Below are 121,896 nucleotides of genomic sequence, written 5' to 3'. Positions count from 1 at the left end.
TAAAGAGTTCATGTTAAAAACTATGAAATGCAAGATCAGCTTTTGGAATCAACTCCAGATCTTTTATATGAATTCATCACACAATAACAAGGGAACAGGGATCATCAGGCTAGCAAACTGCTCTTCGTGCAGTCATTCCATTAATTTTGACCCTATCATAACTTTATCCTAAACTAGTCACACTTTTTCACACATCTTGCTTGTTTGATTTGAAATCATCCGTTGTGCTGTACAGGGGGAAAAAAAATACAAAACAAACAAAGAAAACTCTTATGTACCTGTGTTTGCTGTTTGGTCAAATGTGTCTGCCTAACCAGCCTGGATATTTATTACTCAATACTGAAACTGTGATGACTTCATATTTGCCAGTGGAATGCCTTCAACAAGTGTTGTGTTTGCATAATAATTCCTTTTATGAACTTCTTCATTTATGCACCCAACAAATCTTGCGCAATTCAAGCTACAAAAACCATTCAGTTATCATCCCACCCAGCAAGTGTTAATATAGAAAAACTACTCAGCTACTAAAGACTGAAAGGAAACATTTTCAAACAAAAAAAACGAAACTGAAATGTGTAGTCTATATACATTTTAATTTCAATTCAATTTTATTTATACAGACTTTTATTTAGTTACTGTGTTATGTGAAATATGTAAAGTTTCAACAAAATAACTATCAGAGAATGTTTTTCCCTAATGCCCCACCTTCATAACCATGTCAGGAACATTCCCTGAAGGTTCCTGTTGCTGGGAAGCCTTTTGTGTCATTGATGTATTTTTATATTCAAATGCCTAAATGATCAACAATATTATGTGACTGTGCCGTTACAGAATTTAAGAGAGAATTTAGACACAATCATTCATACTCAGAGGTATTCTTGTAGGCCTCCATCTCAAACACACTTTATTTTGTAAGGTGTCACCGGAAGTTCTTTTCCTTTCCCCTGCTGTGGGCTCATACGGCTGCTGTGTTTCAATAACGTCACAGCGGTGCATGTTGACTGTGTGGTCCAGGTTGTAGCGATAGAGCCTTGGGCACACACAGCTAAGGCTTTCCTTCCGAGGAAGGTGAAGCTGCGCACGCTCAGTCGTGCGTGTGTGCGTGTGCAGTCTCAGATTCTGAAGCGCTATTCTGACTCCAAGGCGTCTACGTTGATGACGTAAGAGTGGTTATTTGTTCGGAACCAGCGTAGGAATGGGCATCGTGTAGAGTCATGAGCGTGCCGCTCGGGAGGAACGGGTTAGTCGGGCTGGCTGTCGGGGCCACGGCCGGTTTGGGCTTGATTGCCTTTTTAGTTTACAGGCAGATCAGCAGGAGGAGGTCCCAGAGCCTTGTGCTGGAGACACGGCCAGCGGCCCGGCTATTCATCGGGGAGGATGGAGGAGCGCTGCTGGGGGACACACTGGATGCCCAGGGTAGGCTGGCACTGACCTCAACTGCCCAGGATAACCATGAGCTACATGGTTGCCATGGATTCAATTTAACATGGCAACGTCACTGAATATTTAGTATCACGTCTTTCTTATCGCGGTGATGGCCAGGCTAGTGTTTGTTCCAGAAAGGGACGTCTCCATTTTTCAGGATGCTCTATGTGTAGGACCTTTAAGGAGACTGCAGTCAACAGGTTTTCTGATATATATATATATATATATATATATATATATATATATATATATATGTATATTTATTTGTGATGGGAATGTTCTTTCTGGCTCAGAATGGCCTGATGTCATTCATGAGAGTGGATATGTTGGATACACTGTAAGAACTCATTTACAATAGTTTAAAGAAAGGCAACCGTTTCCGGCCAAACACTTTTGGATATGACTTTTGGACTTGAGACTGGCTTTTATTTCCATGTATTCAAGTGTAAAACAAATCATAGCACGTCTCCTTTTCAGACTGGCATTTTAAAAATAAGATTTACATTATTGTTATAAACTTATTAATAGGTTAACTGTACCTGTATATTAAGTTGTAATGCCTTTTGTGCTGACTAAAATCTCCCAGTGGAGGTATTCCAGTTAGCCCAGGCCACAAGTATCATTGTCACTGCAACCTGGAGGCAGGTTGGAGATATGGGTACAGTACTTATTAAATTGAAACAAGTAACTCCTGTCTCCGTCTTCAGAGATGGAGGCCCAGCAGCAGGCTCTGGCAGCAGTGGAGGCTGTGGTTCAGGGACTTTCCCCAGAACAGCAACTGGAGCTGAGAAACCAGCTGGACCAAGTGCTAAACTGCGTGGCGTCTCTACGTTCAGAGGTAGCTGAGCTCAGGGGAGGTCTACAGGACATTGCCTGGCAGATCATTCAGGATGTCAAGTGAGTTGAACTATGGTGAGCTACATAGAATCTGTCCTGCAGTACTGTGCAGAGGTCTTGTGTCGCCCCTCAGTTCTTTACTGGGCCATAGTCAGTATTTGGTGTGAGCACCTTTATTCTTCAGCTGAGGCAGCTTTCTGTCATCTCTTTAAGTAGTCTTCAGGAACAGCACTCCTAGCTTCCTGAAGGACAAAGCTCTTCTTTGTGTGGATGATTCCACGTTGCTTCAATAATATTGAGGTAGGGCTCTGGGGAGGCCCATCCATGACTGATAGTTCTCCACTGCATGTTTTTGTACCCAAGTCTGCTTTTACTGCATTATCAGTGTGTTTCCAAGCAGACACTTTCAGATGACACTGGATCAAGAATCCAAATCCTCCATCTACTAACTGTTTAGTGTCTTTCACGCTGTGTTATCTTTGATATTTTTCATCGATTTGAGTAAAGTAATGGAACAAATAATGTGTTTTTGTTTTTTGCATCAAACTTGGTTCTTTGCTAAGTCATCTGTACATGTGAGACAACACTGGTTCATCCCTCAAGTTAGGTTTCTTTTTATGCTTTAATGATTCATATTTCAGAGTACAGAAGCTTAACAAACAAATAAACAGGATCTGCAAAGCTGGAGAACAAGACTGCTTTAAAAAAGACAAAGTCTGGAAGTCAAATGTATTGAAATGAGGACCCTGGAAATCTTCAGTCTTAGTAAACACTGTTCCAAAGTTTGTGTCTTGATGCATGCACAATCATCCAGGTATGTAAATCCCAAAAGGTGGATTCTGTTCAGCTGTGGGTCACGTTTTCAGTGGGAGAAACGTCTCGTCACTCACTGTTTATAAGGTTGGAAACCTGCACTCAGCTGAGACTGGGAACGCCACGTGCAGGTGAACAGAATCAACCCAAAGTTTGCGTTTTGCTCGTTCCGGTTGGATTTCCCATCTGCACAAATACATATGTGGGTTTCAGTTTCAAAAAAGTAATTTAGGTGCATCACATTGTTAAGTGTGCATATCAGGGGGCTGAGTGCTTATATGAGAACTGTTTGGGCTGTTTGGGTAATGATCCTCCTCCCATTCAGAAAGGGAGTGGAGGACAGCCAGCGTGTACGGCGGCGGCGTCATGCGGTCCACAGAGAGCGTGCCGACTCGTCCAGCTCTACCTACTTCACTGCCAGCCAGGGCATGGCCAGCACCTGTGGAGAGACCAGTGAAGGGGGGTATGTCATTGGCTCAGCACAGTATGCTTTACTCACTTTTGATAAATTCTTACATTATGCGTCAGGTGTTTTGTACACAGACCTTCATTGGGAGCAGCAGGATATTTCCCAGAGGCCTGTGTGAACTTTGATTTTGATCAGCAAGTAGTTTATGGGCATCAGGCATGACTGTTTCAACTACAGACACTGTGCTCTCTTCCTGTCTCTGCACAGCAAAGATCCATAGATATGCTGTCTCTCTGCAAGGCAGGCAGTGTGAACTAGGTAACATAAGTCACATGACAAGAAAACAGAAACCCTTCAGTCTGAAAACACTAAGAAGCTCACTGTGTTTCAGTCCCTGTTTGAAAAGGAAATGATATATGTTCTGCTTGTTTTCACTCTATTTGAACATTATTAAGGTAAAGGCTCATTATTTTTATTTATGTGCGTGTTAATGGATTTTCACCTGGGAGCCATAGCCTGGTTACAGACATGCCTGTAGACATCTGAAGGTGTAAGAAGGATCTTAAATGATGGTTAATGTAGTTAGCAGCTTACCATGAAGACGGCTCTCAGCTTTACACCAGACTCTGTTCAGTGAAAGGACTTGAAAGAGGATAGCTGAATAAGATCTTCTGGACAAACCATGTGATAAAATGTCTCTGAGGGGTACTCTACAAACAAAGGTCAACATAGCCAGGCTTGCTCTGTAAAATATAGCAGGTGTCACAACAGTGGTCATGAGCTGTCTCAATGAAATTGGGCTTTCTGAGGCTCATGTAACTCTTCTTCCACATTAAATGATCCCTCCGAGTGTCACCTACTCCAATCAGAGATGTTGCCTGGTGATGGTGATGCGATAGTGATGAAAAATCTCGAAAGAAATTAAAATGCGTTGTAAATCAGGCAAGAGATGAATGTTGCAGAAAATCATTAATCTGGTGATTTCTGAGTGGTAAAATAAATATTTTAATTCCAGTTTACAGAAGCCTGATAAAGAAGACATGGAAATCACTGACGTTTGGCGTAGATCACAGTGAAATGAATGAGATTCATTGAACATGTGTTCTGTGTTGTTGCAGCTGCAGTTCCAGCAGAGTAAAAGAGGCTGATCAGCAGATTAGAATCGTATATCACAACAGGTTATTTAGACAATGCATGAATAAGTAATACAGGAGGAGCTCATGGAGCCACAATTAGCTCCCGGGGCCACGAGGAGTTCCTGGCTCAATGCTGAGCTCCATTCAGTGGTTGTAGTCAGGGATGACTAAAACCTGCATAGATGCAGAGACTCTTTACTTAAAAGCACTGAAAACATGCTGCAAGCTCAATGAGAATCAGTGAAAACATGGCGCTTCCAGACGATTTTAAATCCACACTCTGAACAGAAACTTGCTCCTCTCCATGTTAGTGTTTAGCCAAAGTTACCATGGTGATTGAACCAGGTAAAACAGCCACTTTCATGACACAGAAAACTTGACAGAGCTCACTAAGCCAATAATCTGGCTTTGTAGTACGCTGCTTTAGTCCGGCAAGGATTCAAGTGTGTGGCTTTTTAAATGGGTTTGTTTGCAGGCTTCATAAGCTTATTGCTGTTAATTTGTAAGACAATTAGAGATGCTAACTCTCACTGGAGTCTCCAGCTCGTATCTTAAACAGTGTTGTGTTCTTTTCCAGAATGGGACTAATTCATCAAACTATTATTATTGTTCAGGTTTTTGATGCAGCGTTTGGTACATGCTAACGAGGCAGCATGGTCCCTTTTCTGTGTTTCCCTATGTGAAGACAGGCTCGCACGGTGCTGTTAAGGGGTTCTCAGGGTCTCCTGTCAGCTGGCTGCCATTCATTGACAGCCAGCTGACAATGACAGGAAACAGGAAGGTCGGCAGCATTGACCTTTCAAAATAAAATATAGACTTTCAATGTTTGGAATAACATATACCTCAACCGGATCACCTCTGATTGGAACAGTGGCAGAAATGTCAGAGACTTATATTTCAGAACGTGCTGTGAAACAAAAACTATCTACAGAAATAGTGAATACATAAAACCTGGATGAAACCCTTGAGAACATATTTATAGTCACCAAATAAATATGAGGTGGTCTTCGCTGTATCCCAGGTACTCCACGGCCTATGCCGAATCAGACTACACTGATCGTGACACGGACAGAGAGGAGGGTGAGCAGGAGCCTGAGCAAGAGTCTGAGGATGAGGACAGGAGCTGTGCCACAGTCCTTACCCTCCGCCAGGATGTCTCCCAAGAGGAAGAGCTTGAAGAGAGGGGGCTGGAAGATGAGGAGGAGGAGGAGCTAATGAGCGAGGTTCCCAGTGGGGAGCTGGCTCTCCTCCTGGCTCAGAGTGACATCCTCCACACAGGAGATGCCAGTTTAAAAGCAGAAGGCTTTCGACTACTAATGGACAACAGAGCAGAAGTGAGTAACAGGATGCTTGTTGGTGGTCACATGACAAGAAGCTAATGATGCGTGTAATGACCATTAACGCTGATTTGATATGAGTGTTGTTTGTGACAATGGGTCATTGCAAAGAGCAGACATAGAAGAATAAATATATCAAGTGAACCAATGAAAATTCAAATCAAATAATGGTCTCAAAGGGAAAAGGCACTGCTCATATCTTAAATAAAATTAAAATAAAATATACATGTATGAAAACTATGGAACACTTTGGAATTTTTTAGCAATAAAATGTGTTCCGATCTTCGCCCGAGTCAGAACTACAGACAAACACAGTCTGACTGAGCTCGTACTCAAGTGCTTCACAACAAAAATATCAGAGTATTAAAAAAGAAAGAGTTAACTAAATGTATGTCTCAAAGGTGAGTTTTTAGTTATTTCTTAAAAGAGACCAGTCAGTCAACAGATCTCAAGCTCAGAGGGAGAGAGCTTCAGTTTCTGGAACCAGGGTGACAAAAAGCTCTGTCACCGTCAGCTTTAATCCTCGTATGATGCACAACGAGTAGGCCCCACATTACATGACCTCAGCGACCTGCTGGAAACGTGTGTCTGTAAAAGTTCACCGATGTAAGCTGGTGCTCGTCTATGAGGAGCTCTTTTTTTCCTCTTTTTGGGTCTGCAGTATGGAGACAGCAGGGAGTTTCTATGGCGACTGGCTCGAGCCTACAGGGATATGTATGACTCCACTGAAGACAAACAGGAGAAGAAGACCTATGCACAGCAGGGTAATGGACAAACACATACTGTTACTGCACCTTACAAAAAGCTTCAAATACTATTAGTGAGGAATCTCTGAAGTTTGGCTCTTTGGGCTAAATGTCCTTATTCTTAGATTCTATCTAAGCCTGAACATGACAGTTGCCACAAAGCATTTGCTGAAATGTTTCTAGTTATCAAACGAAAGCAAATAAAATACTGACAACTGTCACTGGATTATTTAATGGAAACCAGAGGATTCTAAGGCGAGTTCTGAAGCCTCTGCGCTGCTGTCCCATTAATCTGTTGTACAGTATTACAGAGCCTCTCATAACGATATCATAGCATCATTTCCACCAAGTACCATTTGAATGTTGCAGCAAAAATTGACTCAGTTCCCTGTTCTTAGCTGACAGGAGGGGGGTCTGGTCTGGTCTTCTGCTGCCCTAACCTGTTGGTTCAAGGTTCCACATGTTGTGTGTTCAGAGATGTCTGGGTGTAGAAAACCTTTATATTAGTGTTTAAGTAATATACTAACCGTCCGGTGGACTGGGTGAATCATTGCTAGGAGTTTACATGTGCTCCTTCAAACTGATGGAAACCATGCTGCCGTATCAGACCACAACAACTACTCTTCCTGACATGCTTTCTTTGATTTTTCATAGACAGGCTGTTGTTAACCTGTGAGCTCATGTTGCAGGTCGAGATGAGGCAGAGCTGGCCCTGAAGAAGAATGGCCTGAATGCAGAGTGTCACAAATGGTAAATCCCTGTGAACACAGAGCTTCTAGCGAGCAGTGGGTTTGAGCTCCCATCAGAGAGCATTTGCTTTTTCTGTTTGTGGCTCCAGGTTTGCCATGCTGGCTGGACTGACCTCACAGCATGAGAGCATGCATAGCAAGCTGAAGAGTAGCTGCATATTGAAGGTAAGAAAGGCAGACCTGCTGCACGGCAGCAGTGTAGGCGTAGAGCAGCTGGACTTATTGTGATCATTATTCCCCCGTCTAGGAGCATCTGGACCGAGCACTGGCTCTCAGAGATGATGACCCCATGTGTTTCTACCTGCTTGGCAGATGGTGTTATCAGGTGACTCTGAAGTTATTGCACGCACCTGCTACCATCCTGATGTCAGAGATTTCTGCGCGCTTCAGTGCTTTGTCTGTGTGTCTGTAGGTAGCCACTCTGGACTGGTTGGAAAAGAAGGCAGCTGCTGCCCACTACCAGAGCACCCCCACCTCCACCCTGCATGATGCCCTTGAGAGCTTCCTCAAGGTATGAATCTCCTGACTTTTGAGTTCAAATCGGTGGTAGACTGGTGACCCAAAATACATTCTCCTCGTGGCTTATAGCAATGATGTGCAGTATGTGCTGTATCTAATAAGGACACACTGGCAGTGTGACGGAGTAGGATGGAGGAGGGATCAGTGTAACAGACTGGGCGTGTCTCAGAAATCAGTTGAATCTCGTAGGCTTATAGAAGGAGCTATAATCAAAGGATGCACAGGTGCAGTACCACTGAGAGAGGATGACTCCGAACAACTCGTCTTTATTATTCACTTGCTTCAGTTCTTTAAGATGAATGTGCGGCCTGGGAAATAAGAAAAGTAGATGTTGTATGTCTCAAATCTTAGTTAGCCTCATTTTGTGTCAATTTCTGAGCAGATGTGTGACTGCACACACACACACGATGTTTGATGGATGAAATGCTTTTGTGTTAACTTGCAGGCAGAGGAGCTCAGTCCAGGTATCTCCAAGACTGTGAGACTTTACATCGCCAAGGTACTATCAGATCAGCTGATCTCACACTGTACAGTTACGATTTATGGTTCACACACATTAAAGTGCTAAAGTCCAAACTCACACCCTACAGCAGACTCTTGGGATCATCTGTCAGTGACTTTTACATGTTTGCATTCATGTGAGTTAACATGATGTCCTCATTATTTTGTGAAAAATGGAAGTTCACTTTGAATCTTTAAAGCTAGTGAAGCTGGGACCGGAAGAGACTGAAATGTTTGTAATGCCTAAAAGACGATGATGCGAGTTAATAGGTCCCATATCTACTGACACATCTGTTCATTTACATCCAAAAACACTGAACTGAAAATGACAAAAGGCAGGTAATAATCACGGCACAGTTGTTGCCGTCAGGTCTTTTTCTTTGATGGTCATATCAGGAACTGTGAAACTCACTGTGGCTGGGTCTGGTTTACAGTGTCACAAAGAGCTGGGGAACATCTCCGAAGCCACAAACTGGGCTGAGCTGGCTCTGAAGATGCCTAGAAATACTGAGAATGTAAGAGCACACATCCTGTCCACATTTGAATTCATAGCTGCAGCATTTTCACCACAATGCCTTTTCTATTCAAAGGATCAAGAAACATGTGAACTGGAGGCAGAGCTTCAGGACTTAACTGCCAGAAACAGCTGAGCTGCAGAAAAACTTTCCTTCATTGATGGATGAGTGTGATTTTTGTCTTCTGTCAACTTCTTTGCATCACCATGTATTCAACCTGCTATATTTAACGTTCTTCAGCACCTCCCATCTGAATTCAACGGGCATGCTGTGTTTGGTTTGAAAAACGACTGACTCAAGCTTGATGACTGAAACTACTAATCCCGGGACACGTGCAGAGCTTTAAGGGAAGGAGGAAGCTCTGGAATAAGACCATTTCACTCGGTTCTGTACTATAATGCTTGTTGTGTAAAGATTGGGCCTTCAGGTGTGATCAGGTGAAGCACACTGGCTTCTTTCAAACCTTATGGACTCCCTGGTGCAACATGTAGTTTAAAATGGACCACCTGTTTGAAGTCTTTGTTGTAAGTGCATGGAGCCCTGTGTGCTCATCAGTATGAAGTTGAATATTTTTGAACTGTTTATGTTATCACATGTCCATTTTGCAGTGTCTGCTGTTGGAGTGAGACAAAGACTCAGTACTCAGAGACGTTATTATGCACTGTGTGAAATGCAGATACTGTTTAATAAAGTTCTTTTTCCATTTATGGCAACACATTAGCTAAATCTGAAATGAAGAAAGAAAATCTACTTGAAATACTTTACATGGAATGACTGCTGACCTCTCCTGCATCCAACTCTTTATTCATGACTCATCTTTAGTCAGCTTCATGTTGATGCAGTTATAGAATAAAAATGTCCCATCAGATCAGGAGCAGCCTACGTTTTATAGATATATACAGTTACGCGTCTGTCGCCACAGACTGTCTAGATCGTCTTTCTCAAACAATTAAATAAAACGTGACAGTGTGACGAGACAAACACACGCAGATCCAGCAGGTGCGCCTCACATCCTGCTGCTTCAGTCCTTGGCATCGCCCACTCCGTCAGCGTTGATGGCAAACATGGCTTCAGCCTCAGGCAAGCAGGGCGAGTCATAGATTTTACAGATCCTCGTTTCTCCTCTGCCCTTCCTCAGGTACAGGCTGTGAAGAAGAGAGCACTGTTAGTGTCATCTTCCTGTGGTGACATCATACTTCCATCGTGAATAAAAACACACCGTGTGGTGGAGGCGTGGGCCAGAATGTTGCCGCCAATTGGTTTCTTAGGATCTGCAGAAAACATGGCTGCTCCATCCACTTGTGCTACCACTTGGTTGGTTATCACCACAGCAACGCCAAACTGTTGACAGGTCGGGCAAAAGTTATGTCTTAGATACATGAGTGAGGCAGCTTCAGCTCATCCATTGTAGATTTAAACACCTGTCAACAGTCACACTTTATAAACTTTGTGTACACACACACACACACACACACACACACTTCACTATCATTCTTTTGACAAAAACTAAAAATAGTCAAATAGATTGATAACAGATCCTCACAGGACGGCTGCTGCAAACGTAATTTATAGAGTGATTCTGTATATTTAGCAGAATATAAATTATTTAAAATGAGCTCAACCATTTACATACATTTAACACTAATCTGAACATTTTTACTTCTAAATATTTTTTTACATTTATTTTCATTGATGTATATTTTCCAGTTACATCAATTTATTTTACTGAGGCGTTTTCTTGCTTTTCTTCCTAAAGAGTGATTTATGTCTCTGCCCACTAAAAGTAATCATTTTTGGTAATGCAGCATATATTTAACTATAGAAGCAATGTTTTAAAATTTGTCAGCCATTCACAAGCGCAGAATGGTGAAAAGCTCCATGCAGAGTATAGACAGTATGTTTTTATCTGATCCAACTAAGTTCACTCAGAGATCATGCTGATTAGATTTACTCACCGAATTCCACCTTTATAACTCAGGGAATGTCTGCTTACATCATCTTAAATTCAGCTGATTAAATCCTAAACACTAAATGTACTCACAGTAGAAATTATTCCAAGTGATTTAATTCCCCACACTGCACCACTAAAACTGATCTTATGATTAAGAAAAATGAAGCTAATTTGTGTTTGGTCTTTCTTTGTAACAATTCTTCTTGATGACAAATCGTATACCGTTAGAAAGCTTATTAGTTTCCTTTAAAAGGTGCCACATTAGTAAGGAAAATGCATTTGTGGGTTGAGCAGCAGAGTTGAGCATATTGGATGCGCCCATGATACCCCAGGTGCTGACAGTCAGGTGCCTGATAAGCAGCATGTGTGAACAGAGACCCTGCTACAGCGGATTTGGGATCCATAATATTAGATCTGAATAGGATTTTATTATATATTGGGGGTGGCTGTAGCTCAGCTGGTAGAGCAGGTCACCTACTAATTGAAAGGTTGGTAGTTTGATACTCGTCTGCTCCAGTCTGCATGCCAAATATTCTTGGGCAAGATGTGCCCCAAATACCTACTTTCTACTTTTATTATATCAGTTCAATTAGTACTTTAACCACAGTATAGTTAACACAAGTATCTGTACACTACTGGCACCTGAGGCGATCACTGATTCGTGGAGTGTACAATTCAAACTAAAGAATCTGTCAGGGTGTGAGAGCTGACCTCATCCGCCAGCCTGAGCAGCATACGCAGGAAACGGCCCAGGTGTCCCTGCCTGGCTGACAGCTCTCCTCTGCCCGAGTAGTCGGTTCTGTACAGAGCTGTGGCACTGTCTACTATCAGCAGAGCATACCTGACAAACACAGGGACAAATAGTGTTAGCCTGCACGTTCACACTCAGATCTTACAGTTTTTTATCGTATGTGTGACATGCCAATGTCAGACCCTAGTCGGGCTTAAAAACCTTTATGATACATAAATGATGAAACAACTCAAACAAATGGTAAATGGCCTGTATTTATATAGCGCCTTACTAGTCCCTAAGGACCCCAAAGCGCTTTACATATCCAGTCATCCACCCATTCACACACACATTCACACACTGGTGATGGCAAGCTACAACAAACAAGATCATGCTTTTCACAGACTACATGAAAAAAAAAAACTCTTTAGTCAGTTTCCTTGATTAAAAAGACAAACCAGCTAAGATGGGCTGTATGATGATACCCTATTAAAACGTCTATCATTTATTTCGTGGTGTTGCAAAACACAGCGTTTACTGCAAGATGACAGTTTGCAATAGTCACCACCAGCAAAAACAAATGGGGACTGTTCCTAAATGGGGTTGTACCTGTGGCGCATCATAGAATAAAGACTCATTGAGAAAATTGCAGCCATTACAATTTTATACATTGGTCGAAACACTCGACAAGTCGGGTCCCCACATTTATATCACAAGTGTCTGTCCAGCACTCACTGCGACAACAGATATCTAGACAAGCTGAACGGTGCACTTCATCAGAGACGGCACACTCTGACGTTTGCACACAGGCTGGTTTTCTGACGACCGTACAGGAGCAGTGATGATAGGAGAGGCAGCCAGTGTGTATCACTATGGCCAATATTCATTTCATTTTTGATTATTTCAATTAAACGTAAAAAAGAAAACAGTATTATTGTTTATTAGTATAAAGTATGAACTGAATTTACAAAGAAAGGCACTATATTATGATACAGATCGTTATTATCGGGATAAGAAATTACTTCGTTACTTCTACAATCATTGGAAAATATTAAATCTGTCTGTGTGATTTTGTGATTCAAGACATTTTATAATCTGATTAAAATCAAACGTGAACTTTCTCAGCATTTTTCTCGTTTTTTAATCTGACTAATGTTTAAGAAATGACTGAGAAGCAATTTCATTTCTCGAGTCAGTCCAAACTCACCATCACAGCTAGGGTTAACTAAAACTCAAAATTGAATTCAGAAATTCACTCGAGCTGATGGACAAACATGAAGACATTCCACGTTGAAACCATTATACAATATAGGCTCTGTGCATCTTACATAAATCATGACATTTACATCCAGTTTTCAGTCCTACCGTGGAGCCAAGTTTCCACATGTCCTCTCACTGCACTTCCTAGTTTCTGGTTAAGTGAAATTAGGCAAAAAAATAAAAATAACTATCCTTCAATGATTCACCTGAACACTTCTACACGGTCTGTAAGTTTGTGACTAACCTGGACTCTGCCATCATTGCAGAAGCTTGATAGAGCAGCTGAGTCTGGTGGTCTGTGTTGAAGGCTCGGGCATAGGCCACGTTATCCAAAACGTCACTGCCGACCAGCCCATACCTGACAGCACAGACAGACAACACATACAGCTCCAATAAGAGTAATAAAAATCAACAACGTGGAAATAAATGACAGGTTTATAGATTTTTATTCTGCGTCAGTTACTTCTTCTTTGACCTCTGAACTGAATGCTGAAAACAAAGGAGCACCATCTCACCTCTCGGCAACAGCGAGCAGTCTCTCTGGTCTGAAGGTTCCTTCTGTGTCGATGTACATGGCTTTGCCTTCTCCGCCTCCCTGATCGATGGGTAGCTGTGGACGGTCACCATGGTTACATCTCTCTAGATCAACAACTTATTTGTAAAGCAATCCTAAAAGTTTCTGAGCGAGCTGCTTGTGATCCTCCATAACACACGCTGATGGATAGAAACTGGCTTTTTAACTTCTTCTGGGACCACTTCGGTTTGTTGAACACACTGTACCTGGCAGGTGACGGCGAGTGTGTGGCACAGCTGGGTTTTCCCCGTCCGAAACTCTCCAAACATCTCTGTGATGGAACCCGTCTCAATCCCACCTGTAGGAGAGCAAAAAGGTTTAAATTTGATGTGCGAGACTGGGCCTCCCTGCTGCTTCCCGAGTTCTGATAAGTAAACAAAAAATGGCTGCATGATTTGTTGTTTTGGTTTGCACCTTTATTTAAATGGTGGTCACGAGGAACATCCCTAGTTTAAATCTAATAAAACCAGCTTAGGGCACATAACCATCACTGGCATTGTGTTTGCTGCATAACTGAACTGCTAATCAGGGAGATCTCCTCAATGAAGCATGAGCTACATTAGACTAACCCTGCAGGAGTTTGTCCAGCTCCTTGGAGCCTGTAGAGATCTGGATAATCTCAGCTCTCCTCTGATGGAACTCAGTAGCTGTGGTGAAGCCCATTGGCACCAGTTTGGCAGCTTCAGTCTGAGGGAAAAGGTAAATGAAAGCAATTCAGTTTTGTTTATACAGGGCCTAATCAAAACAACAGTGGCCTTGAGACACTTTATCTTGGAGAGTAAAGACCCCACAACGTTCAGATGACCCCCTATGAGCAAGCACTTTGTGACAGGGGAAGGCAAAACTCCCTTTTGACAGGAAAAGACTTCCAGCAGAAACACTCTCGGTGATGGGTGGCCATCTGCCGCGACCGGTTGGGGCTGAAGGGAGGAAGACGGGACAAAGACGTTGTGGAAGAGATCTAGAGATGAATAATAACTCCTATCCAAATACAGAGAGGTGTGTATAAATATTTATTAACTCTTTTTCTTTGATTAACAGTACTGAAAGTAGCTGTACATAATGTTACCTTTGTCAGATGGTTATGACCATTTTTGAAGTTATTACTAGTTGACCTTAAAGGAATGCGTGGCTCAATGCTAAATGGTAATCTTCTAAATTAGTGAGATGCCAGTTCCTTTCCAGCTTACAGGCCATCTACTGTAAAAGTGTACATCTGAGAGTTATACCAGGGGCTCAAGATCTTCTTATCCGAAGCTCTTTCTTTAAAAGAAACCCCCCCAATAAAAAAAACAACACACACACACACACACACCCCTATCAGATGTTTCTCACTGCTACATTTTTGTACCACCTTGTTCACAGCTGTTTCATTTGTGAGACCTAACCTTAGTAGTGGTTCAGTGACCCTCTTAATGGGCCACGCCCACTTGGGCTGAGCACTGATGTGCAGGTGTAGACGCAGCTCTTTGAGGAAGCATGTCTTTGGTTTTTCCGGCACTTTTGCCTGCAGCCTCCCAAACAGCTGTGAGCCTTCTGGCTGAAGACCATGAAGAACTCAATTCCTATGATGCATTTCATATTAGAATTCCTCATTTCCTGTTTTAAAACATCCATTAAGGCCGACATGGATATTACTACTGAGTGGAAACCATGTCTTCTTTAACAGCATGCACTGATGTTCAAACCAGCAGCACTTGGAGAAAGTACAGAAGCACACTGATGTGCCTCTACAATGTATCCGTTTTATCTGTCAATCAGATATGACCATATGCAGTCTCCTCCACACAATCCCAGCTTTCACATTCCTCTGAGATACCGAATCAAACGACTGTCGTTCCTTACCAGGATCTTGTCAGCCTTGGCCTCACTGATGCCCTTGATGTTGAGCAGCTCCTTCTTGGGAGCGTAGGCCACTGCTTCAATGGTGTGGAATCCTGCATCCTCCAGCTTTTTGATGTCACTGGCACTGATTCCGCATTGCTGTGTGCAGAGGCATCAAAACAAAGAGCTGAAGCTAAATTCATAGAAAGAGTTTTTCAAGAAGCTGGAGGGTCTTGCACACTCCATGATTAAAAGCCAGTTTAATTTTTGATAGAGCAGTTAAAAAATAAATAACATAGTTGAGCCATTTATGAGATATCATGCAGAGAGGGCTTTTGGCTTTTAAAGGCATTAGTAAGAAATACAGAATTTTAGGAACAAAGTCACTGACAGTTTCATTTAACACAATATACGAGCCTGGTGAGGGACCAAGCAGTGAAGGCATAGAGGACAACAGGCGAAATGTCATTAAATCGGGGCTTAATTTTTTTTTACCTGTGTCACGGGGCGGTAATTTTAGGAAGTCAATGAAATGACACAATCTGGATTTTTTAATGCCACCACTCAATTCTGATTAGAGCCTGACTGATATAGGATTATTAAAACCAATACAAACAATTGGTGATTTAAAAATCTGATGCATCAGGATAACTTTTCCTACACACACACACACACACACACACGTTACATGTGGTTATTTATGAATCCCTACAAACACAATAAGACCCAACTACTTAGAAATCAATGGGTTTCACTGTCACAAAAAGCTGTGGATTACTCACTTGTGCTCTTTCCATATCAGCGGTGTGTTTGTATTAAACAGTGCAGCTGCAGAGCACCCTCTAGTGGACAATCTATGCATTAACCACGACTCACTGAAGGGGTTTTCTACCTCCTCTTCTTTACTTTTTACATTTTTATTTATCAGTCGTTATAAATGGCAATAGTGATATTTCAGAAATTATCTAATGCTGTCTGACATATCAGCCCATTCTAAATCCAAGCTTCAAATACATTTAATGTTTAAAGTGCTTCTTCGGTCTTACTGACCAGTTGCAGAGCTTACTATCAGTAACACTATAGGCATACAAACTGCAGTCAGATTTTTTTTTTTTTTTTTTTTTTTTTTAAAAAGGGCCAAGTTCAAAGACGGGTGGATCCTTCCATGAATCAATCAATGGTTTCCACCTGGTGCTCCAAGAATCAGCTTATTGCTCATTGTATAAGAAGAATCAGGTCATTTACAATTACTTCAGTATATGTAATGAAGCCACCTTCCTTTACACTTTGAACGTTGTCAGTTTTGTCACATAATACTTTGAACATACCATACTCATATTTTTTTAATCCTTGCAGTCTGAGTGTGTCGGTGGATTTGAGATCCTCTGTGATCCACGCCATGATCGTTTTAAATAGTTCTGTACTTAAGGTCATACAAAAAATAAGGTGACCAAATTTCACCTCGTACCTGAATGTGACATAATAATAGAAAAGTATTAAATTGAGTTTAGACGGCAGACTAAGAGCAAGTACACTTGTCCATCTGCATTTAAGTTTAGTGAATGAAGTCATTTTTGATCACACACACTAAATGAAGCCATACTGGCCACAAAAACGACTGAAACCAATGAGCACCATCGCACCCGCCGATCTGTGGATCAGTTAAATTGGTCTTTGCAGTGCATGTATCCCATCTCTTCCCAACTGAATGCAACAGCAGATGGCAGTGATCTGACCAAGAGGAGCAGGATTAGCGAACCCACAGCTCCGAGCTTCTATAGCACACAAAATCAGATGTTACAGAAACCACAGTGCACTAAGGACGGATACGTACCTCCAATCTGGATAGAGGCTGTGGCCCGTAGTTTTCCTCCTCCTCCACCTCCACTCTGGCCTCGCTCCTCATCGCCATGATCCAAGGAGAACCAGATCGGCTCCGCTCGGCTTGCTGATTGTTTGACGGTTAATACTGAAAGCTAAGCCAGAGAGCTAGCATGGAAAAGCTGATTGATACAACTATGTTTTCATGATGATCGTCACACGGCAGGTTTTTTACTTTACCTTTTCATCTACCCTAAAACCAAACTTAAGTCTTTTTCACATTTAAAACATCTAAGAGACTATTCCATCTACACTTACACACTGTTAATACCCAGTAAAAATGTAACGTTTTTTTCTAACACAGTAAATCGACAAATTCGCCCATTATTTATTTGACCGACAGCCCAGGCGCTGTCACCGTGAAGCTAGGACGAGCTGCCCGCGCACTCTGTCACAGTTGCTGTTAGTTTTTAGTTACTGGGCTAAAAGCGGTCCTTTCTACGCGACTTCGGCCCTTACCTTCTTGCAGTTTTCTTGTTTTCCTCAAACTCCTCGGTGTGAAGCTCCCGCGCGCACATTCAGATTCAATGACGTTGTACGTAAACGGAGCCAATGGGCGCGTGAAAGAAGGGTCGTGAGAGACTGGAACCGGAAGTAGGTGCGTGACCCCGCTATTACCATAGTATGGCAAACCGTCTAGGACAAAATTCGCCACTTTTTTAACGCTTCTGGTTACGAAATTACGTAACCGTTTAATCGCCGTTTAATAAGTCAGAACTTGTCCCCGACTGAACGCAGCATTTTACGCCAAAGAGTAGCGCCTTGAACGCCTGGGAAAAACGCCGCTTTTTCAGCCATTCAGAAGGAGCGTTCAAGGCGCAACTCTCTGGCGTAAAATACGGTGTTCTACGGGGTCAAAACCGCCATAGGTGGCCAGTTCATGTTTTGTTTTCATATTCATGACATGTTTTAATGTTAATAGCAGCCTGTTAACACACAGCTGAACTTTGAACCTCTAAATTTGTTTCTTGTCAAGTTGTTCCCCTGCAGGAAGAGTGTTCCTTTCAGATAAAGTTATATTAATTGATCAAACTGTGTTTAAAGGTCCATTTCAGCCATTAAGATGATCCATAAACACATGGATAAGTGATCATGGAGGGAAAGCTTTGGGAGCGGGGGGCTTTACACTTCAGCCAATGTTCCTAGAACAAAAGTGTGACTGTCAGAGAACCTTTGGGGAACGTTCCCCGTTTGCTAAGAGCAATACTAAAAAGGGCACTTACAGTAGTTGTGGGCTGCACAGGTTTCAGAGGGGTCTGTGGTCACAGCGTACATTTATACCCAGTAGGGCATTAGAATGCTTTTGAATTTGAAAATGACTCTGGAAATATTAGAGTAAACAGTGTAATATGCCAATTGTAAGTGACAGGCCATCAAAAGTGAAGTGAAAAAAAAAAAAAAAAAAAAAAAACGTTTGCTGTGCAAATCTGAAACCTTTGATATACAACTCTGCATTTTAATTGACGCAGATGGATACCCCTCCCTGAGCAGTGGTTCTGCTCCAGGTTTCTTCCTGTTAAAAGGGGGTTTTTCCGAATGGCAAACCACAGATGAAAGACATGTTCTGTTAGGGTCCAGCGCACAAAGACACATTTAGGACCACTCTAAATCTGGTTCTGCAATTGTTTGGGTTTAGTGGAGCAAATCAAACTTGCCATTGCTGACTCATATTCTGATCAATGTTCAGGTTCTTTTGTTTAAAACCACAGCACCTAAAGAAGCTGATAAATCTAAAACATTACTAGAGCTAAGCTAAGATACATCGTTCACAGTGTAGATTTGTTGGAACAAGGTCAGTTGACTGAAATGTAACATAGACACCATTTAAGCACCTTATTAAACACATTTATTAAATTTCTTAGAACAGGATGAAAAGGGAAAAATGAAAGTGGGAAATAAAAGTACATAAACATTACAAACAAAGGTAAAAATACTGCTCTTTACAAACACGTTATTGTGTTTTACACATTTCTTCCTGTTTTGGAGACTTTGGCCACCACTCGTTTTTGTCCGTGTCCACAGTAACATCTGTAAATACACAAGACAAACACCACTAAATGAAAAACAAATACTGAAGCATTAATGGGAATTTTAGAAATATTATTATATTTATTCTAAAGATCTGTTTTTGTGCAGAGGCTAGTGACATCATACAGTCCTACCCAGTGATGTCACACTCCTCCACTGATTTACAGATAGCTGTAATGTACAGCAAGCTGTTAGTGAACAACAGCTAACTTGCTGCTCTTAAAAGACTTCAAACATGCGATTAGCAGGTGAAGATACATGGTGCATCTCTGTGTGGATGACTTTTTAGCTTTTGTTTGTCTGCAAGAAAACTGCAGACCAACCCTGAAACCTACTCTAAAACGCTGCAATGTTGTTAATGATGGTTTTCAATCATTTTTTTCCATGCCAAAAAAAAAAAAAAAAAAAAGAGTGTACCCAACTCATGTTCATAAATAAAGCACCTGCCTGAAGTCGAGGTTTGAAATTCTGTTAATGGTTTCCTCATTCAAGCCACTGAGTCACCACAAAACCCACTAAAGTGCAGCTGTAAGAGTTACTATACTGGTCACAGGGAGCTGGGTCTCCTAATGCATGCGTCTCTGACAAGGCTGATTTTTGCTTGTTACAAATACAAAAACTGCATCTCTACTATGGAACACTTTAAAATATAGAGTTCTATAATGTTTTAAAACACTAAAATAACAGGAGTAGCGTTATTCCTCCTGCTATTATTTGGGATTTATTCTCAAATGAAAGGGACCAGACCCCACTGAACAAGGTGGCCATGGCAGAAGAACATGTTACTGTGATTCTGAGAAGACCGGTGAAGTGCCATTAACCCGTGCTTCTGTTAGTATACCCCAAGTGACTGAACCCTACATCCCCACATGTTGTACGTTGTTACCCTGTTCTGGAGCTGCTGTTTCAGGAACACGGGAAACCTCTGACAAAACAAACGGCCAACATCTTTATGATATTCTGAAGCTTTTGAAAGAATGTGACAAATTAGCCTACGCTGCAGTTTACCTGGAATGGTTCCAAGGCTCGAGTTGTCGAAGAACTGCTTGGGACAGTTTCGGGACAGTGTCTCAGAGCTTCCGCCCACATCAAAGAATCTGCTTTTGGGGGATTCGAGGAGAGAGGCCTTTGGCGAATCCAGCAGCTTTCTGGGTGACTCCAAACCCTTCCTGGGAGTGTCCAGGAGCTTCTTGGCAGGTATCAAAAACTTTTTAGGTGAGCTCAGCAGGTTAGAGGAGTCAGAGGTCATGGGAAAGCCCCTCTTGGTGGGAGTGCTAGGTGACTGAAGCTTGTCCTCTTCCACTTTGTTCCTCACCTTTAGTTTGATGGCTCTGTTCTTCCACTTGGTAATCTCAGCCTGCTGACTGGCAACCACACTGATGAGAAAGGAAGTCTGTGATTAGAGCTCGACTTCAATTTTTATGTCACAAAGTGATAACTATGGAATGTGATCTGTGTTTGTGCAGTGAGCGTTCAAACCAAACCACCATCAGGACAGCAACGGGCTTCATCTGAATGACAGTTTGTCTAAATATCTGATCAGATCTTAATCCTAGTGACACAACAACTTGTATTGTTGTCTTGGGAGACAATAGCACTGTCTATCAACTGGAAATAATTTGATGACTATTAATGTTGCTAAACCAGTTTCAGAGGATAACTGTACGGCAAAACCAATTAGAAAGAAACAGAAGAGAAAACTTAAAATAACACAAAAAAACAACAACAAAAATCCCAGAAACGTGAGAGATTGAGACACAGTTTGTAACATTGTTCACGCTTAAGGAAATGCTTAATCAGCAAAAAAAAATGCATATGAACTTGAGTGTCATCCCATTTTTAATCCATAAGGTTTGATATGAGGTCAGGCGAGCCTTTTCAGTTCTTGCCTGCCATTAAAGATGCAAGAAGCAGCTGCAATATTCTCCTAAAGGGTGGACACGATCATACACGTCTTCAGCCCACGCGACGGCCACGTACAACGCACCAAGTTACAAAAATCAAGAGGTGCACGATCGGCCGATGCGCCACAAAGAAGGATGTGATATGTGATATCTTCAAATTAGCTTTTAATGCAGCAGTTATGTTAATATGAACCATCCTTGTTGTATAAATAAATATAATGCAAAAGGTGGCGACGTGCTTTACACCAGCGGTCCCCAACCCCCGGGCCTCGGACCGGTACCAGTCCGTGAGTCTTTGGTACCGGGCTGCGAGAGTTCAGGCTCAGGTGTGAAATGTATAGTTTTCAGGGTTTTTAATCGGTTTTCAGCATGATTTTGTTATCATTTACTCTGTTTTCCTTGGTCTTTTCACGTGTGTTATGAATAAATTCTCTTTTTTTCGGTACTGGTACTAGTTTTATTTTGTTGTATTTATCCGCGACACATTAAAGGCCGGTCCATGAAAATATTGTCGGGCATAAACCGGTCCGTGGCGCAAAAAAGGTTGGAGACCGCTGCTTTACACTACTGCAAACAATGTTTTTGGATTGTGCTTGTTTATCTAAGGCTTGGATGCAGCTGCTCTCAAGCTCTCTATGCACTGTTCTTTCAAGCTGATCTGAAGGTCACATGAAGTTTGGTCTACCACTTTATGGCAGAGTTGATGTCGTTCCCCATTTTTGTGTTAATACCAGCGACCCGTTGTTTCACAAATGTTTGTAGAAGCTGTCTGCATGCTTGGATGCTTGATTCTATACACCTGTGGCCATGGAAATGACTGAACACCTGAATTCAGTGATTTGGATGGGCGAGTACAGCACAGTGCAGGTATAGATGATATTGATGGAGCAATACAGGGACATATGCATAGACAGTACAGAAGTAAATATGGAAAGTAGCATTTTAGATTCAAGATCTTATACCAGTTCAATGTTTCCCTGTTTGAGGGAGTTGTTCTACAAATGTTACTCCTTTACCACAAAAAAAAGAAAAAAGAAAAGTGTCTTATTGGAACAAATGGAGATTTACACTCAAACAGATTTGATATCATTTCACGGTAAAATAATAAAAACTCTGAACTTCAACATGCATTTAAAATGGGTCAGTCAGCTTTAAGCTAATTAAAGATGATTGAAGGTTAATAATGCTATACTGATGCTATTATATTAAGTTTTAATGCTGCTTCCATATGCAGACAAAATGTCTGCATATGGCACTAAAGCATGACTAATCAAATGGGTGGTTATTTATCAAACAGGCAGCAGTGCATTTGTATTTTTACAGTTCACCATCAAATTTCCAATCATTATAATGTAGGATTCCTCAGAGTGAGTGTTACTGTATGTCAGATTTACAAATGACCTGCTGCGTGTGCTAAAGAAGGCACTGCAACGTATGCAGATGGTAGTACAATCTGCTGATAGTAGAGAAGAGAAATTAAGAAAACACAGCAAGAGGAATTGCTGTTAATCACTCAGTGGGTTTCTGAGTCAAAGAGGGGGCTAAAATGTTTGATGTTGTAGCCGACCAAACACTGTTACAGTCAACTCAAACCAATAACAGTTGCTAAGACGGGCATTTCAGTCATCATGTCCATGATAGCTGGAAGAAGAGCCACAGTAACACAAGCTGTGTGTAGAATGTTAATGATTCCACAGCAGTAAACATCACTCAAAGTGTTTTCTACTTTAAACACACGCAGCGATTGTATCGGTTGCAAAGACAGTGCTGATGCCGTTACCTTTCCAGTTCTGTGATTTTCATGTGAAGCTGGCTGACTTCCTTCTCCAGCTTGGATTTCTCCATCAGAATACTGCTGCTGACCACAGAACTCCTGGGGTTGGTCAGTCTGGCATGAAGGTCTTTACCCTGCAAGACTGATTCCAACATGAATGCATCATTTAAACATGCTCCTCTTTCAATGGTTACACCTGAATTAGTTATTCATCGGTCAGATTTCTTTGTTTGTTAGCAGATATACATGCACAGCGCTGACACTTACACGACTCTTCTCCCTCCTGTTGGGATTTTCTCAAAGTCTCTTTAAGCTTCCTCAGTAACTCTTCTTTTTCCTCCAACAGTGTGTTCATCGCCTGGATCCTGGAAGACAGAATGCCAGTCATTAGAGTCAGCAGTCCTGCAGCAGGCCACAGGTCTTGACACCACTGACCCTGAAAACCACAGTGGAGAAAAACTAACAAACAAAAGTGTAAGAACGAATTCAATAGCTCTTTACTCTCGTTTGTGTTCGTCGGATGCTGAGCTGAGCTTCATCTCCAACTGCAACAGCTTGGTCTGAAGCTTCTCCAGCTCAGCCACACTGGGTGATGATTTTTTCTGAACCAAGGAGGACAAAGATCATCGTACCAGCTACTCATTCGTCAGATAACCAAACTGAAGTGCAGCTGCGCTGTTATATGAAACCAACAAACCTCAGATTCTCGAATTTTGCTCTTCAGAGCTTGTATAGCGTTCTCTTTCTCTTCAACTAGTGCACGGTTGTCCTGCAGCTCAGTCTGCAGGAGTTGTGTTGCCTCTTTGTGGTTGGAAACTTTGGCATCAGCTTTGATGCGTGCCTCCTCCAGCTGCTCAGTTTGAATATGCAGAGCCTGAAAGTGAAACACATTCTTCATTATTATCTGTGGCTCTCAACTTCACCAAAACAAACAGTGCATTGGTCGGGGACTAGTTTGGGTGGTGAATGAATCCACCATTGGATGCTCAGATTTCTAGTAGCAAGCTGGTGTCTGTAAGCGTGTGTGTGTGTGAGAGAGACTGTGTGTTTTCATGGTAATGAAGGAACACATCACCCAGTACTAACTGATGTTTCAACTGCTTTGAACAAGAGAAGGAAAGAAATAAGAAACCGTGTGGCAAACACACTTTCACTTTTTCCTCTGCGTGTTTCAGCTGAGAAGCTAGCTGCTGGGTTTCCTTCAGCAGAGCTGCGACTGTCAGAAGCGCTCCCTCCTCCAGCGCCTGCAGCAAAGTGGAACTTTTGCTTTTCACCTCCCTAAGGTGAGACGCTGCCTCAGCCTCCAGCTGTTTTAGCTCTTCAAACGGACCCTTCTGCTCATCAGTGATACTCTATGGGAGGTAGGTGGAAAAAAAGAGCAATGCGGTAAATATCATTTAAAAGATTTCTTCTAATCCAAACTAACCAATCCCCCCAAGCAGTCTGTGATGTGCATCTAGATTAAGAGCCAATCATTTGATTCATTCTGAGAGCTGGAATTATCCATTCAGAGAAATCTTTGTCAAACACGTCAACTGACCTGCAGAAGACATTTCTTGCTTTGTATCCCCGCCGTTCTGCGGTCAGACTCCAGCTCCAGGATGCTGTCCAGCCCACTGAAGCTAATTGGCTGGTTGGTGATCAGGACCTGCAGCTGCTTATTGAACTTGAATCGTTCTTGAATCACACCCTTCAGCTCATGGAGGTAGGAGGTCATGTGGTCCCAGAGCTTGTCCAAAATGCTGCTCATTTTCTACAAAAATCAGCAAAGTCACCATAAAGTACCAGTGATGGAGAAGTGGATGCACATGAACAGGAGGGAGTAAAATCAAATCTATCTCCAGCTTCAACAAGTAACAACCTTTGTTGCAAGACTGACAATACAGCTTGTTATACACCACGTGACTAATAATGATAAAGTAGACACCAGAAAAGTACAGTCTTCTTCTCAACTTCTCAGAAGCTGGTTTCTTTGAATGGGACAGAGAGAGCGTCCAAGTGTTTCAGGGGGCAGGGCAGAAGGCTCACCTCCATGTAAAGTTGCCTCCTGTCCAGCAGCTCAGGCAGTCTCTGCTGCCACAGTGCGTCAAAGCCCTCGACTTGAACAGAGTGGCTGGGCGCCTGCGCTCTGCATAGAAGCACATCCTGCAGCCGTCTCTCCTCGAAGACGGCCAAGTCGTTTTTCACCAGCTCCTCAAAAATGTTCCTGTAGCCAAGTGCCTTCACACGCAGCAGCTCCTGTGGGAAAAGGACCAGAGATGACTTCATTCAAAGACCAGCATATTTAGGAAATTTTGTAGTACAGTCAAACTACAGCCAGTTACTTGAATTTTTCTGAGATTTTCATCAGTTGACTGTCCCAGCTGAAAGACCGCATCATAGGCATCCTTGGTGGCCTTGGGAAGAGGATGCTTCAGGGAACGCCGCTCCCTCAGGCCCTTGTCCTGAGTTATATTGTCATAACTACAACAAGTGTTTATGAATTGCTGGAACCTTTTGAAGGACTCCTATAATGACAAGAACCAGGTAGCATCAGAGTTATGATCACACTGCATGCTAGAAAGACATTTGAGCTGCAGAGCAGTCAGTGAAGCCGTTACCTCAAGCTGTGTGTCTTGCAGTTGTGACGACAGCAGCTCCTTAGCCCCGCTGGTGCTCGGCTCTGACCTGCTGAGCTGCTCTCTGAGAGCAGAGATGGTTGCGTTCGCTTCGCTGAGCAACTGGAAATGAAAATAAAATCACAGTCAGCATTTAGCCATCCTCAACTTTATGCCAGCGATTTATTCTTGCGTGTAATTGACATTCCAGCTTTTCATCTGCGTAGAAACTCTCTATTAAAGAATGTCACTTCTGACAAGCTAGCTAAAATATGAGATTCCCTCCAGTCCACCTAAATATAGTGCCTTTCTACTTTACCTGAGCTCTGATGAATGCATTCACACACGTTCACACCAGTCAATCCAAGTCGGGAATAATGGAAAAGGGGCATTATTACTGCAGCCCACTAGGGGCCTCAGTTCACAATTTGGGAACCACTGTTTTACAGCAATACTGAACAGAGCACCATGTTTGTGTCCCTGCCATACAAGACAGGAAGTATCAGCACTCTCCAACTCAGTCCTCAGCTTTTAATCATAAATGGACTGGTGCTTACATCACACGTCTCAGTAATCCGCACACTATATTCAGTGTCTTGCCCAAGGATAATTCAGCATGCAGATTAGAGGAGCTGTGGACTGCATTATCATAATCCAAAATTATGGTTCTAAAAAGAGGAAACAAATGAGAGCAAAGACTCACCTGCTGCACTGCATCTGCTTCACTTTCAGCCTGAGCGCGTCTTTCTGTGTGCATTTGAACTTGCTCTTTAAGCTGCAGTATCTGACAAAAACAGAGCAGGTCGAGGTGTGAGCATGCAACACAGCTAACAACAGTGCTAACTGGGATGGAACCCATTTAGACCAATGGAAAAGGTTTTGAAAGTGGGGCTCATCCATGTTTAGAAAAATTGTCAAAAACCACCAGCTGGAGGATCAAAAACCGAGAGCACTCAGTAAATCGACATGCACTTCTTCGGTGTAGGCAAGGCTGCAGAGGTTAGGATACACTTATGCAGGGAATGCCGACGTGCATTTGTAACATTAAATGTGTGTCAGTGGTAGGTGGTCGGGCTAGCTTCCCCACAGCTTTCATACTAATGTAAGCATCCACAGTCGAAACAAGCAGAAAATGACTGGGACCTACGTCTTGTTGCAGCTTGGCTTCTTGCTCTCCTCTCTCAGGCTGCTGCTGCATGTTCAGCTGACTCAGCTTGTCCTGGATGGCTGAGATCTGCAGATGAATGAGAAAATGTGATCAAGTTTCCAGGCTGCTCTTCCTGTTCTCGGTCACTTTAGAATAGCACTAATTTACCATCTGCATCCTGTCCTCCAGCTCTGCCCGGAGCTGCTGCTTCTCCTGCCTCAGACCCTTCAGGATCTTCTGCAGCTCGTCTCTCTCCTCGCTGACAGACGTCACTCTGCACAGCAGCTTCTCCATCTCCTCGGTGGAGGTCTGAGTGCTGAGCTCCTTCTCAGACAGCAGCCGTGCTCCTTCTGCTTCAGCCATTTTCAATGCATCGGTCAGAGTCCTTATCTGTAAAAGACACGATTGGCTTTTTCACTTAAATGAAATTTCATAGATGTTTACAGAAGCAAGATAAGACATGAACCTGCTGATTTAAAGAACACAGGCAGATCAATGACCCTGTCTTTCTGCACAAACACAACAAGTCCATGAGACAGAAACGCAGCTAACGTTGCAGTACAACACCTCCCAGTGAAAACTAGGATCTACGGACGCTAGAAGACCGACTGAGAACCTCCTGAGGTCAGAAAGTATTGTATTGCTGTTAGCAGCGTGGAATAAGACAGGGACACGTTCGTCACCAGTATTATTCCTTACGGTCACATGGATGGTTGGAAGGACAGAAAGACATCAATCCAGTGGACAAGGTGAATACCAGCGAGTCTTACAGTAATAAACAAATACATGAAGTACAGTAGAAAGCTACTATTGGACTGCTACACCTGTATCAGTCCTGGGAGAATCACTACACTTATTATGTAGATGGATCAGTGAAACTAACAGTACGGAGTCTGAAAATCTGATGAAGCTAAAAAACACCAAAGATGTTGTTTTTCTCTGAAGGAGCACATTTTCCTCATCACTGTGCATGTGTTGAATTTACTTCTTCATCACAGTTGATGTGGACAGTAATATGTGTCTATATAACACACATCAATGTGTAGAAAAGAGGCTTCATATTGTACCATAAAGACAGCCGCTATCAACATGCAATTGGCAAAGGACAGAAGGAAAAACTCCCTTTTAACAGGAAGAAACCTCCAGCAGAAGCAGGCTGAGCAAGGGGCGACCATCTGCTGCCACTTGTTTGGTGGTAAGGAAGAGAAGGAGAGAAGAAAAGCTGGAGCTGTCAATCAGACCTCAGACTGCAGCGTCTCCACCCTGTCCTCCAGCTCTGCTCGGAGCTGCTGCTTCTCCTGCGTCAGACCCTCCAGGATCTCCTGCAGCTCGTCTCTCTCCTCGCTGACAGACGTCACTCTGCACAGCAGCTGCTCCATCTCCTCTGTGGAGGTCTGAGTGCTGAGCTCCTTCTCAGACAGCAGACTGTCTCTCTCTACTCTCACACTCTCCAGCTCCTCAGTCAAAGCCTTTACCTGTCAGTGAAAACATAAATCTAAACAACCCCAACAAGCTCCACTTGCATTTTGAAGCACACAAAAGAGTTTCATCTGTGCATTCTGTAGTGCTGCAATGTGTCTCTTCCCATGTGCTTAATACTTTATTACTTAAAAGAGGCAGCAGTCACTGAAAAATTGACTTTTATAATTGGGTGTGGTTAGAGATGACATTAGATCGGCACGTCTTCCTGACCATGTATGCTACACAGAGAAAAGCACCCCGAAAGTCTTACATGTGTTTGCAGTTCCACCAGCTTATCATTGTGCTCACTGGGAAGCCCATCCAGCTTCAATATTTGTTCTTCTAGCTCTTTGATCTGCTTCTTTTGCTTGCAGTTTTGCTCCAGGGCCGTCCTCAGTTCCTCCTGATTCACAATCATCTGTAAAGAGAGAAAAAAAAAAAGTTTGCTTTGACACAAACCTGATAGAAGAACAGTAGCACGAAGGAAGAGTAGAAACAGCAACTTACCATTTCCACATTTTCCTGCAGGTCCGTCCTGAGCTGGTCTCTCTCAGCAGTGAGAGAAGCCAAGGTAGCGCTCAGCTTCTCCACATCCTCCGATTCCCTCTGAAAGGTCGTCATCAGGAGAGCCTCTTTCTCATCTCGCACACACTGCAGCTCCTGTGATAGCCTCAGCATCTGTCACATTTCCAGCTGTCACAACTCCGACTCGAGGACTCATTTAGAGTCCACACACTGAGCAACAAGCCTGAAATAACATATCACTTACCTTCTCCCCTAAATCAGACTCTTTCTGCTCATGAGCTTTCACGAGATCTGAATTCTTTTCTTTTTGTGTTTGAAGCTCATCCTGAACAGACGGTAGAACAACCTGCATCTCAGCAACCTGGAAAACAAGCAAACATCACGTAACAACTTATTCGTGTATCGCTTTTCACACATAAAAGTCACAAAGTTCAAGTACAACACAGTTCATATCCGAACAGATAAACATGTCAGCAGAAGGCCTCATAAAACGGAAAATTGTTTTTTTCATGCTCATTAAGGTGAGGTTAGAGACAGCAGTCTAAGCAGAGGAGCCAGACCTCCCCCTACAACTTCAGTAGCTGTTGAACGGATAAAGTTGTGGTGTACCAGTGGTTAGAAATACTATTATTACTTTAGTACTACTTTAACACAAAGTCAGGGCTGACCAGGGACCATTGCTGCGAGTCACACTGCGCAGCATAAAGGCCCTTTGACAACAGACGTGGCAGCTAAGGATCCAAAATTTGTTGCACTGACCGCTGCACTCTGTCGTTTTTTGCACCAGTTCTAAGTGTACTAGATGCGCCTGCTCCTTGTCGTTTCAAAGCATGGATCTCTCCGACTTTATATCCTCTACAAGAGTTTGTGTTGTATTATCTTTAAATGTTCAATAAAAACATGTATCGCACATTCACAACGAAGAAAGCTTTGTAACTATCCCGACCAGTGAAGAGTGTGTCATTTCCACAATACAGCTTTCCCTCTGAAGTCCACAGAGCTGTTGAAAAGGCTCTGGAGGTCCCTGTGTAAGCACGTAAACCTGTGACATAAAAATTAACTGAACTCTGACATACACAGAATGTTTTCATTCATGGTGATGAAGGAAAACGCTGGCACGTGAAAGGGCATTTACCCTTCCAGGACCTGAGGTAAAGCAGTAAAGCACCCCACTAACAGCCAAACTCATCTGTTCTCTGATTGGATTGTTAAGTTTGTGATTTACATGACATTGCCCAATCAGCTGAAAGGAGGAAAAATTGGGTCAAAATTTGTACTCGTAAGTTGAAACTCACACACAGCCAAGGAAGTTGAGTGCAGAGTTTTACACATATAGTTTTTTTTGCTTTGTATTTGTAACCAGACCTTAACAAAAATAAATAAATAAATTTTGTTAAAATTCCATTTAACAGGAAGAAAGCAGAAGCAGGCTGAGGGAGGGGCGACCAAGGGGTGAGGGGAAAAGAAGAGAAGAAAAGCTGGAGATGTCAATCACAGACCTCAGACTGCAGTGTCTCCACCCTGTCCTCCAGCTCTGCCCGGAGCTGCTGCTTCTCCTGCCTCAGACCCTCCAGGATCTCCTGCAGCTCGTCTCTCTCCTCGCTGACAGACGTCACTCTGCACAGCAGCTTCTCCATCTCCTCTGTGAAGGTCTGAGTGCTGAGCTCCTTCTCAGACAGCAGCCGTGCTCCTTCTGCTTCAGCCATTTTCAATGCATCGGTCAGAGTCCTTATCTGTAAAAGACACGATTGGCTTTTTCACTTAAATGAAATGTCATTGATATTTAAAGAAGCAAGATAAGACATGAACCTGCTGATTTAAAGAACACAGGCAGATCAATGACCCTGTCTTTCTGCACAAACAGCTCTCTTGCACTGAGGACACCCTAAAACTAAATGTCATTAACATGAGAAAATCCAAAAAGACTACAAAAAGTCCATGAGACAGAAACGCAGCTAACGTTGCAGTACAACACCTCCCAGTGAAAACTAGGATCTACGGACGCTAGAAGACCGACTGAGAACCTCCTGAGGTCAGAAAGTATTGTATTGCTGTTAGCAGCGTGGAATAAGACAGGGACACGTTCGTCACCAGTATTATTCCTTACGGTCACATGGATGGTTGGAAGGACAGAAAGACATCAATCCAGTGGACAAGGTGAATACCAGCGAGTCTTACAGTAATAAACAAATACATGAAGTACAGTAGAAAGCTACTATTGGACTGCTACACCTGTATCAGTCCTGGGAGAATCACTACACTTATTATGTAGATGGATCAGTGAAACTAACAGTACGGAGTCTGAAAATCTGATGAAGCTAAAAAACACCAAAGATGTTGTTTTTCTCTGAAGGAGCACATTTTCCTCATCACTGTGCATGTGTTGAATTTACTTCTTCATCACAGTTGATGTGGACAGTAATATGTGTCTATATAACACACATCACTGTGTAGAAAAGAGGCTTCATATTGTACCATAAAGACAGCCGCTATCAACATGCAATTGGCAAAGGACAGAAGGAAAAACTCCCTTTTAACAGGAAGAAACCTCCAGCAGAAGCAGGCTGAGCAAGGGGCGACCATCTGCTGCCACTTGTTTGGTGGTAAGGGAAGAGAAGGAGAGAAGAAAAGCTGGAGCTGTCAATCAGACCTCAGACTGCAGCGTCTCCACCCTGTCCTCCAGCTCTGCTCGGAGCTGCTGCTTCTCCTGCGTCAGACCCTCCAGGATCTCCTGCAGCTCGTCTCTCTCCTCGCTGACAGACGTCACTCTGCACAGCAGCTTCTCCATCTCCTCGGTGGAGGTCTGAGTGCTGAGCTCCTTCTCAGACAGCAGACTGTCTCTCTCTGCTCTCACACTCTCCAGCTCCTCAGTCAGTCTCTGAATCTGTGCAGAAACACAAAGGTCAGTCCAAACTGTGACTTTAAACAGTGAAAGACATGAAAATGGTGGCTGAATGTAACAAAGGGATGCACACAGCAAAACTGCTGACTGTACACATGTTAGAATAAAGCAAGTATAGAAACTTAGTCCTGCCTGGTCTGTGAGCTCTTGTAACTGGAGGGTACTGCCTGCATCTTTGCCACTGTTCGGCCTGCTCTCCAGGTCTGCCTTTTCACTCTTCAGCAGGTTGATCTCATCTTGTAGGATTCTGATGTTCTCCTGAGAAACCCTCAGCTCCTCCTGGTTCTCAGTCATCTGAAAAGTTTTACCCACCATGACTATACAAGTCGACTCTGATAGTTTCAGCAATGCTACGGTTATTCCATACACAGAGAGAAGTATTTTTCTCTCACTGATGAATTCAAAAACTTCTGTAAAACATTGGCTAGAAATGCACGCGAGGACTCAACGCACGGAACAGGCCGTGTGTGACACTTGTAGGGAGGTGCAGGTTACAAATAAAGGGTTTTATTAATGGGTTTGTGGTTATGCCGTAGCTATGGTATAATTTCTTTCTTTGTACAAGATTCCTAGAATTTTTGCCACGAATAACTGATGTTTTAAGAAAAACCACATTAAAATTTCTTCTGTTAAGTTTTTTTTATATAATAGTTAATATGCCTTATTGATCACGATATTGCAGAGATTAAAACACTGGTTTGAATTGTTGAATGGACTGATTCTTATATAGCGCTTCTCTACTCTCACGGAGTACTCAAAGCGCTCAAGACAATATGCCTCATTCACCCAATCACACCCATTCTCACAAGCACTTTATCTACACTTAGTGCTTTTCTAACGACATTCATACTCCGATGGATGCATCGGAGAGCAAGTTGGGGTTAGTATCTTGCCCAAGGATACTTGACATGCAGACTGGAGGAGCCAGGGATCGAACCACCGACAGTAGGTGACCTGCTCTACATCCTGAGCTACAGCCACCCTGCGGTGTGTGCAAAGAGCAGGGACTTATCAACGCGAGCTTATGACCTGCGCTTACTGGGAATTCCTCGTTCATGGGAAATAATTGCAATCCTCAATCCGTATCACGAGTGGGGTTCAACGGGTTACCCACGCCTCTCGGCGAAGGGTAGACACATGCTGATCCACTCAGTGTGGCGCGCGTGCAGCCCCGGACATCTAAGGGCATCACAGACCAGTGATGCAGTTGGCTCTACTGCTCTGGTTTAGGATGGATCTCTTTAAATCTGATATCCCGTCACGATGTTAGAAATTCAAACTCGATAAAGATATCAGAGAACTCACTAAATTAAGGTTGGGCGATATGTAAAAATTTTCCAATTGACAATCGTCAGTCCGATAACCGTTGATAGGTGATATACTTGTGCAGGTGCAGACTTTTTGATAGGCGGAGCAACGTAACAATGTACAGGCTCATATATAACTGACTGACAACTGCTTAATAGGTTACTAGCTTAGTTTTACTGATCTCTAAAATTCCTCCTGAAGTGTTGACAAACGTCAACTACTTCATTAGTTAGTGAGGGGAGGAGCTCTGTGTCTGTGTGAACTTGTGTGTCAGCTAAAGGAGGCAAAGGCAACACAGTTGATTTCAATACTGCTGCAAATAGTGAATGACCACCACCACATCGTGGTAGAGGGGTATTCTAGTGATGCCAGGAGCAATCTCGTTGTGAGCATTGACGCTTGCAGCTTGGCATTTCTCTCCATGCCAGATATTCTTGGGCAAGACACCAACAAGAAGTTGCTATATGAATACATGTGGATATTAGATAGACAGCACTTAAGCATAGAAAGAAAAAAGTGCTTGTATGAATGAGGCAAGTTGTATGAAACGCTTCGAGTGCTCAGAGTAGAACAGCGCTACATAAGGACCAGTCCATTTAACATTTGCTGATGACATACCAAGTATGAATCTACTGAAACAAACAATATATCCAGTGAGATGCTGTAAGTCAAATGCAAACACAAAAGTAGTGCACGTTGATTTGACATAAAAGCAAATTGTTTTTATATAGCGCTTTTCTGTTTTATAGTGTAAGGTAAATACTCTACAATAATACAAAGAAAACAGAGAACCCCAACAATCACATGACCCCCTATGAGTGAGCGCTTTGGTGACAGCTCTGCTGGAGGTTTCTTCTATTTTAACATGAAGTAACCTCCAGCAGACCCAGGCCAGTAAAAACAATCTTCCATCCATCCATTCGCTTCCGCTTATCCTTTTCAGGGTCGCGGGGGGCGCTGGAGCCTATCCCAGCTGTCATAGGGCGAAAGGCGGGGTACACCCTGGACAGGTTGCCAGTCTGTCGCAGGGCTAACACACAGGGACAGACAACCATTCACACTCACATTCACACCTAGTGACAATTTGGATTATCCAATTAACCTATCCCCACAAGCTGCATGTCTTTGGACGGTGGGAGGAAGCCGGAGTACCCGGAGAGAACCCACGCAAACACGGGGAGAACATGCAAACTCCACACAGAAAGACCCCGGCCTGATGGTGGAATTGAACTCAGGACCTTCTTGCTGTGCACGGTGGCACGGTGGTTAGCACTGTTGCCGCACAGCAAGAAGGTCCTGAGTAAAAACAATCTTTAAATTTAAAATTGATTTAAAATCCAACAATTAGGATCATGATGGTGATGGCATACAGGGCAAATATCATACTGTGTGCACTCATCAGAAAACCCAACCGGGCTAAAAAAATAACTACTGAAATTCTGATTTTGGTTAAGCTTTTACCATCTCCACCCTGTCCTCCAGCTCTGCCCGGAGCTGCTGCTTCTCCTGCCTCAGACCCTCCAGGATCTCCTGCAGCTCGTCTCTCTCCTCGCTGACAGACGTCACTCTGCACAGCAGCTGCTCCATCTCCTCGGTGGAGGTCTGAGTGCTGAGCTCCTTCTCAGACAGCAGACTGTCTCTCTCTGCTCTCACACTCTCCAGCTCCTCAGTCAGTCTCTGAATCTGTGCAGAAACACAAAGGTCAGTCCAAACTGTGACTTTAAACAGTGAAAGACATGAAAATGGTGGCTGAAAGTAACAAAGGGATGCACACAGTAAAACTGCTGACTGTACACATGTTAGAATAAAGCAAGTATAGAAAATTAGTCCTGCCTGGTCTGTGAGCTCTTGTAACTGGAGGGTACTGCCTGCATCTTTGCCACTGCTCGGTCTGCTCTCTGTCTGTTCCTTCTGAAGCAACAGGGCATCTCTCTCTGCTCGGGCGCTGTCAAGCTCCTCAGAGAGGTTCGTTAACTGTTAAAGGGAAGGTACCCAAATTATTGTTGTAGACAAAAGAGCAAATTTAAAAACTTCATTCATTAATGATGAATGTTATTCAATGTAAGTCACCTGATGTGTAAAGTCCACTTCCTTTTGCTCATAGAGTTCCACACGATCACACAGCTTTTGTTTCTGCTCCTTTAGCTCCTCTTGAAGACACTGAAGTAGACAGTTGGTCTCCTCGACCTGAAAGTAAGAAAACATGGACAATTACCTCCAAGGCACAGCAGGTATCCAGCTTAGTGAAACATGTTGCAGGGAACAAACCTGTAGTTTCAGCTGAGCCTGCGTTTCTTGACCAACTCTTTCGAGATCGCAGTTTTTATTTTGTTCTTTGAGCTGCTCTTGAAGGGAATGCATGAGACTTTGAGCCTCAGCAGCCTAAAAATAAAAGGGGAAAATAAGGTATTTGTTCAACAAATGAAAGACAAAATGTTTGACACTCCCAGTGTGACCAAAAACAAAACCCTCACCGTGACTGTACTACGCTGCAGATCACCCTCCAACTGGCTCTTCTCCTCTGTGACAGCCTGCAGAGCACCCTGCAGCTGCTCAATCGGGGAAAGGAAAGAGCAAGGTTTTTTTTTTATTTCTTGCCCCCGAACAGGCAGGTTTGCATGCTGTTTGCTAAGTGACATTTTTCTTATTGTCAAAAAAATCTCAAGATAATGTTTCAGTCTACTGCTAAGCAAACACATGCCTGTGTTTAAAAAGGGGGTGGAATCAATAAATAAATGGACTGATTACAAACCATCTCCACCCTGTCCTCCAGCTCTGCTCGGAGCTGCTGCTTCTCCTGCGTCAGACCCTCCAGGATCTCCTGCAGCTCGTCTCTCTCCTCGCTGACAGACGTCACTCTGCACAGCAGCTGCTCCATCTCCTCTGTGGAGGTCTGAGTGCTGAGCTCCTTCTCAGACAGCAGACTGTCTCTCTCTACTCTCACACTCTCCAGCTCCTCAGTCAAAGCCTTTACCTGTCAGTGAAAACATAAATCTAAACAACCCCAACGAGCTCCACTTGCATTTTGAAGCACACAAAAGAGTTTCATCTGTGCATTCTGTAGTGCTGCAATGTGTCTCTTCCCATGTGCTTAATACTTTATTACTTAAAAGAGGCAGCAGTCACTGAAAAATTGACTTTTATAATTGGGTGTGGTTAGAGATGACATTAGATCGGCACGTCTTCCTGACCATGTATGCTACACAGAGAAAAGCACCCCGAAAGTCTTACATGTGTTTGCAGTTCCACCAGCTTATCATTGTGCTCACTGGGAAGCCCATCCAGCTTCAATATTTGTTCTTCTAGCTCTTTGATCTGCTTCTTTTGCTCGCCGTTTTGCTCCAGGGCCGTCCTCAGTTCCTCCTGATTCACAATCATCTGTAAAGAGAGAAAAAAAAAGTTTGCTTTGACACAAACCTGATAGAAGAACAGTAGCACGAAGGAAGAGTAGAAACAGCAACTTACCATTTCCACATTTTCCTGCAGGTCCGTCCTGAGCTGGTCTCTCTCAGCAGTGAGAGAAGCCAAGGTAGCGCTCAGCTTCTCCACATCCTCCGATTCCCTCTGAAAGGTCGTCATCAGGAGAGCCTCTTTCTCATCTCGCACACACTGCAGCTCCTGTGATAGCCTCAGCATCTGTCACATTTCCAGCTGTCACAACTCTGACTCGAGGACGCATTTAGAGTCCACACACTGAGCAACAAGCCTGAAATAACATATCACTTACCTTCTCCCCTAAATCAGACTCTTTCTGCTCATGAGCTTTCACGAGATCTGAATTCTTTTCTTTTTGTGTTTGAAGCTCATCCTGAACAGACGGTAGAACAACCTGCATCTCAGCAACCTGGAAAACAAGCAAACATCACGTAACAACTTATTCGTGTATCGCTTTTCACACATAAAAGTCACAAAGTTCAAGTACAACACAGTTCATATCCGAACAGATAAACATGTCAGCAGAAGGCCTCATAAAACGGAAAATTGTTTTTTTCATGCTCATTAAGGTGAGGTTAGAGACAGCAGTCTAAGCAGAGGAGCCAGACCTCCCCCTACAACTTATGCAGGGTAGCACAGGTCAGATCAGGCCAGTCGAGAGATGGAACCTTTGCAGCGTGTCCTGGGTACACGCTGGGTTTCCTCTCAGTAGGACCCAGACCAGCTGAGGTGACATCCTTGTCACATGCCTGAAGTGCCTCAGCTGGTTTCTGTTGATGCGGAGAAGCAGCAGCTCTACTGAACTCCACCCCAGTGACTGAACTTCTCAACCCATCTCTAAGACCCCTGACAACATGGCCCCTGAGTTTACCGCGACCCACAAACGCCTCCACCGCAGTAAAGGGGCAATTCACAGAGACTCCAGTGTTATCTGGTTGTCCTACATTTCTTACAGAAACACTGACCACTCTCTCACCTTGTCCACGTGTTCTTGCAGCTTCAACCTGAGCTCGTCTCTCTCTGCGGTCACAGATGTTACAGCAGAGAGCAGCTTCTCCATCTCCTCTGCAAACCTCTGATCAGCAGTGCTCTGCTCGGACAGGAGCTCGGCTTTCTCAGCTCGCACACACCGAAGTTCTTCATTTAACTGGTTGATCTAAATAAATACATACAATTCTGTTTTTGTCATAGCTATACGAATCACAGTCTTCAAGACACTCACATGTGCAGTTGAATGATATCAGCTAAACTGTAAAACTGTATTATCGAATGATTTTAACTCTTTTTCTGTTGATGGGCTAATGGTTGCACATGTGCTCAGCTGTAATAAGAGCAGCTATCAGTGTCATACTTGTTCTTGAAGCTCTCTGCTAATCTCCTCCTCAGTGCTTCTGGAAGCTTCGCTGTCAGCAAGCTTCTCCTCCAAATCCTTGATCAGCTGCTGCACGTCGCTCAGTTTTCCTTCCAGAGCTCCTCGCTTCTGCTCACTTCCTTCAAGCTGAAGGAAAACATGACAACAGTTGTTTGGAAAGCCGTACGTATAAATGTTTTGTCTCTTCAGACATAACTGCACACACTCTGGAGGACTATTAAACTTGATATCATTTTAAGCCCGATCCAGAGATTTTTATCCTGGATGACTAAGCCGACACTTCCCTCAGCCTCACTGAAAGGCTTTCCCTTTGACTCATTATTATATCATATATATTATAGCATGCCTGTACTTCCCAATGTTTCCACCAAGTACACCAAACAAGTACCTGTCCTCACATTTGTCTCAGCAGCTGCAGCAAATGAAGAGCCTAGTAGCTGCTTCACTTTCTATTTGAATAACCTCTGGTGCTAGTTATGACCCTCTGCAAACGTGCTCATGCTCCCCTCCCCCCCAACTGGATGATGTCAGATTGGCTTTAGAGGATAGTTGGGCCTCACCTGCTTTACCAAGGCGTCCACTTTATCTGGGAGAGTCTGACATACAGCCAGCTCATCTAGCTGAGCTCTCAAGGCCGTCTCCACTTGACGAGATGCCATCAACTCTTTATTTAGATTGGCAACAGTTCTCTCAAGCTCTATGCTGTCAATCAGATCTGGAGAAGGAGCAAATGTTACGAGGGGCAGGTTCATATGATGGGCTACAGTCTATAAATGCAACACGTGGAAACCTACTTTTAGGCACATTGCCATCTAGCAGAGTGGTGAGCTTTGTGTTCTCATCAAATGCGACATTCAGCTCCTTCTGGAGATCGCTCTGCATCTTTCTGTAACGCGACTTCTCCGTCTCCAGCTGAAAACGCAGACTCTTCACCTCCGCCTCCCTTTTCTCGTGGCTGGCAGTCAGAGTCACCTGGACGAGATCGTCAAGAAGCAGGAGATGCATTAATCGCTTACAGCTGCCATTGTTGGCTCACACTTCCTGGAATATTTTTAAAATGAGGATAGATGTGCTGCAAAAAATAATTTTTTGTCATTTTAGTGTTTGATTACGTACATTCGTCTCCTCCAAAGAAATGCTGCGACTGCGTAGGACAGCCCACTCCTTCCTTGTGTCTCTGCTCAGCAGCTCTGCATCATCCAGAGAGCGGCGAAGCTTCAGCACCTCCTGCACCAAGTCCTTACTGCCCTGAAACAAGAAAACATGAAACAGTTAGCTTGTGCCGTCGTTAGATTGCTGCTGCTTTCAGCACCCTGTCAGCGCTCAGATGGGACATGTTAGCCTGCTAAGACTGTAAGCAAGTGTAAGCAAGCACACTTTGCGTGAGAACAGCCTGGTTTATTCCAGGTTAATGACATAAACTGATATTAAGCACAAACACACACACATCGGTAAGACTGCAGTGTTGGCCCATCTACTGCTCCAGACAGACGGATGCTCGGAGCATGAGGTGCTACTGGTTTCTAACATGTGACAGATGCACACTCCACAGTGTCACATCTACATGATGTTCCACGTCACGTGACTGAAATACTGGCCGTACCAGGTTCTCCATCTCATGTGCAAATTCTGTTTCCTTCTTCTTCAGCTGTTCAGTCAGAGTCTTGATTTCATTCTTTCAAAAGAAGAAACAAAAGCTTAAAGACAAATCAAATCAAAATGTTTCGGATCAATAAACTCTACACGTCCACTCATCTTACCTGGAGCTGCATACGCTGGAGTTCAGAGGACTCAACAGCTTTCTTCAAGCTTACAATTTCATTTTCTAACTCTTTCTGCAAGTTTCCAGAAGCAAAGTGAACATAGTGAGCTGAAAACATATTTGATAAACAGCTCTGTGAAACTTTGTTGTCAGTGGATCTGAGAAAGTTCTCCTCGTTACCTCGTTCTCCTTCCTGCACCCCTCTTCTAGAGATTTGAACTCGTCCATCTCCCTCTTCTCCTCTAGCTCCTGTAATACAGCAGCCTTCTCTGTCTCCAGACGCTCCATTTGCTCTATAAACATGCCCAGCTCTTGTTTCAGGTAGTCTCGCTCTGCAGCCACCAAGTCCTGTAACAGTATCATCCAGTTTAACACCGCTGTAGTTTCCACGTCAGACGACTGCACTGAGGGCTTTCAACACTCCAGTGTTAAGAAAGCTGAGAGTGAGTTTAGAGCAGTGTGCAGCATGGGCTTTGTTTGAAAATCCGTCTGCCCCTTTACAGAAAGCATAGGATATTTGCTGTAACTGCTCTAACCTCTTCACCTTACACTTACCTTCTCTGACGCCAAAGTTTCACAAAGCTGGATGGTCTCAGCAAACTCTTTTCTCATCTGAAAAACAGAAGATTAAGACAAGTGATGATAATGTGACGCTTGGCAGACAGAGCCCGAGTCAAACACAGCATACCTGTTCATTTGTCTCAGTGTCCACGTCACTGTGTTCTCCCAGTTGTTTCTCCAAGTCCATCACTCTCAGCTCCAACGTGTCAGCTTTCTGTGTGGCCTCCAGCCTCTGCTGAGCTTCAGTGTGCAGCAGCGCTTCCAGCGCTGCTCTCCTCTGTTCTCCAGTCTGCACTTTTTCCAGTGCTTCCTGTCTATGTTGCACCTCCGTTTCCAGCTCCAGCTGCAGCTCTGCCACTCTGCCCTTTAACACATCTAAATTTGACAGGGCCGTCTCTTTCTCCTGACTCTCCTGTTCCAGCTGCATCTCCAGACTGGACACTTTGCCTGAAAGTTCTTGCAGACGATCAGGAGACATGAAGTCTCTGGGACTGTAAAAAAAAAAAGCAACCGGGACATGTTTATGTTACACACCAGCACACAGTGATGGCGCATGATGCGACGACTCCAGCGGCACTTGAAGTATTAGGGAACAGCTTTATTAAGTGACCGGCGCATTCCGGCTTGTGGCCTTAATCAGGGTCCAGGTGGACCTCCCCCTTTTGAAGGAGTCTTCACATCATCAGATCTTTCTCTTCTCCGTGCACCTTAGAAGTAGGTGAAGAAAAATGTGTTGCCATCTATTTGATGAACAACACAAATGTTTGGGGCTGGGGTGACACAGATCTGTCAGACCTCTCAAAGTCATGCAGTTGGTAGACTGGACTTTACAGTGTCCTTCTTCATGGACCACATGAGCTCAAACACATTCCAGTGAAGACCACAGACATCATAAACCTCTGACACTAGGAAATGGATACGCCAATTTTTTCAACAGTCTAACTCAGACCCAGAGTCCTGCTAAACTCTCAGGAGGTAGAGCAGGTCATCTACTGCCTGGAAAGGTTGGTGGTTCAATCCCTGGCTCCCCGATGCATCCATCAGAGTATGAATGTGTGGGAATGTTAGCACTTAAAATGCATTGGGTGAACGTGGCATGTTGTATAAACCGGAGAGTTAAAAGTGCTAAATAAGAATCAGTCCACTTACACCACTCTGCACCTCACCCTCTCTACAGTGATTCTGAGAAGTAAATTTGCTGCAGCTTAAGAAAACACCAGGAAAAAAAAAAAAAAAGAGTCAAGAGTCATTGCTGCTACCATGGAAACTGTTTACTGACTTGTCAAAGCCCTTTAACAATTCAGAAGATTGCCCATTAAGCAACCAACAGACTAACAGTTCAAAAAAAGTCAGGTGAAAGAAGCAACGAACACTCACACAACGAAGTTCAGCTGGTGAGCACAAAAAACCTTTTTCCTTTTAAAGGACACAATAGGAATACCAGCACCCACTCATAAGCAACACATTTGACTCAACAACAACATTCCTTTACTACTTTTTCATTTGGCAACAGTCAGTAGCACAGGGGAATACATGGACCCCACAGAGGTTTCACAGATAGTCTGACTCCTCCAGGTTGGCACATCAATACATGTCACTGCCTGAACAGCTGCTGTGTCTCCCAGCACAATCTCAAGAAGACAGGCCGTAGAAGGCCCCTAACCCATCACGATACAATGCAGCAGTACAGACCAAGGGAGCATTTTTCCTCATTTCAAGTGGGTCAAGTGAATTCTGGACGACTGAGGGTAACCCACAGGCACGTTCGATAATAAATACAAATAAATGATTGGTGTCTGATATGGCTTTTAAGTTTGAGAATACGAGGCTTCATTGGTGACAGAACTGCTCAGACACGTACCTGTCTCCCAAGCTATGAACAGTCACAGAGCTTCGACTCATTTCCATTTCATCTGACGGCTCATCTGGAATTCCCCAGTTGGAGTCAAAGTCCTCATCGTCTGTTAAAATAGAGCAAGAATATGAAAAAAATAAAAATAACACCCCAGCAAAATTCCATCGTGGCATGAATATTCATCCTTTGTGCTCCTCGTTACCTTCACCCAGCTCCATCAGGCAGGAGAAATCTGACTGAGTTCTCTTCTGAGTGAAAGATTCTGCAAAGCTGAGATCAGAGAAACTCCCCACACAGCCAGATGGATGGCCAAGTTTTACCATCTTTCCTCCCCAGGTAACCCTGCGGCTTGGAATCTTGATAAAGAACACATGTTGTGATTAAAGCGAACATACAGAGAACTGCAGCTCATGGTTCAGCACAGTTACCTTCTGGACTGGGACCAGATTTGAGCTTGTCACAAGGAGATTGGCCAGATTTCTCTTCAGGCCCTCTTTTTCTCTCTGCAGCTGATCCTTCTCTTGGAGCAGCTGGGAGAGAACCTCCTTCTCTGTCACAGTGGTCTGCGTGACTGAAGAAACCTGCATGAGATGTGTGCATGGGTCAGTGTGTGCAGATCAGTGCTGCTGGAGGAAGAAGAGGAAAAGTGGAGACACTTGCCTCGTGAAGTCGTCGCTTGAGTTCTGCAATTTCATTGCGATACCTTTTGAGCAGAGCCCCATCATCTGACACCTCTGTTACGTGAGGGTCGTTCTTCATTTTCTTTGCTGTGCTTGCAAACTATTGCAAAGAAGTCACAGCAGGTGGGTTAAAGTGTTTAGCAGTTTATGTTCTCAGTGGTTCACACGTCAAAGCTTCAGCTAACTTTTATTTCACACAAACTTTATCATCTGTGTAAGACAATAAAGTTTGTACTACACAATTTCTCGTCTGAAAGCATTTTTCAAATGGATTACATAACAGTCAGTCATGTTCTCCCTACCTGTAGAGTGCTGAGGGTCTCATCCAGAGTGACCGGGGTGATGGTGCAGATAATGACAGTTTTAGCATTCCCACCCAACGAGTTCTGCAGGATGCGGGTCAGTTTACTGTCTCTGTAGTTGGTGAAACCCCTGAAGAGAAAATATTTAGGGAATATCTGCACTTTCCATTTAGTGTTCAACACAAATACACACTTAATTTTTGTTGTGGCTGAAATCGTGCTCTCTAAAGGCTTCTTTGGCCCTTTGAAAAAAATTGGACTGGGAGCACATCCTTTGGTTAGATGAGACAAAACTACAGCTCATTGCTCACAGAGACGCCGCTTATATTTGAAAATGATTTCAGTACTTTGACCATGGCCAGATGAGCTGGTCAGAGTACTTCATTAGTTTTTCTAGGTTTTACAAAGAAAGATCTCAAAAGGAAATATTCAGTGAGAAGCAGTTTTCCGACTGGTTGCCACTGGTTTAAAAACTCAAAGTAAAAATGGACAAGAGAAGATTGGAAAAACATTGCCTGATTTCTGCTGCAATACCGAATGCCATATTCAATTCAGTTTTATTTGTATAGGACCAAATCAACAACTGCTACAAGGCTCTTTATATTGCAAGTCAGAGACCCTACAATAAAAAAAGAGAAAAAGGCAGCAATCAGACAACCCTCTAAGAGCAAGCACTTTGGCGACAGTGGGATGGAAAAACTCCCTTTTAACAGCAAGAAACCTCCATCAGAACCAGGCTCAGGGAGGGGAGGCCATCTGCTAGTGGGGGGGGGGGGCTGGGAGTACACAGTATGAAAACATAACACTTGGGCACCATCTAAACACCACTGCCTAGTTGAGTATTGTTGTTGAGTGTGGCTGCTTCAAGCAGGATCTCAAACCATTAAAATACTCTGGAAATGCTACAAACTCATCTCACGCATAACCATCCTGAGATAAGGTAACAAACTTGCATTAAATCGGCTCAACCAAAGAACCATCCAACACGGGACAACTTCAGTCACATTTTCAATATGAATGAAATAAGATAACTCTGTTATTGGAAAAAATAGGAAATAATTTGCAGTTGACAACATTGTACTGTGAGGGAAGGACAGTACTGTTACAATATCATATTTGCAGGGTGTGTGGAGTTTCCCACATCGAGTACCAAACGTCAGCTCAATTATTTACTTACTTCTGGTTTTCGTCGGTCAGTTTCTTTATCACTTGGCCGAGCGTGAACAAGCTGCGGTTTATATTACAGCCTTCTTTGAAACGTGTACCTAGGACACAGAACATAAAGCAGAAAACTGGATTGCTCAAAAATGTGTAGACTGCAGCATACACTTGCAAGGTTACCCCAAAATGATATCCAACCATATTCAACAAACAAAAAATGCTGGATTTAAATCCACATTACCTTCAGCTCCAGTTTGACTTGCTCTCTCAGATCCGGCCAGATCCACTAAATTCTGCAAGATGAAGCAAAACCGTTAGCTACCAAACAAAGGAAAGAAGACAAACCAGGCCAACAATGAAAGAGAGGTAGCCTACCAAATGAGACACAATGATGGCTCCATCACTACTTTCACCTGATGCTGGGTCGCTCCTTTCCCGGCTCTCCAGGATCTAAGAAAAAGTCCATTGTGAGAAATGCATTTCCATAGACTCCCACATGACTGTAGCTATATGCTTCTTACCATCCGGAAAATAGTGTGCGATCGGCTGCTCCGCTGGTTCATTTTTGTCTTGCCATAATGTCGGTTCTCTGGAGAGGGACGGTACAGAAAATGTATTGCTTGTTATGGCCTGTACTAAGAATAAAAAAGAAAAAAAAAACTCTTGGAATTCATCGCATGTCTTACTTTCTCCTTTCCGAATCCATGCTAGGACTTGTGCAGGAGATGTAACCAACTCTTCAGTCAAATCAGCCACATAGATGTTTTTCTGCAAACAGTAATCATTAACATACAAAGCTCATGTAAAACAGCACACTACACTTCATAGCATTACAGCACTCCTAGAGTCTGAGACACGTCACTGCTAGCGATTTGGAATTAACACAGAAATGCTGAGAACCAAACCTCTAAGTAGCGTTCTGAATCTAGTCATCTAAATGATCAACCTACATTGATTTGTTCTCTGACTTCTAGAGGTTTTCTTTTCCAGCTGTCGACAAGCAGGTCCGTCACAGTCTCGTTGTAGATCTCCATGTAGGACACTCTGAGAAGGAACTCCTTCTTGGGAAACTTGGGTTGAAAGAGAAGTGACCCTTTAGGATGAAAAGAGACTGATACCAACCGCAACAAATTTCGAACATGTGTCACCATTCTTACATTCTTAATGCTTTGAAAGACATCCTCCACAGCTTGAGGTATCACTCCGGGGGTGCGACTGGTCCCCATCATGGTGAAGGTCTTTCCAGAAGAAGTTTGCCCGTAAGCAAATATGGTTCCTGTACAGCAAACACAGAAAGTAAGAGAAGAAACCATGCCGCCCAACGAGGGATCAAACATCGTTTCCTGCACATACCATTGTATCCCTCGACAGTGGAAACAACCAGAGGCTTTGCAATGCCATTGTACAGCTGACTGGTCGTTTCATCAGCGGCAAACACTCGGTCTGTTAACAGAGAAAGGTTAGTGTTCGCATTCCCATTACTGTGAAACAAAACCAAAATAAATCGCTGATTTTTTCTGTATGTTTGAATACAGACCAAAGCTGAAGCTCTTGGTGGAATTTCCATCATCAATCTGGTGAATTGATTTCTCGTCAGCTTTCCAGAAAATCTGGACAGGCTCCGCATTCTCGGATGCACTCTCTTCCCTGAACAAAGACACACATTCCACACACATAAGCACAAACAGTGAGATGCTTTCTTAACAACAGGTTACTATTGCTCTGCACTGACAAACCTGTTGTTGCTTTCAATCAGCAAGGCAAGCATTATCTTAAAGAAAATCAGGATCGCTTCATGTTGTAGTGGTCAACACATTTGTCTTACATCGACAGTTTGCGTCTGGGAGTAAACAAACCCAGCCTCAGGGGTCACAAGCTGATCTACTGCTAGTGTCAGTCTGGAGCCCAGGTAAGTGACAGGGCTGAGGCAAGAGGTGCATTGAGGGTTGTGCAGAACCCATTGCCAAGAGTATTTGCTGTCTTTTGTCTAAACTGTGCATCTGTCACATAACCAATGTTAGTCAAGTGTGATTTAACCACCTGTTGTCTACTTTTAAATCAGCAAAGGGAACAGGCTGGGAGCAAACAGGCATTTTTACAATGACGGAGAACTCTCACTTCACTGCGGATGATATGAAAACCACCCTGATCCTTCTGAGCATCCCAAAGTTGGCACTCCTTGAATCAGCTCACAGCCAGCTGTTCCAGTGTTGTGGCAAAAAGCGATTGTGGGAATTAAACTATTTTAAAACACTTGTTGACCTATAATCTGTCAAAAATACATCAAACGTATTTTGAGTCAGACAAGATCAATCAATATTTGGCAAGTGTCTTTTACATATCTTTTATTTACCCGGGTAAAACATGTCACTGACATTAAAAATACGTTTTTCAAGAGAGATTTAATCTGGCCAAGAGGGCAGCAGAAATTGTAAGAAATATTACATCACATTTCTATAAGCATATTTTAGTGAGCAAAAAAAGACTTGATTATAATGTGGGTACAACGAAGCCCAGTCATAGAGATGAAAAACAGCTCGTTTCTTTACTTTATATATAATCCATTCAGAAATCCTGTTCACTACAGTCTATTTTCTGATATGATGTAAAGATATTACACAAAACAACACACAGCAACATCGGAAATCACTTTTTAGCCCCGGTAACGCAGTCTGCTAGCTGCCTCGCACTCGTTTTCAGCTCAGAAACCTTTTTCCTTTTTTCGTGCTTGATAGTGGTAATAGTATGACATGTCTGTTCTGGTCGGGACACCGTGGAAACAAAGAACACTTTTTTTTCCTGGTTCTGTGAAACTTCATTAAAGAGACGCGACGTTTACTTGCCTTAACTGCTAACACTTTAGCGCCAGAGCCGACTCTGAGGTTGAAATAACTGACGAGCTCAAAATGCTACCGGGGCAATGTCAACAGTTAACGGGAATTTTTAACGCGGCGGCGGCGCCGCCGTCCAGGCTCACCTCGCAATAAGCGGACGGACTCGAACGCAGACTTTTACCGCTGACTCCTCTGTCATCTTCGCTCCTTCGGTCTATCTCCAAAAACAACACAAAATGCGAGCAGGAAGACCAACGCGCTTTTCTCAGTTTGAATTTTTGCTCCTGACGTTTGATTGGCCAACATCTCCGCGTGGACTGGACCATTTGTGTTTGTGAAACGAGGACGATAAATGATCGGCTTAGGTTTTGGTTAATGCTGTGCTTCTACAAATCCATCTTAACTGAGAGTTTGAGGTGATGGATCTGAATATGACACTCAATGAGACTAAAGTAGTCTAGTTTTAGAGACTGAACATAAAACCAACATTGACGTGCCCGACTGACGACAAACATGTGCGCCCGGCCTTGGTGGCGTCATCAAATTGCACCTTGTGCAGAACCACGCGAGAGAGTGGAGGTGTTTTGGGTTCGGTGTTTTGGGTTCGGTGTTTGTCACGTTTGGAAACCCTTGGATGGGAGATCTGATAAAGTTCGCGTTGTTCTGCTGCTAACATGTCTCTGTTTCTCGTGAATAGGTAGGTTTGCTTTGCCAGTTTCAGATCTTATATTTCATTTACAAAGTTTTTATCCAGATGTGTGCCACTTTACGGACATATCCAGATAGATGTGAACATTGTCACAGCCCACTTTATAACTCTGTCTCGCTTTGATGGAGTAAATAAAACTGGCCTGTGGAAGCTTTCGGTGTTCCAGATTTAACCGGTGTCGCCAAATAACTAGTGACGGTCAAACACATGTGTGGCAGACTTGCATTTAAGGAATGCAAGTCTGCCACACATGCATTTAAGCCAGCAAATAAACACTGAGTATTTCATCTGTGACATTTGTGAGGTTACCTGAAACACACTCCGTCAGTCTTATTGCTCTTGAACAATAAAATATTAAAAACTGTCTCGAGTTTACCTGGTGATATTCCCATGCACGAGGCAGCCGCGTCTTGCACATAAACCTTTAAATTAAATTAAATGTTATTGCGTGTTTACTTTCAGTCTACACCTGTAAGAAGTGCCAAATGATATACACAAAGTTCCAGAAATCCCCACTCCTATTGTTCATGATGAGTTTAATGTTGTTTTCCATAACAAAGAAATACGTCTTGAACAAATATTACACATTAATATTAGACTAGTGTTGTAACATCACATCCCGTTAGCATAGTCTGCCTCTGTCGTTTCTCTGGAAATGAATTCAATTTGAAAATCATCTGTAATGATGACGTAGTGAGTTTGGATATCATATATGTTTAACTGTAGTCATCTGGGACAATCGTGTACTGTTTAAGGTAACTTCACAAACGTAATAGATGAAGTATTCAGTGCTTATTAGTAGGTTTGTTAGTATCGGCTCCTTAAAAGTCTACCAGTTAATCTGGAACACCCGTGTTCTGTCATATATCAGGTGTTCCAGTGCTGAATGGTCACATTAAGTACGCTGAGCTCAGACTGCTTTGAACCCGGACCCTATAACGTGATGCAGAGAGAAAATCCCTAGAATGGTCATCCCGGATCTCCAGGATGCTGACCATACGAACAATGCAGGAAGATGACAGTAGCTGTTCTTTCTGTTGCTGCGTTCCTCTGTTTGCTGCATTTCTTTAGCTTTGCATAATGTTCTTGTTGGGGGGGGGGAGCTTTAATAACTTGAATGTTGCCTGTTTCTAAACTGACCAAAAATTGTCAACCTGTGACTGTGGATGTGTGTTACTCTCAGGTATCTGGGAGAGGAGGAAGATGGGAGTGTGTCAAAAGAGACTCTGTCAAAGGCATTACTGGCTAAACTGCAGAAGAAGGCTAAAGAAAAGCAGAAACGCCATTCAGCTAAGCAGAGAGAACCCCTCCATGAACACCCAGCAGAGCAGGTGGATGCCCAAAAGAAAAGAAAGGCTGACGTAGATGGTGGACTAGAGCCTCAGCAGCACAAGAAGAGGCACTCAGAAACAGTAGCTTCATGCAGTGTGGAGCCTGTTGAACAGACAAATATACAACACCAGGAGGAGATCCAGTCAGGTGGTTCTTTTAATTATCAATGCTCACATGTGATGTAGGTATGAAGACATTGAGTTAATCTTTCATTCTGCCTGTCTAAGAGCCTGGGGGTATTATCAGCTTATCACACATTTGGTACATATGCTGTAAAATACACTATATTACCAAAAATATAAAGACAGACAAGGGACTGCTTTTGGCTATATGGTATATATCCTGCTTTTTATTTCCTGGTCAAAAATAACGTGTTGCTATGCTGTGCAACACGTGTTTGGAGCGCCACAAACGCGACAGCCGGCTGGTCGGAGCAGAGATGGGCAGTGTGCAGACAAGTAATCCACGACTTTTGACAATAGACTTTTTCTGTGATGATCAAGCCAGTAAAAAGTTGCGCAAGGATAAAAAGAACCTAGTTCATGCTGTAGTCTCTGTAGATGGTCGGTATGCTTACATCTAAATGTCTGGGTTGCAGATATTTCGCCTGAATCTACCACAGACACTCTGCCTGGGTTCACACTCATAGGAGGATTTGAGAGCAAACCTGTCCCAAAGGTAAAGAGAAGCACGATTACTCGCAGCGCCACAGGGCTTTTTACTTACCCTCACACTGCATTCGTTTCACAGGTCGACAGAGTTCTGCCCCAGTGGCTTGCTGAGCCTCACGTCATTCACACAGACATTAAAAACAACCTAATCTCCATCTCTGATGTCCCAGGGCTATGTGCTCAGCTCCTGAAAAACCTGCACAGTAATGGAATCCAGCACTTCTTTCCAGGTGAGGCTAGTAAATGTGTCTGCTGTGCAGCCACGTTAGAGCACAGCCTTTGATTCAAATGGAGCCGTGCCAAGGAGGCTCTTTGTACAGCAGTTTGCAGTATTACTGAAAATTGTCTTGACTTCCACAGGTCTCCACAACCATGTGTCAGCTCTCACTCATACACACACTTAACCTGAGACTAAATGTTCCTCCACAGTGCAGGCAGAGGTGATCCCAGCCATCCTGGAGAGCGCCCAGCAGGGCCTGCTGATTGGGCGAGGGGGCTATAAGCCCAGAGACATCTGTGTGTCTGCACCAACAGGCAGCGGCAAGACTCTGTCATTTGTCATCCCCATCATACAGGTGAGAGCCATGTCTTTGCTGCACCTGTAGCTCAGGTGGTAGAGGAGGTTACTTACTAACCGGTGGTTAGTAGGTGGTGGTTTGATCCCAGTCTGCTCCAGTCTGTATCCTTGGAAACCCACCCCATCGATGCATCCGTCAGAGTATGAATGTGTCTGAATGTTAGATCGGAAACACTTAGAAACAGCACTTGGGTGAATGTACAAGTTGTGTAAATAAGAACCGGTCCATTTACCATTTACTTTGTCTGCCGCCTGTTTGGAGTACACAGACAGTGAGGGTGTTTTCTGTGATCAGGTGCTGATGGACAGGGTGGTGTGTGAAGTCCGGGCTCTAGCCGTGTTGCCGACCAAAGAGCTCGCCCAGCAGGTGAGACCCTTTTCAAGCTGTTTGCGTCCCAGCAGTGCTCCACAGAGCCCGAAACTCAGCTCACATTGTCTCCTGTGCAGGTTCACAGGGTGTTTGCATCGTATGCCGAGGGAACCACGCTCAAAGTGGTGATGCTGGCAGGTCAGAAGTCCTTTGCTGCAGAACAGGCATCACTGTCAGAACACAGGTGAGAAATCGAGCTGGCTCTAACAAAGCTTCACAGAAACGCAGCGGCACATCTCCTGTCAGAGTCCTCGGTGCACATGTGCAGTGGGGAAAAGGCTGAGCTCAGCATCTATGTCATGTCCGTGCAGGTGGAACATGAGGCGTAGTCTAGCAGACATTGTTGTGGCCACTCCAGGACGACTCATTGACCACATGACCAAGAATTCAGGCTTATGTTTGGAACATCTGCGGTTTCTGGTGAGTGCTGTTGAAATCTGTCGAGCTGCAGTAGTGAGTTCACTCATCAGTGTGTGTCACACAGTGTGTGTCTGCTACTTGCTCAGGTGATCGATGAGGCGGACAGGATGATCGACAGCATGCACCAGTCCTGGCTCAGTCAGGTGATGGGAGCAGTGTACCGATCCAGAGCTGAACCCGGGTCAGTGTTCAGAAGGACAGAAGCAGCGTGCATCACATCAGCCAGGTGTGTGTGTGTTATCTACTGTGGGGTGATTGAGATGATGTCAGTCTCATTCTTGGCCACAAACTCAGGCCAGCAGAATGGTAAATGGTAAATGGCCTGCATTTGTATAGCGCTTTTCTAGTCCATAGGACCCCAAAGCGCTTTACACTACATTCAGTCATTCACCCATTCACACACACATTCACACACTGGCGATGGCAAGCTACATTGTAGCCACAGCTGCCCTGGGGCGCACTGACAGAGGCGAAGAAAAGCTTAAAGGTTACAGTTAAGTAATAAAAAGACAGCTGGGAAGGTTTTCATAGTGTTATGTTAATGTTTTTGTGGGATTTTAAGGTCTCTTGTGTTGATACAGTTTGTCAAAATGAGAAATTAACTGAAAAGAATGATGCAGAAGTTTTTAAATAAAAAAGAGTCAGTGTGCTCACCAGACACGGTGGTGTCAACCATAACAGAAGAACTCCAATTCTGCAGCCAGGACTTAGGTTCCAGGTCGGTGCTCAGCTGACCGCCTTGTCCTTGTAGTCTGTCTCCACCTCAGACGCCACTGCAGAAGCTGCTGTTCTCCGCCACGCTCACACAGAACCCAGAGAAACTGCAGCAGCTGGGCCTTCACCAGCCCCGACTCTTCAGCTCCACCTACGGCCACGCCGACAGCGCTGCAGCCTCGCCAACCCATGGGCATGACCGCTTCAACTTCCCCCAGGGTTTGACGGTGAGGGCTGCCCTTTTGACCTTTAGCAGGGAGTGGAACTAAACCAGAATTTGATTTGTACAGACTGATGTGGCTTTGTGTTTTAGGAGTACTATGTTCCCTGCACCATGAGCAGTAAGCCACTCCTACTCCTCCACTTCATCCTGCGCATGAAGCTCCACCCAGTCCTCTGTTTCACCAATTCCAGAGAGACTGCGCACAGGTAGGAGAGCTCCTGAAATCACATGACTGAAGGCTTCTTGTGCTGATTCCACCTCCCTCCTCCTCAGGCTTCACCTGCTGCTGCAGCTCTTTGGTGGAGTCCAGGCTGCCGAGTTCTCCTCTCAACTCTCCCCAGGTGACAGGAAGAAGACCCTGAAGGAATTTGAACAGGGAAAGATCCAACTGTAAGTCTGTGTCTGTGTGTGTGAGCTTGTATTCATATCTTTGTGGGGACCAAAATGCAGGTCCTAAAAAGTTTGGCCCTCAAAGAAATTTTTCAGACTCAGAATGTGGTTTTAAGTGTGCCAGTGGGCAGGAAGCATATGATATAGTAGTCCTTCCTGGTGGCAAGCGTTGCTCACAAAGCTGGCAAGATCACACTCAGTTAGCCTAATGTGCGTGCCTTTGGGCCACGTCATGAAGAACATCCAGGCTCCATGCAGAAAGGAACTGCTGACCAGGCGCATATTTCTAAATTGGCTTTGAGATCTGTGCTCACTGACCAAGTCCATGTTAAGATGTGATATATCACATTTAAACTGTCTTTTGGAAGGTTGATCAGCACAGACGCGGTGGCCAGAGGCATCGACATCAGCGGGGTCAAATGTGTGGTTAACTATGATGCACCGCAGTACATCAGAACATACATTCACAGGTGAGGCCCATCAGACCGTGAGTAATGCTTCGCTGTTGCCCTCATTGACGTGCTCTGACCCTGTGTCTGTCCTCAGAGTTGGAAGAACAGCGAGAGCGGGGAAAACAGGCCTGGCCTTTACCTTTCTGCTCAGAGTGCAGGTACATAACGTTCTTTGAGATGATGAGATGAAAGTAGCAAAGGTGCGGGTTGTTTCATGGTGTTTGTGGCTGCACACAGGAGAAAAACTTCCTGCAGATGGTGGTGAAAGCAGGAAGCCCTGGGATTCAGAAGCAGGTGGTTAAACCGGAGAACCTGAGGAGCATGGAAGGCCAATATGAAAAGGCACTGCAGAAGCTGGCTGATGTCATCAAGGTGCTACCTCAACCAATTTGTTAAACGTTAAAATGCACAAAGAGACGCTGTTTTAATTGTACCTTTGTTTGCCCACAGGAGGAGAGAGCCAGCTGATGTCTGGCCATGATGCTGGCTTCACACACGTCAGGACTTTTACTGCGGCGCATTTCATCCACAGAATGACATCACATCTCGCTGTCTCATGAGCACTCTTCATGTTTGAGCCATGTAGTCTTCTGGAAATCCATAAACACATGCTGACTTTGAAGAGAAGCAGGAATTATAAGGCGATAAAACATGCACCATTTCAAGAGTTTGCCAAGAGAACTGAAAGACGTGGCTTGTTAGTCTGCTGTATATCAGACCACACCTGGAAAAAAACCTTCAGAAATCTGAGCAGGAGGATGGATCAGGGTGCTGTTCTCAGCGTTTGCAGTTTACCAACATGTGACACTGTTCTACCAAAAGAGCTGCTTCAATTACATGCATCGTAGGTCAAAGCTGGCTGGGAGCTGCTAATATATTCTTCAATTATAATCTTGTCGATTTACTGGCAGACCCACAAATCTTATCCTCATAACATCCACGTGCACTGGTAGATGGCACTGTGTGCATTGGAACACATTAAATGTAGAAAAGTGCCATTATACTTCCTGTAAAGGTTGATCTTATTTAGTTTCAATGTGGCTGAAATTCTCTCTTAATGCCTTTCAAGCTCAGTGCTCTTTCACGGAATATAAATATGAGCTCGAGCTCTCTTTGCTCTTTTTATACAAATCAATGGATTTAAATGCCCCTTTTCACAAGTATAATATACTAATAAAAGGGAAACGGCTGAAATTCAGAAGTGTCATTTGTAATTTGGGGTATTTATCCAGTTTTTCCATAATGTTCAATAAAACGAAATGATTCATGTGATGTGTTTGCTATCTATACAATATATTGTTGTAGCACATGGTAATGCATTAAACCTGCAGTCTTTCTAATGGCCACCAGGGGGCAATTAGATGTGGTTGCAAACAAATATTTGAGGCAATGAGGAAATGCATATATATGCACAGACTGGACAAAGACTAGCAGATGTATGTATAACACACTTTAATGTACACACACACACACACACACACACACACACAGGTGTCCTTGTTTGAGTCCAGTAAATGCGATGTCCCCACACAGACACACTCAGTGATGAAGGCTGTGCTATCAGTCCCACTTGGATGATTTCCTCCTCGTGGTTCTCTCTCCTTCGCTGTCGATGGCCTCATACAGCTGCTGGTCATTTTCCTTCATTGCGTGCAGGTAGCCCAAGTAGCCCACACATAGCGTGATGCTCAGCAGTCCAAAGGCCATCACAGGTTTATTCTGCAAAGTGAAATAGAGATGTTACTGAGCGCGCTCCAGTCCATGCTTTGTGTGCGGGCTGAAGTTCATACTGCTGGTAGAGAAACAACAGGAGAAACCTTTATTACAGTAGTCTAGTACTGCAATTGTTGGTATTGATACCTTGAAAATACTGGGCCAATACTGCTGATACCAGTACCAATACTTTATAGTATGAAGAGAGCTTCTGTAAGGGAGAGTAGTGTCATGGTTTAAGAGATGGATTAGGACTCAACTTTATTGTCATTACACATGTATAAACACAGGGTAACGAGTGAGCAAAGAGCAGATTATATACAGATAATCTGTACATTACTATACAGAGAGCAAATATACAGATGTACTATAAACAAATATACTTTATTCATAGTCAATTTGTCAAATTCTCAACACATTTTAAAATTGTATTGAAACTGGGTTTAATGGCTACTTGGACTCTGAATGTGCCTGTCAACAAAAAAAAATCTTAGGACATTTTTCGCAGTGGATGTTTGAGGGGTTTTTTATGAACAAAAACAAAATTGTGTATTTAAAACTAATCAGAGGCTCCAAACTGAGCTTAAATAATAGAAACAAAGCATCGATCCACAACTCCAGCCTCTCTCACCACCAAGCCCCCCGCAGTGCAGCAGGCCGGACACAGTCCGTGTCACTTAGAGGAGAAGAGCTAGTTCACATTCCAAGGTAATAACAACTCATTGGCCTGCAGCTCTCTCTCTCTCTCTCTCTCTCTCTCTCTCTCTCTCTCTCTCTCTGTGTGTGTGTGTGTGTGTGTGTGTGTGTGTCTCACGGGCTTAATGAAGAGCTCGGGGTTCACGGCCCGGAACAGCGTGGTGGTCTGTACGCTCCTCAGCCCAGGTGTCCTGAACCCTTTTTCACCGTGACTCTCCACCCCTGCTCCAGCCTCTTTGTCCGCCATGACCTACACTTCTACACACACAAAAACAGAGTACAGTACACTTAAACCACCTAAGCTAGCTAACTAAGCGCAGCCATATTGAAAGTCAAAGACAGCCAGGAAAACAAGTGTAGCGCTTTTCCAATCACAGCGCTCTCTGTGGGTGTGAGCGGGAAAAACATGTGCAGGACGCATTCAGGAAACAGAGACTGAAAGGGAGGCTCTGATGTTTAATGCTCAACCTTGTGGACATATGTTTCTTGAGTGCGTTCTTTAGTGTATTTGTGTTTATGCTGATGTTCATAAATAAAGTCCAGGCAACAAAAAAAAAAAACACGTGACCGGAAGTATCTGTGTGGCTGTCATAATAAGAGTTGTATTTACACAAATGAAAACTGCAAACTTGTAATTCAAAATTTACTATATTTTAACTACTTGTATACAGAGATGGGCAGTAACGCGTTACTGTAATCTGATTAATTTTTTCAAGTAACTTGACCAACACTGCTTGTATGCAGCCTCCTGCTGCGAAACTCGCACTTATAAGCGAAGGAGGATGGGGCGGAAGGAACAGGAGTGGAGATTAGCCAATCAGAAAGCAGGACACCCCGCTGTCTGCCATTCACAACCACAGAGCAGAGCGAGTCACGGACAGTTTCCTTCAAAGCCCGTACTCGCTGGAGAAAGGAGAGAGACTTTGGGAAAGATGGGATCGTTATATGTTAAAAGACTAGAAACTGATACCTGTGTGATGCAGAGGAGTAGTCGTGATTTTGTTTGAATGCAACATACACCTGTGTAATATGTAATATGTGTAAGTAAAACAAGGCGATGTGTAGTTTGGAATATGTGAACATATGTGAATGTGTTGGTTTCCCTTGCCCTCTTTAGTTCTGTATGTAAAATAAGATGAAAATCAATAAAGAGAAAGTATTTTAAAAAAAAGCTCATACTCATTAATTTCAAGTCAGATCAGTCACTCGTTATTTATGTTACAGAAACGCAGAGGTGTGAGACCAGGCGGAAGGCTTTTTGTTTTGTTTTATAAATTCAAATAATTTTCATTTTTGTCTCAAGATAATATTGATACGTGTAAGCATTTGCATGAGCTGTTTCTTTTGTTAATTATATATTTTAAAATACTTTAAAAAAATATCAAAATTTAGGCTTGTGTTTCTGAATCCATGAAGAACAGATTCTTTCCAGAGATATGTGGGCCTCATAGGACTACCACCACAAACATATGATTTAAGAGAGGCCTTCTTGAATGTTACACTGAGGGCCAGATTAGGCTGTTCTTTATGTTCTTTACTTTGTTATGCCATGGGCAAAATACTATCAATATATTTTGAATGAACTCAAAGCATGATGATATTACATGCCATATATACAGTAATATATACAAAACTGCTGTGTCATATTGATTAAGCTGTTTATTTATTATTAATTCTGCCATATAACTTTTTGGTAAATGGCATAATTTCTTACACGCGTCTTCAGCCTGCACTGCATTTTCTCAAAAACAAGGCAGCTAAATATGCGACTGGACATAGTGTCTGAAGTTCCTCTAAAACATTTCCAAGGACACTTTCACGGAAATTACATAACACCAAAGACTGCAGACAGCATAACTGAGTTTTACTGTCGCTGAGGTTACATAGTGACAAAAACATTTTTTATATACTGGCTTCACATTATAGGTGGAACACCTGTACCTGTATCTAATTTGTGTAATATACTGGGATATTTATAATTAGAGCTGTTTGTTATATTTTGTAACTTTTGAATATATTGCATTATTTAATTTAGAGTTAGTTACTGTCTTGGAGCAACTGCGACCACATCATTTACTCTGGTATTAACAAAGTATTCTGATCTCAAGATATTTATTCTACGCCACATCTTCTAAGGGATTTCTACCCAGAAAAAAGTATAACAAAAAGAATATTATGAAGTTTAGTAATTCAGAAAAATTATTAATTTATTGATTTAATTACCTTTTTAAAAGTAGTAGAGTAATAATGTAGTATACAGTAGTATTGAAGTAAGTATGGCACACCAACATGTCTTGTTTACTGTGATTATTAATCATTTACATCTACATTTGTTAGAGCACTAAAGGACGAGAACAGCTACGATACATCCTGTCACCTGTGATCCTAGTGGTAAAGGAAGTACTAAAGACATAAAGACCTTAATGTTGTTCACTTAATTCAACATTATTATTCCCTGAGCTCAGGTTATTGTAACATCTGCAACTGACCAACACAAAAGTCACCCAAAGTTCAAGCTCACAGCTGTAGAAAACATTCATACGTGACAAGGTGCTGACTGCTGGCATGCAGTTGAGTCATTGGTTAGGTTTTGGGTGCCCAAGTATAGTGGGGGCTAACGATACTCTCACTCAACTAGTCATGGCAGATGGCTGCCTTTGCCTGACCCTCACTTGGCAACAGTGGGAAGGGAAATCTTTACCACTGCACTTGCCTTTGAACAAGCCTCAGAAATTATCTGATAGTTGGAGTTTCTTTGTATAATTCTGGGTTATTGTAGACTCTTTACCTTACAATCTAAATCACTTTGAGGCAACTGTTGTTGTGATTTTGTGCTATATGAATAAACTTAAATGAAAATGAGGCATGAAAATGGCAGCTTGAAGACTCAGGCCTTAGGTTTGATGTATGATTAATTTATCAGCAGGTAAGGAGATCGCATTCTCATCAAAGTTGCATGTTTCCATCCTGCCAGATAGAAGAGGATAGAAAGATAACACAGCTGAAACGGTGCATGTTTCCCCCCCACAATGAGCTTGAACAGGCAGCATATATTTACATTAGACAGCTCCATGGTGATGGTGTCTATCTCTGCACAAACACAGACACTCACAGGTAGGAAAACAAAACAAAAAGTGTGTGATCCAGCCAGCCACCGGCTGCTGTTATGTCTTCCTGGAAAGGTGTGGCACTGAGCTCTTACCTGCAAGTAAGCAGTGAAGGACGCGTAGTTGATACTCGACACAATCCGCTACCAGAGAGAAGAACGCCCTCCAGCACCACCGGTAAGCTATCTGCTGTTTCTTTACTGTATGACAGAAATACAACCTCCTCACTGTGTCTGTGGGTGATGTTACTCTCTGTGTTTGGACAGTTATACAATACCATAAGAGTATATCATACGTGACATTTTGGGGCATTCAAAAGGTAAAAAGCTTTTTTGGATCACTACAGAAAAGTGGAAGGACCTTTGAGAATATGTTATTAGACTTTGACAACACTTTAGCAGGTTCGGAAACAAGAAAAAGAAACTTGGTTGTATTTCCACACGTATGTGTATGTATGTGTGTTTGTTGTTTCGTGTTTAAGAATAGAATATTGCATCTGTGACAAAGTGTGATACCAAAAATTGTCAGTTGCAATATATCTTGTAATCCTTCTTTGATGTAGCCTGTATAGAATCTGCCAGTGTCCAAGGCTGGATAACCAGCTGGGGAAAGGGCGTAGGGAAGCTTTGTGCAGTTTTGAATAACTGCAAATTAGTTTCAGTGGATCACAGAGCTACTTTTACTATTATATAAGAATCATGTATCACAAGTAGTTGGGTGAAAATTTTAATATCAATTATAAATATTTGTTTTTACCATAAATGATCTTGTAATTTCCTGTAATTAATCTAGCCCCATACAGATGAGCTCAGACCAATTAATCGGTAAAAATCATGTTTTTCTAAGGTGCCTCAGCCTCAGCGCTTCTTTGCAATGATCTTTCATGCGTCTGGAACTGTACAGGAGAGACAACCAGAGGCTCTCTCATTTGATTATTGGATGATGGTAGAGCACTAATATGTTGGTCCAAAATGTCCCCTTGGGGTTCAGTCAGGTTGATGGTGACTTTTGGTCCAAATCAAAGTGCAGTTAGATCCATGGGTACTTTGACACAGTTTCTGTAATGTTGCTCTAAAGTTGGTGAATTGATGTGTGGCAAGCTTTACAGTGGATCTTATACTAAATCATGCCTGAAGTACAGACTTTAGCTTAAATAAAAACGATTGCATGAACTATAGCCATTTTTATACATTATGCTTGTCCAAAAACGTATGTATATAATACATATTGCAAAATGAAAAGAAACAAGGAAACTGCATACATAATGCATGTGATTTAAAGTTAAGTTGACATCCTATGACTTTGGTTGTACATGACTACTGGTTTGTTCCCTGACAGGAGATCAAAGATGAACTGGGGTTTTCTAGAAAATGTCCTCAGTGGGGTCAACAAGTACTCCACTGGAATTGGGCGAATCTGGCTCTCTGTGGTCTTCCTCTTCAGGATCTTGGTGTATGTGGCAGCAGCTGAGCAGGTGTGGAAGGACGAGCAGAAGGATTTTGTTTGTAACACACAGCAGCCCGGCTGTGAGAACGCCTGCTTCGACCACTTCTTCCCTATTTCGCAGGTACGTCTCTGGGCTCTGCAGCTCATCATGGTGTCAACCCCTTCACTGCTAGTAGCCCTTCATGTGGGTTACCGGGAGTACCGAGAGGCTAAACACAAGCGAAAACTGTACCAGGACAAGGGGCGCATCGATGGAGGTCTTTTCTGCACCTACACTGTGAGCCTCATCTTCAAGACAGCCTTTGAGGTGGGCTCCCTGCTGGCTTTCTACTTCCTGTATAATGGCTTTGAGGTCCCAATGCTGCTGCAGTGCAGCCAGAGCCCGTGCCCCAACACAGTGGACTGTTTCATTGCCAAAGCCACAGAGAAGAAGATCTTCCTCTACATCATGGGTTGCACTTCCGTACTATGCATTGTTCTGAACTTCACTGAGCTCATGTACATTGTGTGGAAACAGCTTTGGAAATGTTTAACGAGGAAGTATATTCCCATGGAAAAGAAGATGTTCAGCCACAGCCAGCCATCTGTTTCCATTGTCAACAAGTCTGCCTCAAATGAACCCACAGCAAACACAGAGGTGTGTATGACACAGCCAGCAGCTGCTCAGGAAAACCTGCCTGACCAGTCCTAGTGGGCTGGGACACTGCCAACATCTGACACTGAAAGAACCTCAAATGAAACCCAATACAAACACACACATATATATATATATAAGCTAGCCAAACGAGGAGATAGAAGTCACTGACATCAACACGAGGAAGCTCCTGACTGTATGATATGTGTAAGGAAGGAGGCTGCGGACTCCAGGATGAGACAACGAACATCCACAAGTACATAAGGAAGATGGCCACGACCAACCGTGTGCTCAATGAATACCTCAGGCAGCAGAAACCCAAGAAAGAGTAGGAACCATCATGGAAAGACAGGCCGCTGCACACAATGTACCACTGGCAGATAGAGGAAGTGGCTGACATCGACAAATCCGACCAGTGGCTGGACAAAGCTGGAATGAAAGAGAGCACAGTAGCACTAATTATGGCAGCATATGAACAAGCTCTAAGTATAAGAGCCATACAGACTCCAGGTGCAGGCTGTACAAAGATGCCCCTGAGACAATCCAGCACATAACAGCAGGGTGCAAGATGCTAGCAGGCAGGGCATACATGGAACACCATAACCAGGTGGCCGGCATAGTATACAGGAACATCTGTGCCGAGTATAACCTGGAAGCCCTGAGATCAAATTGGGGGACGCCCCCTCGTGTGGTCGAGAATGGCCGTGCTAAGATCCTGTGGGACTTCCAGATACAGATGGACAAAATGGTGATGGCTAACCAACCGGACATAGTAGTGGTGGACAAGCAGAGGAAGACGGCTGTAGTGATAGAGGTAGCAATACCGAAATACCGCAACATCAGGAAAAAGGAAGCTGGAGAAGTACCAAGGACTCATAGAAGAGCTTGAGAAGATGTGGAGGGTGAAGGTAACAAACCCCAGTCACCACTCACAACACTCAAACACAGTGTGCTTGTCAGTAGCTTTTATTGTTGTTGACTCTTGTTCCAGACAGTTGTGATCGCTTGATGAGCTGCAGCTGGCACAGCCCCTCAAGCCAGCTGCACCACCTCTCCCCTGCTGCTGAGTCAAAGACCACAGCTCTGTCACACCATCCAATCCACACGTGCAAAGAAATCAAAGCACAGATGTCCATACATTATGTATAATAATGAGAAATGACACAGGGAAAAGTATTGAAGATAGGTAAGATAAGTGCAAAAACAGCATGGACAGTCATGACACCAGCTAAAATCTATCAGTAATTAGATTCCCAGATGATTAAACATGCAACTATTTTGCTGGTAATACCTAAAATGAGTAAAGAAAATCAACAGCCTATTTATGCAAGATAATTCATAATTTTATTGGGGGGCTATATTGGTTGGGTCTGATTTTTGGGGGGACATAACCCTCCTAACCCCCTTGGAAATTACACCCCTGGCTGAGAGTTCACAGAAGGGGCCCACTTCAGGATTTTTGAAGACAGTTTGTGTGGAAGAATAGGCCAAAATTAAACCCGAGCAAAGTCTGTAACTAGTTTCTCCATACAGGAGGTGTCTTTAAGCTGTCAAAAGTATTAAATAAATTTCAGTATGAGCGCTCCGAGAGAGTCAAAAAGTGCTATATGACAAACAGTCCATTTACCATGTGTGTCATTTGTTTTTGTTTTTTTTGGATGGGTTTGTTATCGACATCTGGTGAGAATTTCATGTTGATAGCAAGTTTGAAAATATATTCACTGGTGACATGTTTATTACTTAATTTAACTGCTGTATGTATAGATGTGTATAGTGATTGAGAAAGGTAATCTCAAAAGTTGTGACAGGCCTTGAAAAACTACAAACCATGATTACATAGTTTGCAGAATAACCTTTGGAGGCAACATTTTCTATATGAAAATACTGACAAACTCTTTTTTTTTCTTCCCCCAGTTAAGTGAAGTTGACAGGCATTTATATTCTCACAGCCCTCTTAAGATCATTTCAGTCAGGGTTAGGTCTGGACTGTGAAACATTTATTCTTTTCTTTTTCAGCCAGTCTGTTGTAGATTTGCTCCTGTTATTGGAATCACTGTCTGAACACAGTACAGAGAAGCTAACTACACTCTACTCCCAGAGAGGTCAATTACCTTGTTAATAGTGTTACATCCTTATTGCACATGACTCTGGATGCTCCAGAGAATAGAGAGCCTCATATCATAAGTTGGATTCCATGGCGTAACTCTCAAACGTGCACTTTAACCCATAAACCTGACATTAAATGGCATCTCACTAATTTAGAAAATCTTCATTTAGCCTGAAAGAATTGTTTGTTACTCTATTTAAAGTCCTCCGTAAAGATGCTCCCAGGTCTCACAAATAACCAAATGTGACCTCCACCTCTGTTCTTGAAATGTTTTCATAGTGTGAAGATAACATTTTGCATGGTTTAATTAAATACATATACTAGTTCTTGTAGAAAAGGGATATGAGGTGGTACATCCCTATTCTCTTTTGAGGAATTTTGAATGTTCTCCATATACTGACAATGTTGTGGCTGCTGCTATTGTCATGCTAAACTTACGATGCTTTGTCTTTTGTTTTCTTTCTCAATCTGCAAAGCTATGATGTCTGCTGTGTGTGTGTGTGTGGGGAGGGGGGGGGGGGGGGGAGTCTTTCACATTTCTAAACGGTCCTTCTGTAACTGAACTGATATCAACAAGCACTTTAGATAATATTCCACAGGAACGTCCTTTATTGGTATGTTTGAGAGGATGACTTCAACTGAAACCCCCTGCAGTAATAGTTAACACTGACAGGTTTTGCTTAGCTAGCATAGATAACATTAACAATTTATTCTTTTTCTTTAAATCTGTATGAATAAAATGCTATACTTGTTTATGAACATTTGAAGTGAAATAAAGAATGATTAGAAGACCCTTGAACAAAGTCTGCTGTCTGCTCCTTCTGATTCCCTGCTTTGATGGACAGTTATGAAGTGTGTTCTAAAACAAGGTGGCCATATCATCTATTTTTAAAATTGACCAGTGCACTGGTCACAGTAAAAGTATAGCATTTGAAACACAGGATAAGATGACTTGCACTGAAATAACTTTATGCGCTTAACAATTTGAAAATTGTTCAAATGAAAAGTGACAGACTAAATAACTTTCCATTTTAACAATTTTCAAATTGTTAAGCGCATAGTTATTTCAGTGTGACCAGTGCAGTAGGTACTGCACTGGTCTTTAAATGGGACCAGTGCCTCTGGGAGGCAGAGCCTTCAGTTTAAAGGCCCCTCTTCTATAGAACCAGCTTGCACTGGATGTTTCTTCTTCACTATGTGTTAATAGACCTCTCTGCACTGAATCATACCTGTTATTAATCTCTGGCTCTCTTCCACAGCATGTCTTTCATCCAGTCTTCCTTTTCACTCCCCAAACGGTTGTGGCAGATGGCCACCCCTCCCTGAGCCTGGTTCTGATGGAGTTTTTCCTTCCCACTGTTGCCAAGTGCTTGCTCATAGATGGTCATGATTGTTGGGTTTTTCTCTGCATGTATTATTGTAGGGTCTACCTTACAATAATCAAGTGCTTTGAGGAGACTGTTGTTGTGATTTGGTGCTGTATAAATAAAACTGAAATTGAACATACAGTTCAATCCAGTATTCATACAATGGGGATGTAGTTCTTTGCTGCCTGAATTTGCTTTCTGTCTGCCCATGAAAATTTATCAAGCAATTGTCCAATTACATTTGGGCCTATATGTGTGTTATATATGTGTAATTTATAAAAACAGCTGCAACTCCACTTTTTTTTTTTAAAGTTAAACCCATAAACTGCTTGATTAAATATTTGTTCCTACTCAAATAATTGCATTATGCAAGATATGTGAATGCAGGAAAAAACAAAAAAACCAACCACACACACACACACACTTACAAAACACTGGTGAATATTTAATATGAGAACATCTGTTTGTCATTCAAAAAACCTTTCCACAAAATCATTATCATCATCAGTGTGCATGCAGGAGCTCCAGACATTACATCATGAAAGGCATCAATTCTTTGCACCCCCAACACACATACGTTACAAAAAAAAATAAAAAAAATCAGGCTGCTGGCTGCAGTGGGTAATTTCAAACTATACACAGCACAAACACCTTCAACCACAAACTACACAGTCAATTTCAGTCCACCAATCTCCAAGTTCCACAGGGATAATCAAGACACCCTAACCTGATGTCCTATATCTACTAAACCCGAATGTTCTTTTTTGTATTTAAAAACATGCTTTACATTTTTCTAGTTAAAAAACAATAGACAACCATGTACAGGTAACAAGTGTTTATAGCTGGATGTATAAAAAACATTTTACATGTAGGGCCACCAGTGTGCAGCAGATTTTACTCATTCAAATCCTGAGATTCTGCTTCCAAAAGAAAAGAAAAAAAAAAGGAAAAAAGTGTTAATTATATTTTTCTAACAACACAGCAGGGCGCATGTCCTGCAGCTGTTTTAACATCAGGTCAGAGACAGACGATGAAAAGGCCGTGTCCAGGTATATTTTCACCTTGCTCAGTGATTTCAGATTCTGACGGTTGCTGAACCTGACACAGTTGCCTTTGGTGCTCAGGCTGAACGGATGCCTGCACTTTACTGCCTCCGAGACATTCCTCATCAACGGGTGCTCAGATTTATTTGACTGTTCTAGGAATTTTAAGAAGGACATTTCAAATCCCATTGGTTTAAAAGAAGCCAGCGGCACGCTCTGCTCAGTCCTCTCCTCCTGCATTACAGCGGGACATGAGGAGACAGCTTCATTGGAACGGCTGCAAACCACGTCCGCCTTGGTTGGATGTGGAATCTTCTTGCCTTTCACAATTTTTTCAATGTATTTTCGTGGACGCCCTCGCTTGCGTTTGAGTATCACAGAACCATCAGAGATGCCATCATTTGATAATTTGCTGTCAAACAATGCTACAGGGATCCCTGCTGCAGCCCTTCTGCGTAGGATCGGCTTTGAGCATCCATACTCTCTACCCTCCAGGCTGGCGTCTGCAGCCGTCTCGACGTCTGACATGTCTGAGGTGTTGTCAGATTTGGAGTCGTCACTCCTGATTGAGCGACACTTCTGCCGCGGAAACTTTTTGCAGAAGATAAAGTGACTTCTGTGCTGTTCCAGGTACTTTTCTGAAAGTCCGTGGCCAATGTAATGCTTCATTATACTCCGCTCTGACTTCATTACAGACTCGCAGCCTTTGATCATACAGGGGTACTGCAGAGGTAATTTCTTCGTGCACAAAGCGGACGCCTCCAGTTTAGATTTCAGTGAGGGTTTTCCATATTTAACCCAGTGATTGTTCTTTGACTTGCTAGCCCTCTTTGTGTCACTTGCTCTCAAAAACTTTTTATTCGTTTCAATGTTTTCTTTCCCATTACTTGTCTTAGTAATTTGATAATGCAAAGTCTTTGAAGTCTGTTTTGTGCCATCTTTTATTTGTTGACTCTTTAATTTAGACTGGTGCAGATCCTGATGCTTTTTCATCATATGTCTGATCAGATTTGACTTTGTGGCATATGAACGGTCACAGCCTTCAATTTCACACTTGAAAGAACCATTTAAATGTTCTGGTTTGGCCAGCTTTATATCTTTGTGCTCACCTTTGATGTGAGCTACGTAACTCCTGAAAGCAGTGAAGGATTCCTTACATCCTTGATGGCCACAAGCAAACTTGCCGAGCCTGACGCTGGACAACAGACTGCCGACTTTATCTAGACTAAATTCGTGGAGCTGGACATAATGCTGAAAGAGGTTGGGTACTTGTTGGAAAACACGGGAGCAGTCTTTGACTTGGCATCTGAACTCAGAAACCTGAGGGAACTCTGCCTCTGGCTCATCCTCGTGGTCCAGTTCATTCGCAGCCTCAGACTGGTCTTGCTCTTTGTTTACCTCCAGTGCCGACAGGGCAGACTGGTGAACAGCCCTGTAGTGGAGGATCAGATTGTGCTGGATAGTAAAAGCTGCCACGCAGCCTTGATGAACACAGCAATATGGTCTGTATGGACTCATTGCATCACCTAACTTGGGCTTCCTCTCTTTAGTCTTCTTTGTAACATCTGTACTTGGCTGAACTATTGAGTGCCTATTGAAAGCTGAATGCTTGTTGGAGGACTGTGGCTCCTTAGCCTGAGCCGTGCCCAAGAGAGCCTGGGTGAGCAAAGGTGACACTGTAGGTAAGGAGTCGCCAACCACTGGATGCTGAAAAGGCAAGTTTCTTTGCTGTTCATGTAACCATTGCTCTGCTGCTTTTACTGACGGGAAGGATGTAGTTGAAGTCTGTGCCTGTCTCGAAGGAGTCACTGGTTGGTTATGCGTGTGAGCTGCTTGCAAAGGACAGATCACTGTGGAGCGAATGTCTTGCTGAAACTTGTTATTCGTTATCACTGTGTTAGTGCAGGGCCCCAGAACCTGTGATGGGTAATCCCGTTGTGTGGCATCTTTGAGCGGACACATATGTGTCCCGTTCTCCACTGTCGTGTGGTACCGAGCCTCTGGAGCAGAGTTTATACCCACAGGTTGGTTTTGAATAGCAGCGGACGCAGCATCTTTGGCCAGCCTGCGCTTCAAATCTAAATCCGCAATTTCTTTAGCTGATAATTTGTGAGCTGAGTGGTAGTGAGCTCTGAGGTTTGAGTTTCGAGTGAATGCCTTACTACATTTCTGACATTTAAAAGGAGCATATAGGCCATATCGTTTTTTAACCACATTCACCATCTCAATTTTGTAGCTGTGGGTTTTTGAGAGGTGTTTCCACAGTGCTTCACTGGAAATGGAACTAAAGGTGCAGTCCTCCTTCTCACAAGCAAATGGCTTAATCAAGGCTGATGAAATTGACTTACGCGATTTGACTTTTGCACATTTGGTCTGGTTGTTTGCAGCTTGCTGCACAGAAACATTTGACATTTGATCAGCAACTTCTCTGACCAAGTTGAGCCTTTCAAATGCACTCTGAATTTCGGTCATGTACTGCTGTTGGCTGGCTGACAGTTGGTATGGTTCAGGCTCTGGATCATTTGCCACAATGACTCTGGGACTTGGTACCTCCTGTTGTGGTATAACAGTATCTCTGAAACAAGTAAAACTTTGTGTGTTCAGCAATAGTTTAATTTCATCAGAGGTCTGTGGCATAACTACAGAATTTTCTTCAAAAAATTGTCCTTGACTAATAAAATCTGTCTTTGCATCATTAGACAATGGATTATATCCAGAATTATTGGAAGAGGTACCTGCTGGATCGAGCGATATGGCTTTAGCATCAGCGTTGGAGGAGTTACACGTGCTGTTCCGACGCTGCAAGTCGCCAGCCAAAATCTGCTCACGCAGTCTCTTTTTAATGCCTTGGTCAAAAGCTTTTCTCTGCACCTCAATCTGACTGCTACTTATTGCTGCTGGACTAAGCTGATTTTCAGGTATCAGTGTGTGTGTCACTGAGTTTAAATCTGGATCTGGTGTGTGGATATTGTCAGACTGATATCCTTCATTGTGGATTTCCCCAGCAGTCTCGTTTTTAGGGGCAGATCTGGGGACAGCCGCAGAAGGGTTTTTTGTGAGGATTTGTGAAAACAGTGGGTCTGGGAATTCTGTTCCAGAAAATATATCCATACTTGGCTGAGGATAATGGGCTGAACTGTATGAGCATTCTTGCTTCACCTGAACATTTTCTGTGTGCTGTATTACTGAGCTACCTGTCAAACGCTCACCAGCTCCTAGGGGAACACAGGGGTTTTGGAACATTGTCTGTGGGGTAGGTGTGTGCACAAAGAGATCAGACATGTTGGATTCAGTCATAATTTGTTTAAGAATATCATCATTTGCCTCATTGCTGCCATATGTCTGCAAGTTATTTGGTGGATAATTACGTGTGGGGTAATCTTTTGTAGCTGCTGAAGATTGATGATGCTTCTCCTGGTACACAGCAGCAGGGTTATAAGAAAGTTGAGGGGTGCCAACTGTTTGCTCTGAATTAAGATCAAGGAATGATCTTGGCAAATCTGCATTCAGTTCTGAATCATTGTAGGGTTTGCAAGTTGTTCGTTTGGACAAGTGGCCTCCGAGGGATTTAGGACTATCAAACTGTCTAAAACACCTCCGACAAACAAATTTCCCATCCTTAATAATCGCTGGCCATTTAATCCTTTTGTTTTTTCTGCGTCGCACCTCATCTTCGGCGACAATAGGGCCATCTATAGGTAGGACCGTACTACTCTTCTGGATTTCGTTGTTTGCAGAAGGAAAATTCATCCGTAGATGATTTTGCACAGTTTGCGTTTGTTCAGGTATCTTGGCACCAGGGGCTAAACTGCTTTGAATCTGTGATGAATATGATGGACAGGCATCAGTTTGTTCCAACACTTCCTTTGCACCATTCACGTACGAGGGACGAACTGGCTGGGGCCTACTGTTCTGTGGTGACTGCAAGGACTCTGCTGGTCTCTCCGTAACTGATCCCATCACAGAACAGGATGGGACACCAAGCGACACAACAGAACTATTAGGAGTCATTTGCAGGTTCGCTTGCAGGCTAGGTGGATAGACTTGAGAAGAACCACAGTTTTGAACCTGTTCACTTCCAGCAACTGTATGCCAACTGTGACTGCCTGAAGCTTGAGCGTGTTCAATTGTGGGATTTCTATTGCTCCCTAACTGAGAGAGAACAATGGGATTCAAAACATTTGCCATTAGCAGCGAACCATTATGGGTGAGGCCTGGTGAAGAAAGCGAGTGCAGGTCAGAATAGTTTAAACTGTTACCCATGTTGGTATAAGGTGATTGGATAACGTTCTGTCTCTGAACTCCATGAATTGTTACTCTACCGTTTTGCTGGTTCTGAAGCTGCGAGACTGAACTGAGATGCTCCACAGACGATTTGCTCTGTGCTGGAGCATAGGTTGTTTTGATGTTAGTTCGAGCAACTTTCCATTGCTCATAGAAATCTGGGTGAACCGCTTTCATGTGCTTGGTGACACTCCTGTAGGAGCTGTAATGCCTCGGACAGGTTTCTAATGCGCAATGAAATCGCTCTCTCTGTTCTAGAGAGTTGTCCGCTCTGTTCCCAGCTCGCTGCTGAGGACTTACTGTTGGAGGGAGTGGCTGCAAAACTGCAGGCTCTACAGAGTTGTGAGGCAGCTGTACTGTTAAGCAGTTGCTAGTAGACGGTGGCTCTTGCTTTACTGGCAAATTTAAGTTAGAGTTGTAATTAACTGAATCAGTATTCTGAATATTAGAGAACATCTGCGGTTGGCTATGTAAGACATTATTTAAACTGGCTTCAAATGAAGGTACAGACTGATTCTGTTGGGGCGCTCTTTGATAATCAGACAAATTATCTCTATATCTTTGAGTTTCAGACAAGCTGGAACAGACAGACTGAATCACAGAATTGCTTAAATTGTGTGTATGACTGCTTGAAAAAGCTTTGTCCTCATGTTCGCTTGTATATTGTTTTAATGTGTCCACAGGTTCTTCTGAAGATGTCAGCAAAGTCTCAGTGGGTACCGGCAGCCGTCCACGATCTTGATCAACACTCTCCGTTTCAGTGCTCCAGTTCTCCTGTTGCATTTGCTCAGCGAGTGAAGGGCTGGGTTGCCCATTTTGTAGGGTTTGTTCAGAGGACTGGTTTTCCTCTTCTTGAGTCACATGCCTGTCCTGGTGTAAATCCAGCTGCTGTTGTGAATGGAATACTTTTCCACAGTCCACAACTTTACAGGTAAAAGTTTTATAATGCTGTGCCTCGTGGTCATACAGTTTGAAGGCTGCATTGAAAATTTTTCCACAGTTTGGAAACATGCATTTAGCTTTAAACACAGAATGTGTTTTCCTATGTATTAGGAGCTCAGTGTTGGACAAGAAACTTGCCTTGCAGTTCAACTGTATGCAGATGTAAGGTTTTACACCACAGTGGACCTGCAAGTGATCATTAAGATGAGTGACACTAATGAAGTGGCGACGGCAGTACTGGCAAACAACCTTTTTGCTCTGCATCTCAAGGAACGTCTTTGCTTCCTCATTATCCCCATGAGCTTTGACATGTGCAATAAGATTTTTGAAAAATTTGAAGCTCCTCCTGCATTTTCCAACAGGGCACATGTTGTCCTCACTACAGTCCACATTAAGCCTAGGCCCACTGGTCTGACCCTTGTAAGCCAACCCCCGGTTACACCCTGAGGGGTCACCATTTACAGAAAGATTGTGCTGCGTTTTGGATTCAAAGGCTGCAATAACAGGGGCAGCTGTTTTGGGATTAGCCAGTTTTTTGCTTGTTTTCAGTGCAGTCAGCCTTTCCTTGCACGATTGTTTCACATGTGATGTTACATGGGGAATTAATGTGTCTTTTGAGGTAAATGTCTGAGCACATATTGGGCAGGTGTACATTCCCTTGCTTAGATGAGTCTGTGCGTGTCGTACAATCCTATGGCCGAGAAACTCTTTGTCGCACAGCACACAGTACTGCATGTAGGCCTGCCAGTTTCTGAACCTGGCAGATATAAAACCTTTTTCTCTCAGTTTCTTCATTTCTCTGTTTTTCTGTTTCTTGTCTGTAACATCTTTGAGTTCGTAGGTGCCAGTAACTAAGTGGTCTGGAACATTATTAAACCCCCTTAGGCTCATGACGTCCTCTTCTTCCGGGCTCTCTGTGTCATTCAGCAAATCAATCGACGACACTATGGAAGCTTCTTCGCCCATTAGTGCCAAGCAATGACGCTTTAGCGCTTTCCAATCCCAAAATTCTGGGTCAAAGGACCACTGGGTTTTTAACACTAGCAAGAGTTCACATCGCAGCGAGTTGGGAACCAGCAAATCCTCCTCCTCTAGTTTTTGATCAGGTTCATTATAAAGAGTCTCCACAGCATAGTAAGACTCAACAGTGGGTTCTAGGAGGAACTCTGTCAGCTGACAGGCTCGCTTCACTTCCAAGTCAGATGGAAGCAAACAGGAAATTGTTTTACACACAGTGGCTTTACTGTTCCCATCACCTGATTCCATCCGTAGAGCCCTGATGCACATTTCGATGCACACTGGCAGGCCAACACGGTCAATCTGTGAAGGGGACAAACACACACACACACAAAAAAGCTAAATTATTTTAAGCATGTTTCAACTTATTCTGAACTGCTCTGGCTATATTAATGAAGAAGACCCATTTCATTAAAAAGACGTTATTTGGTTATTAAGTTACTACAATAACCTGTTGGCTAAGATACAGTGTTGAAAGTTAGGCAGATCTAGTCCTCCTTTGTAGCATTTTTAAGATAATATGTGGGGGCTTACCTTTCCAAAGGAATTTAGAGACCTAAACCAGTCTGGTGATGGTTTACTCGGGATCATTAAAAACAAAATTGATTCTTGGCAAGACTATCATTTTTATTGAAGCGACCCTTCCCATGAAAGATATGGGTAGAGATTTCCATCTAGTGGGATGTAGTTTAATTTAGTTAAATCTGCAAGCTTAGGAGAGACATTAATACCTAAATATTCAATATTTCCAGATAGCAGTGGGCTAGAAGAGGAATTATGGAAGGAGCAGTTAATCAGAAGAACTGTAGATTTGAACCAGTTTATCGAATAATCTGAAACTTTTGAAAAAGAGTTAAATGCAGTATCTCAGGGAGAGCTGTTTGTGAGTGTTGGGAAAAAAAGCAATACATCCGCATAAAGACAGATTTTATGTTCAACATTCTTCCATCTTATGCCCGTAATCACTTTAGCCTGTCTAATTGCTGCTGCTGCTAGTGGTTCGATAAAAATTGCAAACAGTGCAGGGGAGAGTGGGCATCTCTGCCAGGTGACATCTTCCAGCTTCTGCCAGGAGACAGAAGCTGGAAGATGTTTGGTCATTTGTCCTGCCACATGCTGTCGGGGTAGTATTTTGTGCCCAAAAACTACGACACACCATAATCCCCATTCCACAGACCTTTACACTGGGCACAACACAATCAGACAAGTACCGTTCTCCTGGCGACTGCCAAACCCAGACTTGTCTGTTGGATTTCCAGAAAAGAAGCGTGAATTCATCAATCAATTCAATTTTATTTATAAAGCGCCAAATCACAACAGCAGTAACCTCAAGGTGCTTTATATTCTAAGGTAGACCCTACAATAATAATAAGAAATACTCAATGGGAATCCCCCAGCAGCCTACGCTTATTGCAGCATAATTAAGGGAGGATTCACGGTCACCTGATCCAGCACTAACTATATGCTTTAGCAAAAAGAGAACATGTCTCCACTGTTGTAGAGTCCATTTACATTGCGCTTCTTGATGTAAAGCTTAGATGCAGCTGCTCGGCCGTGGAAACCCATTCAATGAAGCTCTCTACATACTGTTCTTTCAAACTGATCTGAAGGTCACATTAAGTTTGGAGTTCTGTTCTGACTGACTCTGCAGAAAGTTGGCAACCTATATGCTGACTGTGATTTTATGTGGCCTACCGCTTCATGGCAGAGTTGCTGTTGTTTCCAATCACTTCTACTTTGTTACAGTAACAGCTGACAGTGGAATATTTAGTAGCAATGACATTTCACGACTGGCCTTACATTGGATTGCATATGAGACATCCTATCACGATACCAAGCTGGAATTCACTGAGCTTGTGAGAACCACCCGTTCTTTCACAAATGTTTGTAGATGCAGTCTGCATGCCTAAGTGCTTCATTCTACAAACGTGATCTGAACACCTGAACTCAATTTAAATGGGTGAGTGAACACTTTTGGCAATATGGTGTGGATAGCTCAAAGGCAAAAGATAACAGTTGCAGTCAATCATTTGGGTCCAAATGTTTGAATATACTGAAGCAGATGACTTTCCACTAACCTCTGACTGAATGACCTTGATGAGGAACAGGATGTGGTACACAGTAATTGACAATAAAGACATCTGGCGACATCTGTCAAGAAAGGCCTGCTCTGATGGTTCCAATCGCTTCAGCAGCTTGCTCCAAAACAGTGTGAGTTCCCTGGTTAGAAGACAGACAACTTGCTCAATACTGATTACATCACCAACCTCCTAATACAGCGGTCTCCAACCTTTTTTGCGCCACAGACCGGTTTATGCTCGACAATATTTTCACGGACCGGCCTTTAAGGTGTCGCGGATAAATACAACAAAATAAAACTAGTACCGGTACCGAAAAAAGAAGACTTATTCATAACACACGTGAAAAGACCCAGGAAAAGTGAGTTAACGATAAAAACGATAACAAAATAACGCTGAAAACCGATAAAAACCCTGAAAACCATACATTTCACACCTGAGCGTCAACTCTCGCGGCTTGGTACCGGTCCGAGGCCCGGGGGTTGGGGACCGCTGTCTTAATAGTACCCAACAATATGGAGGAAAAGAGAAGGAAAAAAAGTATGCTGATTCTATAACTTTACTTATTTTTCTAAAAAATTAAATAAAATAGTGGTCAGCATCAAATCAGAGAACTTTTCTTCTTACCAAGCACAGTATGTGTCTCCTTGGAGAAGCTGCCGGGTCAGGAAGGCCGAGCATAAACTGAAAGCTGCATTATCGTCTCCCTCAGACTCTAGGTTGCAAATCATCTCTAATGCATCACGGCAGTCCTCCTTTGAAAGCTTTACAGATAGAAACAACATAACCACATATTGAATCACCCAAGTGATTAAACCAATCGTTCAGTAATTTTGCAACCCTCCAATATCAAAGGTCTCAGAAACTTTTAAATGTTGCCTACCTATTACAAGAAAACATAAGAAGACAACAGCACCAATAGATTAAGGGCACAAATAAGGCTAGCAGCAAAGTGACATCATGATGTGCTAAGTTACCTTTTTAATACCAAGGGAGCTAAGAGCTAAACTAGAGACATTTCAAAATGTTGCTCGACAGCATTCAGTGACTGTAGCTTGAAAATGTGTTTGAAAATACTCAAACTTGAAAGGCTCATACTAGATAGTCACACACAGGAAACCTTTCACATTATCACAATTTTAATACAATGTTGTAAAAATATTATTTGCCCTTTTTTTGGCATATTTGTTACACTTTAGTATCAGACAAAGATAACCTGCCTAAATACATAATGCACTTTTATTTATGCCCCATAAACCTAATAAACCTCCAGCATTTGCAGGAACTGCCAATTACTCTTTCAAATCATTGTTGAGGAATTTTGTTCCACTGTTCTTTGCAGAATTGCTTTCATTTTCAGTCACTGAAGGGGTTTTGAGCATGAACTGTCTGTTTAAGGCCATGCCAAATCATCTCAACTGGGCTTACTGTGACTAGATTACTCCAAAACCTGCACTTTATTTTTCTGACTTGATGTGTTATAGATGTTCTGATGCATAACCCAAGTGTGCTTGAGCTGCAGGGAACCAACCAGCTTAAGTTAGTGCTCTCTGTACAACTTTCCCCTTACCTTACACATAAAATCTCAGTTTTCCCACTAAACCTGCTTTTTCAAACAAACCCCCGATTCCTAACACACAAACACGAAGTCCAACAACACAACTGCTGGCCTGTGTAGGATAAACAGCAGATGACAGATGAAACCCTCAGGTTGAAAGTCTATGAAAACATATAAAACTTAACCCGCTACTAAGTGTGACCACAGCACTTTATGCATAATTAAATAACCCAATGAAACTCACCTCCTCCATAAGCTGATTCTGCTCTGCAGTACCACAGAGGCACACAAGATACAGCTGCTTGAAGGATCCGTTCACTTGGAAGGCTGAGGACTGGCAGCAGGTCTTTGCCAGCAGTGCAGCCTTCTCTAGCTTCTTCTCCTTCATCAGCTGCTTCACCCTCATCCCCAACAGTACGATTCCCTCCTGTGCTAGGAATTCCTCAACTGAAACATTCAATATGCATTTTTTTTAAAATTCATGTTAAGTATCTAAATTTTATTTTTATTTTTTTTAAATGGAAGTGCTCAACAATTTTCTTTCCAGTAAAATCTTAAACACAGTATTGCTAATGCCGAGGCTGCATAAAATCTACTTTAAACCCTTTTCACTTATTGTACTTGAAGACGTGCAACATAGGGACCAACCAGATCCCTTATTGTGATTAATTGGGCCTCCAGCGACAGTGAGGAATCTTAAAGTCATTTGTAACCAGGAAATGTCCTTTACCTCTCATATCAAACAAAACAGACTACACACTTTCATCTGAGCAATACTGTCAAAATTTGGAGCTTCCTGTCGCAATGACGCAGAAGAAGTAGTCTTACTTCCAGGCTCGACTAATGCACAAGAAGTTGACAACAAATTCCAAACAGCACTTCCGTCAGCATGCACCTTATGTATGGAGAGATTTAGAGCACAGGACGGGAGGTAGAGTATTCACCTGTTCTTTTAAGATCCTACTTCAATTTTCTTTTTGGTGAAGCTTATTGTTTGGAGTTGGTGAAGCACCAGTCACTAACTTAAGTCTGATCTCTGCTGTGCTTAAGTTGTTGCAATAAATGGCTGCCCCTCGCTGGGCTTGGATCTGATGCTTTGAAGTTACTCAAATTACTGAATTCTCCAGAGGAACCCACCTGAGGGATTAATAAAGTTTTATCTACTCTCTAATTTGAATTGAAAAATAAGAACTGAGGTTGTGAACTTCAATTTTTACTGTTCAATCATTGCTCCAAACATATTTAACAGGAAATATTTTGTTATTCCTTCTGACATTTTGTTACTTTTTTAATTTAACCTGTTAATCACTCTGACCATTATTTCAGTTCTATAAAGCACACTATGTTTTCAAAGGTGCTGCACAAAGCACATTATTGTTATTTTTACTAGTATTTAATTAAAAGCACAGGATCTTTCCAAATAACACAATGTGAAAAAGAGGCCTGCACTCACCTTGTTCTGTGGGAAGGTTTTCATTGGACAGAAGGCCTTGCAGCGTCCTGTTGGACCAAACACCGTCATACTTGCCCAAAGCAGACAACGGGGACAGCTGAGTGATTCCATTCTGTTTAAGATTGCTGTGAGCAAACTGTACACAACAGGAAAACTCCATGAGGTCTGAATGTGAGTAGCAAAAGCATGCTTATGAAGTCCAGCTTAGAGCCGACATTTTGAATACTTTATTTGGAAAGCTGAAATCTTCTTTACCTGAACACATGACTTCAACTCGTTCCATGCGGCATGTGGAATATCCTTCAGTGAGAGTAAAAGCTCGAGGAAACTCCTGTAGACCGAACCATAGAAACAGCAAACTGACCTCTGATGGACTGATTTTACAGGAAAATGTGTAACTCAACGTTGTTACAGGACAGTATCCAACAAACGTTCCATGAATGTAAAGTGTGTATGTCCAGTTATACTTACAGTGAGAGTCTCTCAACTACAAGAGAAACATTTTCACACTGCAGAGAGAGGTATGGAGAGGCACGGGCATAATTCACCAGGGCCTCCGTGTACACTTTCACCAGAGGCAAAGGCTCCTCCTCCACCCTCCACCGACCTGCGTACTCCAACAATGTCTGCAAGGGGAACCAAAGTCACTCACTTAGCAACAATGGAAAAAAAAACAAAAAACAACAACAACCAAAAAAAACAAAACCTACCAGCAGTTTGAAAACAGGCAGTCCATTCACTACAGTTTAATTCTAATTGTGTGAGGCATTCACACTATAGTGATCCTGTTTCTCTTTATTCTTCCACCTTATTCTAGTTGCTCAGACCTTGGTTGGTTAACTACTCCCTCAGTTTTCATCCGATTTTCACCATTCAAACTTTAAACCGTTCTGCTCCTTCTGCTAATGCCTGCTATATCTTTTGGTGCTCATAACTTTTATACTTTTTGAGCTATTAAGCTTTTTATGCCATTTTTTGGCCCATTTTGCTGAATGGGACCACATTATCAGTGTGATCACCAGCTTTGCTTGCCAGGCTGAGCCATGTTTTAGCTCAGTGAGATGAGCAGCCGTTCTCAGAGCAGGAGGCCCGGGTTCGAATCCCGCTTATGACAAAAAAAAATTTTCAGTTAACAGTTCAACTGTTTTAACTCTTTTCAACACAAATTTCAGCTTTTTCACCTATTTCCAGTTAGGGCTGAACGATTATGGAAAATAATCTAATTGCGATTTTTTGCCCCAATATTGCGATTGCGATGCGATATGCGATTATTTTTTAAGGTCTTTGTCTTCTGTATTATTAAACAAAGACAAGCAATACATCATATAGTATGGCCAATACTATATTACATTAATTTTAAACTGTTCTTTCCTGGAAGACAGACCTCTGTTATGATGACATGAGGTGATGCATGAATTGATGACTGACATTTTTATTTAACTTCTTCAATCACAACAGTATATTTGAACATACACAATAGTTTATTTTTAGCTTACAAACATCTGAGCATAAAGTGCTGACAAGGAACCCTGGTGTAAACATTAAAATGAAAGTCAGTACAATGTGCAGATTGCAGAAATATACATAAAAAAAATCAGTGGCTTTACCACACTCAGTTTTTCGACATCTGTGAACTACTAGACAGTCATTCAATTAAAAAATAATATTAAATAAATAAAACTAATAAATAAAAAATACACACATCTTACTGATCTCTGCAGTCAGTAACATTACACATAAAGTGCAAACATAATAGCAATTGTATAAACACACACACAAACACGCCTTTAAAGTTTAAAGGCGTGAAATTGGACGGTCTAGCCTTCTGATTAGCGTCACCGCTGTCTCGGTGGAGTTTAATAAACTCGGCCGTCTGCTTCTTGCTATCTAAAATATAACCAGACACTGGCGTAAATTCTCGACTGTCTCATACTTCTGTTTAATAAGTTTTCTGTTTGACGTTTAGTCAGCTGTGTGAAAACCAAGGAGGAACCCACCCGGGGGATTAATAAAGTTTTATTTTATCTAATCTAATAACTTTAATCTCAGCCAAACCGATTTACTCACGAACAAACAAAACACTGAAAAAAGCCCAACAATAACATTTTTAGGTTGTCTAAGTGACTTATATATTACGTTTAACCCGAGCAGCGAAACTCCGCGGTGATCTGAAAATGATGTGCCGGGAGTTGTGCCGTTCTCGGCCGCATCAGTAACCCTCGAGCTCCCGGCTAGCTGTCGAGCTGGTGGGTAGCAGATGCCTCTGAAAACGTCGAAGCACTTTTGCAAATATGGGATATCTTGATAAACCGAGCAGATATTTGATGTTTACACAACTACTTTCTCGCCTGAAAATATTTTAAAAGTTTATTTTGTGACCCAGAAAGATTAGTATGAGTAATTTTAAAACTTAGTAGCGGCCGCCATTGTTGGAAACTGGAGTTTGGCTGGGCCGCGCTATGAATTCTGGGATATGGTAGTAATTTGGACAGCCTTCGGCACGTCGCTGTGACGTAATCGGTCTACAAATGCGGCCTCAGGAGGATGCAGCCCATGAATTTGGACATGTCCAGAGTATAATCGCAGCCTTTGCGGTTAGAAAATTGCACTTGATCATGTCGCGATATTATCGCAAATGCGATATATCGTTCAGCCCTACTATTTAGGTCTATTAAAGGTCTAGTGTTGACCACAGAAAGAGACATACTGTGACAGTATCATCATTTGTGAAAAACCTCTGCTTGCAACTGAAGGTTAAAAAATGGGTTCAATTCATTCAGATTTTTTTGTATTCACAGTAGAAAAAAAAAAATGTAGAAGTTGATTTGAGTTAGTACACCAGTGCAATTTTAAGCACGATCTGGTTGAAAATAACAGTTTTTGGAGGTAATTTACCCTTTTCTCTGATCAACATTTTGTGCTGCTGAAAACAGGCATTATGATGGTGTAGATGTCAATAATAATTCATTGTCCAAAATAACAACCCTCAGGTCAAAGGCTCACAGTTTTACAAGTGGCTTATGAAAAAGATGTTTGTCATATTTTAAATATGAATGCAATCTAATTAACAAAATGCATTATTTCAGTTTTAATCTGAAATATTTAACAGAACTTTCAAATAATATGATCTAGTACAGCGGTCCCCAACCCCGGTACCGGTCCGTGAGTCGTTTAGTACCGTGCCGCGAGAGTTCAGGCTTGGGTGTGAAATTTATGGCTTTCTGGGTTTTTAATATACATTTTTTTTATTTGTTTTTATCGTTAACTCTGTTTCCCTGGGTCTTTTCCTATGTGTTATGAATAAATCATATTTTTTTGGGTACCGGTACCGGTTTTATTTTGTTGTATTTATCAACTTCTGGAGTCTTACAGCAGATTTTTTTCAGTATAAAACAATTGGCAGTGGATGGAGCAGCTACAAAGATTGCTTTTCTTCACGTCAGACTTTGCTCTGGGATTCCCTCTAGTTTTTTTTTCCCAGTTTATACTGCAGGTATGTTTTTAGTTGTAAATGTGAGTTTCCATGGTGACAATGGCACGCTGCAGAGCTGTGCTTTAAACAAAGCATCAAAGCAAAGCAAAAAAATTGTATTGAGAACTTTTTTATAATCCAATTACTCAATGAACTGCTGCAGCCATATATCCTACACAATATACTGCTTATAGAAACCTCAATCTCTTTGTTTTAGCCTCAAACGAAAAGCAGCACAATTAACTATCACTTGGGATTTTCCTAACCTGATGTGGTTAGTGGATGCTAAGGCTGTTTTTTTTTAAGATAGGTATAGCAGTTGGTACACAATCGGCTCGATGTCGTACATTCTTGTTTTGTTTGTGTCACATACAGAGGTGGCACAGAGACACTGAGGCACTGCAGACGAGCACACTGCTCTCCGTCTGCAGACATATGTGGGACCATAAGTTTGGCCTGAGTCATTCCTGTTAAGGACCTTTTACATGTCTGTATGTCACAGTTTTGTGCCCACTCCACGCGTACTAGATGCACCTGCTCCATGTCATTCAGAAGTATGTATCTCTCATATAGGGCTGCCACGATTAGTCGACTAGTCACGATTACGTCGACTATCAAAATCGTCGACGACTGATTTAATAGTCGACGCGTCGTTTGAAGCTTTGTAAGATCGCAAAAGACGCAGGAATGAGTAGTAGGATTTAAGAGTGTAATAACGGACTGAAACAGAAGAGGGCAGCACTGCATGGATGCCAGCTGCCGTTAAACCCTGAAGAAGAAGAAGAAGAAGAAGAAGAAGCTGTGTCCCAGAATTCATAGCGCAGCCCAGCTCAATTTCCAACAACGGCGGCAGCTAGTTAGTTTTAAAATTACTCTTATTATTCTTTTCTGGGTCACAAAATAAACGTAGCTGTGTAAACCTCAAATATTTGCTCAGTTTATCAAGACGCCACATATTTTCAAAAGCGCGCCAACGTTTTCGGAGACGTCTGTTACCCACTAGCTCGATAGCTAGCTAGGCTCACTAGAGCCCGTGAGAACACCGGACTCCCGGCAAATCGTTTTCAAACCCACCGCTGTCTTTTGCTACTCAAGTTAAACATACATAAGTCACTTAGATAACTTAAACATGTTATTGTTTGGCTTTTTTTGTATTTTATTTGTTCCTGAGTAAATCGGTTTGGCTGAGATTAAAGTTATAGTTTTTACACAGCTGAATAAACATCAAGCAGACAGCTGATTATCAGAAGTGTGAGATGCTCGAGAATTTACTCCGGTGTCCTGTTATATTTTAGATAGCAAGGAGTTTATTAAACTTCACCGAAACAATCTGTAAAATTCATTAAAATTTAATAAACTATCATCTTGTCTTTATTTTTAGTTAGCACATACCTTAAACACTTAAAGCTGTAAGCTAATGATAGTTATATATGAGCAGATGCTGCTGGTGCAATATGCTGTACGTTTTACGTCCAATGGATGATGATCTGATTAGTCGACTAATCGCAAAAATAATCGGTGACTAGTCGACTATCAAAATAATCGTTTGTGGCAGCCCTACTCTCATACATAAAAAAGAAAGCTTTGGAACTATTCCCATTAGTGAAGAGTGTTCTTTCTACAACACTGTTTCCCTCCCGAGGTCGCGTTATGACACAAGTTTATGTGCCTAAAGTCCACATGACATCATGTAGTTGGTTGTAGCTAATAGACTTACTAACACTAAAAAGTTTAGGGGACCACTTTTCTACTACCCACAATGAGTTTTATGTTAATTAAATTGTATTTATACATCGCCAAATCACAACAACAGTTGCCCCATTGAGCTATATATTGTAAGGCAGACCCTACAATAGTACAACAGCAAAAACCCCAGCAATCATATGACCTATGAACTCTGGTGACAGTGGGGGAAAGGCTCGGGGAGGGACTTTTAAAAGCAGCTACCCAAACAAAGTAGTGCCGCTTACTGCTAAAGTCACAGATAGGATATATTTTCCACTTTCACTTAGTTTGAACATAAAACTCATTGTTCCAGCCAGGGGCAGCACTAGAGTGAACCCCTTGACCAACTGAATTTTAGTGTCCTTACTTTTCTCTCAGTTTTTGATTCTGTCACTGGTTAGCTGACACGTGATAAAACTGATTAGGTTCATCAAATATCTGCAAAAGCATTTCTATTCATCACCATCAGCAGCCTGACTTCACAGGCACTTCCTGACGTAACCACTGTACTCAGGACAAGGCGAACACACTGAAGACCACCACCACAATGAGCCCGAGGATACTCCGCGTAGAGTCCCCATCCCCGCTCTCTCACGCTCTCAAAACGACAAGCACACCTCTGTAGACTCCACCCGGTGCACAAGCTCACAAACGGCCACTGGTCAGGCTCCAAGGGAGACTGCTGGTAATTTATGCTGCATTGTCTTCAGCGTGCAACTGAGACAGAAAACGACGTGCGCCCTTCTGCAGGCGGGCGTTCCGTTCTGCACGTACACAGGAGAAATCTATCGCGGGATTAACTGACAACTCCTTTCTTTTACCAGGTGCAATCGTACCAAATGTGCTGCAGCTGCTCCTAAAATCCAGCCGAACGGAAATTTGCTGGCCTTAGGGCTGTTACCGAGAGACAGGCGACCAAATTACGCTCACGTGCACGAGCATGTAGCCAAACATACAAGGGTAAAGAACTGATGCTAGGCACCCATATCCGCCAGACGCGCTAAGTGTATCAATGCAATGGAAGCCACCGTAAATAAAACAAGTCATTTTATTATTGCTGGTATAGGTCATTTTACCTGAACGACTCTTAACACCAACATTGCCAAAGGTAATTACCTCATGCAGACACAGCTTTAAGCTAACGTTTGCTTCAGATGCTCAACATTTAAGCTGAAGTTTACGAGCCTGTGTGTATTCACCAACTTGTGACTACTAGACACGCTTCTATTCTGGACATAGATAAAACAACAACAACTAGCGAGTGCTTCCAAGAACTACTCAGTTTTGAAAGCAGGGCTTTCTCTGGAATATCAGTATGTGTGTAGCGTTGTTATCAATGCTAGCTGATTAGCTTGTTTGCTTAAGCGTAAAGAAAAGCAGCTCACCCCACAAAACTCTTGACAATACTTCGAAGATGATTCTTCTGGAGAGTCGATGCTTTCTCTACTCAAGATTTCTTGCAATTCTTGCAAACGTTTTTTAAGTTCCTCGGTCGTTTCACTGATACCAATGGCAGGACTACGATCCTGTTCGGCCTCCTCGTCCGCCATCTTCACACCCAGCTTCTGCGCGTAACCACTGCTACGTAATCACGTAAGTACACATTTTACGAGTTCACGTCATCCCCCCCCCGTCAGCACGTACAGAAAATTTCAGCTTTGTTGTTGTGATGGCAGCTTGTCATGTGAGTTCCTGCTACTTAGCGAAAATTAGTTTGCGAGAGTAGGTTCAAATAAAACACCCTCAAAATCTCTGATTTTGTCAAGCCAGACTCACTGTGGATTTCGTTTCTTCTTTTTCTTTTGGCTGCTTCATTAAGAGGTTAAACCAGTACATCATATGCCTCCATCTCATCCTATCCCTAATATCATCTTCTGTCGCTCTGATCCTCCTGCATTAAATCCATGAATCTTCTCGGAAGTTCCTCGTTTCTTCCTTCCATCTTCAACATCCTTTGTCCAATACTTATACATGAGTTGGCTGCAGTTCAGGAAGTAGAGCAGGTCAGCTACTAATCAAATGGTCAGTGGTTCAATTCCTGGCTGCTCCAGTCTGCATATCCTTGGGCATGATACCTAACCACAGGTTGCTCTCCAAACACTTGTGTAGAAAAAGCATTAAAAACGTGCTTAGGTAGAGTAGATGAACCAGTTCATTTACCATATCCCTCCTCTGTGTAGAAGATTTCAGATGGAAGACTGCATTGTGATGACAGACAGAGACTGGTTGGAAAACTGGATTTATTTTCTAAAAGACAGAATGCAGCAGAAAAATCAGTGACACACAGCAACAACAGGCCTCTCCTCATCCCAGTGTGGAGTCCATGCAGCTCTGGCTGAGAACCCCCATACATGCAAAAGGTTTACTAGCGGTGTCTCACTGATCAGTGCCCCACCTGTTCCTGCAGTTTTTAGTTCATAGCAGACTTGAGCCTTGGAGGTTTCTGCCTTATTCCTGAACATCCTAACTAATTTCCTCTCATCTAACAGTTGGGGTATTCTTCCATACCTTGGCAACACGGTAACACATCAGAATAACTTGTACTTATGTGCAGTTGTTTGAACAGAAGATCTTGGAATCTTCAGTTGTTTCGGAATGGCTCCAGCAACCAAGCTTCCGAACTTGTGCCAATCTACTCTTCACATTGTTGAGAGGGATTTTTGCAGTAGAGTGGACAATAAAGCAGGGGCAAAGAGTAATGTAATACACATAGCAAGGGCCTCAGGTCAGACCCAAACCCAGGCTGCTGGGTCACTTGGTCAGCCCATGAGCCAAATTAGCAACTGACAAATCAAATTCCTAGATCTTCGTTGAGTTCCTTGGACTTTGCTGTTAATCTGAGTATTGGTTAGTCCAACTAATGTGGTCAGTTAAATCCTTTTAATGCTAACAAGAGCATCAGCTAATTTTAGACAATCATGATCACTAACTAGAAGTTATTAGGCGTTGAGCTTGTCATGTATGCATACATATATTTATGTATGTATCCATGCTATATGTATGATTTCGACCCTGTGTGGATTACAGAAGATCCAAAATAATTCCATTCATTCCAACCTGAAAAAAGAACAGTTTAAAGATATAATTTAAAGCCCCAAATTTCCATGACATTTATGCCCGTCATGGGTGAATGTAAACATCTGCCCACAACTGTATGTGTAGCTTGGTGTACACAGGCAAGTCATCTTGACATATTGCTCTTTATTTGCAAATCAGGATATCAGTCCTTTTCGACTTTCCCTTAAGATTTCTTTTTGAAAGATGAATTTGGTTTTGATTCTCCTATTTTATTTAGATATAGAAAACATCATTAAATCACCCAAACACAACATTGAATCCATTTATTTAAAAAAACAACAACAAATGAGTACATTTAATGATCATGTAAATTACATTATTTTGATATTGAACCCCAAAACAACTCCCTGATTGTGAGGGATTTAAAAGTATAGTTGTTTTAACAAAACACATATAATACATGTATCTTTAAAACTATTTGAGGTTTATCACTCAGGGTTCAGTATAAAGTAGAAAAATGCTTTAATCCTTAATTACATGTATTACTGCAGTCTTTTAAAAAAAAAAAAAGTCTAACTGGAAAAGAGAAAAAAAAAAACCCCAGTCCCTGCTAATATACAACTTCTTTCATTATTCTCTTCCCGACTCATATTTTACTTTAGAAACCCTGGCCATTCACAGCTGGACTTTAGGGTGTCATCATCTCCTGTCATCGGAAGGCTTCCTAGCCTGCAAGAGAACAAGAAATAATGGGGGATAAATTTAGTGCATGAGTAGATCATGTTGGGTTTGCTTGCTGGGGAGTTTACATAACTGGAGTAGGGCAGGAGGGTTAATCCAATGTGGATTAAGCTAGGTGTCTTTCCTAGAGGCAGGTTGGTACCATATATCTGAGCACAGGAGCTGTAGGTATGAATTAGACTTAAACTGTTTGAAAAAGATTATACTGCATGTGTCCAGAGTGACTAAATCCTCCATGTTAATCTATTCAGAAGTAAAACTCTACAAGCACAGTTCTGGATAAAGAAGGCTAAGACAAAGCAAATGCTGTAATGTATTTAAGTACATTTACTCAGTTTACGTTATCAAAAATTACAATTTAAATGAAGTTGTTTGATGTAATCCCTTTTTCTAGTTCTCAACTACATCTTGGGGTAGTACTCCTAGTTAGTTGCATGTGTGAATTATTACTATGGAAATCACTTGTTAACCAATAAATGATATATTCTTGATATATTCTGTTATATTCTTATAGATATATATATCTATATAAAAATGCTTAATGAGCACTACAGGAATGCTAAAAGTTAGATTATGTGCACGATGACAATATTTTAAATATCATTTGGCTGGTGCTCCTTAACAAAACTACTATCTTGTCAGATATCAAATTCTGATGATTTTTCAAAGATGAATCAGTCATTTTCCCTGAAATTAATTAGACTAGTGGGGCATTAATTAGACTGTATCAGGATAAAAATGTAACTTTTCAGTTCCTTGAAGTTGTATTAATTTAGGGGGGGGGGTTCATAGACTTAGAAGACTTGATTCTTTTTGATATATCCTGCAGTTAATTTGTCATGCGAGGGGGACTACAAGATGGGGACTAAAACTATTGTTCCAGCTTTTAAGTGATAATACACTCCACATCTCTCATAAACAATAAAAAATTTGTTAAGGCCTCAGTCACATGGGCCTATACTGGATGGAGATGCCCTAGCATCCACTGGTTGTGAGGGCGAAAATGTTTCTTCCCCTACTGGTTGGCAAGTGGTTGCTGGCTGTTGCTGGTGAGATAGCTTACAAAATTGCTAGCAGATTTGGGCAATTCCCCACTGTTTATATTGAAGATAAAATTTGTCTGCAAACACTCACCGTTTACTCTTGAAATGAAGGACTTTGTTTCTTTACGACTTCAACCAACACCTCTCTGCTCTTGCTTTTGACGAAGGCGGTTGCATTTTTCTCCTCTCATCCTCTCCCTTAGCTTCCCTGCTTAGCCTCTTGTGTCCTTGTCTAGTCTCGTGTTTTTTGTATTACTTTTCCCTGGAACATTCTCTCACAGTCTGTTATCTAAAACCTAAAAGAGGAATTATGGATTGGATCAACTGGTCCCTAAATGCAATTGACACCCCTTTCTCAATGAGAAGTTTGGGCTTGGGTGAGCCTGAGTGCTGAAGATATCGACCTATTCGGAACCATGGTAACAGGGTTCTGGCTGATCGGAGCTGGCTTGGCCCTGACTTATCGAAGAATTAAGGAAGCAGAACCGGCTGTTCAAACCCCCACAAGGCTGCCCGCTGGGATTGAAACGATGGGAAGAGGCGTGAGTTTCTCAAAATGGGCTCATTGAGCGCAGCACGGACAAGATCTTGGAAAGGCTTACGGCTGCCGTGAATACTCAGAATAAGATCTCTGAGTGCAAACTGGATTACATCTTGGAAGGGCTCGCTCGGAATAACATCTCTGAGCGCAAATTGGATTACATCTTGGGGAAGCTCACTGTGGTCGTGAGTTCTCAGAATCGGCTCTTTGAGCACAAGAATGACAACATCACAGAGCGCAAGTTTGATAACATCATGGAGAAGCTCACGGCTCTCCAACGGGAGATTGAGAGACCAGTGTTGGACTGTTAGAACAGCTTTGAAATTCATCTGAGCTGTTAGCACTAAAGTTAAAAGTTAAAAGCACCATCACTTCATGCGGATACCTTTTCAGCGCCAGCTGCGGTCGCAAGGCTGGAGCCGAACAAAAACACCCTGATAACGACTGTGTTTAGTCTGTTCCAATGTCTCAGCTGAACTCTGGACACGCACGCACGCACACACATACATATACACATGCACACACTCATCCCCCCTCCCTTTCCAAACGCCTTCGATGCTTGTTCCCCTCTGGGAATTCACTGCAGGGCAACCTGCACGTGGCGAATAAAGCCTTGATTGATTGATTGATTGATTGATTGATTGATTGATTGAAAAGGCGTAATTTTTACTTTGAAGGTTCTCTACTTCTGCTTTGTGTAGCACTTTTCAAAGTTTTATTAGGTCTTTGCAAGTAGTTTGTGTCATGGTCTCCGTGCCTGCCCGGTCGGCCCCACAAGGCTACAATTGCTGTTTCTGTTCTCTCCCTCTCTGCCTGGGCGGAGCTCACTGTGGGCTCCTGCCCTTGGCCCACACACACACCTGACAACACTCACCCATCATCACCGGGAGCACTATTTGAGGCTGGAACACAGATCCTCTCATCGCTGGATGATTGTACCCCTAACGTTAGTGTTCTCACAGCTCTTGTGCTTCATATTCGTGATTTGTGATTAGTTGGTGACCTGCCTTCTCGTCTGCCTCAGATCTCCCCCCCCCCCCCCCCCCCCCGGGACCTGCGACCTCCCTGCTGCGGGAACGTGTGTGAGTGTGAGCGAAGAAGACGTGAGCGAGTTACCCTGTGATTCCCCCGGAGTTTTGGATCCCTTCACTGTACATATATTGCACTGGCACTGTAAATAAACTACACCTTGGAGATACCTTACCGCTCTGCGTTTGAATCCCTGTACCAGATCGTGACAGTTTGTGTGTTTGCAGACAAGTTTATGTCTTCTATGCAAGCTATAGGTAACCCCAGCAACCTGCTAGAAATCAAAACACTCGCATGTAGGTTTTCAGTGCAGTACTGCATACCTCTTTGCAACCAGTTTTAATCGCCAGTGACTGCCAGTAACCTGGCAGCAACCATTCACCAACCAGCTGTGGAATATACACTTTTCCTTAGTGGCCACATGGTTGCTCACTGTTCTCTAGGCAAATGTGTGACTGGTGCCTAAATAAGAGTGCATAGCAAAGTGTTCATAGCAGTATTATTTTCAACTAAGAAACTCATAGAGTAACCAGTTGCACCACCAACTGTGTAGACAATTGGTGCATAATTGCTAAGAATGTGGGGAATTTGCCTGCTTTCACTATTGCTTCTCTTTCAACATGCAGTGGCTTTGCAGTTCACCTTTCATGGCAACCGAGTATGGTACTGCTGGAGTATGCTGGTTTCCAGAAATTGTGAGACATCAAGACTCAAGAGTATGACACAAAGACAGAAAAATCAGTTGCATATCAGATCTGGAAATTCAGATTGCCAGATATGCTGATATCATTCAGAGAAAAGTAAGACAGCTGTTTGAGTCAAAAACCATCTGGGTAGATTCAAAGCAAACAGTCACCAAATGTCAAACTAATCTGTTTGTTTTCAATATATGCTATTGAAAAAGTCAAGGGAAGACTTTTAACAACAAATGTTAACTTTATTTTTGATTTGATTTTGAACCCAGGTCTCAAAGGGGTGATGATTTTGGTTTCAATTAACCGCTGTAACATTATTTTGTTCTCAGCAAATTACAGTGTATGTCAGTCAAGATTTTCAGTTTGAATGTTTCATCCATTAGGCTATGATGTGTAATTTAAGTGTTGAGTAGTTTACATTTTTTAATATGATCACAAAATTGACTCAGAAGTGACATAAAGATTTGGTGAGCTACTTTTAAACAATTTGAAATGCACATTTTTAAAAATATGTAATCACATATTTCATCTTGTTGGATTGTAGTGTTATTTTATGCCATGTTATACCCCGAATTGAAGATTGTGAATTATTATGTAGTTTAGTTTGCATTATTCTCCTGAATTAGAAGAAGCTGATAACTATTGCATTAGTTAAACTGATTTGCATTACATTAAACTGCTGGCTTGTTGTGAATGAAGGATATTGCTTTATGATGCATTATACTGCTGAGTTATAAGAAATACTGTTCACAGAGAGTTATTGTCTTATTTGTCTGATTAGAAGAGAACAGAATATGCTGGAGTTTTCTGCCCCATCGCAGCAAGAGCAGATAAGCAGGGAGCCAAGGTCGTAGCTTAGGCGCTGTGTGAGAGAAAGCATGTAAATGTTTAGGCTTTTTATGATAAGGTGGAGGCACCAGAGGCTATAAGAGTTTGAGCAATGCTCCACCATTTTGAGATCTGAGGCTGTCTGCATACAGTGTCCATCTCCCACGCGTGTGTTCATTAAAATCATCGTTTGACTCAACCCGACCGGACCAGTGTTATTATTGTGGTTTTTTTCTCTTGTTTCCATCCCCAATTTTGAACTCGTAACAATCTTTTGTAATATTTACCTGTATTTTGTGGCAATAGGTTACTCCTTTTCTCCTGCATAGAGGCCAAACTGGCATCCTTTAGAAACTCTGAATGAAGAGTCCCACTAGGCCTATGGTCTGATTGGGTGCGACGAGTAGAGGTGTCTGTTGCTCTGGTCAGTAGTCTTCCTCGGGAGACCTCTCCCCCTTGTCTGGGAAGCGCAGACCTTTCAGGGGGCAAACAGGTCTTCAAGTTTTGAAACTCATTTTGACAGAAAACAGAGCGTGCGTCGCGAAAGGATACAGATGGAATGATTTCTTCTGTTTTGTTATCTATACAGCGTGTCACTGTTCTGGGAGAACTAGGACGAGATGAGTGCCTAGATGTAGACTGAGGTCTAATTACAGGGGGACTTGGAAATCTTTTGCATGTACTAGGACAAGATGGTGGAAGGCGGACTCTAGATACAGGTGGTGCTATCACAGTCAGACTGCAAGGGGATAATTCACCCTCATAAAATTCATTGCTGTTATATTTCCGATCTATTGTGAGTTGAAGAGGAGAAGTTGCCCTGATGCCTGGTTCAACAAGATTTCTCTTATCAGAAGATTCTGCTGCATCACGCAGGTGAATAATCTTACATGCCTTTTGGTAGAGATTATTCTTAATTTCCAGGTTCAGATCTGTTTCTGATTGCAGCTGATCTGCATCCTGAGTGCCCGTAACACCATCCTGTGTAACAGGATGGGCAGGAGAGATAGCAATCGACCTTGGCCTCATACATGCTCGGTTTGGTAACACTTCTACATTGTGGATAGATGCCTTCAGGCGATGGAAGATTCCAATCTTGGGGTTTATCACTTGAGAACTAAAAGGTTTCTGCAAACCCACTTCAGTTCCTGCTAGGACCTGAGTACTCTGAAAGGAATTGTCCATCAGAACTTCTGGGGGGGGCGGTGGTAGGTTGTCCATATCCAGCTCGTCCTTGCTATCAGGCCAGCTGTTGTTGTTGTTGCCACTGTTGACTGAACTTTCCTTGTCATTTACTGCGTCAGATAACTGAAGTAAGCCACTTTTCCTGGGCATCCTGTTATGAGGTGGAATATTAGTGAGACTCTGCTCAGGTCTCCCATCAGCTACTTTGCTAAAGGTATGAATTAACCTTCTGACAGAGTGGCGTTTTGGTGGTTGGTTTGCTAAGATTGTTACAGAACAATTTGTCTTATTTGGTCTCACAACGCCTTTGTGTGAACCTGACAATCCATTTAATGAATGCCGTCTTACTTCAGCTCTATCCAGCTTGCAATGAGGTCTTGGTAATTCCTTGTTTCCTTGTATTTCAGCCATCATTTTTATTCTATCATCCAAGACCCACTGGCTGTTTTGTAATTCTGTCATTCCACACGTAGTTAATGAAAGGTGTTCAGGCTTTGCAATAACAGGATCAATCAGCGGTTGTTTGACTGTTGCCTGCTGATCTCGATTGTAATTTGTGAACATATAATGAATGGCCTGACTGGGATCAGGTGGGGAAGAGTTTGACCTCTTCCTTCCTCGTGTATCACTTTCCTCCTCTTCATTCTCTTTATCATCGTCATCATAATCATCCTCATCCTCATCCTCATCTTCATTATGGTCTCCAAGGTTGGTCGAATTACTGGGGAGACTATCAAATGTACTCCGAATGTTGACTCCAGACCCCCAACTTTCAGATCCAGCACTTCCACGATGCCGGCGATGCCTTTCAGAACCCGTCAGACTCTCATTTTCTCCTCCGATACCACTATCCTCACTATGCAGTGTTGAATCTTCTGAGTTGAACTTCCTCATGGCTGCCCTTTCTACTTGTGCGATCACTTGAAAAAGCCTCTTCTCTGCCGTCTGCTTCGTCTGCAGCTTCTTATTTAGCAGTTTATAGACAGAAGAAAAATATTCCACTGCCTCCTCAAGTGTAGTGTCACCTAGTGCCTGGACTGATCCTCCCACTAACTTCATCTTTTCAGTTGACTGTTGGAGTAGTTGCTGTAAAAGATCTGGAGGTGGATCGGTTTGACATGTTGTATTCATTCTAGGGTTAGCTGAGCAAATCATCCCAGAAGGTAAGGTCATGTATTCACCATGCTCCTTCAACATCAGCTCCCCCTCATCAGCCATATCCTCTAGTGCTTGGTTGATCTCCTCAAAGCGCAATACTAAAGCAGACATCATGGGCTGGAGGGACAGCTGTGTCTGGGCAGCCTGATCTAGTAGACCCAAAAGAGTTTCATATTTGGAAATGTTTGGGTTCAGAAAGTTATAGGCTGCCTGGTGAGCTCTCAGCATGTGAGGTGGGAAGTCCACCTTTGTCTGTACATGACAGAACTTCCTGTGATTCTCAAAAGACCTTTTCTTGCCTTTACTTCTTTTTTGCTTTGCTGTCTTTTTAATTCCTTTGGTTTGTTCCACATCGGTGATTATTTCTTGGGGCATCGTGTTTACTTCTGTTTCATCAGTGTCCTGCAGATTTGGTACAGTCTTTGCATCAGAGACCAATGGAAATAATTCAGTCTCTTCGCTATGAAATCCTTCATTCGGAAGTGGAAGTTCATTTTCGGTCACTTCGGTTTTCAAACATGTATTCTCAACTTCTACAGGTCTACAATTATTAACATCCTGTGGTACTTCACCCAGAGAAGCTTTTGGAGATCCTTCTGGCTTTGAAAATAACTTTCCTTTAGATGGAGAACAGCCCATTGTTGCATTCAAAGTGATTTAAGGATTCAAGGAAAAACAAGTCAGGCCAGGAAATAAAATTGTAAATCCAGGAGTCTGGCGGTCTTGAAGGCAAAGTTATCTGGAGTCCTTCAGCTTCGACTTTTGTTGTCTGTCCAGTATGTGCTAGATAACTTCTAGTTCCTCAGTCATTTCAGGCATTCTCTCCAAATTTATGCTCAAACAGTGCAGCAAAGATACCTATAACCTGTTGATGAGGTGGCTACTAACGTGGTATGCATAAGACCGTTTGGGAATACGGATTGGTTCTGCCCTCTCTCTCCCTTAGCCAGCTTGCACAGATGGCTGTGTTAAGTGCATCAATAAAAACACACAGGCCTGTTCACACGTACACACTCGGGCATTTCCATTTAAGACTTTAAGCTCATCAGATTAACCAGAGACAAACTTGTCAGGTGGTGTTTTTAGCCGCACCCACTGGCAAGGTTTGCATGCAAAAGCTCTGTTTACCTGAGACCTTCAATGTCAGGCCACAGGACATTTTAGCAATAGTTGTAGGAAAAAAATTAGATTTAAATGGTTTGCAATACAATGACTTACAAAAATCTATGAAACCACATTCTCTGAGTTCATCGTATCTTGAAAAGGTTATATTTATGTATCTTCAAGTATCCTTGTATAGGTTTTTAGGTTGTTTACTGATATTTTGCAGTGTAAGTTCACTTAATACTCAAATGTTTGGTACACAAAAAAGTTTAGCTTTACCCTTCTAAAGCAATCACAATGAATATATAGTAACAGTCAAACTGTTCATCTTTTTTTAATTATTCCAAGCTGGCAACACATGTGCCAAGTGTAAATACATTTAGGACATAAAGAACATGTCAATCCCTTTGTGAAACAACTCTGTGGGACTACGACATTAAAAGACTAGGTTTTGGAAAGCATATTTAGAAGAGTGAGGAGTGGCATTATGTATATCTCCATGTAAACTAGATCCTTGTCCCATCTTGAGTTGGATGGCAAGCTTTTTTGTGTGAGGCTCAGGACCGTTATAGTACATTACAATCACCCATCTTCCCTTCTATTATAAGCATAAGGTGTGTGTTGTGCTAGCTAAGTAGACTAGGCTATTTGTAAGAGTTGGATTGCAAGTGTAATCTTCTTGCTCCCTCCATCTAGAAGCTTCAGGAGGTCACTAGTCCCATCTTGAACATCACCTGTACTTTCAGTTTGGAACAATTTTTTAACAGGAGATTTTGATTGGATGTTTAAACAACCGTCTTTCAAAATCTTTGTGTTTTCTTTTAAAAGGTTTTCAGTCTCTGAGTAATGCTGCATAGAAAATAATTAAAAATATAAAAGGGGAAGGGGGCTATTCATGTAGCTTCAAATCACAAATGAAAACCAAGTTAACAAAGCAAAGATTTCACAATGTATATTACTAGATCTGATTGAATTAGTTTGAATCTTTTTGGGGGTTTACAATCAATCCATTTATGACTTTTATGTAATGTGCGGGCCTTTTTTGCATAGTTGGTTGATATTCTTTCTCTATTAAATTAAATTATGATAAATATTAAGAAATTGTTCATTTTTTTGTATGTGAGCAAATTTATAAATTCATCAGGGGACCAAAGAATTATTTCTCCCACTGTATATTGTATGTAAACTTTATAACTAAAGCAAAACCATTACAGTAGTGAGAGCAGACAATAGTTGCCTCTTGATCAAGCATCAAGGATCATTATTATTGTGATTATTATTCCTCTCTAATCTCTCATGCATACTTTTTAAATATATAGTTCATTAAGAACTGGATTCCCAGACAGGGGTAAGACCAGAAGCACAGAATATCATAAAACCTGAGCCCAGCTCTAATCCCTGACTCACATCCAGGTGTACCACACTAACACGAACCAGGCAAGCTGCTGGTCATTAGAGCAGATGGAGCTTAAGCTGCTGGAGGTAAGTTGTTTGCCATCTCTTTGGTTTATTAAAGACGTCAGAGCCAGTACATAAAACTCCATCTCAATTCCCTCCATTTAAGCTCAGGTCCTCTACCGCGGACAGCAAAACACCGAACCAGCTTGTCAGGAGTGCTCGCTCTGTGGTGGGTTTTTTCTCGGAGGATGTTGGCCAAATACACATACGTCTTAGGGAATCCCTCTCACACTCTGCATGACACATTAAGAGTATTCGGCAGTTCTGTTGGCTAGATTCACAGTAAATATCCCGATTAGCTTCAGTGCATCTATAATAAATATGTACTAGTTCCAGTGCTTCACTTAAACTGTATGGTACTCATGCAGACCCAGGGTCAGTGTAAAATACAATCCTACCTGTGTGAACAAAGTCTGGCTCCTTTAATCCTGCTCGTTTAATGCAGGTTGATGCAGGTTTATTGATCCTCTTTCCTGCTGTCACACCTGTCACGTCTGAGACTCAGCTATAAACGTAAAGTAACCTTTACATCATGCAAAGACTCTGTAATACTGTAAATGATCAGTAACTTAGGTTAACAATAAACATTAAACCGTACCTCTCTGTCTGTGTGTGCTGCACATTTATAATCAGGATTGCAGTCAGGCTGCACTGAGTGTGGGACTGTTGAAAACAGATTGAAGATGCAAATTTAGCATTATGGCTGATGGTGGTGTAAAACCTCTTCTTACCTTCTACACTGTGTTTTTGCTACTAATTTATGTTTGTTGTTGTTTAACACAGATTTCAGAGGAGCACAGAGAAGCACTGTTGCTTCATCTTTTATGCTTTAAAGCAGAACTGGATTGGAAATCAAAAGGTCCTTAAAAGCTTTTTCTGCTCCTGACCCTCAAAGCCAAATTTCACCCCTGAGAGCTCATAGGTTACGATTGTTTTAACAGTAACATTATCAGAAACATAGGTGAGCAACAATACTTAATATCTGCTTTTAATGTAATCATTTATATAGCGATCTTGTATTTGTTAAACATTTTGCAGGATGTATCTGGCAGTTTTTTCATCTACAGAAGTTTCATTTGTCACTGTGGGACTGCTGAGTGACCTGAAGAACTCATTTCATTCATTTACAAAAATGTTTCAGAGAATCTTTGAAAAATGGCAGACCTCAGGTCAGATTTAATTGATAGAGATATATGCATGCATTGTGAAATTTATGTATCCCAGATAATTGTTTTTCATCTTGTCATGGGAGACCCACCCCTTTCTCTGGAGTTAACTGCAGCCCAAGATAACTAGTGGGGGTATTTACACACTCATGGCCAGTGGAGTAAAATGAGCAACCAAAAAACTGGCAGCCTGCACAGCCACAGATGTGCTAGAAGCTAGAAGAGCTAGAAGTGCTACTCATGGAGAAACTCTTGGAGAAACTTGCTAAACCTATCAGGGGACAGGTACTCCAGCCCGAAAAAATGATATAACCCCACATAAAGCCCAGCCACAAAGTGAACCAAGTCATGAATGGATGGATAGAAGTTAAATGACTACAAACATAAAAACATAAAAGGCACTAGTTCTCACACTGGAGTTCCCTGACATTGGGTTGACTATACTGAGCTTGTATTAACAGTTATAACGGACTACGCTGAGACATTGCTTTGAATTATTGTGTGTATGTATGTACGTATACATACGTACAGTACGTATGTATACGTACGTACGTACGTACGTACATATGTGTATATATACATACATATATATGTATGTATATATACATACGTACATACATATGTACGTATGTATGTATGTATGTATACATACGTACAGTACGTATATATACGTACAGTACGTACGTATGTATGTATACGTACGTACGTATACGTATGTATGTATACGTATGTATGTATATATATGCCTCAGATCCACTAGCCCTTAGATCCACTAGCTATGTATGTATGTATGTATGTACAATATTCAAGCAATGTCTTTACCCTGTGCAGTGTGTGGACGCTGTGCACACAATCGCCTCATTCACTGCAGTAAACATGCACCGCTAGTTCACATGACTGACTCTGTCTCCATGGTTACATTATATTGTATATTATTAGCAATGTAAACAGATTCCAAAGATACCGCCAAAGCCCTCTGCAGCTGTAACACTTTCACTCTTTGTAAATTATTTCATATTTTGATAGTTATGAAAAAAGCATATGTTTATAGGTCATGCCAGGTGGTTGCTTTGGTGGTTGCTGTGGACTAGGGTGGACGGTGCGTTCGATTCCTGTTTCAAAGTGGCGACTGTCTGCTGTAACTCGAATTCAAACCCAACTTTGGTCTTTAAGAAAAGGCCTTTCATAGCCATTCACAACACACACACACACAAAGCACTTTGCCTCACCATGACAGGATGCAACTTTACCTTTAAAGTATCTGATATAAAACAGAAAAATGAAGCAACTAGAGGTTTAATGATGAAGACTCTGGGGGTCTGTAGTTTACGTTTTACAATCCTGAATGACTCTTTGCACATTCATATAATTCATTTACCGGTAGACTGTTACTGTTTAATTTTTTTTTACCTTGTTATGTCATGAATAAGGTTTACCTGCTGAAGGTTTGATTGATCAGTTGGACAATACAGTCAAAGACAGAGTTTCAATTTGCTAGAATCCTAGTTGGATTTTTGTCAGTTTATAAGAAATGACCAGTTTATAAGAAATGACCCCCCCCCCCCCCCCCCCCATTCCAAAAGAAAAACAAAGAAACAACTTGTCGTTCTCTCACAGCAAAGGATCAGGCTCACAGCTTGGGCCAATAATGTATGTTAGATAAGGTGAGATGAGATGAGATAAGACTTTATTGATCCCACAATGGGGAAATTTTTGTGTCACCTCAGCTCACAGATATCAGAAGGAAATACAAAAATACAAATAAAGTACAATCAATGAAAAAAGGTAAGATAATACACTATATACAGTGGTAGCATACACAGTATGTGATTATGGATATGGTTGGAAATATGGAAGACATAAACTATATAGCTTGATATAGCTATTGTACCACTACTATTCCTATTTATAGACATGTACACACACACGTACACACTAAATATACATATGTATACATATACATACATATATACCTGTACATGTCCATACACATGGAAGGTCTATTATGCATGAAGTGGTGACCGTGGATGTTCACAGTGTCCAGTGACTTATGACATCGTGATTGAGGAGATTGTCAGTTGCTCAGTATGCTAAGGTCACCATGTCTATTTGGGTATAATTAATATCCAAAAAGCACTAAAAGTTATACCAGAATTTGACTAACAGAATTATTAACTGCATGTTTTTCTTCCAATTTTCTCACATAATTTGAAAAATTAGACTTTGTAAATAAGTGAAAATTTCATATTGTTGCAGTCCTAATAGCTCCTGCTTTGAAACATTGAACTTTAAAATTTACCTCATGAAAGATAATCATTCACAGTGGCACACTGTCAGTATAATTCTGACTTTAATATCACTGTTTTAATCTGAATCTTTCTCAAATATGCTGTGAATAAATACTGTTGCAACTCACTGTGGGAAAGCTGTGTTATTAAAATGAATCTGTCACATGTGAGGACGAGGACACAAACGGAGGACACGCAGATGCTGTCACGGTCGGACGGTCCTCCCTGGACGACCTGCTTTTTGTGTGGTTTGTGTGGGGTTTTTTTCTCTCCGCTTTCTCTTCGTCCTCCGCTGGCGGCTATATTTTGAAAGTCCACACTTCCGGGAGACTGAGCGCGTAATGGCCTCTGACCCGGAAGCACCTCCGCTCGGCAGCCGACACACCTGTGCCTAATCGTCCGTCCAGTTGACGCTAATTATCCTACAGTTGAAACTGAGGTATTTAAGGGTGTGTCCAGACGGCAGTCGACGCTGGATTGTACTCTAAGCCTGGTAGTACTGGATGCTCTGTGTTAAGGGCATTTAGCTGACTAGGGAGCTTTCTCACCTGTGTTTGTCGCTCGCTTTTCCTAGGAGCTGGAGGACGGAGTGGATGGTCGGGAGAAGAGAAGCTCAGTTTGGATAATCACTTTGGAAACCGAACTGCACGGTCACCGGGAGTAAGGAGGAGAACGCTAACGGGGACTTTGTGCACTACTGTTTTTTCATATTGGAACTGTCATTTGTGAGCAATGTAAATAAACCGCACTGTCTGCATTCTGCGCCTGGGCCCTTTTCTCCCACACGCCCCGACAGATTCAAAGTCAAAAATCCAAACCTTTAGTCAAAAACAGGCAGTGGTTACGAACAGAAGCAGCCCATCAACAGTCTTCAGGGCTTAATTATTATTATTATTATTATTATTGTCAAAGTTGGATGTTAATTTTGTCCTTTAAAAATGTTCCTGTACTATAATTTAAGGCTAAAATGGCTCAGACAGTCTCATTCTTAGAGTATCTCCTCTGAAAGTGGAGACGGGTTCATCCACTGATCCAAATCACTTTACCTGGATGTTTTCTTTGCAGCTGGATGATGACTCCTCTCTCCCTGACTCCAGTTCCAGCTTTGCAGACCAGTTGGCCTCTGAGGTCACAGTGATCATCTGTAGCAGGAAATGTGAAATTTAAATCAGTTTCTTCCCTTTTTTTCCCCATGTTTAGAAAAAAATACTCCTAAAATAACCAAGCAAGTAAATATTAATAAAGACTTACACACTTCATGAGACGACAGTGAACACATCTCCCTTTATTCCGTTTCTCCATTCCTGCTCAGAACATCAGGTAACAAATATCACAGTAAATCACAGTAAAATATAAAGCACATACTATGTACAACATGTGCCTGTATAAAGAACATTGAATTTTAAACCATCCGTTACTGTTTCTTCTTTAGCTTGGATGGTTCATCTGCTGCCTCTGATAAGATATCAGATCAGAACGATAATTTTCTGTACTCTGCAGTCTATTTACACCTACAGGCCAGTGGACATTCTTTCAGTGATAAGGATGTACACATCCTGGACAGGGAGGAACACTGGTTTGAGCGGGGAGTGAAGGAGGCTATTTACAGTGGGGCAAAAAAGTATTTAGTCAGCCACCGATTGTGCAAGTTCCCCCACTTAAAATGATGACAGAGGTCAGTAATTTGCACCAGAGGTACACTTCAACTGTGAGAGACAGAATGTGAAAAAAAAATCCATGAATTCACATGGTAGGATTTGTAAAGAATTTATTCGTAAATTAGGGTGGAAAATAAGTATTTGGTCACCTCAAACAAGGAAAACCTCTGGCTCTCACAGACCTGTAACATCTTCTGTAAGAAGCTTTTCTGTCCCCCACTCGTTACCTGTATGAATGGCACCTGTTTGAACTCATCATCTGTATAAAAGACACCTGTCCACAGCCTCAAACAGTCAGACTCCAAACTCCGCCATGGCCAAGACCAAAGAGCTTTCGAAGGACACCAGGAAAAGTATTGTAGACCTGCACCAGACTGGGAAGAGTGAATCTACAATAGGCAAGCAGCTTGGTGTGAAAAAATCAACTGTGGGAGCAATCATCAGAAAATGGAAGACATACAAGACCACTGATAATCTCCCTCGATCTGGGGCTCCACGCAAGATCTCATCCCGTGGGGTCAAAATGATCATGAGAACGGTGAGCAAAGATCCCAGAACCACACGGGGGGACCTGGTGAATGACCTGCAGAGAGCTGGGACCAAAGTAACAAAGGTCACCATCAGTAACACACTACAACGGCAGGGAATCAAATCCCGCAGTGCCAGACGTGTTCCGCTGCTGAAGCCAGTGCATGTCCAGGCCCGTCTGAAGTTTGCCAGAGAGCACATGGATGATACAGCAGAGGATTGGGAGAATGTCATGTGGTCAGATGAAACCAAAGTAGAACTTTTTGGTATAAACTCAACTCGTCGTGTTTGGAGGACGAAGAATACTGAGTTGCATCCCAAGAACACCATACCTACTGTGAAGCATGGGGGTGGAAACATCATGCTATGGGGCTGTTTTTCTGCCAAGGGGACAGGACGACTGATCCGTGTTAAGGACAGAATGAATGGGGCCATGTATCGTGAGATTTTGAGCCAAAACCTCCTTCCATCAGTGAGAACTTTGAAGATGAAACGAGGCTGGGTCTTCCAACATGACAATGATCCAAAACACACCGCCCGGGGAACAAAGGAGTGGCTCCGTAAGAAGCATTTGAAAGTCCTGGAGTGGCCTAGCCAGTCTCCAGACCTCAACCCCATAGAAAATCTGTGGCGGGAGTTGAAAGTCCGTGTTGCTCGGCGACAGCCCCAAAACATCACTGCTCTCGAGAAGATCTGCATGGAGGAATGGGCCAAAATACCAGCTACTGTGTGTGCAAACCTGGTAAAGACCTATAGTAAACGTTTGACCTCTGTTATTGCCAACAAAGGTTATGTTACAAAGTATTGAGTTGTATTTTTGTTATTGACCAAATACTTATTTTCCACCCTGATTTACGAATAAATTCTTTACAAATCCTACCATGTGAATTCATGGATTTTTTTTTCACATTCTGTCTCTCACAGTTGAAGTGTACCTCTGGTGCAAATTACTGACCTCTGTCATCATTTTAGGTGGGGAACTTGCACAATCGGTGGCTGACTAAATACTTTTTTGCCCCACTGTACGTGAAAAGGGAAAAACTTTCTCTGAATCGAGGAGGGGGGCTAAGGGTACATCTTTCACCATCTTACAATGCTGTGATTGCAGCCATTCCTCAACTCATGGTACTCGTGGCCATTGATCAGTGGTCTTTGATTAGTGGTTGTTGATCAATGGTCACGACAATATGCAAGAAACCAACCTCCTATTGTTCGCCAGTGGTGCTAGTTTTAGTCATTGTGCAAATGTACTCTTTAAGTGGTTGGGGAAACCTGCAGTCACTCATCACTTGGATGAGCGACGAGCAGAATCAACATTTTGGGACTTGTTTGATTTCTTACCACTTCACTGAAAAACAGGTTCAAAGAGTTGAACTAGAAGGCTATGCCTTCCAAATGTTGCAAAACCATCTTATTTATATGTTCTAGCTACCACACTAAGTGACAATACATAAAATATGACCAGTTATTTTAGAAATGTGTACATAAACGAAATAATGTGGTTTCTTGTCAAAAAATGTTTTAGTGTTGTAAATCTGATTTTACCTTTAGAGCATTGTATTAGGGGTTTTATTTCCCTGGAAGGATAAAAAGACTAAGCTTACAATAAATGTATTTATTTTTGTTAAAATAAGTTAAGTGCCTGGCTGGCTCGTGACCTGGCCCCGGATAAATGAAAGAAGATGGATGGATAAAATAAGATAAATTAGGATTGCACCACCTCCACTGGTTTAAAATAAGAACAACCCTAAATTGCCATCATCGTAAAATGTATTTGCCATTAAGTAAGTATTTGGCTTACAGGGGAACTGTGTACGCATTCATCAGTCTAGCCACTCAAAAACAGTAAAAAAGTAACTCCTGGCAATGTTTCTATAAGGTGTTTTTGTGTAATGCTAACTTAACCTTGAGCTATATTCATGTAATACAATTCTATTAGTGCACAAGAAGCATGTGCCCTACTTCTGCAATGCTTTGCCTGCATGTGAGCTTGCGTTACACATCATGTATGTAGGTGCACTCCAGGTAGTAAGCCAGTTGTATTTACCTGCTTAATTTCATGGATGACAGCAATGATCTGTGTGCTGCATAACTGAGGCAAACAAAGAAGAAAGAGTTTTTGTTGTTGTTTTAATAAAGGATGCTCAGGACGGCAGTAAAGAAAGCATCAGAATAACAAGATGAAATAACACTTGTACATGTAAGAAAGTGTGCATATGTATTCAAAAGGTAGCAAATCAATACTTCCTCTTTGTTTTTCACAAGAATAAAATAGCTGTTTTCTTTTTCTATGTAAAGTTGCATTACATTTTCTGAAATTTCACCTTCACTCCATCCTAATACACTCAAATAAAATCTGATGTCATTAGTTAGCTCAGTAAATTAAACAGCAACCACTATTGTGTCACCTGTTGAGGATCCACCCTCACAGATGTGTGACAAAAAATGAGAATTGGCAACTGTAATTTCATAGACCAACCATGTAACAAGTTGGCAACACATACTGTATGTGTAAGTTGGCTGGATAAGGTCAATAAAAATATTTTACTACATTATCATTTAACATATTCTCAGACCTAAATGTATCATGACCCCTACACACTGAGGACATGTATTGGGTCTGTAAGGTAGGGGGTGCCAGACTAAGCAGCTAAGGAGATAGACCGCGTTGTCTACTAATGACAAAATTGGTGGTTGGATCCCTGGATCCTCCAGTCTGCATGTTGAAATATCCTTGGCAAGACACTGAACCCCTAGGTGCCCGTGACTCATCCATCAGAGCGAGTGCGTGTGCATTAATGTAAAATGAAGTGCTTAAAAGCATAGAGTAAGAGTGCTGTGTGAAAGGCTGCATGAGGCTTGTAGTCAAAGTTGCTTGACTAGAATAGACTTCTTCGTCTGACTGCATGTGGTGTCCATGAACCTTACTATTTATCTGGTTTCACACATAATATTTAAACAAATTCATGAAAAAATAGCAATTTGAGTTTAAGTAATTAATTATTGATGTTTATGAGTTAAAGTGACAGACTAGTGACCTGTTGCAGGTCTGCCCTGCTACTTGTCACAGATCAATTAGACCTCAAATTGGGTCTTCTTTCTCCGCAGCCAATTAGCACCAGTCCCACCCACACAGTGTCTTACTGTGATTTCACCACAGTACTGCCAGCTAACCCGTTTATCCCGTACAAAACTACAGAGCATTTTCATGCAACATTTCAATAACACAAAATTAGTATACTTTGTTTTGCAGGAAACGCCACAATATGAAAATATATAATTCATTTAAAGACTGTTTACAGATGTAATTCAAAATGGTAAATAGACTTCTTCAGCACCTGAGCACTCAGAGTGCTTGATACAAATTACCTTGTTCACCCATTGATGCAAGCACTTTTTCTAAGCTTTCTATCTTGAGTAGTATCTTGCCCAAGGATATTTGGCATGCACATGAGTAGATAACCAGATGACCTGCTCTACCTCCTGAGTTACAACCACCCCTTAATAATGACTTTACATGTAATCTTTAAATCTACAGTTTATCAAGTGTCACTGAGCAGTCCTTACTATTAAATATATCTTTTAAATATATCTCTTTTTCCTCTCCTGTCTCGCTTACGTCTTTGTGGATCTCCCTGGGAAATACAGCAGGTGAATCTTTAGCTAGCAACACACAGTGCAACAGACTGTACACAAACAGTTTGTATGTTCCCTGATATTTACTGAGTTATTAAACCTAAAGTAACAGGTCTGTTTCGAAAATGTTCAAGTTTCAGTGCCATACACCACCAAGTAAGGCAGAACGTTGAAGCCACCTGAAAGACTTGCTGTGTTGCTTGTGGATATCAGGGCTCTGGTCTGTGTTTCTTTTGAAGAAGGGAGGGTGTAATATATTGCTGGGAGTGCTAATTTCCAGCTTGCTGTGACTGCTCCTTGGCCAGCAGACGGCAGGCGAGCGCTGCAGTTGAGTAGTGACTAAAATGGCAATAATCAATTAAAAAGAATAACCATCACCTCTCGACCCCCTGGCTGTTTTTGGCAGCAGTTATAGTAAAATACACCTTTCACTTTGCTGCTGCTATCAATCTGATCACTATGCCTGCACTCCTTTGGTTTCTATCATTGTGTGGATGCTTTAAGCATCCACACTATTGAGTTCCTCTTGGGACTTCCGTACACTTTTTGGCACTTAACTACTTCCACAATTTTCAGCCGATTTTCACCGTTCAAATTTTAAACTATTCTGTTAATTCTGCTAATGTGTGCTATGTCTTTTGTAGAGATGGACCGATCCGATATTACGTATCGGTATTGGTCCGATACTGACCTAAATTACTGGATCGGATATCGGAGAAAAATAAAAAATGTAATCCGATCCATTAAATATCACGAAAGCACCTCACAAAACTTGCAACACGCCGTAACTCACCTCAGAACGTTAGCACGTCGGAGCAGTATGCATCACGTGATAGAGAGGCTGTGGCATGCAGGACCTGTCGGTGGTCTGGATAGCATGTGGAGCTTCGCTAGCAACCCGGCATTTCATCTCCGACAAAGTTATCCCGAGAGAAGTACAGCAAGTGTGTAAGTCCATCTCTGAATGTTTGTAAAGCATTCCTGCGTTAAGCTTAACAAGCGACTGCCTCTCCTGCTGCTACTTCAATCATGAAACTGCTTAACGATCAGCTGATCGGCTTTTCTGTCGCGAGTCCGTGTCTCTTGTTTGCTTTTGGCCCACTTTGCACCAGAAAGAGGAAACCAGGGGCTGAACAACAGCAGCACGTTTAAGCTTGATCAGCTGTTGTTAGAATGTATTTAATATTACTTTCTACACCAGGATCTTTTTCTACGTAGCTGACGCTGGTAACTGTGCAGGGGCGGATCTAGCAAAGTTTAGCCAGGGGGGCCGATAGGGCATTAACAGGGAAAAGGGGGCACAAAGACATACTTTTCTTTCTTATTCTCATTTAAAATGTCTAGCTTTTAATAAATAATTATCTGACACCCAAAGTTTTAATTTGATGTAAAATGAATAGAAGTCAATTACTGTATATAGTAACTATTAAGTCTAATATATATACCCTAGTAAGCTATAGTACTTTTTCCTTTGGGAAGGTACCATCTGTGCAGTCTGCAATTTTGTTGAAGAAAGATGTTGAATCTATTTAATATTTCTTGAAAAATAATTGATTTCTGTGCATTTTTTTTCACACTGCATCAAATTAAGGTTGATTACGTCGATTAAGCATCATGAGGTGGAGCGTGAGGGGTGGTTCCCTATTTTTTATTTATTTATTTTTGTTGTTGCTGGGAGTTGGAACCCTATTAGTTAGGTTGCTTAATATTTATGCTAAGTACTCTTTAAAATACCAGAATAGGGAGGATGGTGTAGGTTTAAGTTTATTAGATTGATCAGTATTGCTGAACTATGAAATATTTTTTTTTGCATACAGGTATAACAGAATAGCTTTAGTGTAGTTGTTGTTTTAAACTTGAGTATGAACTTATACAAAATGCAGCAAGATATTTAAAAAACAGTTTTGTTGATTAAAAAACACTATATCGGATTCATATCGGTATCGGCAGATATCCAAATTTATGATATCGGTATCGGTATCGGACATAAAAAAGTGGTATCGTGCCATCTCTAGTCTTTTGGTATTTTTCACTATTATACTTTTTAAAATATTAAGCTTAATTTGTCCCATTGAAATGAATGGGAAACTTCTGCAATTCTGCTAAAATTTGCTTGTTTTTGAAACTTAACTACTTCCTCATATTTTCACCTAGAACAATCATTCAAACTTTAAAATGTTCTCAAATTATTGGGCTATTCAGGTATAAATCAGCTTTTTCAAATCTTTTACCGTTTTACTTTTATGCCTCTTAAAGTTTTCAGTTGCAAAATTGTGATTTTTCACAAAATACATGTGTTGTTATGGTTGCTTTGCACTTGGCTTCCAGTGTGCCACTGAAGGTTTTGCAGTCTTCTCTTCATGTCCGAACAACTTCTTGCTACTTGCTCAATTTTCACTCAACTTCCATAAATTATACATCAAAACGTAGGTATTTTTGCTGGCTTTCTGAAAATGTCACTATCATTGTTGTGGGATTTATAGAATTCTGGCAAATCTCCTCAGACCAACACAAAGTTGCAAAACTCTCCATAGAAAGTCAATGGAGAGTTTGTTCAAAATCACCGCTTGATTTCTGTAATAAGAGGCATATTCGAATCGTCATATCTCCTTAACGAAGCAAAGTTAAGACATAAGGCTTGTCCCAGTATATCTTCAGACACTCCTGACGCTCACAATTCAAGAATTATTTGCTCACCTATTACCGTTCTGAAATGAGTTGGACTTGTTTGAGGGTAGGAAATTTGTCCTTCGCTCAGATTTCTTCAGATTTCAAACTCTGGAAATGAACCACTTTTTTCTCTCGTCATAACTTTTTGTTGGATTTCCACAGAGACCTGGAAATTTCCATGATTGTTCACCAAAGCCTGCTGTCTCTTACGGTGAAAGAATGATACTGATACTCCAAGTAGATTTAGAGTTAGAAAGCGTTGTTTGAGGGCAAGTCAAGGCAGTTTTTGCTTTGCTCTACTCAGTTATGGTGCATTAGAAGTCAAATATCTTTAATAATTAATATTTTAATGATAAATTGTCAACACTTTAAGATTCCCCCATCTCTTCTGAACAAAATGGTGTAAGAATGACCGTTCTGGCCAATACAGTTAGGAAATTATGGTCATTTGTTTGAGGGGAATCCTCACTACGAGAAATAGACTACAAAAATCCTGTCTCTGTGCTGCGTATGTGCACCTGTTTTGGCGGGAAAAAGTACACAGCCTCTGTGGATTCAAATTCAGCAGCTCCCAGGCTGCTTGACTGAAAACATGCTTCTCTCTCCCTGTGTGTGTGTGTGTGTGCATGAGAGAGAGAGAGAGAGAGAGAGAGAGAGAGAGAGAGAGAGAGAGAGAGAGAGAGACCCTCTTTAGGGCAGCATCTCATTGTTGGAAAAAAATAAAATATATTCAGACTGGTTGACTGGCATAGACCCTCCGTGTGTCTCTCTCTCTGTGCATTTGTGTATACATACTTGATTTCGTGTGTATCTGTTGGCTGGTCCTTCTTGTTTTTTAAATTTATTTTTATTTCTTTAATTTTTTTTCACAGGTGAACAACAATTAGTTTTGAGGGAACTTAACCATGTTCCGTTTTTTTTTTCAGCTTGTCATCTTACTTTTCCAGTATTTTCACTTAAGTTATTACTATTCTGCTCAATCATAGTATTTGTTCTAAATCATTGTTATTATGCTATATTGTAGTATTTCTGTTAAATCATACTATTTCTACTATATTATATTTTTCTTTCTAAATATAGCATTTCTGCTATATAATTGTATTTCTGCTATGTTATACTATTTGTGCTAAACCAGAGTATTTGTGCTGAAACATAGTATTTCTGCCAAATGATAGTATTTCTGTCAAATTATAGTATTTGTGCTAAAACATAGTATTGATTTAAAATTACAATATTCATAGTCCATCACAGTGTCTCTGGTAAATCACAGTATTTCTGCTCTGTTGTACTATTTTTCTAAATCATAGTGTTTCTGTAATGCTTAAGTGTTTTTGGCTAAATATATTCTTTCTGTTATCTTATACTATTTCTCCTAAATTCTTGTATTTTTGAGAAGTTATCATGTTTCTGGTAAGTTACAATATTTCTGTTAAGTTCTGCTATGCTATTGTATTTCTGCCAAGTATTATGTTTCTTCTAAGATATTGCAGTTCTGCTAAGTTATTCCATTTTAGCAAAGTTCCTTTGCTTCTGCAAAGTTTTTACAATTTCTGCAACTTTTCAGCTTTTTCAGCTAGTTTTTGCATACAGCTTCAGCTTTAAAGCATCCACACTGCATTTTTGCAGGAAATGCAAATTTTTCTAGTTTGCTTTGAATTGGATAAGCATTAATCTTATTTATAATGGATAGATCCAAAGTTAAAGCTGGAAATGATGCATTATGCAAATTGCTTTTTTTGCATTATATGGTCATCTTCAGATTTTCTGAGGCTTTAAACAAGATTATGAAAACAACTGTACAACCTGATTACAGCAAACAGAGCTGCAAAAAGTAGCAGCCTTTGTTTCTACCTGTTCATGCTCTGCAGTAGACTTGCAGCAACAAGCTTATGTACAGTGGCTTGCAAAAGTTTTCGGCCGTCTTGAACTTTTCCACATTTTGTCACATTACAGCCACAAACATGAATCAATTTTATTGGAATTCCACGTGATAAACCAATACAAAGTGGTGTACACGTGAGAAGTGGAACGAAAATCATACGATTCCAAACATTTTTTTACAAAAAATAACTGAAAAGTGGGGTGTGCATAATTATTAAGAGTCAATACTTTGTAGAACCACCTTTTGCTGCAATTACAGCTGCCAGTGTTTTAGGGTATGTTTCTACCAGCTTTGCACATCTAGAGACTGAAATCCTTTCCCATTCTTCTTTGCAAAACAACTCCAGCTCAGTCAGACAAAATGTGGAAAGGTTCAAGGGGGCAGAATCCTTTTGCAAGCCACTGTATCTCACTGCCCAAGGACCTTGTGTTTCCCGTGATAATAATTGAAGGGTGCTTTTCCATTTTGGCTCAAATAAGTCTGATGTTTGAAGGCATGCAGAGATGGAAAAAAACAAAACAAAAGCAAAACCCTCAAATGTGTTAAACCCAACGAACAAGCCTATTCTGAAAATGTAATGACCAGAAAGGAGGTGTTTATATTCAGCTGTTGGGGCAAAAATCAAAAGTTATTCAAAAGCTAACAAAGTATTTCTACTTTGTTGCTTCCCACCACCTGCAGGTAAAACCTCCTGAAAACCCTTCAGCAGGTTCAAAACCAAGGTTATCATAAATATGAAATAGAAATATTAAATGAAAACCAGACCAAGAAAAACCCAAAACAAAACAAACTTAATTGGAAACAATTTTGTGAGCTTGGATCACTAAGCTAAAATACAATACAAATAGAGGAAATATCTTCAGTTTTAGTATTGGTTAGTCTATACACACAAACTCTTGTGTACACTGTATATACAAATGTTTTCTACACTCTAAGAAATAAAACGTTGGATTTAATTGACAAAGTTAAGGCAATCTTTTCCACAAAACCTGGTCAATTAAACATAAATCAATATGGTTATTATCTGCAATTTCAATGGTGATGTATATCAGAAGTGAAATTGTTCTATAAAAACAACAGCTTTCCTTTCATTGTTACTATTTAACACCATTAAATAGAATTTAAATACTTTGTTCATTTTATTAACTGTATTGCTTTAGGTTCAATTGACAATATTAATTTGAATTTAAAGGCACCATTTAGATTGAGTTTTGGACCTAATTAATTTGCTTAATTATGATTTAATTAATAGTTTCATCTATATGGTAAATGTTTAGGTATCAACAAAACAAGTCTAGAAAGGTTCCTGAGTTGTCATCTATACATTGTAATTAGGTGTTTGGACCTTTCAGAGGTCTTCAGCAAAGGTCTAACACTTAACTACAGAGTACAGGTGACAACTCAAAAACCTTTTTACACTTGCTCACACGTTACCATTTATAACATTCAAGATCCTTGCACTTCAATAGAAAACTCTTACACCAAAGCTTACATAAAGTGTAAATGCAAAAAAAGGGTGCTGCATCAACAACTTTATTTACGGTGAGCCTTAACAAGGCAAAGCTTCGACAGGGAACAACACTGCATAAGGCAATATTAAATGCTTAAAGTGCATGACCAAAATTTAAACATTGGAAACAACTTTCGAGTTTCAACAAAGTGACATTGTAGTGTGCCGTAAGATGTCAAATTCAATACAACTTGTGATTATAGTCAGATCTGCAGATTTACCACAGCAACTTAAAAATCACTGTATAATGCAATTACAGAAAATACTTAAGTGACACAAAGGTAAAAACGATTTAGTCCCCAGTTACAAAAATCTGATTCAGAATTATAAGTTTTCTATTATATAATAAATTTTACAATAAAAAAATGCATATAGCAAATCTCAAAATATTCTTAATTAAATGCTAAGACCAAAAATCCAGTACTTAACTTGAGTACAGGTGACAACCTTAGAACCTTTTCACATTTGTTTGCACATACACTTTAACATTTATAACACTCAAGATCCTTGACCTACAATGGAAACCTGGTACACGAGAACTAATATGAAGTGTAAATACAAAAAAAAAAAAATTGTGTTGCTTTAACAACTTGAACAAAAGCCTTCAACGAGGCAAAGCTTAAACAGGGAAACAACACTGCATAATGCAACATTAAATGAAGTGTGTAAAATAAAATGTAAACATCTGAAACAACTTTCCAGTTTCAACTAAGTGACAGTGTAGTGAGGAGTAGGATGTCAAACCTGACAGAATGATTTCAGGATCTACAGTTGTAGGTCTGCAATGGCTACAGTCTGCAGAATTACCACAGCAACTCAAACTGAAGAAAATGTTGTGAAACAAGGAAATATATCCATCTGCGTAATTTTGTCCCCAGTTCCAAAAACTCAAGTTTCTGAATTATGTTTTCTTTTCCACAATCAAAAGAAAAATGGCATTCAGTAAATCTCTTAAATATTAAAGCTATGACAAAATATTTACAAACAAAGATCAACATATATATATTTATGAACTTTTAAACAGTGAAACAGAGCACTTATTTTGGGAGACATTTCGATCTAGAAGAGTCATTGCGTCTCCTTTTGGCAGAGTTTGTTCTTCAGCACTTGTATTTTGTTAGACAGTTTTTTGTCTTCCAGTCCCATGAGCACCTTCTGGAAGAACTCAAATGCGAAGTGGCTTTGGGTAACTCAGATTGAGGCAGTAAATTAGCCCAAACAAAAGTGCACACCCGCTCGCCACATCGTGAAGATCCTGCAAGATGGTGCATCTCTCGATAATGATGCCAACATCTTCAAGGGAGTCATCAGGCTGTGCTCCTTCATGGATTATTTTATAAACACGCCAAATCCATCCTCTCAAGCTCTTCAGCTTCCATCACGTTGAAATCCTGAAAAGGAAAGAAATATTTTAAATCTGTTGTATTTTGGTCATTGCATCATCTATCTATTCACTGCATTTTAGTTCAAATGGTCCACACTATCCTAATTACACATATCCCTGAATGAGACTGAGGAGAACAGACCAAAGAAAAATGTGGATTTAGGACTATCACCAATAAAGACCAAGAAGAAGATACATGAAACATGGACAGAGGGCAGAAGGAGTATACATTAATAATATTATCAATATTCTGCTGACCAGGGTCATTTTCTTTAGTTTTGCATAAAACAATGTAAGTGAATGGAAACAAAATCCTAGTATTTCCCATGCACTTTATTGTTGTAAGCTAATTTAAAGAAAACTGATTGCTGCCAGAACAGGAGAATGCCTGGGCTTGTTTAGAAAATACATTTTTCAACTTACAAAACTCTGGGAATTATGACAGTCAAAATTTTACTGAGGGGTGGAATATCCCTTTAAAAATAAACTTACCATGTACTCTTTGATGAGATTTTCAGGGTTCTCATTCAGGTATATAATCACAGCTTTAAGGATGCATTCACGCTTCACTTCGATTCGGGAACTCTAAACAAAACAACACATGCAGCACAATTACTTATTTGAAGTTTTTAGAGACCCCCACAGAACTTAAGTCAATTTTTATTGTTGTTTAACCAATTCATAATTGTTTCTAAGTAATTTTAAACATGCTTTTTGCAAGCAAGTAGTATTTTGTGTTAGAGAATGAGAAGCTTACCAATTCATTCCCATAAAGATTATAAGTTATGAGTCCAATTACACTGATTGCGATACATTGGGTCGCGGAAAATGCAGCTTTAGCGTGGTGTACCACCCGAAAAGTGTTGTTGCATAGGAGTGCTGTTCAAAGGAATCAAAAACATTTTGATAGAGATTTCCAAAAATTAATGACAAAAACTACACACTGTCACGTTAATATGAGGTATGCGGGCTACCACCACATTTGCAGTATTTATACCAAGTTTGAGTGAAAAAAAATTATCTATTGTGTCACTGAGTTGTGGCGAAATGTGAAATGTTGTCTGCCTTTGTCTTTTCTCAGTGTAGCTAATTATTCCTTTGGACAATTAATGAGTAACAAAAAAAAGAAAAGAAAAAAGCTACAATGCCAGCAGCGGCACTTATGGCCTCTAGGGGCATGAGTTACTTAGTTCTGCTTTGTGTCAGGACCAAGTCCAGAATATAAGCCAAAAGCGAGATGAGAAGTATAACGCAGGAGAGAACAAGCATAAAATGACCCAAGAAAGTTAAAAATACAGGTTAATAACCAGACCTGAGATCAACCTGCAACTAATCTATTAGTTACAGAACATTATAACAAGACAGAATACCTGTGAATTGTAGACAATGCTGCTGTGATCCGCCGCGCTGTTTCCCCTCCTTTTTTTCGTAGAATCTTCATCAACTGGTCAGAGTACTGGTCAAGACTGCTCATGAATGTGGACAGCAGTGGAACTGTGGTGATAACCTAAAAGACCAAATAAGAGAATTCAAAATGTAAAATTGCGTATTAAGGAAAAAGTAAATAATATGCAAGCATTAGGTACCTTCAACATGAACTTTTGGAGCACAGCTCAAATCTCCGCAGCTCCAAATTCCACAACCAGCAACCTGAGAGAAAAAGAAAAACAGAAAAAATTAATCGTTTACAGTGAGACACATGCAAAGGGGTAGCACAGAGATGGTCTAAACTTAAGAACACTCCTATTTCTTTTAAAATGTATTAATAATACAAGTTACATTTCAAATGCTCCAAAATTTCTATTACTCATTTCATAAATCTGTTCCTGTGAGCACGTTTACCATTATATACCGGAACAGCCCACTCTGTGAACGTGACCCACTTGCCCCCAAAAATAAAATCAAGTATACTGGGTGGTTAGTGCTCCGTTTGTCGGTTTGTGCTGGTAAAATCATCGTTTGTATCGCTAGGTGTCAAAATATTACACTTTTATTTAATAGGTCATTCAGAGTTCTTTCATTCAGTTTTTTCATTCTCTGCGCATGCTCAGAAAGGATGTGGAAAGGGCTCTTTGGATTTAATTAAATGTGTTCAATAAATTGGAAATATCAATATTATTTAACATTAAAACGGTATAGAATTAATTAAATCAAATTTAAAAATATTAATTACACCCATAAGATTAACAATTTTAAGTATATTGAACATAAAACTAAGAATTAATTTTTAAAAACCCCATGTTTCATTTGTTAGAGTGTAGGCTGAATTTGTTCCTTATCTACAAACTGCATCAGACCTTCTGTGTACCAACAAGTGAAGTTTCAGAAAACCTTTTCAAACCGAATACTACTAAATATTAAAATCTTTAATTTTAATAATCATTGTTATACTAATAATTATATTTAACTTACTGTCTGTGTAGGTTCTCAATCACCCAGGCTATAGTAAAACAAGGAGCTTGGAAAGAAAAGCAACTGGACTTCTTTAAGTTTCTTGACGATGTTTCACCTCTTGAAGCTTCTCCAGTTCAGTTTCTTCAGAACTGGAGAAGCTTCTTCCTTTCCAAGCTCCTTAGATTCCTTACAGTATGCACCCCCTTCTTCATTTCCATTAGCAACAAACATGTTCTGTCAATGAAGGCCCAGGAAGACAGTCACTTAAATTTTTATTTATTCAAAGACAGAGATCCAAAATGTTTTCAAGTCACCTGATCATTTTCTTATGACTACTTTATGTTGCTGATAAATACTATAATTTTAATAAATTAAATTCATCAGTAACACAGGTCAGTATTAGTGTCTGTCCGTCCTTTTGATACAATACACTTGTATCATTACTAGATACAACATTTCATAGACACATAAATGATTCATGGCACCTGAATCAATGTGAAACGCTACAGTATGGCTTTTTTATTCCTTCCGGTGGAATCAGCGTGGCTTATGTTGCATCATTAGATCACATTAATTTAGTCTATTTGTTCCCTGACTGTTAGTGTTTTATCTGTTCAGGCCTATAATAGCCATACAGGATCTTCAAATGCTCACACACAGCATGCTAAAACAGCAGTATCCAAACAGGGCATGCATGTGTCACTGATGCTACACCACCCTCTGCCTGTCCCGCTGGCTCACAGGCAGTCCCGGTGGTTTGAGGGAGGAGGGAATGGGCAGCTCGAGTAGGCTGTCCGGAAAGCTGGCAGGGCTCAGCTGCTGCAGAACAGTCTGCATGGCGCTGAGAACCAACGGCGCCGGGCTCCTTCCCGACAGGTAAAGGTAGGTCTCCTCGCCTAGCATCTTGCTCCAGCGCTCCGATTCTCCAACCAGAGCTTCCTTCATTTTGAAGCGAACTTTTGGCATAAACAGGAGCAGGTTGTCCAGACACCGCCTTTTCTCCCCACTTCTGACCACCGTGGAGTCTCTGAGCTTTTCCAAAGTAATGTCCAGCGGGGTCAGGCCGTTGTGGTCTTGGGCGTACGGGGACGCCCCGCTCCCCAGGAGCAAGATGACCGCCTCGGGACGCAGAAGCTCGCAAGCCAGATGTAGCGGGGTTCTTCCGTCCTCGATGTGAAAACACCCGGCTCGGTCCGTGTAGGACGGGGTAATGGCTATACGGTGGGTTTCTTGTAAGATGAGGCAGAGAATGTAGCGTCTGTCGTAGCGAACAGCCATAGCGAGGTGAGGCGCGGAGGACGGGCAGGGGCAGAAGCGCTCCCCGGGTTTTGCTAGCGCTTCATCCGTGTATCGGCTGAGGAGGTACTGAGCGTACGCCTGGTGGTCATGAACTATAGCGTACAGCAACGCCTCCGACGGGCTGTAAATCCTCTGGCCAGAGTCCTCGTCCAAGTAAAAAGTTTCCATCGTCCGCATGTCCTCCAACATCCAGACCGGCTTTAGGTCCCGCACGGCCCGGTAGAAGAGCAGCGAGAAGGACTTTCGATGCTTCTCGACGCTCCGAGCCTCCGAAGTGACGGTTAAAGAGGCCATGGCAACCCGAGTGATATAAATTCCCAGAACCTTACACGGTTTCATTCACAGAGCGCAAAAACTACCATTTCCCCAACAGAAGCTCGAGTCCAGGGACCTACTGAGTCAGTGTTTGAAATAACCGACATTCCTGTAGCTGCTCGAGCCCTCTGCAGTACTGTGCGAGGGCGCATGCGCACAACGTACAAACGTCAAAAGGTTTTACAAACTTTATTGACAGTTGAGCTGTGAGCTGATTATAAGGGCTGTGTCCAAACTCGGGGGCTGGGCTGCATCCTTGGAAGGATAAAGGATAGACAAGTTACTTTGACATCTATGTTCAAGTGCATTTTGGTGCTGATGCTACGTTTACTAATCTACAACTACTGCTATCGCAATTAAGAATGAGCTGCGGTAGCGCTCCTTCCTGCATTGTGGGTGAAAAAGTCTCCTGCTGAACGAGCTGTAGTCTCATGCAGGGGGTGGGAGGTGTTGTTCATGATGGATATTAGCTTATTCAATTCAATTTCAATTCAATTCAATTTCTTTATTGTCCCACAAGGGGAAATTAGTTTAGCAGCAGGATAAAAATAAACAGAACAATACTATAAAATAATAACAACAATAATAATGATAGAAAGTTCAAGGACAATTATTTAATAATAATAATAATAATAATAATGGATTGGATTTATATAGCGCTTTTCAAGACACCCAAAGCGCTTTACAATACCACTATTCATTCACTCTCACATTCACACACTGGTGGAGGCAGCTACGGTTGTAGCCACAGCTGCCCTGTGGCAGACTGACAGAAGCGAGGCTGCCATATTGCGCCATCGGCCCCTCTGGCCAACACCAGTAGGCAAGTAGGGTAAAGTGTCTTGCCCAAGGACACAACGACCAGGACAGAGAGCCCAGGGACCGCATCTGTAACCTTCCGGTTACAGCTGCGATTCCCAACCCCCTGAGCCACGGTCGCTCCCTTACCATTAAGGAGACAAGACCCAGTAGGGATAAAAGAGACCTGGAGTCTTTTAGTCCTCCTTGGAGGTACTCTAAAACGGCGGCCGGAAGGCAACAACTCAAACTCACTGTGAAGTGGATGGTTCACACAATTAATAATAGAATGAGCCTTTCTAAGCACATTTCTATTGTAAATGGCCAAAAGTCCATCTTGCCAGCTCCCTGGAATTTTGCTAGCAGTTTTTTTTTTTTTTTTGTGATCAACATTTTATTGATTTAAAACGGGGTTGGGGGGGGGGGGGGGTGTACAGACATATACAGCACAACTGTAAACTGCAGTAGCAAAGCAAACATTAGCAAACAAGGCATAGGGACAGCAAAGAAAAGACACAAAAAACACAAAGTTAAAACCAATTATTGCCTCTTCCAGGAGATAACTCTGGATGAGAAGATTTTCCAAGCATCAACAGTCGTGGGTCGAGCTTTATTTAATTTTGCTGTGGTATGTTCAAAACCAATAACACGGATAAGACATCGTCTACAGAATGATTCCATACAAATGTCAGGACAGAACCACTGCTTTGTAATAGTCTTCTTTGCGGATGTGAATCCAGCGAACAACATTTTGCATTGCATTTGTTTTAAGGAGATTTCAGAGGTATCATTAAGGAGACAAAGACCAGGATTGGGAACATAAAAAACTTCCAGCACCTCAGATAACACAGAGTTCACAAAGACCCAAAAATCGGATACCACAGGACAGTCCCAAAACATGTGCAAAAACGTGCCAGGTGATGAATCATTGCAGATGTGACAGTAATACGTAGCCTGTAGTTTCATCTGGAACCTCCTATAGGGTGTAATGTATGTTCTGTGTATGGTTTTGAAATGAATTAATGGATGCGCCAGGTTCTTAGAAGTCAAACTCAGATTAGACCACACTGTATCCCAGTCTATATTAACCTGTAGTTCTCCCAGTTCCCTGACCCAAATAGATTCAATAGGCAGGGACTTCATACCATGTTCGGCTAATTTGTTGTAGATTTTGGAAACAGAGGGTCTGCCAGATTTAGGCAGGATCCAGTCCAACATGGGATGAGAGGGAAGAGGAGAGTCCCAGGGGACACCACATGCTTTGAAAGCTGATCTGAGCTGCAGATATACAAAGTAAGAAGATGCAGGAAGAGAAAAACGTGTCCTTAAGTCCTGAAATGAGCAAAGGCCTTGGGCGTTGAATAGATCATCAAAAAGGTTTATCCCGAGTGAGAACCGAGAGGGTTGAACAAATGGTCGGCTGCCACATAGTAACTTTAAATTATGTCAGAGTGGTGAGCTTTTACAAAATTTAACTGGAGCACCCAGCCACCTTTCTATCTTCCTCCATACCTGTATAGAGTTGGCAATAATAGGTCCGAATTCGTTGTTGTTGTAGAGCGTATTGGTGGGAAAATTAGCAAACAGAAGATCTTGTAGTCTATGCGGTGCTGCCTTGGCGGATTCGATCATTTTCCACGCAGTAGTAGTCTCTGGGTTGACCCACGTACTAAGCGCCCTGATTCGGAATGACCAGTAATAAAACTCGAAGTTTGGTACTGCCAGGCCACCAAACAATTTGGGCCGCTGCAATGTTGACAAACGTATCCTAGGCCTTTTGCCATTCCAAATAAATTTAGACACCGCAGAGTGTATGTCTTTAAAATAAGTTAGAGGAGGAGAGAGTGGCAACATAAAAAAAAGGAAATTAAGCCGTGGCAGTATGTTCATCTTTACTGTGTTGATTCTACCCTGAAGCGAAGTTTTTAAATTGTCCCATCTTTGAAAGTCGGATTTGATCTTATTTAGCATAGTAGTAAAAATTTTGCTAGCAGTTTTTACCAGAAGTCCCAACCGATTCTTATTCTTCACCGTCAGGTTACCAAACCATGCAGCAATACAAAAAGACATCACAGATTCGATAAAATATCTATAAAATAAGGACAACATCTCAGATGAGACATTAAAAGATCTCATTTTTCTTAAAAAGAACAGTCTTTGTTGAACTTTTTTAGTAGTGGCATCAGCATGAGATTCAAAACACAGTTTATGGTCAAGTACCACACCTAGATATTTATAACTCTCAATGATCCCAATATCGGCAGTTTTAATGATAGTAGGTGATGAGCTATAAGAGGACTTCCTAAAATCAATAATCATGTCTTTAGTTTTTGACACATTAAGTGACAGGAAGGACTCATCACACCAATTCACAAAATCATCTACAACCTGTCTATGGCCTGACTCATCCCCCACTAGAAGACTGACGATCACTGTGTCGTCAGCAAACTTCAGGATGTGTCTGTTCGTGAAATTGCTGCGACACTCATTTGTGTACAGAATGAACAGAAGGGGAGAGAGGCAACAACCCTGGGGCGATCCAGTAGAGGAGGAGAGCACATCAGAAAAGACATGATTCACCCTCACGCATCGTGACCTATTACCGTATTTCCCGGACTACAAAGCGCACCTGAATATTAGCCGCACAAGCTAAAATCAGGGGAAAATCCTGTTTTGTACATACATTAGCCGCACCTGACTAAAAGCAGCAGGTGTTTCAATGTTGACTTATCATATGTAAGAGAATATGCACAAAGGGAATTGTCAGGAAAGAGATGGCTGTTTGGAGACACACCCCTTTTATTAATATTTTGAAAAACAAGTTATGGGTACATATTTGCACATGTAGTACATAACAGTAACCTACAGCACACCAGAAAAATAGATTCGGCCTACCTTTTAGGCTCAGGTGCAGTGACACGGCTTTAACAAGAAGAAAAGTCAGTCATTCACCATCTTTCTCTTCTTCCTGCGCTCTAAAACCACCAAAGTCCTCTTCTCCAATGTCGGAAACGAACAGGCTCAGGATGGCTTCGTCATCCACTCTCCGCTTCTCTCCTTCGTTGTCACTTTCAAAACCAAAGAAATCCTCGTTGTCAGTGTCAGAGTCGAACACCCTCAGAAGGGCCGTGGCGGTGTCCTCCTCTCCATCATGCAGCAGTCCAGCCCTTCAAAATCCGTTGGTGATCGTGGATGTTTTCGCACTTTTCCACGCTGTCAGAATCCACCGGTGGAGTTGGGCATAACTTGCTTTTCGCAAGTTTATCGCCGTTCGTCATCCACGCCTCCCGCTGAACGCGTAGCGCTACTTTGAAGTTTGTTTTTCGCGCTACTTCGTACGGCACTACGTTGCCTGGCGGACGGACATGTGACTAACATACCACTCTTGAACCCCGATCCTTCCGCCAGGCAACGTAGTGCCGTACAACAGCGGAACAAACAAAACAAATCGTCTTACGATATGACAAAAATCATGGAAAATCCATAGAAAAGCCGCACCTGACTAAAAGCCGCAGGGCTCAAAGCTTGTGCAAAAAGTAGCGGCTTATAGCCCGACAATTACGGTAGTCAGAAAGTCCGTCACCCAGCCGACCAGACTAGTGTCAAGCTTAAAATGATTGTAAAGCCTGTCAGCAAGTAAGAAGGGTTGAATTGTATTAAATGCAGATGAAAAGTCAGCAAATAATAATCTTGCATGGGTGTGAGGGGCCTCAAGAGTGTGACAGCAGCATCCTCCACACCTCTTCCTGCTCTATAGGCAAACTGGAAGGGGTCAAGATGATGTTCAACATGCATTAAAATCTTCTTCTTAATTATCTTCTCAAATGTCTTCATCACTAAAGAAGTCAGAGCCACAGGCCTAAAATCATCCAGTGCCTTAGGAGAACTGCCCTTAGCAACAGGAACAATAATAGCATGTTTCCAAATCTTAGGTACTGTCTGTAGCTCTAAAGAAAGTGAGAAGATATAGTGAAAAATCCCACTCAGCTGATCAGCACAAGTTCTCAGTATCTGTCCACAGATGTTGTCGGGTCCAGGACTCTTGCTTTTGGTGTGTCAACATAATTTATACTGAATTCAGCACAATGCCACTCAACTACATACATTATTAAGAAATCCAGAAATGCAGAAATGTTGGGCTTTGTGACAAAGGTGACAGGCTCAAGGTGTAATAGTAATTGAAAAAAAATCAACACAGAAGCATGAGAAGGATTTCTCCATTTACTGTCTTATTCTCATTTTTGATCATTTCTCTGGAGATGATCAGTTAGCTGTTTGACAACTACTCAGTCTTTCAAGAATTTTGGAGATAAAAGGAAGGTTAGAGATTTGCCTATTATTAGCTAAGACCGCTCGGTCTAGTAACAGTTTAAATACTGCCAGCTTGAAGGCCTGTGGTTCATAGCTGGTTAATAGAGATTGAAACATTAATTAATGGAAGGGCCTCTTTGAGGAGTCTTAGGAATAGGGTCTAAAAGACACGTTGTTGGTTTGGAGGAAGTCATTACTGAAGTTAACTCAGAAAGATCAATTGGAGAAAAAGACTCCAAATAGATATCAATGGTACTGAAAGTAGCTGTATATAATGCCACATCTATGAGATGGTTGTAACTTTTTCCTCTAATGGTTAGCTAAATTATGAAGGCATTACTAATTAACATTAAAGGAATGGTTGGCTCAACAGAGCTCTGACTTTTTGTTAACCTAGGGTTGTTCTTATTTTCTTTAATCAGTGCTGAATAATAAGATGTTCTCGCTTTATTGAGAGCTTTTTTATAAAGCAGCAAACTATTTTTCCAGGCTAAATGATGATGATGATGTTACCATTTTCTTTCCAGCTTAAGAGTTATCTGCTTTAATCTGGATGTTAGAGAGTTAAAGCAGGTAGTCAAGTATTTTTGATTTGAGGCTCAGTTTTTCAGATGAGCTACAGTATCCAGAGTCCAGAAAACATTTGACACAGGAATAGAATCTCATCAGGCTCTCTATAACCAATCACTCTCACAGGGAAAACGCCAGGGCTTTTGCACAGATGAGATGACAAGTTCGTAATCTTCAAGGTAACAGAGACACAGACTTAAAGATTGAAGATGGTTTCACTAATAGTAGTTCGTACAGTGCTCAGGCAAAGAATGAAGCTTTGTTCCCAGCTTAAGTAGGAGCCAGCTGATCATCAATTGACAAATAGGTGAGCTTGATTACTTTAGGTGTGCCCAGGAGGAGGGCAGAAATCCCAGAAGTTTCCCGTCCCTGCAGGCGTAAGGTGTAGTTAACAGATATGCACACAAATACACTACGCTGAGACAGAGCAAGCGAGAGAAAGAAAAGTGGAGAGAGACAGAAAGAAATGGCAGAGGTGCATAGAAACGCCCCCGCATCCACACACTCCACAGTTATTGTACATTTCAAATTTCTCGTTTAGCACTAAATCACAACAGTTGCCACAACTATATATAAAATATGCCAGTCCTTAATTATTAAGGATTGGCATAGGTCTCAAGCTCTTTGTCTTTGTAGCTCAAGAGCTCTTTTAATTCCTCTCCAGAAGTCTTTGGAACTGCAACTAGTGGTAAGAAAGAATTAAGATGATGTCAGGTGAGGTAAGAAAAGGCTTTTCCCTGGTTAGAGTTAGTTTTGTGAATGATGCAAAGGTGCTTGCCATTATATTTGGGACAGGGCCACTAGAAGTTGTGGTGTAGTGCTTGATGGTTGAGAGCACGTCACCTCTGAACCCACAGTTATAGATAGCCGGTCCTGTCTACTTATTACTCGGCCTGCTCTACATCCTTGACTTTCATTTTCTGCCCTGTTAACAAAATTACAAAAATACAGCGTTTATTATTATTTATACCTTTTGAATAAAAAAAGTACGTGAAACATCATTTATGTAGGAGGGTTGCCAAACCAAGGACAGTGGATTTTAGAAAGTCCTGCTTTCTGAGACACCAACCGTCACTTTTAGAGAAACCAGCTCTCTTCCACACACATCTCATATTTAAATTTGCGGACTTCTGCATTCAGGACACTTTTGGGTGAAATTTAGCGGATTTGCCAATGTGCAGATTCGGTAAAACAGGCTCTGCATACCTTGTTTTCTGCCAGCGATACCCTCCGTGTCCCTTCCGCTCAGCCAAGGTCCAAATCGAGATCAGCAACCAAGATCCGGGTCACGGCACCAAATTGTCAAGACAACGCCAGTCTCTCCGATCCTTTTGTCTTGGTAGACATCACGCAGAGATGTTTACAAGTTTCA

General features: G+C 41.8%; 9 protein-coding genes and 1 long non-coding RNA gene across 17 annotated transcripts; 4 read left to right on the top strand and 6 right to left on the bottom strand.

The window, feature by feature from the left end:
* The first annotated feature begins 927 nt into the window (after positions 1 to 927).
* Positions 928 to 9,694, top strand: rmdn3 (regulator of microtubule dynamics 3). Of its 2 annotated transcripts, none has more exons than XM_026142519.1 (12): positions 928 to 1,416; positions 2,133 to 2,322; positions 3,401 to 3,538; positions 5,642 to 5,954; positions 6,619 to 6,721; positions 7,393 to 7,453; positions 7,542 to 7,617; positions 7,700 to 7,777; positions 7,865 to 7,963; positions 8,417 to 8,470; positions 8,907 to 8,987; positions 9,063 to 9,694. In XM_026142519.1, exons 1-12 carry the CDS (start codon positions 1,215 to 1,217, stop codon positions 9,120 to 9,122), a joined length of 1,455 nt encoding a protein of 484 aa, XP_025998304.1. In that variant the 5' UTR covers positions 928 to 1,214; the 3' UTR covers positions 9,123 to 9,694. The 2 variants fall into 2 exon arrangements, with proteins under 2 accessions (XP_025998304.1, XP_025998305.1); XM_026142520.1 differs by lacking the exon at positions 928 to 1,416 and adding an exon at positions 1,493 to 1,625.
* rad51b (RAD51 paralog B) lies at positions 9,652 to 17,913 on the bottom strand. The gene is made up of 10 exons (XM_026142521.1): positions 17,667 to 17,913; positions 17,161 to 17,302; positions 15,348 to 15,485; positions 14,072 to 14,189; positions 13,709 to 13,800; positions 13,444 to 13,538; positions 13,173 to 13,286; positions 11,650 to 11,779; positions 10,207 to 10,328; positions 9,652 to 10,132 (listed from the first exon to the last, which is right to left on the bottom strand). The coding sequence occupies exons 2-10, from the start codon at positions 17,236 to 17,238 to the stop codon at positions 10,009 to 10,011; spliced, it is 1,011 nt and encodes a 336-aa protein (XP_025998306.1). The 5' UTR covers positions 17,239 to 17,302; positions 17,667 to 17,913; the 3' UTR covers positions 9,652 to 10,008.
* A 1,128-nt stretch (positions 17,914 to 19,041) lies between these two features.
* cenpe (centromere protein E) lies at positions 19,042 to 47,083 on the bottom strand. 5 transcript variants are annotated; one of them, XM_026194489.1, is made up of 56 exons: positions 46,959 to 47,083; positions 45,519 to 45,628; positions 45,335 to 45,424; positions 45,139 to 45,257; positions 44,932 to 45,051; positions 44,668 to 44,749; positions 44,503 to 44,570; positions 44,357 to 44,431; positions 44,223 to 44,274; positions 43,998 to 44,085; positions 42,821 to 42,950; positions 42,499 to 42,618; positions 42,267 to 42,419; positions 42,041 to 42,194; positions 41,845 to 41,944; positions 40,111 to 40,474; positions 39,978 to 40,034; positions 39,603 to 39,770; positions 39,421 to 39,495; positions 39,264 to 39,335; positions 38,777 to 38,908; positions 38,455 to 38,632; positions 38,221 to 38,375; positions 37,640 to 37,786; positions 37,265 to 37,444; positions 36,581 to 36,697; positions 36,319 to 36,489; positions 36,085 to 36,231; positions 35,606 to 35,827; positions 35,328 to 35,402; positions 35,122 to 35,235; positions 34,924 to 35,040; positions 34,687 to 34,827; positions 34,315 to 34,536; positions 31,678 to 31,839; positions 31,294 to 31,527; positions 30,143 to 30,376; positions 28,888 to 29,004; positions 28,626 to 28,796; positions 28,390 to 28,536; positions 27,899 to 28,132; positions 26,826 to 27,047; positions 26,658 to 26,744; positions 26,214 to 26,294; positions 25,514 to 25,633; positions 25,238 to 25,420; positions 24,942 to 25,151; positions 24,454 to 24,666; positions 24,062 to 24,265; positions 23,611 to 23,787; positions 23,415 to 23,515; positions 23,181 to 23,278; positions 22,920 to 23,055; positions 20,244 to 20,611; positions 20,122 to 20,160; positions 19,042 to 19,235 (listed from the first exon to the last, which is right to left on the bottom strand). In XM_026194489.1, exons 1-56 carry the CDS (start codon positions 47,012 to 47,014, stop codon positions 19,159 to 19,161), a joined length of 7,986 nt encoding a protein of 2,661 aa, XP_026050274.1. In that variant the 5' UTR covers positions 47,015 to 47,083; the 3' UTR covers positions 19,042 to 19,158. The 5 variants fall into 5 exon arrangements, with proteins under 5 accessions (XP_026050274.1, XP_026050276.1, XP_026050275.1 ...); XM_026194491.1 differs by having other exon boundaries at positions 26,826 to 26,981; positions 28,067 to 28,132; XM_026194490.1 differs by lacking the exon at positions 20,122 to 20,160.
* A 284-nt stretch (positions 47,084 to 47,367) lies between these two features.
* On the top strand, positions 47,368 to 53,945 carry ddx51 (DEAD (Asp-Glu-Ala-Asp) box polypeptide 51). Its single transcript, XM_026194494.1, has 16 exons — positions 47,368 to 47,512; positions 48,708 to 49,003; positions 49,455 to 49,534; positions 49,607 to 49,757; positions 49,957 to 50,102; positions 50,400 to 50,471; positions 50,552 to 50,658; positions 50,786 to 50,894; positions 50,981 to 51,120; positions 51,646 to 51,835; positions 51,922 to 52,037; positions 52,105 to 52,221; positions 52,590 to 52,691; positions 52,768 to 52,831; positions 52,911 to 53,045; positions 53,124 to 53,945. Exons 1-16 carry the CDS (start codon positions 47,490 to 47,492, stop codon positions 53,139 to 53,141), a joined length of 1,866 nt encoding a protein of 621 aa, XP_026050279.1. The 5' UTR covers positions 47,368 to 47,489; the 3' UTR covers positions 53,142 to 53,945.
* A 161-nt stretch (positions 53,946 to 54,106) lies between these two features.
* smim8 (small integral membrane protein 8) lies at positions 54,107 to 55,590 on the bottom strand. Its single transcript, XM_026194495.1, has 2 exons — positions 55,201 to 55,590; positions 54,107 to 54,392 (listed from the first exon to the last, which is right to left on the bottom strand). Exons 1-2 carry the CDS (start codon positions 55,327 to 55,329, stop codon positions 54,234 to 54,236), a joined length of 288 nt encoding a protein of 95 aa, XP_026050280.1. The 5' UTR covers positions 55,330 to 55,590; the 3' UTR covers positions 54,107 to 54,233.
* A 2,727-nt stretch (positions 55,591 to 58,317) lies between these two features.
* On the top strand, positions 58,318 to 60,843 carry gjb7 (gap junction protein beta 7). The gene is made up of 2 exons (XM_026143570.1): positions 58,318 to 58,366; positions 59,528 to 60,843. The coding sequence occupies exon 2, from the start codon at positions 59,538 to 59,540 to the stop codon at positions 60,324 to 60,326; it is 789 nt and encodes a 262-aa protein (XP_025999355.1). The 5' UTR covers positions 58,318 to 58,366; positions 59,528 to 59,537; the 3' UTR covers positions 60,327 to 60,843.
* A 3,324-nt stretch (positions 60,844 to 64,167) lies between these two features.
* On the bottom strand, positions 64,168 to 82,907 carry znf292b (zinc finger protein 292b). The gene is made up of 8 exons (XM_026194357.1): positions 82,701 to 82,907; positions 76,590 to 76,744; positions 76,374 to 76,449; positions 76,119 to 76,254; positions 74,910 to 75,112; positions 73,735 to 73,871; positions 73,108 to 73,249; positions 64,168 to 71,332 (listed from the first exon to the last, which is right to left on the bottom strand). The coding sequence occupies exons 1-8, from the start codon at positions 82,863 to 82,865 to the stop codon at positions 64,700 to 64,702; spliced, it is 7,647 nt and encodes a 2,548-aa protein (XP_026050142.1). The 5' UTR covers positions 82,866 to 82,907; the 3' UTR covers positions 64,168 to 64,699.
* A 1,761-nt stretch (positions 82,908 to 84,668) lies between these two features.
* pcare2 (photoreceptor cilium actin regulator 2) lies at positions 84,669 to 92,548 on the bottom strand. Its single transcript, XM_026194358.1, has 2 exons — positions 89,498 to 92,548; positions 84,669 to 85,062 (listed from the first exon to the last, which is right to left on the bottom strand). The coding sequence occupies exons 1-2, from the start codon at positions 92,190 to 92,192 to the stop codon at positions 85,058 to 85,060; spliced, it is 2,700 nt and encodes an 899-aa protein (XP_026050143.1). The 5' UTR covers positions 92,193 to 92,548; the 3' UTR covers positions 84,669 to 85,057.
* Positions 92,549 to 97,694: 5,146 nt separating this feature from the next.
* LOC113037366 (uncharacterized) lies at positions 97,695 to 98,326 on the top strand. Its single transcript, XR_003274621.1, has 2 exons — positions 97,695 to 98,062; positions 98,144 to 98,326. It is a non-coding gene; the product is annotated as an uncharacterized LOC113037366 (long non-coding RNA).
* An 11,131-nt stretch (positions 98,327 to 109,457) lies between these two features.
* Positions 109,458 to 115,114, bottom strand: LOC113006992 (ankyrin repeat domain-containing protein 9). 3 transcript variants are annotated; one of them, XM_026143277.1, is made up of 5 exons: positions 112,424 to 115,114; positions 112,208 to 112,344; positions 111,595 to 111,716; positions 111,330 to 111,422; positions 109,458 to 110,844 (listed from the first exon to the last, which is right to left on the bottom strand). In XM_026143277.1, the coding sequence occupies exon 1, from the start codon at positions 114,867 to 114,869 to the stop codon at positions 113,940 to 113,942; it is 930 nt and encodes a 309-aa protein (XP_025999062.1). In that variant the 5' UTR covers positions 114,870 to 115,114; the 3' UTR covers positions 109,458 to 110,844; positions 111,330 to 111,422; positions 111,595 to 111,716; positions 112,208 to 112,344; positions 112,424 to 113,939. The 3 variants fall into 3 exon arrangements, with proteins under 3 accessions (XP_025999062.1, XP_025999061.1, XP_025999063.1); XM_026143276.1 differs by lacking the exon at positions 111,595 to 111,716; XM_026143278.1 differs by lacking the exons at positions 111,330 to 111,422; positions 111,595 to 111,716.
* Positions 115,115 to 121,896: the final 6,782 nt, after the last annotated feature.

Source organism: Astatotilapia calliptera, chromosome 15, assembly GCF_900246225.1.
Source record: "Astatotilapia calliptera chromosome 15, fAstCal1.2, whole genome shotgun sequence".
NCBI classification, from domain to species: domain Eukaryota; kingdom Metazoa; phylum Chordata; class Actinopteri; order Cichliformes; family Cichlidae; genus Astatotilapia; species Astatotilapia calliptera.
This window is presented reverse-complemented; position numbering and strand designations above follow the sequence as displayed.

Bases quoted from the DNA above. Each gene is read 5' to 3' on its own strand.
- rmdn3 (XM_026142519.1), top strand. From the start codon at position 1,215: ATGAGCGTGCCGCTCGGGAGGAACGGGTTAGTCGGGCTGGCTGTCGGG. The intron at 1,417-2,132 runs GTAGGCTGGCAC...CTCCGTCTTCAG, and splicing joins GGACACACTGGATGCCCAGG to AGATGGAGGCCCAGCAGCAG. The intron at 7,964-8,416 runs GTATGAATCTCC...GTTAACTTGCAG, and splicing joins CCCTTGAGAGCTTCCTCAAG to GCAGAGGAGCTCAGTCCAGG.
- rad51b (XM_026142521.1), bottom strand. From the start codon at position 17,238: ATGGCGATGAGGAGCGAGGCCAGAGTGGAGGTGGAGGAGGAGGAAAAC. The intron at 13,801-14,071 runs GTTAGTCTAATG...GCTCTCCTACAG, and splicing joins GCTGGACAAACTCCTGCAGG to GTGGGATTGAGACGGGTTCC. The intron at 10,133-10,206 runs GTGTGTTTTTAT...TCTTCTTCACAG, and splicing joins GCCCACGCCTCCACCACACG to CCTGTACCTGAGGAAGGGCA.
- cenpe (XM_026194489.1), bottom strand. From the start codon at position 47,014: ATGACAGAGGAGTCAGCGGTAAAAGTCTGCGTTCGAGTCCGTCCGCTT. The intron at 25,634-26,213 runs GTGAGTCTTTGC...TTTCATTTCCAG, and splicing joins AAGCAGATGCAGTGCAGCAG to TTGCTCAGCGAAGCGAACGC. The intron at 20,161-20,243 runs GTAAACTGCAGC...TTGTTTTGTCAG, and splicing joins GAGCCTTGGAACCATTCCAG to AGGTTTCCCGTGTTCCTGAA.
- ddx51 (XM_026194494.1), top strand. From the start codon at position 47,490: ATGTCTCTGTTTCTCGTGAATAG. The intron at 50,103-50,399 runs GTGAGAGCCATG...TTCTGTGATCAG, and splicing joins TTGTCATCCCCATCATACAG to GTGCTGATGGACAGGGTGGT. The intron at 50,472-50,551 runs GTGAGACCCTTT...TCTCCTGTGCAG, and splicing joins CCAAAGAGCTCGCCCAGCAG to GTTCACAGGGTGTTTGCATC.
- smim8 (XM_026194495.1), bottom strand. From the start codon at position 55,329: ATGGCGGACAAAGAGGCTGGAGCAGGGGTGGAGAGTCACGGTGAAAAA. The intron at 54,393-55,200 runs GTGAGACACACA...TTCACTTTGCAG, and splicing joins CCGAGCTCTTCATTAAGCCC to AATAAACCTGTGATGGCCTT.
- gjb7 (XM_026143570.1), top strand. From the start codon at position 59,538: ATGAACTGGGGTTTTCTAGAAAATGTCCTCAGTGGGGTCAACAAGTAC.
- znf292b (XM_026194357.1), bottom strand. From the start codon at position 82,865: ATGGCGGACGAGGAGGCCGAACAGGATCGTAGTCCTGCCATTGGTATC. The intron at 75,113-76,118 runs GTGAGTGCAGGC...TGAATGTTTCAG, and splicing joins AAACCTTCCCACAGAACAAG to TTGAGGAATTCCTAGCACAG. The intron at 73,872-74,909 runs GTGAGTTTCATT...CTATCTGTAAAG, and splicing joins AGAATCAGCTTATGGAGGAG to CTTTCAAAGGAGGACTGCCG.
- pcare2 (XM_026194358.1), bottom strand. From the start codon at position 92,192: ATGGGCTGTTCTCCATCTAAAGGAAAGTTATTTTCAAAGCCAGAAGGA.
- LOC113006992 (XM_026143277.1), bottom strand. From the start codon at position 114,869: ATGAAACCGTGTAAGGTTCTGGGAATTTATATCACTCGGGTTGCCATG.